The sequence below is a fragment of the Neoarius graeffei genome, chromosome 10, assembly GCF_027579695.1.
Source record: "Neoarius graeffei isolate fNeoGra1 chromosome 10, fNeoGra1.pri, whole genome shotgun sequence".
NCBI classification, from domain to species: Eukaryota; Metazoa; Chordata; class Actinopteri; order Siluriformes; family Ariidae; genus Neoarius; species Neoarius graeffei.
In genome coordinates, this window is record NC_083578.1 from 89,869,555 (window position 1) to 89,995,008 (window position 125,454).

Below are 125,454 nucleotides of genomic sequence, written 5' to 3' on the forward strand. Positions count from 1 at the left end.
AAATGTAAAGTTTGCGCAGAAATGAGTGTCCACATTTCTGACAGGTTCTGTGAGATGTCCATTATACAGTAATTATCAGACTAAAAGAAAATCCCAAGTAAGAGAACTTGATAACTCTAACAAGCAATGGGAAATATCTGAAGAATGTTATTTTAAAAAATTATTCATGTCATTTTGCATTTAAAGATGAAAGAGGTGAGATTTTGGAATTCTCTAATAAAAAATGCTCTTGCAACGGACTTGTGGAAGATGTTGTGATGGTGTTGGCTGGACTTCTCCTTCCTGTGGATTAACCTACAACACATTCAGTAAGAATTCAGTCCGCTAAATAGGATGTCTGAATTGTGTAGAATCCACTGATGTACTAACATACTATATAATACAGTGGTTTGGGACATGACTCAAATCAGAAGGTAGATTGAGATCTGACACTGTTATAGTGGTCTTCCAAGTATTACTGAGGTGTTATGAGAAAACAAACAAACAAACAAACCTCACATACCACTTTTCGACCAACCTTTTCTTGAATCAGTTCCATTCAGGATTCTTTGAAGTTTTGAGCAGAACCGTTGTAATCAGGGATGCGTCATGAATGGAGGGCGTGGCACAAGATGGTTGTCCATTGCTGCTCTCTGCTTCCTCTCCAAACTAATGACACGCCCACTGATGACATGACAGATTGCGCTAGAAAAACCAGCTATATTTTGGTTCCAGCTGGTTCCAACTTTTCAGGTTCTGAACCAATGAATTTTACCAAACATACCCAGAGCAGCCTGGGGAGGAGTTGGGGGTTAGGTACCTTGCTCAAGGGCACTTCAGCCATTTCTGTTGGTCCAGGGAATCAAACCAGTGACCTTTTGCTTCTCTAACCATTAGGCCATTAGCTTGCTAGCACAATGTTTTGCATTTCTGAATGAATTTTTTTCACTCGATTCACTGATACTCTGATACTGAATTTACAAGCACACTCTGCATCCATAAATAACCATCAGGTACACATGAAGCAAAAAGGCTTGCTTGTTTTTTGAAACCTACACCAGAGCTTGGAGCTACACATAGTGGTGAAGAGCTGGTATGTGACTCGGGATAGTTTCAAGGTCGGCTAATAGGAGAAGGGGATTTGGGGCCTCGGTGAGAGCCGCAGCTCTGTGATTGGTCTTGGGTGAAGCTGTGAAACTGAGACACTCCTCTTAGATGGGGATTTAAGAGATTATCTCAGCAACAAATGGACAGGGACAGTGTTCACAGCTCACAAATACAGATATATGTGTGTGTTTCTGTCGTGTTTGCTCTCTGAACTTCGTCACTGTTACCAATAACAAAAGCACTAACTTTTGTGTGCCATTCCATTTGGTGAGAAACATGACACTAATTGATTTGATGCCCTAAAGCTCAGGAATTCTGTGCTCCCCGTCGCATGCCGATGGTGTCATGAGAAGCACTGCTTGGATTTGGATTTGCGCAATCTCTGCTTATATTTAGACCAGAATAGTGATGGCTGGACCTTTAAATGTCCAGGCGGATGATTTATTTCCATCACATCTGGAGATGATTCTGTTCCTGCATACACACTCGGTATGGCACCTGTCATCATGGAGCAAAGAAACAGGACCATAGGACATGTGAAACTCATAACAACGTCCAGCAAACATGTTCAAACACATTCAGCTGTTTTGTCAAGTTGTCATTTCGCTGGTCCTCAGCATGCTGTTATTTTTAATGTGGCGAGGGACTTAATGGTTTTCTGTTTTCTTTACATTATTTAACGAAGACTTCAGGGGTGGCTTTCCCAAAAGCCTCTTAACACTAAGAGCATCTTTAACTGCCTCTTAAGATCCATTGTTAAGCTAGCGTGGTTTTCCTGAACAACATCATAGCCAAAGTAGTACTTTAATTTGCTCTTACTGGACGATGGACCTGGATCACTTTTTCACAACAAAGAGCGTCTCTTCGTAGCCGAATACACAGACCGCGCCTCCAGGGACTCGTACAGTCAGTGGGCGGAGACTGGTATTGAATCTGCTGCCGGCGTTCAATTATTTTTTTTGTTTATTGCAAGTACATCAAGTTAATTATGAAATAAATATACACAAAACATTATGAATATACAACCCCGATTCCAAAAAAGTTGGGACAAAGTACAAATTGTAAATAAAAACGGAATGCAATCATTTACAAATCTCAAAAACTGATATTGTATTCACAATAGAACATAGACAACATATCAAATGTTGAAAGTGAGACATTTTGAAATTTCATGCCAAATATTGGCTCATTTGAAATTTCATGACAGCAACACATCTCAAAAAAGTTGGGACAGGGGCAATAAGAGGCTGGAAAAGTTAAAGGTACAAAAAAGGAACAGCTGGAGGACTAAATTGCAACTCATTAGGTCAATTGGCAATAGGTCATTAACATGACTGGGTATAAAAAGAGCATCTTGGAGTGGCAGCGGCTCTCAGAAGTAAAGATGGGAAGAGGATCACCAATCCCCCTAATTCTGCACCGACAAATAGTGGAGCAATATCAGAAAGGAGTTTGACAGTGTAAAATTGCAAAGAGTTTGAACATATCATCTACAGTGCATAATATCATCAAAAGATTCAGAGAATCTGGAAGAATCTCTGTGCGTAAGGGTCAAGGCCGGAAAACCATACCGGGTGCCCGTGATCTTCGGGCCCTTAGACGGCACTGCATCACATACAGGCATGCTTCTGTATTGGAAATCACAAAATGGGCTCAGGAATATTTCCAGAGAACATTATCTGTGAACACAATTCACCGTGCCATCCACCGTTGCCAGCTAAAACTCTATAGTTCAAAGAAGAAGCCGTATCTAAACACGATCCAGAAGCGCAGACGTCTTCTCTGGGCCAAGGCTCATTTAAAATGGACTGTGGCAAAGTGGAAAACTGTTCTGTGGTCAGACGAATCAAAATTTGAAGTTCTTTATGGAAATCAGGGATGCCGTGTCATTCGGACTAAAGAGGAGAAGGACGACCCGAGTTGTTATCAGCGCTCAGTTCAGAAGCCTGCATCTCTGATGGTATGGGGTTGCATTAGTGCGTGTGGCATGGGCAGCTTACACATCTGGAAAGACACCATCAATGCTGAAAGGTATATCCAGATTCTAGAGCAGCATATGCTCCCATCCAGACGACGTCTCTTTCAGGGAAGACCTTGCATTTTCCAACATGACAATGCCAAACCACATACTGCATCAATTACAGCATCATGGCTGCGTAGAAGAAGGGTCCGGGTACTGAACTGGCCAGCCTGCAGTCCAGATCTTTCACCCATAGAAAACATTTGGCGCATCATAAAACGGAAGATACGACAAAAAAGACCTAAGACAGTTGAACAACTAGAATCCTACATTAGACAAGAATGGGTTAACATTCCTATCCCTAAACTTGAGCAACTTGTCTCCTCAGTCCCCAGACGTTTACAGACTGTTGTAAAGAGAAAAGGGGATGTCTCACAGTGGGAAACATGGCCTTGTCCCAACTTTTTTGAGATGTGTTGTTGTCATGAAATTTAAAATCACCTAATTTTTCTCTTTAAATGATACATTTTCCCAGTTTAAACATTTGATATGTCATCTATGTTCTATTCTGAATAAAATATGGAATTTTGAAACGTCCACATCATTGCATTCTGTTTTTATTTACAATTTGTACTTTGTCCCAACTTTTTTGGAATCAGGGTTGTATTTCAATGTTATGGAATTATGTATGGATATCGTGACATCATATTGATATCGCAACATTTTAATCACATTTAACTCCATTAGACAAGTGATTATCGAATTTAGTGTCATAAATGAGACAAATTTCTGCAGCTCTAACATCGTGCTACATGCCTCATTGGCTATCAGCTCACGTATGACTTAATTTCATGGAATAACTGTTTTATTCTATCCACATTCACTGGCTTTAGGCTACATCCACACGACAACGGCAACGAGATTTTATTTAAAAAAATATCGCGTCCACATGGGCAACAGATCAGTAAAATATCAGGTACATATGGCAACGCAACGCTTGCTGAAAACGATGCAATACACATGCCACACCTCTACGTGCGCTGTAAGACAGTCCCATCGGAGACACCAGAACAATGGAAGTAGGACGCATGTGCATAAACCCCTTCTTCTACCCGGTGTGAAGCACTCACAGGAACAAACACACAACAACAAGAAGATGGCTGCGACTACGCGAGGAAATCGTGCCTTCTGTGTGTACAAATTAGTTTTATTAGTGTGCATAGTTTTATATAACTTAATTTTCTTATTGTGTGTGAACATTTTGAAAAGCATTTTTATATAATTTATATAACTTTTTATATTGTGTGAACATTTTGAAAAGCAGTCTTATCCAATAAAAAAAGAAATTCAAGAAATGGTTCAGTTATTTGTTTATTTAAAAGAAAAGCTGTATACAAAAGTGAATGCAATGCAGTGGTTCATACAAAACAGCGAGAGTGCTGCTTGTTCTAGTCATGTGGTTGTGACGTCATCGTCAACAAATCTGTTCTACTCATCCAGATGACTTCGCAACGGCGCCGTTGCCAGATTTTTCCACTCTGGAACCCGTTCTCAAAAAATATCGTTTTGGGGCACCCAAAACGCCGGTGCCGTGTGGATGCCAGGCCGAAACGATAAACAATTTTATCAGATTCACCTGAATCCGTTGCTGTGTGGACAGGGCCTTAGAGAAACTGAGCATTTTTATTTTTTGCAAATTCAATAAATAAAAGCTTTATACAAAACATACGACAAAATCATTTGCGCTTAGAATGGAAACAAACCGGCGAAATGACAGGAGCAATTTGTGGAAAATGGCATAATAATAATTCTTGATAAATAAAAAAACAACTGTTCTTACTAGCAAATACTTTTATTCCACATTTTGTTGAATCTTTGTATTTTTGGGGGTTTTGTTTTCGAGTAGAGTTTTTATTTCATCCTCGGTTGGTTCAGCAATATGAGCCGCCATTTTATTTTTATTTTTTAAGGTTTTTTGGTGGTTGGGAAACCAACTTAAAGGTGCGTTACCACCACCGACTGGGCTGGAGCGTGGAACAGGAGATATCGAGGAGAAAAAAAAACTATATTCTTTTAGCTATTTCTGTTTCTTTTAAATACTTGGGGAATGGGCATAGGGAAAACATTTACTGAATTAATTAGCTTATTCTTTATTTTGTGTGGACGTTTGTTCATTTAATTTAAAAAAACATGCTTGGAACAAAATATGTTATTGTCCGAAAATGTAAAATAGTTCGATTACTAATTACCACATTATATATGCCATGCTTAACGATGATACATTATATTAACATATTTTAACACTTTATATTTCATTGGTTTTTGGTTAAAAACGAACGTCATGTGATCTCATCGACTGGATTTAGCAACTACTAATGCCTTCAGCAACTACAGCATGAATACTTTTATCGAGGATGCGCACTGTAAAGACGCTCTTTGTAATGTTGCTCTTAAGAGTCCTTCTTACGAGTGTGTTCGGGAAAACCATGTACAGAGACAACGTTTGTTGTGTTTAAGAGCATCTTTAAACTCTCTCTTTCACCATGAAGTGCAACGTTATCGGGAAACCCACCCCAGGAGACCACGTGTCCATACCTGCAGCTATCTCGAACGCCAAATCAGACCGAATGAACACTCCAGAGGATTTAATTTGTCCTCTCTTACACATAAATACAGTATTAGATTGCTATGACGATGATTCCAAGCACCCTGAAAGGGCATAAGGAGTAGACATAAGATTTAGATTTTCAAAGCAGTAGGTTAGAAATAAGCCATTTTGATCATCATGGTCACCATAATTGTTTTGTTATTCTGTCAATGAAGCTCAATCATATTCACTGACCACACGACAAGTTTATAAAACGCTGGTGTGTTTGCATGTGTATGGAAATAAGTACTGAGTACTGAAGCGTCGTAACCTTCCCTGACCTTCCCGTCCAACCTCTCTCACATGGGTATGGATCATATAACCAGGACGACTGTGGATGTGATGAAATACGGAGTGTTAATGAGCAGAGAGACACGGTGTTCCACTGGTGCTCATGAAATGTTCTCTGATCACAAAACCTCCAGGAATTCGTGGCTCATTCGGTGGACTTATGGTGCTATAGATTTATACACACAAAAACCCAACACCTAAAACATGAAAAGAAATATTTTAATAAAAATATCATGAATACAGTCAACAGTATCACACTGATCTGATAATTACATTATGTAAGAGACCCTACGTGTGGGTGGAGCACAGAGGACGGCAGAACAGAGATCAGGTTTTATAAAGGGCTTTATTGCCACACTTTTCAGTATAACAATGACAGACACACAACCGGCGTCTGGTTCAGGGCTGAGCTCCTTCTGCTCTCGCTCTCCCTCCTGATATAGGGCGCAGTCACTGGGAAGACACACAAACAGGTTAATTGCTCTCAGGTGGCGTGATTCTGCCACTTACCTTCCCTGACTCCGCCCTCCTGTCACAGACCGGCGCTTGACCACGCCCCCGCTGCCACATACCCCCACCGCCCGACTCAGGCCGGGCGGCCGTCCGGCCTGCAGCCGACTCCCCCCCCCCCCCTTGACGGGAGAGGAAGTCCGCCACGACCATCTGCGCCCCCGGCCTGTGGACCACCTTGAAATTAAAGGGTTGGAGCGCCAGATACCAACGGGTGATCCGCGCGTTGGCATCTTTCATGCGGTGGAGCCACTGGAGGGGCGCGTGGTCCGAACAGAGGGTGAAAGGGCACCCCAGCAGGTAGTACCGGAGGGCAAGAACCGCCCACTTGATGGCCAGACACTCTTTCTCTATGGTGCTGTAGCGCCCCTCACGCACCGACAGCTTCCTGCTGATATACAGGACAGGGCGGTCCTCCCCCTCCACCTCCTGGGACAAAACCGCCCCCAGCCCTCTGTCCGACGCATCGGTCTGCAACATAAAAGGGAGAGAAAAGTCAGGGGAGTGTAGAAGTGGCCCCCCACACAGTGCAGCCTTTACCTCTGAGAAAGCCCGCTGGCACTGCTCCGTCCACTGGACCGGATCTGGTGCCCCCTTTTTAGTGAGATCAGTCAGCGGGCTGGTGACGTCCGAATAATTAGGTATAAACCTGCGATAATAGCCAGCCAGCCCCAGGAACTGTCTCACCCCCTTTTTGGTCTTGGGCCTCGGGCAGGCCGCAATTGCTGCCGTCTTATTAATTTGGGGACGCACCTGCCCGTTGCCCAAGTGGAAGCCCAGATACCGTACTTCCACCCGCCCAATCGCACACTTCTTTGGGTTGGCTGTGAGCCCCGCTCGCCTCAGCGACCTAAGGACGGCCCTCAGATGTTCGAGGTGCCGCTGCCAGTCATTGCTATAGATGATTATGTCATCTAAATATGCTGCCGCATATGTGGCGTGAGGGCGGAGGACTCTGTCCATCAGCCGCTGAAACGTTGCGGGGGCCCCAAACAGCCCAAACGGAAGGGTGACGAATTGGTGTAAACCAAACGGTGTGGAAAAGGCCGTTTTTTCTCGGGATAGTGGAGTCAAGGGGATCTGCCAATATCCCTTCGTCAAATCCAGTGTCGAATAAAAGCGAGCAGTGCCGAGTCGATCGAGCAACTCATCAATACGAGGCATTGGGTACGCGTCGAATTTAGACACCGCGTTGACTTTTCTATAGTCCACACAGAACCGGACCGACCCGTCGGCCTTGGGTACCAAGACCACCGGGCTGCTCCAGTCACTGTAGGACTCCTCGACGATGCCCATTTCGAGCATGGTCTGAAGTTCTTCCCGAACCACCTTTTTTTTGTGTTCAGGTAGCCTGTAAGGGCGGCTACGCACTACCACCCCCGGGGGCGTCTCTATGTGGTGCTCTATGAGGTTAGTGCGACCGGGCAGGGGCGAGAACACATCCGAAAACTCGGTCTGCAACTGGGCGACCTCCGTGAGTTGGGTCGGGGAGAGGTGGTCTCCACAGGGGACCGGAGAGGTACGTGATGCCAATGTCCCTTTTTGAACCTCCGGCCCCAGCTCCGCCTTCTCTGGAACTACCGACACCAACGCCACGGGGACCTCCTCGTTCCAGAGTTTAAGCAGGTTGAGGTGGTAAATCTGTAGCGCCCCACCCCTGTCCGTTCGCCTCACCTCATAGTCGACGTCCCCGACTCGCCGTGTGACCTCAAAGGGTCCTTGCCACTTGGCGATCAATTTGGAGCTCGACGTGGGCAACAGTACGAGTACCTTATCTCCCGGAGTGAACTCTCTAAGGCGCGTACCCTTGTTGTACAGGCGGGCTTGCCGTTCCTGGGCCTGCCGCAAATTCTCCTGAGTTAGGTGGGTGAGCGTGTGGAGTTTTGCGCGCAGGTCCATAACGTACTGAATTTCGTTCTTACTTTGTGAAGGTCCCTCCTCCCAATTTTCCCGCAGCACGTCCAGGATGCCGCGCGGCTTACGCCCATATAATAATTCAAACGGGGAGAACCCCGTGGAGGCTTGGGGGACCTCTCGCACTGAGAACAGCAAGGGTTCGAGCCACTTATCCCAGTTACGTGCGTCCTCACTTACGAATTTTTTAATAATATTTTTGAGGGTGCGGTTGAATCGTTCCACTAAACCGTCCGTTTGTGGGTGATACACGCTGGTGCGGATCGGCTTAATCCCCAATAACCCATACAGTTCGCGCAGTGTTCGTGACATAAACGTAGTGCCTTGATCAGTCAGAATCTCTTTCGGGATTCCAACTCGGGAGATGACGCGGAAGAGTGCCTCTGCAATACTGCGTGCTGAGATATTGCGCAGAGGCACTGCTTCCGGGTATCGCGTTGCATAGTCCACCAGAACTAATATAAAGCGGTACCCTCGTGTTGACCGATCTAATGGCCCGACGAGATCCATCCCAATTCTCTCAAACGGGGTCTCGATTAACGGTAGAGGGCGCAAAGGCGCTTTTGGAATGGCCGCTGGGTTTACTAACTGGCATTCGCGGCATGCCGTACACCACCTACGGACATCGCCGCGAATCCCCGGCCAATAGAAACGGGCCATTATTCGGGCTAGTGTCTTATCCTGCCCCAAGTGTCCAGCCATGGGATTAAAGTGAGCCGCCTGGAATACCAATTCCCGGCGGCTCTTCGGAATTAAAAGCTGCGTGACTCGCTCTTTCGTTTGAGTGTCCTGCGTCACTCGGTATAATCTATCCTTCATAATCGCGAAGTAGGGGAAGGACGGGGTGGCGTTCGGCTGGAGCGTTTGACCATCGATTACTCTCACTTGGTCAAACGCATGCCGCAGAGTCTCGTCTCGCGACTGCTCTAATGGGAAATCCGCGAGGGATTCCCCAATAGAGAGAGGAGGAGCCGGCGGCTCCTCACTCTGACGCGGAGATGACGTAGACGGCTCTGTGACAGCTGCTCCCGCCAAAGCGACACCGGGACCTCCCCCTGTCAAATGGCAGGACCCACTCTCGACTAGGCGTGTCATTAAACCCCGAAATCCCGGCCAATCAGTCCCCAAAATTAGAGAGTGGGTAAGGCGAGGATTAACCGCCGCCTTTACTATGAATTTTTCCCCTCTGAAAATAATGTGGACCGACACCAAAGGGTAGCTGTGAACATCCCCGTGCACACATAACACCTTCACCCCTTGTGCTCCCCCCAATGCCTCGTTTTGAACCAGGCTTTGGCGAATTGAGGTCTGATTACAACCAGAATCCACCAACGCCTGATATGTAGCCCCTTGGATACTCACCGGTATGCGATACGCTCCGGCCCGATCGAGGGCGGCCTCTGGCGCGTCGGGGATCCGAACCACCGCGCCCACTTCCATTGCCGTGCACTGCTGTTGAAGGTGGCCCGGTTCCCCGCAGCGCCAGCAAACCGGCCCGGGCTTTCCCTCTGCACCGGTGATCTGGGGTTCACTCACCTGAGGTGGGGGAGAGACAGACACAGAAGGGAGAAACGGGAGGGCACCGCGGGTGCGGCGGGCCGGCTGGGGGGGTGCCGGCCCCCGCCTCCGCGGAGGGGGAATGGGGCGAGGACAGGACACAGGAGGAGGGGGAGAGAGAGAGAGAGAAGAGGAGAGAAGAGATGCCATCTGCTGTCCTGCCGCCGGGACAGCCGCCAGATGATCCTCCGCCAGCTCGACTGCCTGATCCAGCGACGCCGGGCGGTGGCACTGGACCCACTCCGCGGTTCCGGCTGGTAAGCGGGCGATGAACTGTTCCAGTACCACCTGGTCGACGATTCCCTCGGCGTCGCGATCGTTGGCCCTCAGCCACCGCCAGCAGGCGTCCCGGAGCTGCTGGCCGAACGCGAACGGCCGGCCGACTTCCTCCAGTCGCAGCGCGCGGAAGCGCTGGCGCTGTTGCTCCGGTGTGCGCCCCACGCGCTGGAGGACGGCCCGGCGGAGGTCCGCGAAGGCCAGCCGGCGGTCGGCGGGGAGCTGTAGCGCGGCCAGCTGTGCCTCTCCCGTGAGCAGGGGGAGGAGGCGCGCCGCGCGCTGCTCCATCGGCCACCCCGAGGCTTCGGCGACCTGTTCAAACAACGTGATGAACGCCTCGGGGTCGTCCTGCGGGCCCATCTTGGTGACAATGAGGGGAGACGGGCCCGCGGCCGGAGCGCTGGTGGACCCCGCCGACGCGAGGAGATGCCGGAACGCCTCGCGATCTTCCTGCTGGGCCAGCACCAGGGCTTCGAAGCGCTGCTCCTGCTCCTTTCGGAGCGTAACGAGTGCCTGGTGCTGGCTTTGCTGAGCCGTGGCGAGGGCGTGGACCAGATCGGCGAACGGGGAGGATTCCATGGGGCTGCTGGTTTGGTGCTCCACTGTCCCGGGTTTCGGCACCACTGTAAGAGACCCTACGTGTGGGTGGAGCACAGAGGACGGCAGAACAGAGATCAGGTTTTATAAAGGGCTTTATTGCCACACTTTTCAGTATAACAATGACAGACACACAACCGGCGTCTGGTTCAGGGCTGAGCTCCTTCTGCTCTCGCTCTCCCTCCTGATATAGGGCGCAGTCACTGGGAAGACACACAAACAGGTTAATTGCTCTCAGGTGGCGTGATTCTGCCACTTACCTTCCCTGACTCCGCCCTCCTGTCACAGACCGGCGCTTGACCACGCCCCCGCTGCCACACATTATTATAGAATTATTATAAGAATATTTAAGCCATTTTTTCTGGATATGATACTGTATAAGCTAAATGAGACAGATGTTTTAAAGTAACAAAATAATCATTCAGTTTAAGAAGATAATTTTTAAAAAGGATAAAATTCACCTTAATTTAAGAATCTCACAATAACCGTAGAATATTCTCGTAGAATTATAATATAATAAATATTAAATAAACTGGGCTGTTTTTTTTACCATATACATATCTATCTTTAAAAAAATCACCTACATTTTTGACCTCATTAAATAAATCCATATTCCATGAAACACCTGCAAACCTACATGCCCCACCCCATCCATAATAAACCCATCTTGCATTTCCCCTGTATTTGCATAGTAGAATGTGATTGGTTCTTATATTTTATGACACAACATTTATATGATCAATAGCAGCTGCGGGTGAAAAATTTCATACCTTGACCAGAAGTTATTTGTCAGGATTAAAAAGAAAAAAGAAAAACAACTTATAATAATAATAAAAATTACAATGACAATTGTCATATTTTTTGGAAGAAAAATCTAATATGAGCTGGAACTCATAACACTTCAGTGTGTGTTTGATCATAATAACACACAGGCTTTGCTTCGTGCAGTCCGATACGTGCTTGTTGCTATCTTTATGGATTATGACGTGCATCTATTTTAAAAAAGAGAGTGTGAGGATAGACATGCTGTTCAGCTGTTCAGCATTAGGCTTTAGTGTAGCTGGAGAAAAAAGAGAGAAAACACTTTCTGCTGTCTGGAAGCTCAGGGAACGAGGGAGTGTGTGCGGGACGACACAGGAGACTCTGGCCAAAGTTTTTTTTTTTAATCTTTAGGGATTTGTGCAAAACCTTCAGCTAACGATGCAGCGGGTGAGTAATAACATGACGATCAGTTTATACAATCAGTCATCAACGCAACATCTTGTTATAATATTCTGCAGAAGGCTGAGCAGGAACATTACGGGTAGACGAAATTCAGTTTCAGAAATTTATACCAATTTTATTATTATTGTGAAAAAGCTTCAGGATATGTTTATAAAGATTTACTCAATAAATTTAAATGTCACAAACCTCACAGTATCACATTTAATGCTGTGTGTTAATATCTCAGACTGTTATTAATCATGCGTTTTTATATTTTTATTTATCTCTCTTGTGAATATTCCAGAAAAAAAAACTTTATATAAACATTTGTTGTTGTTGTTTTTGTTGCTGTTGTTGGTGGTGTTGTTGAGTGAGTTAGCTTGGTATCATATTTCATAGATAGATAGATAGATAGATAGATAGATAGATAGATAGATAGATAGATAGATAGATAGATAGATAGAAACCTTGATTTAAATTTAAATAAAAAACAACAACAGGGCAGTCCAATCCATGGCTATAGGCCTCTGTTATGAAAGTTACACATATACAAGATACAATAAATATAAACTAAAAAAGGAGTTAGTTATGATTAGTATGAATTAACAATATTTACAATATGTATATATTCAACATATTCAAATTGCTTATAAATACAAAAACTACATTAAAAAAGAAGAAAAAAGAACTATAAACTATAAGCTTAAAGCAGGACAGCCTTTCAATTTCATAAAATCGGTGAAATTTAGTTCCGTCTGAAATGTGGTGATTGTGATATCTGTTTATTTCTGTAATATCTCACAAAATATCAGGCCATTCTGTGGCTGGGAAGTTATTTAATTTGAGGGGATTAAAGCAAATAATGTGCATGAAATCGCTCGCTTGGCGCAGTCAAGCAGACAGAGGAAGTCCGTGTGCGCATGCGCAGGTTTACCTTCTTCTTCTTCTTTTGGGTTTTACGGCAGCTGGCATCCACAGTGTTGCATTACTGCCATCTACAGGTTTCCCTTTGAGCGTGCACTGACAGTTCCATCATTCTGTCGCTAAACGAACAGCTGATCACACCGAGGTGCTCGCTGAGCGCCCATATTTATTAGTTTGGTCCTGCGTTTCCTTTCCTTCGTATATAACATAACGTTTTTTCTTCTCGCTTTCCATTACTGTAGTCGCTCTTTCACGTTTCATTCGCACACTCACGTCCTCCATTTTTTCTCTCCTGTTTCAAATTGGTATCCCACAATGCCTTGCGTGAACGGGGAAATCCCGCCACGTGATGCATGACGTAGTATCTTGAATTGGGTCATCGTGAAGCAGGAAAAAATAGAGGAGAATTTAGGACCACGTGGAGATAAATTCAATAATTGTTCTATTAAAAAAACTAATAAAACTGTAAGTCTGTGATTCGAATTCGGTCACTAAACAAAAATAATTGGGTGTCGGGAAAATTTTTATGACCTACACTTGAAAAATCTGAAAGGCAGTACAGCTTTAATCTATTAAAAATGATACAGAAGTGATAATACAAAGTTGAATTTCATCATCATCATCATCATCATCGTTTGAGTTCACCTCTCTCCCTCTTTCCACACTGTGACACACTGAGTAATTAATTTAAAAAGCTGATCACAATTTATCATACATCTTCAGATTATTGAGTATTAATTCTGCTCTGAAACTCAACACTGTAGTCAAAGTGTGTAACTGTTTTATTTTCCTTTTCTTTAATTTCACCGATTTTGAACTCAAACCTCATGTTGTTTGTATGATATCGGCTGGAGAGAGGAGTAGTATTAAATCCAGCACCACTGTCTTTTCTTGTAATTACACTCAAAAACTACGAAACTCCAATTAGAGGCCAGTATCATCATTCTATATCATCAGAGGACCCTTGATCAGAGACATTGTTTTTTTTTTTTTTTTACAGATATTTTTATGGATAAAGTTATGAATTAAATGACAGAGAGCTGTAAGCATAGCATATGAGTGCTTGGTCAGCTTATCCTTCAAACCACAGGCATGTTTTCTTTCAAGGAGAGCTCATCAATTAACCAAAACATAGGCATTTTATTCATTATTCTTAATTCAACAAACCAAAATAGTAAATTCAATTAGATGAAAATGATACAACATCCACACACACGTTGCGATCTCATGACCTCAGTTTAGTATCATTGCTTAATTACACAGCGCACAAGTAACAGGATGTGCTGGATCAAGTGCTATTTTACGCACTGCTAAATAATTAGGGCAGAAGCCATTTTGTTCAATTAAATCAAAGTTTTCTGTGATTAATGTGATAATTCAAAGTAAGACTATTGCAGTATTATACTGGGAAATATACTACAGTGGTGCTTGAAAGTTTGTGAACCCTTTAGAATTTTCTATATTTCTGCATAAATATGACCTAAAACATCATCAGATTTTCACACAAGTCCTAAAAGTAGATAAAGAGAACCCAGTTAAACAAATGAGACAAAAATATTATACTTGGTCATTTATTTATTGAGGAAAATGATCCAATATTACATATCTGTGAGTGGCAAAAGTATGTGAACCTTTGCTTTCAGTATCTGGTGTGACCCCCTTGTGCAGCAATAACTGCAACTAAACATTTGCGTTAACTGTTGATCAGTCCTGCACACCGGCTTGGAGGAATTTTAGCCCGTTCCTCCGTACAGAACAGCTTCAACTCTGGGATGTTGGTGGGTTTCCTCACATGAACTGCTCGCTTCAGGTCCTTCCACAACATTTCCATTGGATTAAGGTCAGGACTTTGACTTGGTCATTCCAAAACATTAACTTTATTCTTCTTTAACCATTCTTTGGTAGAATGACTTGTGTGCTTAGGGTCGTTGTCTTGCTGCATGACCCACCTTCTCTTGAGATTCAGTTCATGGACAGATGTCCTGACATTTTCCTTTAGAATTCACTGGTATAATTCAGAATTCATTGTTCCATCAATGATGGCAAGCCGTCCTGGCCCAGATGCAGCAAAACAGGCCCAAACCATGATACTACCAACACCATGTTTCACAGATGGGATAAGGTTCTTATGCTGGAATGCAGTGTTTTCCTTTCTCCAAACATAATGCTTCTCATTTAAACCAAAAAGTTATATTTTGGTCTCATCCATCCACAAAACATTTTTCCAATAGCCTTCTGGCTTGTCCAGGTGAGTTTTAGCAAACTGCAGATGAGCAGCAATGTTCTTTTTGGAGAGCAGTGGCTTTCTCCTTGCAACCCTGCCATGCACACCATTGTTGTTCAGTGTTCTCCTGATGGTGGACTCATGAACATTAACATTAGCCAATGTGAGAGAGGCCTTCAGTTGCTTAGAAGTTGCACTGGGGTCCTTTGCGACTTTGCCAACTATTGCATGCCTTGCTCTTGGAATGATCTTTGTTGGTCGACCACTCCTGGGGAGGGTAATGATGGTCTTGAATTTCCTCCATTTGTACACAATCTGTCTGACTGTGGATTGGTGGAGTCCAAACTCTTTAGAGATGGTTTTGTAACCTTTTCCAGCCTGATGAGCATCAACAACGCTTTTTCTGAGGTCCTCAGAAATCTCCTTTGTTCGTGCCATGATACACTTCCACAAACATGTGTTGTGAAGATCAGACTTTGATAGATCCCTGTTCTTTAAATAAAACAGGGTGCCCACTCACATCTGATTGTCATCCCATTGATTGAAAACACCTGACTCTAATTTCACCTTCAAATTAACTGCTAATCCTAGAGGTTCACATACTTTTGCCACTCACAGATATGTAATATTGGATCATTTTCCTCAATAAATAAATGACCAAGTATAATATTTTTGTCTCATTTGTTTAACTGGGTTCTCTTTATCTACTTTTAGGACTTGTGTGAAAATCTGATGATGTTTTAGGTCATATTTATGCAGAAATATAGAAAACTCTAAAGGGTTCACAAACTTTCAAGCACCACTGTATAGTCCTTGCTTTACAGTAGGCGGAAATAAGTATTCAACACCAGTTATTTTTCCATTAAACATATTTACAGTGCAGCTATTTGCATTAATGCAATAAAACAACACAGAAAAAAGAAATCATAGTATTCCAATCCATAACAAGTTATGTGCTGTGTAGTGGAATGACACAGGAAATAAGTATTGAACGCAGTAAGAAACCCAGCTGATTGGACGAACCAGTTCTCCTCCCTGTGCTAATTAGAATTAACCGGGTTAGTGCTTGTTAGTAGGTTAGTACTTCAACTCTTTGGGAAAAAAAAGAGTGTTGGATTAACACCAATGTCTGCTGAACCTTTCATATAAATAGCCGCACAGAAAAAAATAATTAGCATGCTAAATACTTATTTCCCCCAGTGTATTTTACTGTTATCCATTTTCAAGAGGAGTAAACAGAGTTTTGTTGTGCAACTATTGTAGTAATCCCTCAAGAAATAAACACACCCATCCTTAGAATAAGACAAGAAAAGTCTTCCTGGTTTGGGTTTCTTCCTAAACCCCATTCAAGCTGAATGAAAAGGGACGAGGAACCCAGGAACAATAGCAGTTCATAAAAGTACAACCCTAATTCCAAAAAAAGTTGGGACACTGTATAAAACATAAGTAAAAACACAATGTGAAGATTTGCAAATCATGGAAACCCTATATTCATTGAAAATAGTAGAAAAACAACATATCAAATGTTGAAATTTTGAAATTTTATTGCTTTTTGAAAAATATATGCTCATTTTGAATTTGATGTCAGCAACATGTTTCAAAAGAAGTTGGGATGGGGCAACAAAAGACTGAAAAATGTGTGTAATGCTAAAAAAAACCCTAATTTGGCTAATTGTCAACAGGTCAGTAAGATGATTAGGTACAAAAAGAGCATCCCAGAGAGACGGAGTCTCTCAGAAGTAAAGATGGGGCGGGGTTCACCGCTCTGAGAAAGACCGTGTGGGCGAACAGTGCAACAATTTAAGAATAATGTTCCTCAATGTAAAACTGCAAAGAATTAGTGGATCACATCATCTATGGTCCATAATATCATTAAAAGATTCAGAGAATCTGGAGAAATCTCTGTGTGCAAGAGACAAGGCTGAAAACTGACATTGGATGCCTGTGATCTTCAGGCCCTCAGGAGACGCTGCATTAAAAGCAGACATGTGTCTGTAGTGGAAATCACTGTATGGGCTCAGGAACACTTCAGAAAACCATCGTCTGTGAAAACACTTCATTGCTGCATCCACAAATGCAAGTTAAAGCCAGGTATAAACAATATCCAGAAACCCCGCCCCCTTCTCTGGGCCCGAGCTCTTTTACAATAGACTGAAGCGAAGTGGAAAACTGTCCCGAGGTCTGACGAATCAAAAGTAGAAATTATTTTTAGAAATCATGGACCCCACGTCCTCCAGGCTAAAGAGGAGAGGGACCATCCGGCTTGTTATCAGTTCACAGTTCAAAAGCAGCATCTGTGATGGTATGAGGGGGCATTAGTGCACATGACCTGGGTAGCTTGTACATCTGGGAAGGCATCATTAATGCTGAATGATATAAACACGTTTCAGAGCAATATGCTACCAGACAAAATCTTTTTCATGGAAGGCCTTCCTTCTTTCAGCAAGACAACGCCAAACCGCTTTCTGCACATACAGTGGGGCAAAAAAGTATTTAGTCAGCCACCAATTGTGCAAGTTCTCCCACTTAAAAAGATGAGAGAGGCCTGTAATTTTCATCATAGGTACACTTCAACTATGAGAGACAGAATGGGGGGAAAGAATCCAGGAAATCACATTGTAGGATTTTTAATGAATTAATTGGTAAATTCCTCGGTAAAATAAGTATTTGGTCACCTACAAACAAGCAAGATTTCTGGCTCTCACAGACCTGTAACAACTTCGTTAAGAGGCTCCTCTGTCCTCCACTCGTTACCTGTATTAATGACACCTGTTTGAACTCGTTATCAGTATAAAAGACACCTGTCCACAACCTCAAACAGTCACACTCCAAACTCCACTATGGCCAAGACCAAAGAGCTGTCAAAGGACACCAGAAACAAAATTGTAGACCTGCACCAGGCTGGGAAGACTGAATCTGCAATAGGTAAGCAGCTTGGTGTGAAGAAATCAACTGTGGGAGCGATTATTAGAAAATGGAAGACATACAAGACCACTGATAATCTCCCTCAATCTGGGGCTCCACGCAAGATCTCACCCCGTGGGGTCAAAATGATCACAAGAACGGTGAGCAAAAATCCCAGAACCACATGGGGGGACCTAGTGAATGACCTGCAGAGAGCTGGGACCAAAGTAACAAAGGCTACCATCAGTAACGCACTACGCCGCCAGGGACTCAAATCCTGCAGTGCCAGACGTGTCCCCCTGCTTAAGCCAGTACATGTCCAGGCCCGTCTGAAGTTTGCTAGAGAGCATTTGGATGATCCAGAAGAGGATTGGGAGAATGTCATATGGTCAGATGAAACCAAAATAGAACTTTTTGGTAAAAACTCAACTTGTCGTGTTTGGAGGAGAAAGAATGCTGAGTTGCATCCAAAGAACCCCATACCTACTGTGAAGCATGGGGGTGGAAACATCATGCTTTGGGGCTGTTTTTCTGCAAAGGGACCAGGACGACTGATCCGTGTAAAGGAAAGAATGAATGGGGCCATGTATCGTGAGATTTTGAGTGAAAACCTCCTTCCATCAGCAAGGGCATTGAAGATGAAACGTGGCTGGGTCTTTCAGCATGACAATGATCCCAAACACACTGCTTGGGCAACGAAGGAGTGGCTTCGTAAGAAGCATTTCAAGGTCCTGGAGTGGCCTAGCCAGTCTCCAGATCTCAACCCCATAGAAAATCTTTGGAGGGAGTTGAAAGTCCATGTTGCCCAGTGACAGCCCCAAAACATCACTGCTCTAGAGGAGGTCTGCATGGAGGAATGGGCCAAAATACCAGCAACAGTGTGTGAAAACCTTGTGAAGACTTACAGAAAACGTTTGACCTCTGTCATTGCCAACAAAGGGTACAGTATATAACAAAGTATTGAGATGAACTTTTGTTATTGACCAAATACTTATTTTCCACCATAATTTGCAAATAAATTCTTTAAAAATCAGACAATGTGATTTTCTGGATTTTTTTTCTCATTTTGTCTCTCATAGTTGAGGTATGCCTATGATGAAAATTACAGGCCTCTCTTATCTTTTTAAGTGGGAGAACTTGCACAATTGGTGACTGACTAAATACTTTTTTGCCCCACTGTATTAATACTGCATGGCTCCATAGTAAAAGAGTCCGGGTGCTAAACTGGCCTGCCTGCAGTCCAGACCTGTCTCCCATTTAAAACATTTGGTGCATTATGAAACCTAAAACACCACAAAGGAGACCCCGAAGTGTTGAGCAACTGAAATTGTATATCAGGAAAGAATGGGACAACATTTATCTTTCAGAACTACAGCAGTTGGTCTCCTCAGTTCCCAAACGTTTACAGTGTTGCTAAAAGTAGAGGTGATGCAGCACAGTGTTAAACACGCCCCCATCCCAACTTTTCTGAAACATGTTGCTGACGTCAAATTCAAAATGAGCATATATTTAAAAAATTTTTTCTCAGTTTCAACATTTGATATGTTGTCTTTGTACTATTTTCAATGAAATATAGGGCTTCCTTGATTTGAAAATTATTGCACTGTTTTTATTTACAGTTTACACTTTTTTTGAATTGGGGTTGTACATCATATGTGATGAATCAGGAGGATATCAATCCTCTGAAATCATCTCATCTCATCTCATTATCTCTAGCCGCTTTATCCTTCTACAGGGTCGCAGGCAAGCTGGAGCCTATCCCAGCTGACTACGGGCGAAAGGCGGGGTACACCCTGGACAAGTCGCCAGGTCATCACAGGGCTGACACATAGACACAGACAACCATTCACACTCACATTCACACCTACGGTCAATTTAGAGTCACCAGTTAACCTAACCTGCATGTCTTTGGACTGTGGGGGAAACCGGAGCACCCGGAGGAAACCCACGCGGACACGGGGAGAACATGCAAACTCCACACAGAAAGGCCCTCGCCGGCCCCGGGGCTCGAACCCAGGACCTTCTTGCTGTGAGGCGACAGCGCTAACCACTACACCACCGTGCCGCCCCTCTGAAATCATATCCAGGATTTTTAATTAGTGTGTAAATATAAAAAACTTGTCATTTTATGTAAATATATTCTTTTTCACTAGGAGAGGAAATGGTGATCCCGGTAGAAACGGACATAAGCTTGTGAGTGAATAGACGGCTTTACCATGGCTCGTAAGGACCATATTCATTTGGAGTTACACTTTTATAAATTTAATTTTTTCTAAAGGTGTCAAAAAGCTTCCTCGTTTATTGTTTACTGTTTAGTGAACAAGATTCAGGTGATCAAAGGCCTTGAAGATGTGACATTGTGTGAAAAGGAAGCCTGGACGTTCGAGGTGACTCTGAGTCATGCTTACATCCGAGGCATGTGGACAAGGAACGGGCTGCCGTTCAAATCGAAGCCCACGTGTCGTATCACAATGCAGGGGAAGAGACACACTCTCACTCTGACACGTGTCTCCCTGTTAGACATGGGCCTGATCACCTTTCAGGCAGAAGGAGTGGAGACCTCGGCTAATCTCACTGTCACAGGTAACAGCATGCAGTGACATCTCCTGAAACTCATCAAACATCATTGAATAAGACCAAGTCCACTTGTCAAGCCGATGCTCCACATCACTGGAATAAAAAAAAAAGATTTCTGTCATGAGATGTTTATGTAAAGTTTCAGGAAGGAGTCTCCAGTGTCAGTGATTTGTAACAAGAAAGTAAATTCTTTGCAAATTCATTATTGACAAATTGCTGTGATATAAGAGGAATAACATACTTCAGGACACTCTGATTCTGGAAAATAATCAACTCTGAGGCTGTAACAATAACTCCGATTCATATCAAGCAGCATCATACCACCCAGTTGTTTTTTTATTCCTTATACTGTATAATGCATGGGACTATACAATGTATACACTAGTATAAAGCTTAGGTCAATACTTTGCATGGTAACATGGGATGATTTATATAAAATAGTGCTGTAAAATTAAAAAAAAAATTTAAAGCATCTTTGACATCCATAAAATTCCCTTGTAGCAGGTAAACACTGTTAGAGTTCAAATTATGGCAAAGTCATACAGAAGTGGACACATTTGTTGGTACCCTTCCATGAAAAAGGAAGAACCCACAATTTTCTCTGAAATAACTTGAAACTGACAAAAGTTAATGGCATCCATCATTGCTTATTCCATGTTTAACACAAATCAGACTTTGCTTTTGATTTTTGATTCAACTGAAAATTTTATATAACAAAACAAATGAAAATGGTATGGACAAAATGAATGAACCCTTTATTGTCACTAGTCACAAGTACCAGTGAAAGTGGCCATCAACCCGTCCATACATATACACATACATACAATTGACAGAGGAGGAGTAGACAGGACAGGAAGACAGGGATGGAAAGAAAAAATACAGAGTAACATGAGGAGAAGGGAGGAAAAAAAGCAACCCCCACACTATGCTCCTGTGGGGAGTACAGTGTGGAAACATTAAAAAAACACCTCAGCACATAAGCACAAAATAAGTACACTTTACAACATGAAAACTCGGGACTTGAGGGGTGAGGGGGTGAGGGGGGCGATCAGGGGAGGGGGTGAGGGGTGAGGGGGAGGTAACCCAGCGCAAGCAAGCAGCCGTCCGTTCCTGCAGCCATGACGGCGCTGGTCATGCACCCGCTTGTCACGCTCGGGGTAAAAAGCGGCGACTGTGGGAAGTGGGGGAAGGAATGCAAGAGTGTCTCACTGCAGTGATCTTCAGGGGGAGTTGTTGTTCCAGCAATGGCCTTGACCAAGGCCAGTGCTGTCTGAAGGGGCCGAAAGCAGATAAGAATGGGATTGTTTGGTCTTGGGGCGAGTAGACGCATTCTTTTACACAGCTACTCTGTTTGTCCATTCTGGTCTCCGAATCAATCCATTTTCCTTTGCAAAGCCAAAAGCTTCTCCATGATGTTATCCATGTTGCGGTTCAAGTTCTGAATAGCCACAGTCTGAGTGCCGACAGCTCTGCCCACCGCTTCAATCATGTCGGGCAGCTTTATGGGGCTTTGGACAGCTGTCACCGTTTTCTGATTTCCTCAATAAACCAGGGCAATGCCTAATCCAATCAGCAAAAGACCTGTAATCATGGTTCCGAATAGGTAGATGTCTTCAATGTCCTCCACAGAAAGAACCGCCAGGCACATGACCTGCCACTTCTTCCGCACGTCCATCGTGTAGCCAGCTGCGAACGTTCCGGCAGGACAGGCTGGTTCCCCCGAACCCAGGCTTCTCATTGAGAAAATTGTGTCAATTGCGTTGAGAGACCAATTTATCAATTCCATGATTTTTAGTTTGGAGAGCAGTGTGGAGAGAGTCTCTCAAAAGTATAGACAGTAGACAGACGAGACGAGAGGAGCAAAGCAGGGAAGATAAGGGAGAGGAGAGGGAGAGAAATGCGACTGCCTTCTGTGAGAGCATGGAGAAGAAAATGATGGGACCCTTAATCTAATATTTTGTTGCACAACCTTTAGCAGCAATCACTGCTAACCAGTGATCTTTGTAGCTCTCAATGAGACTTCTGCATCTGCCAGCAGGTACTTCAGCCCACTCTTCCTGAGCAAACCGCTCCAGCCGTCTCAGGTTTGAAGGGTTCCTTCTCCATGCGGCATGTTTCAGCTCCTTCCAGAGATATTCAATAGGATTCAGATCAGGGCTCATAGAAGGTCATTTCAGAATAGTCCAATGTTTTGTTATTCGCCATTCATGGGTGCTTTTAGCTGTGCATTTTAGGTTTTTATCCTGTTGGACGTCCCATGATCTGTGACTAAGACAGACCTCTCTGATATTGGATAGTACATTTCGCTGCAGAATGCCTTGATAGTCTTGAGATTTAATTGTGCCTTGCGCAGATTCAAGGCACCTCATGACAGATGCAGCAAAACAGCTCCAAATCATAACCGATCCTCCTCCATCTTTCACGGTAGGTATGGTGTTCTTTTCTTTGAAAGCTTCATTTTTTATTCTGTGGACATAAAATTGATGTTACTTACCAATAAGCTTGAGTTTTGTCTCATCTGTCCAAAGGACATGCTCCCAGAATCATTGTGGCTTCTCAATATGCATTTTAGTAAATTCCAGACTGGCTTTTTTAAAGTTTTTTTTCAACAATGGAGTCCTCCTGGGTTTTCTTCCATTGAGCCTACTGTCACCCAAAAAGTGATGCATGGTACAAACAGACATTGATGTACCTTGAGCTTGGAGTTCAACTTTTATCTCTTTGGAAGTCGTCCTTGGCTCCTTTTCTATCATTGGCATGATCCTTCTGTTCAATGTGTGGTCGATTTTCCTCTTGGAGTCACATCCAGGAAGGTTGGCTACAGTCCCATGGAACTTAAACTTTAATATTTGCAACTGGAGTCACAGGAACATCAAGCTGCTTGGAGATGGTCGTATAGCCTTTGCCTTTAACATGCTTGTCTATAATTTTCTTTCTGATCTCCTCAAACAACTCTCTCCTTTGCTTTCTCTGTTCAATGTGGTGAACACAATGATACCAAACAGCAGAGTGACAACTTTTCTCCATTTAAATAGACTGAATGACTGATTACAAGATTGAAGACACCTGTGATACAAATTAAGGTTAAATAATTAGTTTCAAATATCACTATAATCCAATTATTTATAATCTTTTCTTGGGGTACCAATAAATCTGTCCAGGCCATTTGAGAACATCTTTGTAAAATAAACAATAAACCATTTCTTTTCACACTTTTTGTTTTAGTCTATGATATACCAAAGGCATGCAAGTGTACATGAGAAAATTGCTTTTAATTTCATTACTTTTCAGGAGGAGTAAGGCATTGTTTCAATGAGCTGTAAGGGTACCGACAAATTTGTCCATATCTATAAAACTTTTTTTGAGACACATTTTTATTTTCACTCTTCTTTTCATCCAGCCAGAGACATACAGATCCTAAAACATCTTCAGGATGTCAGTGTGACGGAAAGGGAAAGTGTGACATTTGTGTGTGAAGTAAACCTGGAGGACATGGATGGAAAATGGTTCAAGAATAGCAGCAGGATAAAAGCCAGAGACAGCATTAGAATTAGACAAGAAGGTAAGTGTCAGTGCCTGAATAGTTGTTAACTTGTGATTTATACCATTTATAGCACTTTTGAACTTTCCACTCTGATTGGTCAGAAGGTGTTGATTAATTCTCTCTAACAGCAGCTCTGACAGTAGAGCAGCTACACATCATGGGCTTATGTTAATGCACTCGTATAATGATACATTATTGTTTTTCTGAATGAGTAACAGCTCATTCACTGGGATTTGTACATGGGATGTGCCAAAATTGTTATAAACAGATTAAAAAATGTGTGTAATCATTGATATGGTGGATTTTTCTGTAAGGAGAAATGCGTTTATGTAACATTTATGGAAGGAGTCTCCAGTATCAGTGCTTTGTAACAGGGACAGAAGAGTTTACACTTCTTTGCGGTTTTGCAGTAACATGACATGTTGTGTTATTTTAACTTATTAACTTCAAGAGCAAGAAAAGAGAGGCTGGTGTGGGACAGACTGTTTATAGCTGCTATAATGTAAATGAGAAGAGGAACAAACTTGCTTCATGGATGTTCTACAACATGAAATGTAACTATAAACAGATAAAAAGTACATGCTGTTCTTTAATAAATGTACTGTATGTTTGTAATTGTTGGTAAATTGCTTCAGGGTGGTAAGAGTGACTCTGCTTCATTAGAAGGCCACTTCAGAATAGTCCAACATTTTGTTATTCACCATTCTTGGGTGCTTTTAGCTGTGTGTTTTGGGTTTTTATCTTGTTGGAGGACCCATGACCTGCAGCTGAGACAGAGCTTTCCAACACTGGGTAGTACATTTCACTCCAGAATGCCTTGATAGTCTTGGGATTTCATTGTTACCTGCACAGATTCACAGAAAAGCAGCCACAAATCATAACCGAGTTTCCTCCATCTTTCACAGTAGGTACGGTGTTCTTTTCTTTGAAAGCTTCATTTTTTTTTTCCATGGACATGGATGCGACTTGCCAACAAGCTTCAGTTTTGTCTCATCTGTCGAGAGGACATGCTCCCAGAAGCACTGTGGCTTGTCGATAGGCATTTTAGCAAATTCCAGTCTGGCTTTTTAAAAAGTTTTTCTTTCAACAATGGAGTCCTCCTGGGTTTTCTTGCATTGAGCCCACTGTCAGTCAAAAAGTGACGGATGGTACAATCAGATATTAATGTACCTTGACTTTGGAGTTAAACTTTTATCTCTTTGGAAGTTGTCCTTGTTATCAAACATTTAATAAACTCTGAATTTATTAAACTGTGTATGAGCTGTTACTAATTGTTGGTAAATTGCTTCAGGGTGGTAAGAGTGATTCCACTTCATCACACCATCACATTATTTTGCTATTACAGCATGACACTAAGTGTTTTATTCCTTACTTTAGTCATTCTCATGAACTTGTCTCCAAACATAAACATAGGTAAAACTCACTCACTGACCATCAAAGCCATCAAGCCAGAAGATGCTGGTGAAATCACCTTCACAGCAGAGAGAGTTTCATCAACAGCAATGCTAAGGGTCAAAGGTAAAAATCAATAAAAACACTTAGCCAATCATAGCTTTGGGATGTGTAACGTTCACGGTTTAAAACAGAGCGATTTGTTTGGTTTCAGAGCTTCCAGTTCAGATTATGAAACCACTGCGGGTGAAGGTTGCCATGTATAGACACCGCGCTCTGCTGGAGTGCCAGGTCTCCCGTGCTAACGCTGAGGTCACATGGTACAAACAAAATAGAGAAATTGTACCCAATGGGAAGTACCAGGTTATTAGTGAAGGTCTTTACAGGCAGCTGACCATCGAAGAAGTGGGATCATCAGACGAGGACACCTTCATTTGTGATGCTGGTGATGATAAGACTTCTTGCCAATTGTTTGTAGAGGGTGAGACACTTGTAATCTGATCATTTACACTCTCAGAATGTCAAAATCCCTCCCATGCCAGAACGTGGTCTTTCCAGGCAGTCTCCCATCCCAGTACTAACCAGGCCCTTAAGGTGCATTGGGTGGCACCGATCTCCGCTTCTATAGCCCTCTGCCTCTTGCCTATTATACAGTTAGGCTTGCAATGGGGGGGGGGGGGGTAGTCCTCTGGTAACCACGAGAGTTTGACTCCCCACTCCCATCTGTATTGCAGCTTGCCTTGCCAGATGGCAGTAGGTACCATTTTTATGATGGACACGCTAATCATGTCAAAATCATGTCAATATACATGCAATAATAAATGCAATTTTCAAATGTTTGTCAGCAAAATAGCTTAAGGTATACTATAAAAAAACCCAGCTAGCCAGTTCGCATGATTTGGCAAGATACTGTAATATGAGTAATGCTACTGAATTTACTATCTTACATTCATTCATTCATTCATTCATTCATTCATTCATCTTCAGTAACTTCTTTATCCTGGTCACACTCATGGTGGATCTACTCTCTCCTGGGAATACTCAGCATGAGCCAAGAATACACCTGGATGAATATACACCAGTCCATCCCAGGGCACTCATTCACACCTAGGGGCAATTTATTCTTGTCAATCCACTTCCCGCTATTTTTTTTTGGAAGTGGGAAGAAACTAGAGAACCAATGGAGAGAGGAGAACATGTGAAACTCCACAAAAACAGTATCCTATGTTTTGGCACAAACCAGAGACCCTGGAGATGTGAAGCTACAATGCAACACCTCACGAGTCTTAAATCAGAACAGTCATGGATTCATGTTTGGCTTGGATTTTAGCTTATGAGATTCAGTTTTAACATGTTTTATATTACATGTAATATGGATGTAGAGGAATATCATTTTTCTTCCCTTATTTGTGGTGTGTAAAGTCTGTCTCTGAGCTCAGCTACATCTCTTGTGGGACTATTTTTTTTAATCCCATGCAAAACATGCAATATTTTCAACCAAATTTAGTGGGTTCTCGTTCCCAAACTACATACTATAAACAAACTAGTATCCTTATTTCAAGCACCATAACCCTGATCAGGCAATTACTAAAGATGAATGAATGAACATTATTAGCTTGAATATGGTCTTTATTTGTCCTGGATCTGACCACTTGTTTACGCCCACTTGACATTAAAAACCTTCTGCTAATGACTTTTTGTTTGATCCCAGTCCCAGTTTGATCCCACACTCAACCAAAAACTTTCTTGCAAACTTTCTTTTAAAAATGAATGGATATTTATTTACATTCCTAACATGTACATAAGCTATGTAAATCATTGTTTCCTATGTTAAGTAAGATAACTCAAACTGTGCTAATCCAGCCTGGTAATTAAAGTAGCTCCACTCTTCACTCTAACTGCCATTCAAGACTGGAATTGAACAGATTAAAGACTTTTGATGTGAAAGTGTGATGAGTACAACACAGGCTGGTAGCTTTTACAGATTCTAAGTTATGCCTGTCCTTCCAGAGCAGGCTATCAGCATTGTCCGTGGACTGAGCTCAGTCAAAGTAATGGAGCCTAAGGAGGCTCGTTTCAGAGTGGAGACAAGCATTAAAACAGAACGAGCTCCTAAATGGACTTTGAATGGGGAGCTGCTAAGTTCTGGCCCTGAGATGAAGATCAAGCGGGAAGGAACGTCACACTGGCTCACTTTCACCAACACCAACAGCAACATGTGTGGCATTATCCAGTTCAGCTCAGGGAAGAGCAGGTCGACTGCCCAGCTTACTGTTACAGGTAAAGAAAGCAAAGAAGTGATACAGAGATTTGTGGGTTACTATGAATTAATGTGTATCTGTTGATTTAACCAAACAGAGCGCCCTTTGGTGGTCACCCAACCCATTTCAGATGTGGAGGTTAAAGAGAATGGCTTGGTGACTCTTAGGTGTGAGTTTTGTCCTTCCCCAAGAGTGGTACGCTGGTTCAAGGGTAGAACTCCTTTACTGGCCTCAAGCAAGTATGCCATGAGGCAGGAGAAGAACCACGTCGAGATGACCATCATGGGTGTGAAGGCTGCAGATACAGGGGAATATCGGTGCCTAGCTGGTGGAGCTGAAAGCAGGGGTCGAGTCAATGTAAAAGGTATGGATCCAAATGTTTTCAAAGGTCACTTTTTTCCAAAACCTCTGTGTTGCCTGAAAGTTTTACTAAAGTTGTACAGCATGAAGAAAATACTGTTATTCTGAGGAGCCTGAGTGGCTCAACAGGAAAGTGTTCACTCTATTGTTGGGAGATTGTGAGGTCAAGTCCCAACAATGCCACATCCATCCATGGCCAGGAGCCAAGGGAGTAAATTTGGCTATGCTGTCTGGATGAGAGGGATGGAGGGATTTCTCTCCCCTGTCAAGCAGAGTGACACTGACCAATCGTGGGCTTGTGTATGCAGAAAATGGCAGATTGGCCTACCTCTGAGTGTGATACACTTCTCTGTGACAGCATGAGTAGCAACTTGAAAAGATATGGTGGCTGGCTTCATGACTTTTGGATGAAGCATGTGTTGGTAGCTGTGTCCCTGGTTGGTAGTTGTAGATGTCATATGACAGCTGTTGGATGGGAATTGGAGAAAAAATGGTGGGGGATGCTGTTACACTAGCAACCAACTAAATTTTTTGTTGCAGTGAAACGGCTGAAGATCATACAGCATCTGGAACATGTAGAGGTCGAAGAAGAAGAAACAGCAGTGTTTTCCTGTGAGCTAAACCATGAGGCACCAAATGTTCAGTGGCTTCTCAATGACAGGGTTATTCATGCCAGTCACATGAACAAGATCCAGAATTCAGGCAAAGTGTACACTTTGGTCCTGAAAAGGCTTACCCCGCAGGAGAGCAAGGTGACCTTCAAGACTGTCGGCATTGACGAGTCCACCATACTTAGGGTCAAAGGTGAGGATTGTGTTTTTATTTATGATCCAATGAGAAATCCAACAAGAAATTTATTTGGTGTTCCTCCATTGCTCAGAAAGGGCAGCAGTGTTTCTTAGATCTTTGGAAGATGTTGTGGCTGAGGAACGTGGCAAAGCTTGTTTACAGTGTGAAGTCTCCAAGCAAGCAGTGACCCCTGTTTGGAAGAAAGACAGTATGGTCAAAAATGCCAGTGAGAAATATGAAATTCATCAACTGGGAAAGTCATTATCTCTGATCATTCACAAACTCACAAAAGACGATGCTGGGGAATATTCTTGTGATGTCGGGACTAGCCAAACAAAAGCCAAGCTTGTCATTCGTGGTAAGTCCAATCTGAACTCTGAATGTGTTTTTGGAACAATCAACCTACAGACATGACATTTCTAGTAATTCAAACAGACTCCCCCCCCCCCTCTTTTTTTTTTTTAGATCTGCACATCACCATTGTCAAGCGGTTGCGGACAATTTCAGTTTTTGAAGGGGACTATTGCAGTTTTGAATGTACTCTGTCACATGACATCATCGATGAACCCTCATGGATACTGAATGGCCAGCTGATCATCAGCAACTGTCGAATCCAAGTTGCTAACCAGGGGCGCAAGTATGCCATGAACATCCAAGAGGTTATGATTACAGATGCTGGAGATGTGGTCTTTACCATCAAGGATCTCAGTTGCAGGACCATGCTGTTTGTCAAAGGTATATTGTACATCTTGATTTTTTGGAAAGTATATTGTTTTGGTTAAATGTAAAATTGAGCAAATCTTCTATGTCATCTGTTCTCAGAGAAGCCTGTATGGGTGTTTAGGGACATGCTAAGTGTTAAGGCAGTACCTGGAGAAGATCCAGAGCTTAGCTGTGAGATTACCAAACCTGATGTGACCATCAAGTGGTTGAAAAATGGCCGGATGATCAGGTCTAGTTCTAAGTATGAAATTATCCAAAAAGGCAATTTGGTTACACTAGTAATTCATAATGCAACTGTAAAGGACTCTGGAGAGTACTGCTGTGAGGCTGACGGGATTGCCACCAGGGCAAGGTTAGAGGTCAGAGGTAAGTGCCTTACTTATTGGTTGATGTAATTATCAAATGGACTTGTTCCTGCAAGTGCAGTAATGTCATATTGTGCAATTTGTAGCTAAGTGAAGTTATGATGAAATATATGAAGTCATTTGACATCAGGATATTAGATAGCCTTTTTAGGGCACTTACTATTCCTGTTGCTGAGTCCAAATCAGAGCAAAATGTGGTACTTTTGATTTGTTTGCTTTTTGGTTTGTATTCTAACTGCACATACTGTAGGTAAACAAACCATACACCAAAATGCATTGGCCAAGGGGCATGCAAAATTGACTAAGTAGGTGCAACCTGGTTCTTCTACAGCAGAAATACACCCCCCAGTTCAAAGGCAGCCTGAAACAACTAGCTCCATCAGGAGGTGGTTCCCTGAAATGGAAGATGCCTTCAGAGACTGCTATGACATCATGGACTGGGATGTGCTACTTAGCCCACACTGTGAGGACATAGAGGGGCTGACACACTGTCTGACAGATTACCTCAACTTCTGTGCAGACGTGGTCTCCCCCGCTAAGACTGTACGGTGTTACCCTAATAACAAGCCATGGGTAACACAGGAAGTCAAAGCTGTCCTCAACAGGAAGAAGGCCACCTTCAGGAGCAGGGATAGGGAGGCAATGAAAGCAGCACAGCAGGAGGTGAAACGCTGCATGAGGGAAGCTAAGGACAGCTACAGGAGAAAGGTGGAGCAGAAGCTGAAGGAGAACAGCATGAGGGAGGTCTGGGAAGGTGTGAAAACCATCACAGGCCACAATGCAAAGACCAGAGTCATTGAGGGGACAGTGGAGAGGGCAAATGAGTTGAATGACTTCTTCAATCGGTTCAACCAGCCCACGTCCCCCCCCACCCTCTCCTTCACTGCAGCCATCTCTCCTTCTTCCCTCAACACACCTCCCCCCAGTCATCACAGCAGCCCCCTCCTCCCCCACCTCAACACAGACTCCTCTATGCATTACTGCAGACCAGGTCAGAGGTCAACTGAGGAAGCTTCACCCCAGGAAAGCAGCAGGCCCGGACAAGGTGTGTCCATGACTACTGAAGACCTGTGCTGCTGAACTGGGTGAACCACTCTAACACATCTTCAACCTCAGCCTGCAGCTGGGGAGAGTGCCCACCCTCTGGAAGACATCATGCATCATTCCAGTTCCCAAAAAGAATTGGCCCAGCGAGCTGAACAACTTCCGACCAGTGGCACTCACTTCACATCTGATGAAGATGTTGGAGCAGCTCTTCCTCAGCCTCCTCAGACCGCAGGTACAACATGCCCAGGACTGTCTGCAGTTTGCGTACCGGGCAGGTGTTGGTGTGGAAGACGCCATCTTCTACCTGCTACACCGAGCCCACTCGCATCTGGATAAGGGAAATGGCACAGTGAGGATCCTCTTCATGGACTTCTCGAGTGCCTTCAACACCATCCAGCCCCTACTGCTTCAGGACAAACTGAACAGGATGCGGACCCCTGCCTGGTCACCTGGATCTCCAGCTACCTCACTGACAGGCCGCAGTATGTCAGGCTGAAGGACATCACGTCTGACACTGTAATTAGCAGCACCGGAGCACCCCAGGGCACGGTGCTGGCCCCTCTTCTTTTCACCCTGTGCACCGCGGACTTCTGCTACAACTCGGAGCTGTGTCACATTCAGAAGTTTGCCGATGACACAGCCATTGTGGGGTATATCAGTGACGACAGAGAGGAGGAGTATAGGAGCCTGGTGAGGGACTTTGCTGTGTGGTGCAACAGGAACCATCTGCAGCTCAACACCTCGAAGACCAAGGAGCTGGTCATTGACTTTGGGAGGTCCAGACCAAGGTCACGACCAGTCCTGATCGAGGGAGTCAAGGTGGAGGCTGTGGATTCCTACAAGTACCTCGGATTGTGGCTGGACAGCAAGCTGGACTGGACTTGCAACACCAATCACTTATACAGGGAGGGACAGAGCAGGCTATACTTCCTTAGGAGGCTGCGGTCCTTTAACATCTGCAGGAAACTCCTGTGGATGTTCTATCAGTCTGTGGTCGCCAGTGTCCTGTTTTACACCGTGGTGTGCTGGGGGGGCAGCACATCCAAGAAGGACACATCCAGGCTGGACAAACTGATCAGACGGGCCGGCTCTGTGGTCGGCATGAAGCTGGACTCTCTGGTGACGGTGGCAGAGAAGAGGTCTATGGACAAACTATTGAACATCATGGACAATGCCAGTCACCCTCTGCACACCGTCATCAGCAACCAGAGGAGCCTGTTCAGTGACAGAATGCTCCTTCCCAAGTGCAGGATGAACAGACTCAAAAACTCCTTTGTCCCTCACGCCATCAGACTGTACAACTCCTCTCTGGGGGGGAGGAGGGGTAACAGGAGGACAGAGGACGGGAAGGAGCAGTAGCCTAGCCTAACAATAAGCAATACTGGACAATGTGCAATATAATGTGCAATATCTTTCCTGCTCCCCCCCCCACACACACACACACTTACTCCACTTCTCCCCCCTTCCCCCCTCCCCCTCTTCCCCATATCTTATTCTTTTATATTTGTATATGTAAATACTTAATTTATTTTAATTTATCTAGAAGTTTTCTCTATTTCTTTTCTCTGTTTATCTGTAATGATGCTGCTGGAATCTTAATTTCCCTGAGGGAACCCTCCCAAAGGGATCAGTAAAGTTTTATCTAATCTATCTAATCTAATCTAATTATGTAGAAATCATTAAAATCACCTGAGCACAGAGATCACAGTGCCAGCACTGAATAAATGATTAGATAATCATAGAAATAATAAGTTTGATTCATATCCTGCAGTTGTTTACTGAGATTTTATAATATACTGTATGTCCAAAACTCTCCTTTCCTCCCCTGCAGATTTACAGCACACATTTGCTAAGGAGCTAAGAGATGTAACTACAGAGGAAAAGAATATGGTAGTCCTGGAGTGTGAGACTGAAAGACCTGCCACCAAGGTGACCTGGTTAAAAGGCATGGTGGTGCTTAACTCAAGTCAGAAGTACCTGATGTTGAAGAAAGGTGTTGTCCTCTCACTCACCATATTCAACCTTGAGAAGGGTGACAGTGATTTGTACACATGTGATGTTGGGACAATGCAGAGCAGGGCTTTACTTACGGTACAAGGTAAAACTGATATGCAACCTTCTTTTCAGCACTCACTCATATATGGAATCCTTATAAACACTATATACCACTCGTTATATTCTTGCTGATCTCTCCTTCAGGTCAGAAAGTGCTTATCTTGGATGAACTGGAGGATGTTGAATGTCTAGAAGGGGGCATTGCTGTATTCAAGTGTCGTATCTGCCCAAGTGACTTCACTGAGGTTAAATGGTATCTTGATGAGACTCTGCTTTATACTAATGATTTAAATGAGATCCAAATGATCAGTGGTGGCTACCACACTCTTACCATCAAGCAGCTTGCACGCAAAGACACAGGAACAATATCTTTCGAAGCAGGGGACAAGAGATCTTATGCTTCACTGCTAGTAAGAGGTAAGAGTACCACAATTCTGTGGTAGGCTGTGCTATCTATGTTATGTTCACAGATTTTCCATATCAGATTACATGATAGGGTCTCTGATGATTGTCTAATGATGGATATCATATTCCAAAATTTTCATCTCATCTCATTATCTCTAGCCGCTTTATCCTTCTACAGGGTCGCAGGCAAGCTGGAGCCTATCCCAGCTGACTACGGGCGAAAGGCGGGGTACACCCTGGACAAGTCGCCAGGTCATCACAGGGCTGACACATAGACACAGACAACCATTCACACTCACATTCACACCTACGCTCAATTTAGAGTCACCAGTTAACCTAACCTGCATGTCTTTGGACTGTGGGGGAAACCGGAGCACCCGGAGGAAACCCACACGGACACGGGGAGAACATGCAAACTCCACACAGAAAGGCCCTCGCCGGCCCCAGGGCTCGAACCCAGGACCTTCTTGCTGTGAGGCGACAGCGCTAACCACTACACCACCGTGCCGCCTATTCCAAAATTCTGATCCATAAATTTCTTTGAAATTTCTGATTTTTGTCTGTGACACATTATCTCATCTCATCTCATCTCATTATCTCTAGCCGCTTTATCCTTCTACAGGGTCGCAGGCAAGCTGGAGCCTATCCCAGCTGACTACGGGCGAAAGGCGGGGTACACCCTGGACAAGTCGCCAGGTCATCACAGGGCTGACACATAGACACAGACAACCATTCATACTCACATTCACACCTACGGTCAATTTAGAGTCACCAGTTAACCTAACCTGCATGTCTTTGGACTGTGGGGGAAACCGGAGCACCCGGAGGAAACCCACGCGGACACGGGGAGAACATGCAAACTCCACACAGAAAGGCCCTCGCCAGCCCCGGGGCTCGAACCCAGGACCTTCTTGCTGTGAGGCGACAGCGCTAACCACTACACCACCGTGCCGCCCTGTGACACATTATCACGAGGAAATTGGACACTGTAAAGCAGCAGTTAGACAAAATAAACTTAAAGTGAACAATGTTCAGTGTTGAGGTTGATATACTGAATTTTGACTTTTTTCAGAAAGACGCCCAACAATTATCAAACCATTAGAGGACACTGAAGCTATTGAGGGAGGAAATTTAAATCTGTTATGCAAGACCTCAAAACCATGCCATATCCTGTGGTATAAGGATAGTTGCTTAATGTGGAATTCCTCCAGCTATTTCATGACTCGCTCTGGAAGTGAGGCCAGGTTGACCATTCGAGAAGTTAAGGACACTGATGCAGGAGTGTATGAGTGTAATGCAGGATCCATCAGCACCAAGGCCACAGTGACTGTTAAAGGTATGTAGAGCTTCATGCAACACTAAAACTCATTGTTAATAATGGTGTAATTGTGAGAATGTCAATTCTGTAATGCATACAGTATTTTGAGGCCAGATACTTCCAGAGATTCTACAGATCTTGTTAAACCAGCTGTTTGAAGAATCCCAGGGGTTCCACAGCTTTTAAACTTGTCCTTTAGAGTTATGGACACCAATACAATAGTACAACTGGAAAAAATATAAAGAATAGGTTATGAGATATTCTTCATCTCAAAGCAAGCAAGGGCCATAGGGGTATCACTGATGATATTTTTAACAGTCCATCATTGGTGTGTCTATGGCATTTAAACTTGGCAGAGCCCATCCCTCTCCAAGCTTGATCAATGGACAATTTAGAGCAGCCAGTTAGCCTAACTGCGTGTCTTTGGGGGAAACCGGAGCAAACCTGCACAGACACGGGGAGAACATACAAGCTCCACACAGAAAGGCCCCCGTCAGTCACTGGGCTTGAACCCAGGACTTTTTTGCTGTGAGACAACAGTGCTAACCATTACACCACCATGCCATTCAAGTTATTGGTGGTCTAGATTACGTTAGTCAAAATACCATACCTGGCATCACTTGAATGCTAACACGACTCATGTTTTACAAATTAGCAATGTTTTCAGACATTTCCATGGACTAAAACTTTCAAAGAATCCAGTTAATCTTTACTCTGAATCTGTTTTCTGTTTCATCATTATTAGCTGTGCCTGCTGAGTTTACGAGGCAGCTTCATAACCAAGAGGCTGATGAGGGAAGTAGTGTGACACTGTTCTGTGAATTCTCTCTACCTGGTGTTCAGTATTTGTGGCGCAAAGGAGCCGAAACACTCAGGTCAGGAGAGAAATACCTAATGAAGCAAAGGAAAAATTATCTTTCTCTTACAATCCACAATGTGAAACTTGAGGACTCAGGGACTTACACGTGCATTTGTAGAAACCAGCGGACCATGGGCACTGTTACAGTTCATGGTAAGATATGATAAATACAAACTATTTCACGCAAAGCTATTTTTCGTTTTATTGCAAGACAGTAGGGTAATATCTACTATTCTTGTTGGCAGCTATTCCCATCACATTCACCAAAGAACTTAAAAATCAAGAATCAGAGGAGGGCATGGCCGTGACATTACGCTGTGAGCTCTCCAAAGCTGGAGTACCAGTAGAGTGGATGAGGAACAATGAAGTTCTCAGTCCTGGGATGAAGTATCAGATGCGACAAATAGTATCCATACAGGAGCTTGTAATTAGGAATCCACTGCCAGAGGACAGTGGAACATACAGCTGTGTGTGTACTGACCAAAGGACCAAAGCCACAATTCAGATAAAAGGTTGACCATGTTTTTGGACATTTTGACAAAAAAATTTACATTATTAATAGCATTTGTGTTATAATTAGTAGAAGACAAACAGAAGCTGTTGTTTCCCTAGCTCAACCCATTACCTTCAAACAGAAGCTTAAATCTCAAGTAGTTGAAGAAGGAAACAGTGTCACCTTGCACTGTGAGGTATCCAAACCTGGACTTCCTGTCGAATGGAGGAAGGGCCAAGAGTTGCTCAAGTCTGGAGAAAAGTACCGGATACGCCAAAGAAGTTGCGTGTCAGAGCTCAAGATTTTCAATTTGATATGTGAGGACAGTGAGATATACAGCTGCTCATGTGGCAATGTCCAGACATCAGCTAGGGTTACTGTTAGCAGTAAGTATCACAAAATTTCACCAGATCTTCACTTTCTTCTTGATTGGTGGATTGTCAGGGTATGACTGTAGTTAATGCTTTTGTTATTGTGCTGAATTGCTTTCTGTAGAGCAACCGATCAGCTTCACAGCGAAGCTAACAAACCAGGTTGCTGAGGAGGGCAAGACCATGACCTTGCACTGTGAACTGTCCAAAGCTGGTGTTCCAGTGGAATGGTGGAATGGAGAAGAGCTTCTCCAACCTGGACAAAAGTATCAGATGAGAGAAAGAGATGCAAAACATGAACTTATCATCTGTGACACTGTGCCTGCAGACAGCGGAGTCTACAGATGCATATGTGGAAACCAGAAGACCAAAGCAATGATCAAAATTGTTGGTAAGAAAGTCAGTTATTCCTCAGTTTTATTAGTCAGTTTTATGTTGCCCATGTATGACAATTACACCACTTACTTACATGGCTTGATTTGTGTTTTTGGAGGTGTGGCTGCTACTTTCAAGCAAAACTTGAAGAACCAAGAAGCTTTAGAAGGAAGCAATGTTGTACTAAGATGTGAGCTCTCTAAAGCTGGTGTGCCTGTGGAATGGTGGAAAGGTGAAGAACATTTGATGCCAGGTGGGAGGTATCAGATGAGACAAAACGGCAGGATTGCTGAGATGGAAATCACAAATGTTCTTCCTAACGATGCTGGAATGTACAGTTGTGATACAGGAAACACCAAAAGCTCCGCAGAGGTGAAAATCACAGGTATTCACTAAAGGTTTGCTTCAATCGGTTGAATACACATTCTGTAATTTTACAGTGTTGGATTGAAACAGTTTGTTTCTGTTGCCAAAGCGCTTCTGATTACTTTCAAACGGGAGCTCCAGGATCAGGTTTGTAAAGAAGGGGACATGGCTGTGTTCATCTGTGAACTGTCCAAACCTAGTGCTCCAGTAGAATGGAGAAAGGGAAGAGTTATTTTAAAACCAGGAGAGAAGTACAAGATGAGGCTGGAAGGAAGGTTAAACAAACTGGAAATAAGCAACCTGGAAGAATGTGATTCTGGAAACTATAATTGTAAAACCAAAGACGCACAATCAACAGCTGAACTTACTGTGCAAGGTAAGATGCATAAGGCACAATACGGATTGCGCAATAGCTATCTAGAACCTGTGTTGCACACAACTGTATGCAGAACTTGGACAGTTACATGCCATATATAACTAGCAACAGAAGAACTTCTGTTGAAGATTCCATGATCCACCATAAGATTTGGAGCACCAGAATATCACATTTGAACCTCTCTCCATAAGCTCATACACCAATCAGCCAAAAAATTAAAAACACGTACAGGTAAAGTAAATTACATTGATTATGTTGTTACAATGGCACTTGTCAAGGGGTGGGATATATTAGGCAGCAAGAGAACAGACATTCTTGAATATGATGTGTTGGAAGCAGGAAAAGTGGGCAAGCATAAGGATCTGAGTGACTTTGAAAAGGGCCAGATTGTGATGGCGAGATGACTGGGTCTGAGCATCTCCAAAATAGCACATCTTGTGGGGTGTTCCCGGTATGCAGTGGTTAGTACCTACCAAAAGTGGTCCAAGCAGGGGTTAAATTGGGATTGGTTATGTGGGGGGGGGGGGGGGGGGGGGGGGCTCTGCCTCGTACCCGCCCCTGCCCCCGCCGCCCTGCCCCAATATACTTTTTGGAAAATAACCCTCTAATTTGATAACCATATCATATTGCACAGAGATATACACCTTATCTGTGTGTTGTAGGCCTATGTGTGTCTTGTAGTGCCCCCCTACACATTATGGCAGTTTGAATGTAGATTGGTTGGCCAATGTAACAGATTGTACAGGTTGTTGTACATTGGTTTGAAGAAAATGATTAGTGGGGGGTCTGGGGGTCCTCCCCCAGAAGTTTATTATTATCATACATGTTATTTGCTGAATTCTGGTGCATTTTAATAAGTTGTTAGCTGACTTTACAGAGGTAGGTTGAGCAATATCATGTTAAATCTTGTCACATGCCTACAGGTGAAAAATGTGAAGGAGAAATGTTCAGTGAGAAAATTTGAAGGCTTGCACAATCTTAAACCAAAACAGTTGATTTATTTTGGAGGATAAATGTTAAATATGCCAAAACACTGTCAGTCAAATTGTCAATCAAATATATTCATGCAGTGAATGCAACCAAATACAAACAACACTATAACATTGGAAGCATTTATTATTATTGTTATTATTATGTATTCAATTATTTATTTGGCATGTGGTGCTTTTTGTATTGTCTAGAACATACATAAGATGAGCATATTATAGCAGCAAAATAGAAGCACAATCATTTGAATGCAGCAAAAGTTTTGCTAAACACATACTGTCTAAAAATAAAAACACAACATATTTAGATCAGTATTATTTTTTCCCCTCTTCAGTATTATTTGATATTTTGTTTTTAATAATAAAAAATATGATAATGACTAGAGCACAAGACGAGTGTTTTGTTTATGTTTGCCAAAGGTAGCTAACTTGAGGCAACGTTAGGCTCAACTTTTGGTCAATCTCAGTAGCTAACTTTAACTGACATCTCCCCCTTCCCCCTGGCTAATTTCTGTCGATAACTGGGGACTATGGAAATTGAACTCGCCAAATGCACAGACAGTTCGTTCAAGCACCTCTGATGGATTAGGATCGTATGCAGGTAAAAGGGGAGACGGTGTACGGAGAAAATTATAAACAAGTCACAACGCTGAAACACAAGCCCAAAAACCCGCAAACCATGACTTCTGATTTTTTTTAAAGCGAGCTCACAAAAAAAGAAACCCCAAAGTCGCTTATAAAAAGCGGAATTGGCAACCCACGCAGTGTTCCAGAAACCAGAATCTCTGATCGCAAGTTCTGTTCTAAATAGCTTTGACAGGTCGTCTTGTTATCAGGAAAACTATGATCTATCTCATAAAAGTCATGGGTTTATTGATTAATAAAACGATATTTAATTATTCAGAACTGAAAATCGTGAAAAGGGTTTGTTGCTTTTGATGTGTGCGTGATCATATGCCATCCGCTCCGAGCTTATGTGCCAGGGCTCAGCCCCGGCCCAATTTAACCCCTGGGTCCAAGGAAGGACAACCAGTGAACCAGCAACAGGGTCATTGGTGTTGAAGGCTCATTGACTCCTATGGGGTACAAAAGCTAGCCCATATGGTTCAATCCCACAGAAGAGCTACTGCAGCACAAACTGCTGAAAAAGTTAAAGCTGGCTAAAACAGAAAGGTGTCAGCATTAAAATTTTCACCAGTTTGTGCTACAGTAGCTCTTCTGTGGGATTGGACCATATGGGCTAGCCTTCATGCCCCATGCCAATCAATGAGCCTTCAACACCCATGACCCTGTCACTGGTTCACCAGTTGTCCTTCCTTGGACCACTTTTGATAGGTACTAACCACTGCATACTGGGAACACCCCACAAGATGTGTCATTTTGGAGATGCTCAGACCCAGTCATCGAGCCATCACAATTTGTCAAAGTTGCTCAGATCCTTGCACTCGCCCATTTTTCTTGCTTCCAACACATCAACTTTGAGAACTGACTGTTGTCTTGCTGCCTAATATATCTCACCCCTTGACAAGCGCCACTGTAATGAGATAATCAATGTTATTCACTTCACCTGTCAGTGTTTTTTAATGTTATGGCTGATTGGTGTATTTAACCCAGTTTTGGAGATTCATCTTATTTCTACAGTCATAAATTTACCTTCACAGATAGTTCCGTTGTTGCTTGGAGGACAACACTCAGCCCAATCACTTTCAGTTGTCTGGTAAAAGTTTCTTTAAGAAAACATGACTAAATAAAAATCAAAATATCTGAATCCACACTTTATTTACTCATATCTTCTTGTACTCCTTGTAATACTTATGCTGGAATATGCTGAAACCCAACAATTTCCATGGCTTTTTGTAGCACTTCCTGCTGCCTTCAAAAATGTTCTGAAGAACCAGGAGGCTCAAGAAGGAAACAGCATCAGTTTGCAATGTGAACTTTCCAAAGCTGGAGTACATGTGGAGTGGTGGAAGGGAAATGAAATGTTAAGAACTGGGGAGAGGTATCAGCTGAGAAAAAAGGATGCAACAGTAGAAGTTTTAATAAGGAAAGCACAACCAGAAGATAGTGGAGTGTATCGCTGTGTTTGTGGAGAGCAGAGTACTGATGCATACATCAAAGTCAATGGTAGGAAAGACTGCCCACTTATTATCAGTTGATACCCAAACATGTTATACCCCCACATGGGGCAATATTTAATGCATAAAAGCAGATTTCCTGTAGATATAAACTATTGTTTTGTGTAGCTCTGCCAATCATGTTCAAGCAAGAACTGAAGAACCAAGAAGCTGAAGAAGGGAACAATGTCAATTTGCGTTGTGAACTCTCAAAGTCTGGAGCTCAGGTAGAGTGGTGGAGAGGAGAAGAACTCCTTAAGCCTGGGGAGAAATACCAGATGAGACAAATGGCCACAAAAATGGAGCTGGTCATCAGAAAAGTAGTACCTGAAGATAGTGGTGTGTACACTTGTGTATGTCCAGATCAGAAATCCAGTGCTACAGTTAAAATAAAAGGTATGAAGCCACGTATATCAGGATACCGCCTCATTCCACAGACATGTTGACAAATGTTCTTCTGATATCACATGTATAATTTGCATGTTCTCAGCTTTACCAGTGATTTTCAAACAAAACCTGAGAAACCAAGAAACAGTGGAAGGCAAGAGTGTCACTTTATGTTGTGAACTTTCCAAACCGGGAGCATTGGTGAAATGGTGGAAAGGTCAGGAGAAGCTGACTGGGGGTGAAAAATACCACATGAAGACTGAGGGAAAGACTGTTGAGATGGTTATTAGGAATGTTGGATGTGAGGATGCTGGTGTATACAGCTGCACAGTTGGGGACCAAAAGACTACCTCAGAAATTAAAGTTCGGGGTAGGTTCTGCTGCAGTCGCACCAGGATATACAATAAAAATATATTACTTTATTCATTCTTTCATATTCTTTCACATGGATATATCATATTTCTATGGGTTTGTAGCTCTACCAGTCACATTCAAACGAGAGCTCCAAAATGAAGTTTCCAAAGAAGGGGGAACTGCCAGGTTTAGTTGTGAGCTCTCAAAACCTGGTGCTCCAGTGGACTGGAGGAAAGGAAGAGTTATTCTGAAGGCAGGAGATAAATATGAGATTAAGCAAGATGGAAAAACTGCCACACTTATCATACATAATATTGAGGAAAGTGATGCTGGATACTATTCATGTAAAACCAAGGATTCTGAGTCGACCGCTGAGCTTACTGTTCGGGGTAAGGTTTCTCAGTGGTGTGCACGATTAGCTAGCACAGATGGCTTTTGAAGGCTCTTGCTTTGCATGCTATGGCAACATGCTTTCCTTTGCAGTGCATGTAAATCTGCATTTTGTGCTCTGAGGCTATGCATGGCTATAAATTAGAACACTAAGCTAAGTCTCTCAAAGTTTCTTTTCTTCTTTTGGCTACTATTTCCAGTTCCACCCATTATCTTTAAAGTGAAGTTAAAAAACCAAGACGCTGAAGAGGAGAGCAATGTACGCCTGCATTGTGAGCTCTCCAAAGCTGGTGTTCCTGTTCAATGGAAAAAAGGGAAGGAACTGCTCAAGTCTGGACTCAAATACCAAATTATACACCAAGACACTACAATGGAGCTAATAATCAAAAAAGCAATGCCAGAAGACAGTGGAGTGTATAGTTGCATTTGTGGGGATCAGAGTACTAAAGCCAACATTAATGTTTTTGGTAAGATGAGGTCTTCTCAAGCTTTTATTATCATTTTAGTGAATGTTTTGCCTCTTCTTATACTCTTTTTGGTTGTTTAGCTGCTCAGGTCACATTCAGACAAAATCTAATGAGCCAGGAGGCTCCAGAAGGAGGGATCATAGTCCTGCACTGCGAGCTTTCTAAACCTGGGGTACCTGCGCAGTGGTGGAAAGATGAACAGGAGCTTAGTAACGGATCTAAATACAAGATGAAGCAGGACGGGTTAATTGCCGAGTTACACATCCGGAACGTGCTGCCGATGGATGTTGGGGAGTATACCTGTGTTATCGGAGACCAAAAGACAACAGCTGAAGTTAATGTCAGGGGTAGGTCCAGTGCAACCTGTTTGAGCTCCTAAATGAGAAGGTATTAATTTTATAAATGCAGGTATATTTATCGCATATCTCATTCATTATTCCATATTCATTACTCATTATGCATATCTGAACACATCTACTTCATAATGTAGTAAATGGAATATCGCTGAAAAGAGCATTTCTTTGTTAAAGAAATGCTCTTATGTTATTTCAAGCCATTTTAATAACATTACTCTCAAAAGAGAGTAATGTTATTAAAATGGCTTGAAATAACATTATAATTGGCAATCAATCAACCTTGAAGCTTTTTAAAATATTTATACACACTCTTAAGGTCTTAAAGCTAAACAGCCTTTCGATTTCATAAAATCAGTGAAATTTAGTTCCCTCTGAAATGTGGTGATTGTGATATATGTTTATTTCTGTAATATCTCACAAAATATCAGGCCATTCTGTGGCTGGGAAGTTATTTAATTTGAGGGGATTAAAGCAAATAATGTGCATGAAATAGAATAGAATAGAATAGAATAGAATAGAATGCCTTTATTGTCACTGCACAAATGTACAACGGAATTTAGTTCATCACAACGTAATGTCTTTTATTCTCGCTTTCTTTCCGTTACTGTAGTCGGTCTTCCACGTTTCATTAGCACACTCACGTCCTCCATTTTTGTGGCTACTGCCTCACATAAAGGCGGTAGCCACTATGTCATCGTGTTGTAAGAATGTAAGAATCAGTGTAACAATCGCAAACTGTGCGTGCACATACAGGTGTTCCTATTAAAATGGCTGGTGAGTGTATACAATTCGGTTCACCATTCGAAATAAATGGACTAGACTAAAGAAATCGCTTTTAGACATGTTTATGCTTATTACCAAGGGAAAGTGAGTTCCTATTTTAAAATATACTCCGGGTCGTCCCCCTTTCCTTGCCTTCTTCGGCCAGTGGTCCCATGTGTGATGTAGATGTGACGCACTTCCGAGTTGTTACAGGAAGTTGTCAAAAAGGGTATTGAGACCACTGAGCTCTAGCGCCGGGCCATTTCCGGGAAATAAGAGTTTGGGTCATGGTTTGGGTCATGGTGGCAGCGTGTGTATGTCAGCCTTGGTTTGGATGTTTCAGTTACAAAAGCTGTAAGAGGTAAGAGTAAAACAATTTAAAGTGCAGACACTTGGTATATTTTACTTCTGTGATTTTTAAATTGTTCATTTTGTGGCTACTGCCTCAAGAAGTAAATATATATACAGTGGGGCAAAAAAGTATTTAGTCAGTCACCAATTGTGCAAGTTCTCCCATTTAAAAAGATGAGAGAGGCCTGTAATTTTCATCATAGGTACACTTCAACTATGAGAGACAGAATGAGAAAAAAAAATCCAGAAAATCACATTGTCTGATTTTTAAAGAATTTATTTGCAAATTATGGTGGAAAATAAGTATTTGGTCAATAACAAAAGTTCATCTCAATACTTTGTTATATACCCTTTGTTGGCAGTGACCGAGGTCAAACGTTTTCTGTAAGTCTTCACAAGGTTTTCACACACTGTTGCTGGTATTTTGGCCCATTCCTCCATGCAGATCTCCTCTAGAGCAGTGATGTTTTGGGGCTGTCGCTGGGCAACATGGACTTTCAACTCCCTCCAAAGATTTTCTATGGGGTTGAGATCTGGAGACTGGCTAGGCCACTCCAGGACCTTGAAATGCTTCTTACGAAGCCACTCCTTCGTTGCCCGGGCGGTGTGTTTGGGATCATTGTCATGCTGAAAGACCCAGCCACATTTCATCTTCAATGCCCTTGCTGATGGAAGGAGGTTTTCACTCAAAATCTCACGATACATGGCCCCATTCATTCTTTCCTTTACACGGATCAGTCGTCCTGGTCCCTTTGCAGAAAAACAGCCCCAAAGCATGATGTTTCCACCCCCATGCTTCACAGTAGGTATGGTGTTCTTTGGATGCAACTCAGCATTCTTTCTCCTCCAAACACGACAAGTTGAGTTTTTACCAAAAAGTTCTATTTTGGTTTCATCTGACCATATGACATTCTCCCAATCCTCTTCTGGATCATCCAAACGCTCTCTAGCAAACTTCAGACGGGCCTGGACATGTACTGGCTTAAGCAGAGGGACACGTCTGGCACTGCAGGATTTGAGTCCCTGGCGGCGTAGTGTGTTACTGATGGTAGCCTTTGTTACTTTGGTCCCAGCTCTCTGCAGGTCATTCACTAGGTCCCCCCGTGTGGTTCTGGGATTTTTGCTCACCGTTCTTGTGATCATTTTGACCCCACGGGGTGAGATCTTGCGTGGAGCCCCAGATCGAGGGAGATTATCAGTGGTCTTGTATGTCTTCCATTTTCTAATAATTGCTCCCACAGTTGATTTCTTCACACCAAGCTGCTTACCTATTGCAGATTCAGTCTTCCCAGCCTGGTGCAGGTCTACAATTTTGTTTCTGGTGTCCTTTGACAGCTCTTTGGTCTTGGCCATAGTGGAGTTTGGAGTGTGACTGTTTGAGGTTGTGGGCAGGTGTCTTTTATACTGATAACGAGTTCAAACAGGTGCCATTAATACAGGTAACGAGTGGAGGACAGAGGAGCCTCTTAAAGAAGTTGTTACAGGTCTGTGAGAGCCAGAAATCTTGCTTGTTTGTAGGTGACCAAATACTTATTTTACCGAGGAATTTACCAATTAATTCATTAAAAATCCTATAATGTGATTTCCTGGATTCTTTCCCCCCATTCTGTCTCTCATAGTTGAAGTGTACCTATGATGAAAATTACAGGCCTCTCTCATCTTTTTAAGTGGGAGAACTTGCACAATTGGTGGCTGACTAAATACTTTTTTGCCCCACTGTATGCTATATTTACTGTATGGACATGGTTTCAGAAAACAATTTTATTTATAAGCAGTGGCCACATGTACCCATAAGGTACCTATTTTTCTCTCCTGTTTCAAATTTGTATCCCACAATGCCTTGCGTGAACGGGGAAAGCCCACCACATGATGCAAGACATAGTATCTTGAATTGGGTCATAGTGAAGCAGGAAAAAATAGTGGCAAGTTTAGCGCCACGTGGCTCTAAATTTGGTAATTGTTCTATTTTAAAAAACTAATAAAATTGGAAGTCTGTGATTCGAATTCAGTAGCTTTCGGTCCACTAAACAAAAATAACTGGGTGTTGGGGAAAATTATTTTTATGACCTACACTTGAAAAATCTGAAAGGTGGTTTACCTTTAATCAGGTACAATATGTGTAGATATCTTGAAATTGGAGACCTGACCACCATGTTGGACTGTTGACGATTAGTTACTAACATATACAGGTCTGTAAGCGTACCACTGTCAGAATTCCATTTGTTAGCAGAAGTTGTGTGGCTTTCCTTGTCTTTTCCAGACAGGGAAAGGAAAACATTTCATGTACAAATTATCTCGCAGCTCACAGATATTACTACTAGCTTTTCCAATCAATTTATACTTTCCTATTCATATATATAAATTCATAAACAGATTTTTTTACAACCCCAACTTCCAAAAAAAAAAAAAAATTGGGACACTCTGTAAAACATAAATAAAACCCAAATGCAATGATTTGCAAATAATTTTCAACCTATATTTAATTGAATACAGTACAAAGACAATATTTTTAATATTCAAACTGATCAACTTTATTATTTTTTGTAAATATACACTCATTCTGAATTCTGATGCCTGCACCACGTTCCAAAAGTTGGGACAACGGGCATGTTTACCGCTGTATTACGTCATCTTTTCTTTTAACAGCACTCAGTAAGCGTTTGAGAACTGAGGACATTTTTGACACTGAGGACAATTGTTGAAGATCTGAAACTGAAATTCTTTCCCATTCTTGTTTGATATATGACCTCAGTTGTTCAACAGTCTAGAGTGTCTGTTGTCATATTTTGCACTTCATAATGCACTACACATTTTCAATGGGAGGCAGGCAGGCCAGTTTAGCACCTGCACTCTTTTACTACAAAGCCATGCTGTTGTAACACGTGCAGTGTTACAACAGAGTGTCTTGCTGGAATAAGCAGAGACATCCCTGAAAAAGACATTGTCTAGATGTAGCATATGCTGCTGTAAAACCTGTATGTACCTTTCAGCATTAATGAGCCTTCACAGACGTGCAAGTTACCTCTGCCATGGGCACTAACACACCCCGTACCATCACAGATCCTGGCTTTTGAACCTTGTGCTGGTAACAATCTGGATAGTCTTTTTCCTCTTGAGCCTGGAAGACACAATGTCCATGATTTCCAGAAACAATTAAAAATTTGGACTTGTTAGACCACAGCACACTTTTCCACTTTGCGTCAGTCCATCTCAGATGAGCTTGGGCCCAGAAAATTTGGTGGTATTTCTGGATGTTGTTGGTATTTGGTTTTCTCTTTGCGTAGTAGATTCAGCGATGAACTGAGTGTAATGTCAACATCTTTCTGAAGTGTTCCAAAGCCCATTTAGTAATGTCCTTTATACAGTTATGTCAGTTTTTAATTCAATGCTGCCTGAGCAGTCAAAGGTCATGGGTGTTCAGTGTTTGTTTTTGGCCTTACCCTTTACATGCAGAGATTCCTCTGGAGTCTCTGAACCTTTTGAAGGTATTATGGCTTGACAATGGTGAAATCCCTAAATTATCTTCAATTGTACATTGAGAAAAGTTGTTCTTAAACTGTTGGACTATTTGCCTGTGCAGTTTACACAAAGTGATGAACCTGACCCCATCCTTGCTTGTGAATGACTGAGTCTTTCCAATTACTAATTAACCTGTTTACCTGTAGAATGTACCAAAAAGATGTTTTTGAGCATTCCACAACGTTTGCAGTCTTTTGTTGCCCCATCCCAATATTTTTGGAACGTGTTGCAGGCATGAAATTCAGAATGAGTCAATATTTACAAAAAACAGTACAGTTTATCAGTTTGAACATTAAATTTCTTGTCTTTGTATTGTATACAACTGAATACATGGGTCATTCTAGAATTTGGGGTACATTTCACATCTCCAAGATAAACCTTTTGTTATTTTCCACAAAATAAATCTTTATTGAATCAGTTTTGAACAGTAATGCAAATTATGACAAACTTTCACAAATAGCAATGCTTGATGTACATTTTAGACCCAATTTATCCATAAAACATTAACTAAATTACTCCCACCCCTCCCCCCACGGGCAGCACGGTGGTGTAGTGGTTAGCGCTGTCGCCTCACAGCAAGAAGGTCTGGGTTCGAGCCCCGTGGCCAGCGAGGGCCTTTCTGTGCAGAGTTTGCATGTTCTCCCCGTGTCCATGTGGGTTTCCTCCGGGTGCTCCGGTTTTCCCCACAGTCCAAAGACATGCAGGTTAGGTTAACTGGTGACTCTAAATTGAGCGTAGGTGTGAATGTGAGTGTGAATGGTTGTCTGTGTCTATGTGTCAGCCCTGTGATGACCTGGCGACTTGTCCAGGGTGTACTTCGCCTTTCGCCCGTAGTCAGCTGGGATAGGCTCCAGCTCGCCTGCGACCCTGTAGAACAGGATAAAGCGGCTACAGATAATGAGATGAGACCCCTCCCCCCACATTATTGGCTGTCTTTGACTCCTGATTCATCCATTCAACTCCAACAAACAGGAAGTGATTCAGTCTAACAATCTGTTTTTTGGGTCTTATTCAATTAACTGTTATAAAATCAATTACATAGAAAGTCTATTTTCTGTATTATGTGAAATTTCAGAAATAAAAATATATATATTTGTATCTGTCCCACTGTTCTTGTCAACTCTGTTAACTCTGTTATAAAACTGCATAAAATCCACAAACACTTTTAATACCCATGACACCTGCACCGAGTGATATCACTTCCTCTGGCGGGAAACTTCAGAAAGGCAGTCAGGTGTGTTCTGTTTCTTCTCTCATTAATTTGAACAAAATGTTGAGGCTTTTACACCAACAGTAGATTAATTATTTGTCAAATCTCTTATTGTGATATTGGAGCGAATCTCTCACTCATTTTAAAAACAAAAAACAAAAATATGATTAAAATTCATAAAATTCTGTTTTTATACATGCCATGTGGTAGCTAGTTTGAGGTTAGCATGTGGAGTTAAGACACAAAATGGTGGAAAATGTCAACTCTGTTATCATCAATTCTGTTAATGGATTGCCCAGTTTAACGATAACAGAGTTGACGATGACTAGCAGAGTCGACACTTGAAATGTACCCGAAATTATAGAACGGGCCATATGTCAAAAAAGATTTGCAAATCATTGCATTCTGTCTTTATTTACATTTTATTCAGTGTCCCAACTTTTTTGGAATCGGGTTTGTAAATCTGAAATTGCTATTAAAAAGTGTAAAACCTTTGCTGCATATATCACTCAAATTAAGAAAAAAAATCAATGACCTTCTAAGATCCTAGAACGAACTAAGATCCTGTATTTAAACCCTTTTTCATGACACTTCTTTACGTACAGCTGCAGCCTCTGTGTTCTTTGAGAAAGAACTACAGGACCAGGAGGCCATGGAGGGAAACTCGGTGGTGTTCCGCTGTTTGCTGTCAAGTCCAAATGCACCAGTGGCTTGGAAAAAAGACTCACAGCAGATCACACAAGGTGGCCGATTTACTCTCCACCAAAAGGGCTCAACGCGGGAACTTGAGATCAGGAAGCTGAGGTCTGAGGATGCTGGTGTTTACACATGTAGCACAAGGGGCAAGATGACATCAGCACACCTTAGAGTGATTGGTAAATGGCAAATGTTTTATTAGCAAAAGCAAAAAAAAAAAAAGATTTTAAGCACATTCCATCACCATGTTAAAGGATTTTCTACCAAACTTTTATCTCTTAGAGCGTGTGAGAATTGTGCGAGAGCTACAGGACCTGACTGTAACTGCAGGAGAAGATGCTCATTTTGTGTGCGAGCTTTCACGTAGTGATGTCACTGATGGAGTGTGGTGGCTCGACTCCACTGTTCTGCAGGAAAACGAAATGAATCAGATGAGCTGTTGTGGTCATGAGCATCACCTGACACTTACCATGACAACACCTGAGGAGTCGGGTGTTGTGGCCTTTGTGGTGGGAGAAGAATGGACTTCAGCTCATCTACGAGTGAAGAGTAAACCCAAAGGTGAGAATTGAAATGAAGGTCATTCTGCTGCCTATTTACCCTTAGCACACTTTCAAGCCTATTAGTCTGTTTCTCAAGTCTGAACTAGAACAAAATTAATACCTTTGGTTCATTTGCTATTTGGCTTGATTTAGTTTCACACTGGACATAACTAAACAAACCAGAAAGCCAAAAAATTTTTTTTTTCTAAGGGGTGTGTACGGCTGAAAACTTCATAATACTCTTGATTCACTTCATGAAGTTGAGTCAATTCAGGTTTGAATCACTTTCTCACTACAACTGAACCATGCTAGAGTATGGTTTGAAACAGTCTGAGTCAATTTCACTCAGATGGTCTCGGACAGGTTGAAGTGTGACTATTGTGTTCTCACCTGCCTAAAGAACCGAATGTAACCCAATGTGTTCTTCTGCTGTTGCATGCTGAGATGCTTTTCTGCTCACCATGGTTGTAAAGAGTGATTATATGAGTTACTATATCCTTCCTGGCAAAAAAGCTCAAACCAATCTATCACTTTTCCTCTAACCTCTCTTATCAACAAGGCGTTTGTTTCCACCCACAGAACTGTCACTCACTCACTCACTCGATGTTTTTTTGTTTTTCGCACCATTCTGTGTAAACTCTACAGACTGTTGTGTGTGAAAACCCCAGGAGGAGATCAGCAGTTTCTGAAACACTCAAACCATCTGGCTCAAACCAACACCCATACCACAGTGAAAGAAAGTCACATTTTGAGATAATAATTTTTCCCATTCTGATGTTTGAACATTGTGAACATTAACTGAAGCTCTTGATTTGTATCTGCATGATTTTATGCATCGTGCTGCTGTCAAGGGATCGGCTGATTAGAGAACTGCAGAAAACAGCAGGTGGATGGATGTGTGTTCCTAATAAAGTGGCCAGTGAGTGTATCTCATCTCATTATCTCTAGCCGCTTTATCCTGTTCTACAGGGTCGCAGGCAAGCTGGATCCTATCCCAGCTGACTACGGGCGAAAGGCGGGGTGCACCCTGGACAAGTCGCCAGGTCATCACAGGGCTGACACATAGACACAGACAACCATTCACACTCACATTCACACCTACGCTCAATTTAGAGTCACCAGTTAACCTAACCTGCATGTCTTTGGACTGTGGGGGAAACTGGAGCACCCGGAGGAAACCCACGCGGACACGGGGAGGACATGCAAACTCCGCACAGAAAGACCCTCGCCGGCCACGGGGCTCGAACCCGGACCTTCTTGCTGTGAGGCGACAGTGCTAACCACTACACCACCGTGCCGCCCCCAGTGAGTGTGTATAGATATATATTATACCATCTATATTAATGATCTTCTATTCACACAGTTTTGATAGAAGAGGAATTGAAAGACATGGTTGTCTTTGAGGGTGATACTGCCACTTTAACCTGTGTTACCTCGGATGACTGCACACCCATCACATGGAAACGAAACAACGTCACCCTCCTGGCAGGGGAAAAGTATGAACCTCGTAAAGAAGGGAAACACAACTTGCTTTTAATACATAGAGTAGAAAAAGAGGATACTGGGGTTTATATGTGTGACACAGGAGACATGCAAAGTATGGCTGCTCTCACCGTCAGAGGTAAGTCTAATGTGATCTGACCCTTAGGGTGTGTTTTTGGATAACTTCTAGATCAGCATACTGAAATGTCATGAATCTGTACAATATAATTTTCTATATAAAATTTATTAAAGTCTAAATTTATATAGTTTGTAAAATGATTAGCAAAGAAACAGTGTAAAAGTTGTGATTGCAAGTTCTCCATTGCCATGAAATCCCTAAATTAGTTGTTTTGGAAAGAGATATGGCTAGAGCATCAAATTTTTTAGCTTGCTACTGAAGAGTTACATCATTAGCACATTTTATACCTGTAAGGACCTGAGTTTATTCCTCTAGTTCAACCATTCCCAAACTTAAGAATGCCATGGCCCAATTTTAATTTGAAAATCTTCTGTGGCCCACCAAAACCTTTAATAGCTATTACTCCATTTGAACTCTTTCCCCACCAATGATGAAGTATTCTGTCCATTACAATTCCCCACCAATGTTGAGATATAAGATATGTGAAGATACCTTCACAACCTTCACTTTAGAAAACACTGGTCTAATTTATCCCTAGTGGGGACAAGCTTTTTTACGCTCAAATATTTCAATTCCATTACAGTCCACAATACTGTTTTAATTTAGAACATGGATCCCAAATTCATTTCATGAGAACCTTTATTAGGCTGCTCCCAGTCCACAGGCCAGTCCTTTAGCAACCTTGTTTTCAATTGTTATTAAAGTTACTAAACATTATAATACAGATAGTTACTGTATGTACAAACATGATATGTAGTTGAAATCCCATTGCTTCTTATTTTTACATGGATTGTTGTTGTTGAAACTGAATCTACTGTATATTCGGTGTCCTAGAACATCCACTTTTCTTTCATGAGGAACTTCAAAATCAGCAGATGGAAGAGGGTGAAACCGCCTTCCTGCACTGTGAACTCTCTAAACCTGGAGTTTTGGTTCATTGGAAGAAGGGAAGCATTTTGCTTAGACCAGGAAACAAGTATAAAATGAAGCAGGATGGTTGTGAAGTACAACTTCAAATCTACGACCTGGCCATTCAAGATAGTGGCATCTACAGATGCTGTGCAGATAGCATTGAGACAAAAGCAAGTCTTAGTGTTAAAGGTATTCTATATAATGTGAAAAGTGTATTCAGTAATCAAAAAAATGTTTTCAGTTTGTGCAGTCTAAATCAAAGCCATCTTTTTCTAGAACAACCTCTGTTTTTTCGTGAGGAACTCCAAAGTATGGAAGCTGAAGAGGGTGAAACCGCTTTCCTGTGCTGTGAGCTTTCTAAGCCTGGAGTTCCGGTGCAGTGGAAGAAGGGAACCATGCTGCTGAGACCTGGAATTAAATATGAGATGAAGCAGAACGGTTGTGAATTAGAGCTCCATATAAATGACTTGAAATGTGAGGACAGTGGAGTCTACAAATGTTGTGTTGGTAGCCTAGAGACAAAGGCAAATATCCTAGTTAAAGGTAAAGCATATAACATTTCACAGGAAATATGTTTTCCGTTGAATGTGTATGTGTGTGTATATATATATATATATATATATATATATATATATATATATATATATATATATATATATATATATTTATTTTTTTTTATTTTTTTTTTCCATCATTCACCATACCTCCCCCCACCAGAACAACCACTGTTCTTCTCTGAGGAGCTACAAAGTCAGCAGTTAGAGGAGGGTGAAACTGCCTTCTTGTGCTGTGAACTTTCTAAACCTGGGGTTTTGGTGCAGTGGAAGAAAGGAGCCATGCTGCTTAGACCAGGAGAAAGGTATGAATTCAAGCAGGATGGTTGTAAACTCCAGCTTAAGATCCATGATGTGAAGGGTCTGGACAGTGGAAATTACAAATGCTGTGCTGGTGGCTTGGTTACTACCGCATCTGTTATGGTAAAAGGTACGTCCAGTCTCTTGGTCATATGGTATGCAAATTATATATATATGTGTGTGTGTGTGTGTGTGTGTGTGTGTGTGTGTAAAGTCATCCAGATCAAGGTTGTCCATTTTACCATTTCAGAACAGCCCCTGTTTTTCCATGAGGAACTTCAAAATCTGGAAGTGGTCGAGGGTGGGACTGCCTCCCTGTGCTGTAAAGTCTCTAAACCTGGAGTTCCAGTGCAGTGGAAAAAAGGAGCACTAGTGCTGAAGTCTGGAAATAAGTATGAAATGAAACAGAATGATTGTGAATTTCAGCTTAAAATCCATGACTTAACAAATCACGATAGCGGTATCTACAAATGCTGTACAGGTGGCATTGTGACTACAGCATCCCTTGAAGTGAAAGGTATGTGCAGTACATTTAAGGATCACCATGTTAGGAAGAAGAGTTTATCACTGAATCCCAAATTTACACTTACAATTACAGAATTTGGCAGAGGCCTTTAAGTGCTTGGTGATCTCTATTAAAAACATATCCTCATGCTCATACGAATAGGCCAAGGTTAATAACAGTTGATAACAATATATTACCCACTATTTTTTTGCATACAAACACCATAGCAACATGTCCACAGATAGAAAGTGGACAGTACTGTGTGTACGACTGTTTTAGTGAGACACAAATAAGACAGTAGTGCTAATAAACAGTATATTACTACAGCTTTCACACTTGATGCATGGAGCAGCCATCTTAGATTCTGAAGTCAGGATTGGTGAGGTTCTTCTGACTTTCCGAATCATAAATTTGACTTCAGGGGGCATTCCGTTTGACATTTCCTACTGGGAACTGAGAAATCCTGACTTCCCAGTACAAATAGAACACACCAAGAGTCTTGTTGCATGTCTTCTTTCAGTCTTGAGGAATAGTGGGTCAAGTTGGGCCATACTAGAGGTCGTAAGAGAACATGTTGTTGAGCAAAATATCCATTCACCTACTACTCTAGTTATGCAGCAACTTAAATACTCACCAAATATCAATTGTTCACCACTACCACTAGTGATGCAATCCAATCATTCAAGAAGCTTGATATACTTCATGGAAACCTACTGCATTTAGTTTCCCTGTAATTTAACTGTGAAACATATGATGTAAAATCAACTGATGTACCTTGTCTTATGTAGAACAGCCACCATTCTTTCTTGAGGAACTCCAAAATATGCAAGCAGTGGAAGGAGAGGCTGCCTTGCTGTTCTGTGAACTCTCTAAACCTGGAGTTCCTGTCCTGTGGAAGAAAGGTGCAACCCGTCTGAGGCCTGGGGGTAAATATGAGATTAGGCAAAATGGCTGCAAATTACAGCTTAAAATACATTACTTAACACATCAAGACAGTGGCTTCTACAAGTGCTGCGCTGGTAGCCTTGAGACCATCGCGTCCCTTGACGTGAAAGGTACATGCCTGAATGGGGACTGTATTTAATAAAGGTATTTTGGCAGAATGGGGACTGTATTTAAGAGTACAAGAATAACTTATAGTAATAACCCTTGAATTATCTGTAGAAGTACCAGTATTCTTTCATGAGGAACTCCAAAATCTGGAGTTGGAGGAGGGTGGAACTGCTTTACTAACCTGCAAGATCTGTAAACCTGGGGTTGCAGTGCAGTGGAAGAAGGGATCAGTCCTGCTTAGACCAGGAGATAAATATAAGATGAAGGAGAATGGATGTGAGCTACAACTTCAAATTTGTGATCTGACATGTGAAGACAGTGGCACTTATGGATGTTATGCTGATACCATAACAACCACAGCAACTGTTCTTGTAAAAGGTATGAGTAATCATTTTCCATTATTACACTGATTACTTTCTCCATACATTTGTTAATCTGACAAGAACCGAGAAGGGTTAAACAGCTATTTAACAATGTATTAATCTGTCATGTTCAGAACAACCTTTGTTCTTCTACAAGGAGCTCAAAAATCAAGAAGCAGAGGAAGGTGAAACCAGCTTGTTGTGTTGTGAGCTCTCGAAACCTGGGATTTCTGTGCAGTGGAAAAAGGAAACAATGCTTCTGAAGCCTGGAGAGAAATACGAAATGAAACAGGATGGATGCAAAATGCAGCTTAAGATTCATGATCTAAAAAGTTCTGATAGTGGCTCCTACAAATGTTGTGCTGGTAGTCTGGTTACTACAGCATCTATTGTAGTGAAAGGTATGCTGTTGAAAAGCAGGTACATACATTTGACAATAAGTTTTATGAGCTCTATCATCAGGAGATAAATTTGACCACCGTGTTCTTTGTTCTCTCCAGAAAAATCTTTGTTCTTCTATAATGAGCTTCAAAATCTGGAGGTAGAAGAGGGTGCAGTTGCCTTACTATGCTGTGAGATCTCAAAACCTGGAGTTGCAGTACAGTGGAAGAAAGGAGATCTTCTTCTGAAGCCTGGACAGAAGTATGAGATGAAGCAAGATGGATGTGAACTGCAACTTAAAGTCCATGATCTGAGGATTTCTGATAGTGGCTCCTATAAATGCTGTGCTGGTAGCCTAGTCAGTACTGCATCTATTGTAGTGAAAGGTACGTGGTTTTAAGGTGGTATATTTGTTATGAGCAAATATGGTTGACCAAAGAGTGAGGGCATACATTTGATAGCTTGCACCATGTACTCTATGGTTGTGAGAAAGAATTGACTAACATAGTTTATGTTCTCTCCAGAAAATCCTTTGTTCTTCTGCAAGGAGCTACAAAATCTGGAGGTAGAAGAGGGTGCAGTTGCCTTGCTGTGCTGTGAGATCTCAAAACCTGCAGTTGCAGTGCAGTGGAAGAAAGGAGCTCTTCTTCTGAAGCCTGGACAGAAGTATGAGATGAAGCAAGATGGATGTGAACTGCAGCTTAAAATCCATAATTTGAGGAGTTCTGATAGTGGCTCCTACAAATGCTGTGCTGGTAGCCTATTCACTACTATGTTTATGATAGTGAAAGGTATGCAGATTTGGGTGATGTAGTTGTTGTGACCAAATATGGTTGACCAAACTGTGGGGACATACATTTGGCAATAAGTTTCATGTACTCTGTTGTTGTGGGAGGGAATTGACCAAATTATTCTATGTTCTCTCCAGAAAAACCTTTGTTCTTCTGCAAGGAGCTACAAAATCTGGAGGTAGAAGAAGGTAAAACTGCCTTACTGTTCTGTGAGATCTCAAAACTTGGAGTTGCAGTGCAGTGGAAGAAAGGAGCTCTGCTTCTAAAGCCTGGACAGAAGTATGACATGAAGCAAAATGGATGTGAACTGCAACTTAAAATCCATGATCTAAGGAATTCTGATAGTGGCTCCTACAAGTGCTGTGCTGGTAGTCTGGTCACTACAGCATCTATTGTAGTAAAAGGTATGTAGTCTCTTGTGACCATCCCAATACATATGGCTGACCAAATAATGGTTTTAATTACTCTGTCTTTATGAGAAATAAAATTGACCAGCATGTACATTTTTCTCTCCAGAAAAAACTCTGTTCTTCTGCAAGGAGCTTCACAATCTGGATGCAGAAGAGGGAACAATTGCTTTGCTCTGCTGTGAGCTCTCAAAACCTGGAATTGCAGTGCAGTGGAAAAAAGGAGCTCTTCTTTTGAAACCTGGAGAGAAGTATGAAATGAAGCAGGATGGATGTGAATTGCAGCTTAAAATCCATGATCTGATAAGTTGTGATAGTGGCTCCTACAAGTGCTGTGCTGGTACTCTGGTCACCACAGCATCTATTCTGGTGAAAGGTATGTGGTTTGTTGTGACTATCACAGCAAATATGTTTGACCAAAGATTGGGCTATACATTTGAAAATAAGTTTTATGCCATTGTGAAAAAATAATTGACCCTCATGCCCTTTGTTCTCTCCAGAAAAACATCTGTTCTTCTGTAAGGAGCTTCACAATCTGGATGCAGAAGAGGGAACAGTTGCCTTGCTCTGCTGTGAGCTCTCAAAACCTGGAATTGCAGTGCAGTGGAAAAAAGGAGCTCTTCTTTTGAAACCTGGAGAGAAGTATACAATGAAGCAGGATGGATGTGAACTGCAGCTTACGATCCATGATCTGATCATTTCTGATAGTGGCTCCTACAAATGCAGTGCTGGTACTGTCATCACGACTGCATCCATTGTAGTGAAGGGTAGGTCATATATTGCAACTAACACAAGGGTAAATAAAGTTGGAACATGAATTCTGCAATATTTTTATGATGTTCTTCTTAGTGAGTAAAGAACTGACCACCATGTTCTTTGTTCTTTCCAGAAAAACCTTTGATCTTCAGTAAGGAGCTTCAAAATCTGGAGATAGAAGAGGGAAATACTGCCTTGTTTTCTTGTCAGCTCTCGAAATCTGGAGTTTCTGTGCTGTGGAAGAAAGGAGCACTTCTTTTGAAGTCTGGAGAGAAGTATGAAATGAAGCAGGATGGATGTGAACTGCAGCTTAAAATCCATGATCTGAAGAGTTCTGATAGTGGCTCCTACAAATGCTGTGCTGGTAATCTGGTCACCACAGCATCTATTGTGGTGAAAGGTATGTGGTTTGTTGTGACCAACATAACATTGGTTATGGTTGATCAAAGTGCATCATTGTGGAAGATCAACAGGTTCTTCATTCTTTCCAGAAAAATCTCTGTTCTTCTGCAAGGAGCTTCACAATCTGGATGCAGAAGAGGGAACAATTGCCTTGCTCTGCTGTGAGCTCTCGAAACCTGGAATTGCAGTGCAGTGGAAGAAAGGAGCTCTTATTTTGAAACCTGGAGAGAAGTATAAAATGAAGCAGGATGGATGTGAACTGCAGCTTATGATCCATGAACTGAGGAGTTCTGATAATGGCTCCTACAAATGCTGTGCTGGTAATCTGGTCACCACAGCATCTATTGTGGTGAAAGGTATGTGGTTTGTTGTGACCAACATAACATTGGTTATAGTTGACCAAATTGTGGAAAAAAATTGACCAATAGGTTTTTCATTCTTTCCAGAAAAACCTCTGTTCTTCTGCAAAGAGCTTCAAAATCTGGTAGTAGAAGAGGGTAAAACTGCTGTGCTCTACTGTGAGCTCTCTAAACCTGGAATTTTTGTGCAATGGAAGAAGGAAATTATGCTGCTTAAACCAGGAAGCAAGTATGAAATTAAGCAAGATGGCTGTAAACATCAACTTAAGATCTATGGCTCGAAGAATCAAGACACTGGGAGTTACAAATGTTGTGCTGGTAGTTTAGTGACCGCAGCGTCTCTCACAGTCAAAGGTATGGGGTTTAGTCAGTGTAATTTAAGTCAGAATTAAAAATTAAAACTAGAATCAAGATATGACTTGTGCAAGGGAGAACTGACAGGCATGTTCTTTTTTTGTTCCAGAACATCCATTATTTTTCTCTCAGGAGCTTGAAAGTCAAGAGGTAGAGGAAGGCAGGACTGTGATGCTCTGCTGTGAGCTCTCTAACCCTGGAGCTTCAGTGAAGTGGAAGAAGGACATGGTTCTGCTGAGGCCTGGAAATAAGTATGAGATGAAACAAAATGGCTGTGAATTACAGCTTAAAATTTATGACTTGAAAATTGAAGATTGTGGCATTTACAAGTGCTGTGCCAGCAAAGTGGAGACATCCGCTACTGTTGGTGTAAAAGGTTTGTTTTCTTTATTAAGCCCTTTCTGTTCTGTCACTTTCACGTATGTGTGGAAGTTTCTCTGCATCCTTGCTTCACTGCTCCACATTCATGAATTCACGAACTTTGTGTGCATACAATTCATGGAAGGTTACACTCCTTTTTAATGACCATGCTCACTGATACTGATGCTGCTCTGTGCTTTTGGGTTGATTATACATTGGGTTGGTTATACATCACATAATATCACATGATATGTTTGTCAAGTATGAGTAGAAGCAAATAAGCATAATAACGGAATGATATCCAGACCAGTATTGGTATTGACGCAGCCTAGTATACTATTGAAGAAAGATTTTCTTGACATCATGATAATTGTATACTTTTATTTTTCCTGTTAATGCCATCTAGTGTTTCCAATCAAATCTAAGGACATCCTTCAGGTACCACCACGCTCAAAGGGCAAGAGATCCCAGCAAGGTCCTATGTTAGATGGAAAAAGCAATGTCATTGAACCAAAAACATCACCTCTAAGGCACCAGTTGGCAAATACTATACTAGAGCAATGGCAGGATGACCAGTTGGATCATAGTGTAAAGAGGACAGAGGAGCAAGACTTTGAGAAGAAGACATTAATGAGGGAAATGGGGAAGGAAAATGAAGGATTCCCTGGGAAGGACGAGGAGATGGTGGATATTAGGAAGCCCACTCCTTCTCCTGATGATCATGTTACTGCAGAGCAGAGTAACAAAGCCGAGAAGATTGCAGTTACGACTACCGCAGACATCCCTACTGAACAAAATCAAGACAATATAAAGCAAGCACTAGAGTACAGAGTTACCACAGAGCAGATAAGTGAGACTCAAGGCAAAATTGTTCTACCAGCACCACCTTGCCACAAGGGAAAGTTCACCCAGCCACAGATTCTGGAGCCAAAGAAAGAGGTTTTGGTCATGGACCCATTTGAAGACACAACCTCCAGAGGTTCTTCAGATACTGGGAGTCAGTTCCTGGATTTTGGAGATAAAATGACCAAAGAGAAATACACCACAAAGGAAGCATTAGAAAGGCAAGAAGTAAAAGAAGAGATACCATGTGTCCATAGTGAAAGACGTATAGCACCTGAAAAGACTCAAACCTTAAGTGAAGTGAAGGAGCATCTTGCAGAGAAAGCATCAAGTCAGCATATTATTGATCAGGAATACAAGAAGCTACATATCAGTAAAGGAAAAACAACAGAAATTTCCATTAAACAACAAGCCCTGCAACAGAAAGCAGAGTCCACTGTGCAAATGGATTTTACAGAGCAGACAAACATGAAGCAATTGGAAGAGGTCCCAGAACCTTTAACAATTCAGTCTCTGGAGAAGGTAGCAGCTCAGACCAAGAATGAGGGTCTAGATGTTGATACTGTCAACCACAAATCTTGGGAAGAGATCACCAAAGCTTGTGAAGTTGCAGAGCTGACAAAGGACACCAACCGTCTGGAACAGCATGCTCAAGAACCCCCAGGTACAGACATAAGTCAAGAGGATGAGACAGAGATCCTAGAAGCAGCTATCAAGATCCAAGCTGCTTTCAAGGGCTACAAGGCTCGAAAGGATATGCGGCCTGTTTTCAAAACAGTGTTCAAGACCCAGAATGTGGAGCTGAGTGATACATTTTGTTTGGAGTGTATCATTGAGGGTAAACCCAGCATAGTGCAGTGGCTGAAGGATGGCATTGAGATAAAGTCTGGGACACACCACAAGATCAGCCATCATGAAGATGGTAGGTGCTTGCTGGTTATAGCTAATGCAAGTTTCGAAGATGCAGGGATCTACACTTGTGAAGTTGCCAACAAGTTTGGTACTATAAGTTACAATGGGAATGTGACAGTCAGCCATCCAAAGAAGCCGATAAATGAAATTGCGCAACCGTCAGCAACAGAACCAATTTCTGGAAAAGAATTTGAGAAGATCTCTGATAAGGAAGAGGACTCACTTAGGCTCATCTATGATCTGCCTACAGATGACACCTACAGAAAAATTCAGGAGAAAAGGAAAAGTCTCATTTCAGTTAGTTCTAGTAAGTTGCCTTAAATAATTGTTTCAAATTTATGCATGTTGCACGACTCAATGCTGATAAACCGTTTCAAAGCCATTGTACATGTCCATTCCTAAAGCATTTCTAATGGTGCCATTTTATAAGTCCTTCCCATGCCAGGATCTGGTCTTCCCAGGCAGTCTCTTGTCCCAATAATAGCCAGGCCCTAATGGCACATTGGGTGGTGCTGATCTCTGCTTCTATACAGTGGTGCTTGAAAGTTTGTGAACCCTTTAGAATCTTCTATATTTCTGCATAAATATGACCTAAAACATCATCAGATTTCACACACGTCCTAAAAGTAGATAAAGAGAACCCAGTTAAACAAATGAGACAAAAATATTATACTTGGTCATTTATTTATTGAGGAAAATTATCCAATATTACATATCTGTGAGTGGCAAAAGTATGTGAACCTCTAGGATTAGCAGTTACTTTGAAAGTGAAATTAGAGTCAGTTGTTTTCAATCAATGGGATGACAATCAGGTGTGAGTGGGCACCCTGTTTTATTTAAAGAACAGGGATCTATCAAAGTCTGATCTTCACAACACATGTTTGTGGAAGTGAATCATGGCACGAACAAAAGGGATTTCTGAGGACCTCAGAAAAAGCATTGTTGATGCTCATCAAGCTGGAAAAGGTTACAAAACCATCTCAAAAGAGTTTGGACTCCACCAATCCACAGTCAGACAGATTGTGTACAAATGAAGGAAATTCAAGACCATTGTTACCCTCCCTAGGAGTGGTCGACCAACAAAGATCACTCCAAGAGCAAGGCATGTAATAGTCAGCGAGGTCACAAAGGAACCCAGGGTAACTTCTAAGCAACTGAAGGCCTCTCTCACATTGGCTAATGTTCATGTTCATGAGTCCACCATCAGGAGAACACTGAACAACAATGGTGTGCATGGCAGGGTTGCAAGGAGAAAGCCACTGCTCTCCAAAAAGAACATTGCTGCTTGTCAGGAGTTTGCTAAAGATCACGTAGACAAGCCAGGTAATTGGAAAAATGTTTTATGGACGGATGAGACCAAAATAGAACTTTTTGGTTTAAATGAGAAGCATTATGTTTGGAGAAAGGAAAACACTGCATTCTAGCATAAGAACCTTATCCCATCTGTGAAACATGGTGGTGGTAGTATCATGGTTTGGGCTTGTTTTGCTGCATCTGGGCCAGGACGGCTTGCCATCATTGATGGAACAATGAATTCTGAATTATACCAGCGAATTCTAAAGGAAAATGTCAGGACATCTGTCCATGAACTAAATCTCAAGAGAAGGTGGGTCATGCAGCAAGACAATGACCCTAAGCACACAAGTTGTTCTACCAAAGAATGGTTAAAGAAGAATAAAGTGAATGTTTTGGAATGGCCAAGTCAAAGTCCTGACCTTAATCCAATGGAAATGTTGTGGAAGGACCTGAAGCGAGCAGTTCATGTGAGGAAACCCACCAACATCCCAGAGTTGAAGCTGTTCTGTACGGAGGAACGGGCTAAAATTCCTCCAAGCCGGTGTGCAGGACTGATCAACAGTTACCGCAAACGTTTAGTTGCAGTTATTGCTGCACAAGGGGGTCACACCAGATACTGAAAGCAAAGGTTCACATACTTTTGCCACTCACGGATATGTAATATTGGATCATTTTCCTCAATAAATAAATGACCAAGTATAATATTTTGTCGCATTTGTTTAACTGGGTTCTCTTTATCTACTTTTAGGACTTGTGTGAAAATCTGATGATGTTTTAGGCCATATTTATGCAGAAATATAGAAAATTCTAAAGGGTTCATAAACTTTCAAGTACCACTGTAGCTCTCAGCCTCTTGCCTATACAGCTAGGGTTACAGTGGGGGACTAGTCCTCTGGTAACTGTGAGAGTTTGACTCCCTACTTGCAGGTATATTGCAGCATGCTTTGCCAGACGGCAGTAGGTACCATCTTTATGATGGTCTTTGGTATGACCCGACTGTGAGTAGAACTCACAATCTCCCAATCAAGAGGTGGACATGCTAACCACTAGGCCAGCTTGCAGTGCTATTTTATGATGCCGAAACAAAATGAATAGTCTTCATGCAGGTGAAGAAACAAGATATATACAAATGAACAACAATCACTGATTGCCATTACCAAAACTGTTTTTTCCCAGTTAACTTAAAACATGATGTGACTTACAGCAATATGTTTATAATTGCTGTTTTTTTTGTGAAAAGGTGGAAAATATATGTTCTTTCAGGCAGGTGGCTTCTGTGTTGTGTATGGTGAAGCTTGAGCAAGGCACCTGCTGTCTAAAATGTACCCAGCATGGCTTGTTGCTGAAGATGACACTATATTACAGGCATTTAGCAGAGCAACCTGGGGATTAGGTGCCTTGCTCAAGGGTAATTCAGCCATTCCTGCTGGTTCAGGGAATCAAACCAGCAACCTTTTGGTCCCAAAGCTGCTTCTCTAACCATTAGGCCATGGCTTCTACTATGTACAGGGCTGCGTCAGTTGGCTAGCTAACTGGTTAGCATTCTTGGTGACTGCATTACACAGCTATTATTCAACTATTTAGATTATGATTTGCATTTCAAACTGACCTCTTGTTTTAAACGGCTGTTAGACCCTGATATGGTTTAAGTAAGTAATAATTGTTTTAAGTAAGTAATAATTCATATAAGTTTAGATAAAATGCATGCGACAGATAGTGGAGACAGTGTAGCATCCAAGTATCTCTTGTCACTGCAGCAAGCTAAGCATTTTGCTTAGCACGCTGTCTTTTTGATGAACTTTCCTTTCTGACATGAAGATTGTTCCTGGCATGAGAGAACACCACATGTGAACAACTATTTCCTAATTTTAATTGGGATATCCTGTCATTAAATGCATCGAGTACAGATCTTCGCTAATGTTTTGAAAGGTGTTTACCATTAACCAGATAGTTTCTAAGTAAAACGACATTTCTTCCTGTGCTCATCAATTTTTTGCTTGAAACTGTCTATGGCAGTTGACTTTTTTTTTTTAACTTTCTATTGTGTTTTGCAGCATCCTGTCCTTCAGATTATGAAACTGCCCCTGATGTGGATACAGACTACTTATCCAGGTAAGAAGACCTGATTATAAACCTAATATTCATTTTAAAACCATAATTATAAAAACAAACTGCAGTTTTGTTGGTTTTTACAGAGGAAAAGAAGTGGAAAAGACAAAACCCAAAATGCAGCTGTCTCAATGTTTAGAAGAAGAAAAAGGTATCAGGCCTCAACCACAAAAAAACACCAGACAGTCAAAAGTAAAAGGTCAGTCTCTTCTTCCATGTCTATCTTAAAATTATGTTAATTGATGATATATTAAGGAATGAAAGCTAATCCTATGTTCCCAATAGCAGTCCACAATGTCGCTTGTACTGTACTAGGTCCATACGCTGACCAGAAGCACCAACGAGCTCTGCTACTTCCAATCAAATTTCATTTTTCTTCATAATATCTTGATAGACATTTACTGGCAGGATAAGCTGAAACACATTTATAAGCTTTTCATCCATTTTTGCTCATCAAATAGTAAATGGAAACTAATTTCAGGTAGGGGCTTACCAGTGTTGCAGTCGAGTCACTAAGCCTTGAGACTGAGTCCAATCTCGAGTCCCCAGTGTTCAAGTCCGAGTCAAGTCCAAGTCATTAAAGAAAATTTCAAGTCGAGTCCAGTCCGAGAACAAGACTCCAACTGCACCATTTGACGGTGTCTGTTGCTGCCTTGATGTGAAAGCGTCTCTGCTACTGTGTTGGACTAATGTTACTGCTTGACTGCCCCATTTTAGTTAATAGGCTACAGATAAAAAGCTTGTTCATTGCTCAGCAAGCCCCGCCCACTATTAACAGGGCAAATAACATGAGAGAGGGTTAACACGAGCTAGTTCATCACTCAGCAAGCCTCACTATCAACAGATCAATGAACATAGCGTGTCACTTCCTTCTTTGGATGGAGTCTTACCAAATGACAATTGAAGTTCGAGGTTCTCCCCGTCGTCTCCTCGATAGTTCTTCTGCATATGGAACACATAGCAGTGCATTTTTTCCCACTGCACGAGAAGTCTGGATAAGCAAAGCAGACAATCCTAGCAGCGTTCTCTCCAGGCATTTTAGCACTGTTAACGTTATTTCGATTACGTTCATTATGTCTTATATTAAATATAGTTATTTTTTTTTTCTTTTTCTTTTTTATCAGACATCCAGTTTTTGGGTTTGTTTACCTGACATGTTTCGACGTACGACTGTCGTCTTCCTCAGAGTGTCACCGGATGTTAATTGGTGATGCATCTTTTATCAGCTGATGTTTCTGAAGGCGTGGCCTTCCTGTCTGGATTGACAGGTCGGTCACGCCTTCTACTGTCTGTTTGTCCCCTGCAAGATGGCACTCCATACATGCTCTCCCACACCTGGAGTGCCATCTTGCAGGGGACAAACAGACAGTAGAAGGCGTGACCGACCTGTCAATCCAGACAGGAAGGCCACGCCTTCAGAAACATCAGCTGATAAAAGATGCGTCACCAATTAACATCCGGTGACACTCTGAGGAAGACGACAGTCGTACGTCGAAACATGTCAAGTAAACAAACCCAAAAACTGGATGTCTGATAAAAAAGAAAAAAAAAACTAACTGTTAACGTTAGTTTGTTCCTGAACATGACATATGAACAAGTGAATGTGCATTCTCTTGCACAAAATTAGTATAAAAATTAATGTAGATATAAATATCTTATGTCAAATTATGGTATATTATAAAGAAAAAATCTGAGTCCTCGTCTCCAATTTATGAGTCAGAATGCAGTTAATGTACAAGTTCGAGTCCGAGTCATCAGTGCTCAAGTCCATGTCAAGTCACGAGTCGGACTCAAGTCAGAGTCCTGGACTCGAGTACTACAAGCCTCGTGGTTAACATGTCCGCCTCTTGACCAGGAGATTGTGAGTTCTACTCATGGTCAGGTCATACCAAAGAGCATCATAAAAATGGTATCTCCTGCCATCTGGTGAGGCTGCAATACAGATGTGAGTAGGGAATCAAACTCTCGCGGCTACCAGAGGACTAAACCCCCCACTGTAACCCTAGCTATATAATAGGCAAGAGGCCGAGGGCTACTGAAATGGAGCTTGGCACTGCCTGACATGGCATGGGAAGGACTTTGATTTCTTTCTTGATTGATGAAATGCAAATAATTTTTTTTTCACAGAGGGAAAGTTAGTAAGCAAGACTCCATCTAAATACTCTCACAGCCTCAAGACCTCATCCAATGTAGAGTCAGTCTCGGAGTCAGACGAGGATTATGAAAGAGAGGAGGTAATACTGTATCATATTTTTATGTATTCTATTGTTATACATTGAGTTCTATCTGAATTTTTTTGGTTACCGCTTGACACGTGGTATTTCATTCTCAGATATGTGATATCTATGTGGCCAAAGTGGACTGTCACCCCATCAGAGGCAATAAAGAGACCTTTCTTCTTAAGGAAGGCCAGTTTGTGGAGGTCCTCGATTCTGTGCATCCTGTGAAGTGGCTTATCTGCACAAAGCCAAGCAAAACCACTCCATCCAGACAAGGATGGGTATCTCCAGCATACCTTGAGAAAAAGACAAAGGTTAGCATCAAGAGATAAGATAAGTTGAACGCTTCTTCGTGAGCAGGGGTGGAAAATGCACAGAGAAATTGTATTTGAGTAAAAGTGTGAGACTCTTTCATAATCTTTCTCAATTAAAAGTAGATTTACACAGTCAAAAAATACAATGTACTTGAGTGAAAGTTAAAAAGTATCTACATTTATACATTCAAGTTATTCATCATGCATAACTCTGCATGACTAGCTAATTAGCTAATAATAGCTAATATATAGCTAATATTAGCTTAGCTAATAAGTGAGTCATAATGAAAATATTTTGGTAATTCAGACACACAATTTAGCTCGCTGGTTAGCTAATGTTTAATAATCCCTTTGGACTGGCACATTCGTAATGAAAACAAAACTTAGCTAGTGAATTTAAAAAGCTAGTTGACAAAACTTGCAAAACATGACTATCTAGCAAATTTTACATGGCAATTTACAAAATGTAACTAGCTAGCTAAACTTAAAAGCTAATTTGTAAAACTTGGCTTTTAAGTTAGCTTTGAAGGCTGATTTAAATAGCTAAATTACAAAACTTGGCTAGCTAATATTCCAAAATTAATTTTAACTGAACTCAAAATACATCTTTAGCTTTGATGGTAAATTTTAAAGTATATTTTTTATTCATTTATTTTTCTTTACATGGGAGGCTAATAAGACGTGTCATCTTGTAAAAACCCACTGGTAAATCCAGCAAACAAGAACATCTTACTAAGAAAAAAAACTCAAAAGGAATTATGAGATTTCTATCAAGTCTTAATTACAGTAACAAAGTATATTTACTCAAGTATTTTCTGCGCCTGTCCCTGACCCATCTTGCGATGACTCTTTTCAAAGGAACTATTTTCTCTGGCACAAGAAACAGAGACAAAAAACGCTTCTGAAAATAGAAGAAAAACACCCTCTAAAGATGAATATAGAGAGACATCAAGGTGAGTTAGCACATACAAGGTTATATGATTTTCAATACTTTTTATGAAAACTTATATAATTAAACATGCTTTTACTTTTCAGTCAGTTGATCAAAGGTCTACTTGACGATGAAAACGAGTTTGTAAGAGAAATGAATTTCTTTGTGGAGCACCATTTACAGCATGTAGAGACAAGCTCCAAGGTTCCACTCACTATTCTTAGCCAGAAAGAGTATATATTCCGCAACATAAAGGACATCACAAGCTTCCATGAATGGTAAAGCAAACAAAAAATGTTATTATGTAATATATTTGTTTATATTATATAGACACAAGTGTTTTACTGGGAAATACGGCACTCGTATTTTTCATCTGAGCTCCATCTGGGACATGGAGAACCAAAACCAGGACATAAATCTCTGTCACTTATGAGGAAATTGATAATAAATCGATGTTTTTGATAAATTTGGGGACTTTGTTTGTGAATGTGTCGATGTAATAAAAAGAAAATCGTACGTTGACTTGAAGATATGAAGTTTATCTTCTCATGTTGAAAAACGTGCATTTTTCATATGAAATTCATCACGGATCTGAGTGACATATTTAAATAATATTGGCTGGCTTTTTTCATGGTATATCAGATATTTTTCATTCAGCTAGCATGATTGTGAACGAGTCGAAGATGAGTAGCTGAATGGAATATATTTAATATACCATGAAAAAAAGCCATTATTATAATACATACATATTCCTTTCGGATGTTCAATGCATCGTTCTCTTTCAAAATTCCCTCAAAACCTTCCGTATTTAACGAAGCAAACCTGGCAGCCATGTTTGTTTACAAATTGTCCCAGTCACCCGCTAGCATGGAAGTTTTACATCTATAACGTGTGGCATGTTGACAACCATGCAATATCGTAAACCTTATTCAACGCTCATTCTCCATTGGGTATAGTGATATAATACACGTAGGATAAGCGATATGCTAACAATATTGCATGCTATCGAACCAAATGAATGAAACCCACTAGAAGGGAATAGAACATGGTTTTTATTCCATGGAAAAAGTGTCCTGTATGGATAATAATTCCCGATATTTCACTCCAGTGACATCACTCCCAGTGTTTTCCCGCTGACTAGACGCACGTTGTCAAAATGGTGAACCGGTTCAAAATTTAAATTCTTTTGATTAACTAGCAGTGTTTTTTTGGTGGATGTGTCCATATAATATAAAGAACATTACATGGTGGCACAAAGATATGAAGTTTATCTTCTCGTGTTGAAAATTTTTCACTCGTTTGTGATGTATACATTCACCACTCAAAGATGAAATTCATATCTTTGTGCAGCTGTGTAATATCCTCTAAATACCACAGCCTTGTTGGTCAGAAGGTGTTGATTAAGTTTCTATAACAGCAGCTCTGACAGTATTGCAGATGAAAATCACAGGTTTTTCTGAATACGTTATTGTTTCTATAGTAACAGCTCATTCACAGGGGTTTGTACAGCAGACACAGATTTTAAAGTGTTGTTATATGAGGACACATTTATGTAACATTTATGTAAGGAGTCTCCAGTGTCAGTACTTTGTAACAGTCAGAGGTAAAGCTGTAGTGACGCTTTATAGCCTCAGTAGAGTACGTGAGAACAGGAATTAACTTGTTTCATGGACATTCCACAACATTACATGAATAACTAGAAAAGCACTCGGAGAGCGCAGACCTCCGCCAAGAATCCTTTAAAAAAACCTGGGGTCCAGAAGGTGATCCGGATCACCACCAAAATTTAATGGATTTTTACTTGTGCCCAGTCACACCTCTGGAAAAAATTTCAGAGCAATCTGTTCATAACTTTTTCCGTAATGTTGCTAACAGATAAACCAACAAACAAACAAACCAACGCTACCGAAAACATCACCTCCTTGGCGGAGGTAAAAAGGTATAATACAGTATCTATATATTTTTTAATGAATGAAAAGTTGTAGCGTTGGCAACTTGCTGTGGTATAAGAGGAATAAAACATGTTGCTGTTTAAGGAAAACAAAACTTAAGAGTGGTAACAGTGACCATGCTTGTTGATTGTTTTCCCATAACAGCACCACATGGAGTGTTTTATTCCTTAATATCATTATTTACTGTTTTTGTTGTTGTAAGTTTATCGATTCATCTCAGTGTGCATTTCCATCTTACAGTTGTGTTTTACCGAAGTTAAGCCAGTGCACCACAGATGATGATGTGGCTCAGTGTTTTGTAAATTACGCCCCAGATTTTGAGATGTACCTTCAGTACATTATCGGCCAGTCTCAAGCTGAGGCCTGCATCACAGATAAACACACACAGCACTTCTTTAAGGTAAGCACATACTTTCCAGTGCTGGTAGTTTGGCTATAGCTTAGATATTTTAACATATTGTAGCTTACAAAAAAGTTACAATTGGAAAGTAGCTTCCCTGTTGAAACGGTAGCTGTGTTTCCATTAACCTGCTTAATGTGCAATTTGAAATCGCAAACTACAACTAGATAAAGACTGTGACGAAAGTCACAGTGATTTGCTCTAGCTGTTACAAACTGGTATGTCTGGTCACCGTACCCTATAGATCCAGAACGGTAAGAGGTATGGAAAAATGCTTAGTGAAGAAAAGTCATGCCTTGCCACCCTGAACAAAATTAAAAAAAATTGAAAAAAATCATGAAAATTGACAGTTATAAGTGATTGAAAAAAAATCCCATTTTTCATGGATCATTCTGGATCAGTGATCCGGATCAGCACCAAAAGCCATAGCAACGTAATTCAGCCGAGAGGTATTCTTCATGTGAAATTTGGTGATGATTGGTTGAAAACTGAGGGAAATATGGTGTCCTAAAAACTTTAGAAGAAGAAAGTGGAAAGATCCTGAGTGAGAGTAACAATTTGCACCAGCGCTGCTAGCATAAATTGAAAATGAGGATGGAAACCACAGGTTTAAAAAACCAAAAGTTCGAACAAATATGAAAAACATGTGCGTATCGAGCTGTGGGGTGACTTTATGGAACAGACTGGAGACAGAAATAAAACAAAGTGCAAATATGAATCTGTTTAAAAAAAGGTACAAAAAATATTTTTAAATAAGTATATAGAAGAGGAAGTATGTTAATGGAGGATGATGAGGGATAAATCTATAAATAGAATAGGGTTGATTGTTATATTAGAACTAACTTAGTATATGGTATATATTTATTTATGGGGATAGTTTATATATTCATATTTACAGGGATAGGTATGTAGTAGATATTTATTTTTGTAATTATATATTTATATAGATATTTATGAAGTGTATATATGGTATATAGTATATATTTATTTTTGTAATTATATATTAATATAGATATTTATGAAGTGTATGTATATGGTATGTAGTATATATTTATTTTTGTAATTAAATATTTATATAGATATTTATGAAGTGTATGTATATGGTATGTAGTATATATTTATTTTTGTAATTAAATATTTATATAGATATTTATGAAGTGTATGTATATGTATGTAGTATATATTTATTTTTGTAATTATATAGATATTTATGAAGTGTATATATGGTATATATTTTTATAGGTGTATTCATGTAGTTTGGATTTCGGGGTAGTTAAAAAGGGGTGGGAAATTAAAAAAGTATTGTACTTCTTCCCACTCCTTTTTCGAACAATGTGTGGTGTTTTGTAATGTCTTAGCTCTTTGTTATTTTATTTATTTTTTGTTAATTTCTCGTTTTCTTTCTTTTGTATGTACAAATAGTTACATACGTTTTTTATATATGTTTGAAATAAAAATAAATTCAAAATTCAAAAAATTCAAATTCAAAATTCAAACATGTGAACTTTGATAAAACTCAAATATTGCAAAAAAAAAAGGTTTTTGTGCTTGTTTGTGGTAGTTTTTCAGATGATTCGATAAAGCAAAATTTTGCAAAATTGAAATGGAAACTTTTTTCACATTTAAGTCACATTCAAGACATGAAAAACTACTTTTTGGAAAAGAAGAGTGCGCTGTAAGGGAGGAGAAGAACTTTTGTGTAAGGAGAAAACCAAGCTTTAATCACATGACATCACTTAATGGAAACCTAGACCATTAGCAATTTTTTTGCTTGTTTTGTTGACATTTAAAACAAATCATTTCTGTTGTGTGCAAAACTGCAATGGAAAGCCGGCTACTGAAAGTTTCATTAAAAAAAAAAGTTTGCTTGTCCCACAAGAGCATATTGGAATTAAAAATAATGTGTTTCTTAGCAATATGCCAACACTGCTTTTGCACATCTGGATACTCGAGCCTTTAGTGTCAGCACGTATTTGGAGAGACCTTTGGAGAGGCTTAAAACATACAAAACTCTGTTCAAGGTAACGCTGTGAACTTTATAAAAAAAAATGATAGCAATCTCTGTAAACTACCATAACAAACCAAGATGTGGTTCAATGTTTTTTTGCAGGAGTTGATAAGGAACAAAGCAAAGAGTGGCCAGAGCTGTTGCCTCCTCGAAGATGCCTTTTCCATGGTATCCAGCTTGCCTTGGCGTGCAGAGAACGTGCAGCATGTGTCCCTGATTGAGAATTATCCAGCACCTCTCAAAGGGCTTGGAGAACCAATCCGACAAGTGGGTCATCAGACAATGGAATTTCATCAACACATTAATTCAGTGTGCTGGAAGTTGCTCTGATCTCTTGGTTGTTTTCCATCTCAGGGTTCCTTCATTGTATGGGAAGAAGCACCCGGGACTAAAATTTCACTCAGAGGTCATCATCGTCATGTCTTCCTGTTCAAGGACTGTATCGTCTTCTGCAAGACGAAAAGAGACTTGAGTACCCAGTCCATGTTTTATGTCTTCAGGAATAAGATGAAGGTAATTTTAGAAATGCACATATAAAAAATTTAGTTTTCGTAAAAGCTGGCTGGTGGGCAGAATGGTGGTGGAATGGGTAGCATTGCTGCCTCACAGCTCCAGGATCCTTGGTTCAATCTTGAGGAGTGGTCATCAGCTTGGAAAAGGCAACTGGACTTGCTTGAAATCCTTGAAGACGTTTCATCTCTCATCCGAAAGGCTTCTTCAGTTCTGTCTGACTAGTGGGGAGTTCCAGGTATTTATCCTCTAGTGGACCAAAAGCAACCCTAAGGAGAGTCGTTGAGGTCACATGGATGGTTGACCCTCTCAGTCATCCTGTAAGTTGTTCGGGTCACTGGAGGCCGGGTGTGAACGGTGTTAGCAGCCTAGAGGGTCGTTAGGGTTGGTCGTTGGCTCTTTCTGCCATCATATGAGTCATTGAAGTCAGCTGAGTTTTGGTGTGGATGTGTATTCAGTTTTCTGGGAAGACCAAGACTCAGCTGACTTCAATGACTCACATGATGGCAGAGAGAGACAATGATCACCCTAATGACCCTCTAGGCTGCTAACACCATTCACACCTGGCCTGCAGTGACCCTAACATCTACAGGATGACTGAGAGGGTCAACGACCCATGTGACCTCAACAACTCTCCTTAGGGTTGCTTTTGGTCCACTAGAGGATAAATACCTGGAACTCCCCACTAGTCAAATAGAATTGAAGAAGCCTTTAGGATGAGAGGTGAAACATCTTCAAGGATTTCAAGCAAGTCCAGTTGCCTTCTTTAGCACCTATGGTTACAATGACCTGGATGACTGAGAACCTTCGCAGACATACTTGGAAATGGTTGGCAAAAGCAATTTGGAGATCATGAACTGGTGTTACAGTATCTTTGAATAAAAGACTCCTGATAACTGTTAATTCATATAAGTTGCTCCTGCAGCAGTAAAAAAGATTTTCCTTCTTGTGCAGCTGAGTGATGTTGATTTGAAGGATACGGTTGAAGGGGATGACCGATCCTGGGGAATCTGGCATGAGCATCGAGGTACAATCCGAAAAGTCACCCTTCAAGCTCATTCCATGCTCACCCGCTTGTCCTGGCTCAAAGACCTTCAAGATTTGCAACAGCGCAGCAAGCTTCCATTATGGAGTGAGTTTGCAGTAAAATTCCTGCACACTTTGATCCAATAAAGACTTTCTGGTTCAAATCAATATCTGGTTTGTTAAATTTTTAAATTTGTATGTTGACAGGTGCACCATGCATCGAACTGATTCTTACTGATTCTTTAGTTAAACTCGGACAAACCATAAAACTTGTTTGCAAAATCACGGGAGTCCCGAAACCTGTGGTTACTTGGTACAAAGGTAATATTTACTTCAGTGTTCTTCTCAGAATATTCGGAACTGGAAATCCTGGCACTTGATGCCACTTTCTTTCTTGCTTTCTCAGATGGCATTGCTCTGAAGGATGATCAGCATCACATTATCTCAGAAGGAAACTCAGGTGCTTGCTATTTGGTTCTGACTTCTGTTTCCATGGACGATTCGGGTCAGTACATGTGTTATGCAACAAACCCCATGGGGAATGCTAGCACCCTGGCCAAGATCATTGTTGATGGTAAGCACAATAGAGATCTGAAGTGTAAACTTTCCTTCTCTTCAACTTACAGTAGCACCAATATGCACATCATGACTACACTGAGCTACACCAGTAACCTTGCTAAACAGCGAATACAGGATCACAGTGTTTTTTCACAGAATTTAGCAGACAGTCTTATCCAGAGCAATGTACAACATACCCAGAGCAGCTTGGGGAACAGGTCACTTCAGCTATTCCTGCTGGTCCAGGGAATTGAACCAGTAACCTTTTGGTCCCAAAGCTGCTTCTCTAACCTTTAGGCCATAGCTTCCCCCAGGAACAGTTTGCCTTCCTGGAAAGAATGTTCTTAGCAGGTTAGCTTGTGATAAGAAGACTTGCAAGGACATGAGAACTACTGAGGTATGCATTATTGCCTTTAGTGCTCATAAACTAGCTAGCTAACTTAACTAATCAGAATAATCTCCTGATGAAAAGTGGAACAAATCATCAAATTAAGGAATGGTGAGCCATCTAGTCTTATAGTAGCATTCTCATATCCTTGCAACTCTGTTCTCAGAAGCTAATGTGGAAAGAACATTCTTTCCAGGAATGCAAATTGGTATTGGGGAACACCCCGTGATTCTGGTGGCTCTTTATTTGTTGTTTAGCAAGCTAACTGCAATAACTTTGGTGTGGTGAAGTGATAACTCACTAACTGTAGTTTACACTTTACAGTGCCTCCTAGTTTCACAACCAGACTTCAGAACACTCCTCTGGTGAAAGGGAAGGATGTGAAATTGCAGTGCTCAGCAGGATGTATTCCTGTACCCACTGTCAGGTGACACTTTTTTTTCCCCCACATCACATTAGCTGCTTTCAGGCAGTTTACACTTATTAGCTCTTCTGGCCAACAGGCAATGAGCTTATGCCATCATGTGTTGATGGCATAAGAAGCAAAATAAAAAGAAGCAATTTTCGTGACTTCTCTCTCAATTCTTCACCGATGTTCATTCTTTTCGGCAGGAAGGTACACTACCGTTCAAAAGTTTGGGGTCACCCAGACAATTTTGTGTTTTCCATGAAAAGTCACACTTTTATTTACCACCATAAGTTGTAAAATGAATCGAAAATATAGTCAAGACATTTTTCTGGCCATTTTGAGCATTTAATCGACCCCACAAATGTGATGCTCCAGAAACTCAATCTGCTCAAAGGAAGGTCAGTTTTATAGCTTCTCTAAAGAGCTCAACTGTTTTCAGCTGTGCTAACATGATTGTACAAGGGTTTTCTAATCATCCATTAGCCTTCTGAGGCAATGAGCAAACACATTGTACCATTAGAACACTGGAGTGAGAGTTGCTGGAAATGGGCCTCTATACACCTATGGAGATATTGCACCAAAAACCAGACATTTGCAGCTAGAATAGTCATTTAGCACATTAGCAATGTATAGAGTGGATTTCTGATTAGTTTAAAGTGATCTTCATTGAAAAGAACAGTGCTTTTCTTTCAAAAAATAAGGACATTTCAAAGTGACCCCAAACTTTTTGAACGGTAGTGTAGGTCTGCCTGGGGTGCATATAGCTTCTACCCAAATTTGCATAATTGCAATTAATAATGAAGATATGGAGCAATTAATCAATCCCTAATGAGCAGTTTCCACACAAATCACTTCTTCTCCCTCAGTTCTTCACTGCTTTTGATTCTTTCTGGTATGAAGGTAGGGGAACCTAGGGTGCATATACAGTGGTGCTTGAAAGTTTGTGAACACTTTAGAATTTTCTATATTTCTGCATAAATATGACCAAAAACATCATCAGATTTTCACACAAGTCCTAAAAGTAGATAAAGAGAACCCAGTTAAACAAATGAGACAAAAATATTATACTTGGTCATTTATTTATTGAGGAAAATGATCCAATATTACATATCTGTGAGTGGCAAAAGTATGTGAACCCCTAGGATTAGCAGTTAATTTGAAGGTGAAATTAGAGTCAGGTGTTTTCAATCAATGGGATGACAATCAGGTGTGAGTGGGCACCCTGTTTTATTTAAAGAACAGGGATCTATCAAAGTCTGATCTTCACAACACACATTTGTGGAAGTGTATCATGGCACGAACAAAGGAGATTTCTGAGGACCTCAGAAAAAGCATTGTTGATGCTCATCAGGCTGGATAAGGTTACAAAACCATCTCTAAAGAGTTTGGACTCCACCAATCTACAGTCAGACAGATTGTGTACAAATGAAGGAAATTCAAGACCATTGTTACCCTCCCCAGGAGCGGTCGACCAACAAAGATCACTCCAAGAGCAAGGTGTGTAATAGTCAGCGAGGTCACAAAGGACCCCAGGGTAACTTCTAAGTAACTGAAGACCTCTCTCACATTGGCTAATGTTAATGTTCATGAGTCCACCATCAGGAGAACACTGAACAACAATGGTGTGCATGGCAGGGTTGCAAGGAGAAAGCCACTGCTCTCCAAAAAGAACATTGCTGCTCATCTGCAGTTTGCTAAAGATCACATGGACAAGCCAGAAAGACTATTGGAAAAATGTTTTGTGGACGGATGAGACCAAAATAGAACTTTTTGGTTTAAATGAGAAGCGCTATGTTTGGAGAAAGGAAAACACTGCATTCCAGCATAAGAACCTTATCTCATCTGTGAAACATGGTGGTGGTAGTATCATGGTTTGGGCCTGTTTTGCTGCATCTGGGCCAGGACGGTTTGCCATCATTGATGGAACAATGAATTCTGAATTATACCAGCAAATTCTAAAGGAAAATGTCAGGACATCTGTCCATGAACTGAATTTCAAGAGAAGGTGGGTCATGCAGCAAGACAACGACCCTAAGCACACAAGTCATTCTACCAAAGAATGGTTAAAGAAGAATAAAGTGAATGTTTTGGAATGGCCAAGTCAAAGTCCTGACCTTAATCCAATGGAAATGTTGTGGAAGGACCTGAAGCGAGCAGTTCATGTGAGGAAACCCACCAACATCCCAGAGTTGAAGCTGTTCTGTACGGAGGAACGGGCTAAAATTCCTCCAAGCCGGTGTGCAGGACTGATCAACAGTTACCGCAAACGTTTAGTTGCAGTTATTGCTGCACAAGGGGGTCACACCAGATACTGAAAGCAAAGGTTCACATACTTTTGCCACTCACAGATATGTAATATTGGATCATTTCCCTCAATAAATAAATGACCAAGTATAATATTTTTGTCTCATTTGTTTAACTGGGTTCTCTTTATCTACTTTTAGGACTTGTGTGAAAACCTGATGATGTTTTAGGTCATATTTATGCAGAAATATAGAAAATTCTAAAGGGTTCACAAACTTTCAAGCACCACTGTAGTTTCTACCCAGATTTGCTTCATTACAATTATTAATGAAGTTATGGCCTAATTAAGCCTTGGTGGGCAGTTCTACAAAAATCGCTTCTTCTCGGTCAATTCCTCACCGTTTTGGATTCTTTCTGGAAAATAGGTCAGTATTCCTAGGGTGGATATCGCTTCTATATATAACTTGTATATCATGTATATAGCTTGAAACATTTATTGTGTAAGGTGGCCCGCTTTAGATCATTCCTTCTGGACTAGGCTGGGCCGGAGTGAGCTACGCTGTCATTGATGGTCTCGTTTTTTTTAGAAGAGCAAAATGTATCATGATATTTATATTACATCATATCACTTAGCCAGAAGTTGTTTACTATGGATGTCTATGTCATAGATGGTTTAAGGACAGCACACAGCTGGAGAAAAGCAACAAATATAAGATTGAAACTGATACACAGACTGGAGTCCTTTTACTGGTTATAAAAAAAGCAGAAGAAACAGATGTGGGACAATACGAGTGTGAGGTAACCTTAACCAACATACACACACCGATTTCTAGTTGATGTTTGGGAATATTTACAAATTTTATCCATATTTTGAATCGTATTTTCCATTCTGGTAGCAAGTACTTTTGGAGCCCCATTAATCAATGGTACATATCGCATTGGGCACCATTTTAGCTGAAGAAATAAACCGTTGGTGTTATCATATGTCATAGCTAGTCATTAATTAACAGTTATTCCATGAAATCGAGTTGTACATGAGCTGATAGGCGATGAGGCGCGTAGCACTGAATTGTCTATAAGCCACATACGATGAGATTGAGTGGAATAACTGTTTTATTCTCTCCACATTCACTGGACTTTGAGAAACAGAGCATTTTTATTTGTATTTTTTGCAAATGTGATGAATAAAAACTTTATATGAAATATCTGACAAAATCATTTCCACTTAGAATGTAAACAAACCGGCAAAATGACAGTAGTAATTTGTGAAAAATGCAATAATAATAATTTTTGAAAAACAAAAAAGATACATTCTTACCATCAAATACTTTTATTCCATATTTTGTTGCTTTTTTTTGTATTTTTTAGGGTTTTGTTATCAAGTAGAGTTTTTATTTCGTCCTCAGTTGGTTCAGCAACACTCTCCAACATTTTATTTTTCTCTAATCACGGTATATGAGCTGTTAGCCTCAGGGGCGTGTTTAGCCTATTTTTGGGGGTGCTCAAGCACCCCCAAAAACGAGCTCAGCACCCCCTAGCTCAGCACCCTCAAAAACACTGCTTTTGGACGTAATTTTCAGAAATAAGTGCCCTTGCGCACTGCGCAATGAATGTGTGCGCGGGCGTGTGTGCGTTCTTGAATTCACCTGTTACGTGATAGTTCTATGAGCAGTAAAATCCCTCTCCTCCTTGCGTCCCCTCTGATTGGGTTGCCTGTCCGCGCGAGTGCTTGCTACGACATGGTGTTTTTTTAACTGGATTCCACGCCGATGAGGAACTCGAAGTAGCACCTGAGTATTACTGGCATAGCGAGATGTGAAGGTACGGACTGGAGTTACAGTTGTTAAACACAACACAATAATATGCATAATGCAATATTGATGTTCCCTGGTCTATGAACAGAATGATAAAAACGACATTTATCATCCATATCGAGATACTTTTGTGCAGAGCTGTACAAGTGCTACGGTGCTAGACCACCGTGTGTTAGTCAATTTTATTTACTGTAACATAGCGTTTACGTTTGCTTATCATTTATATATTTATATTTATATATTTATCATAAATAACATCATAATAATTAGCAAATTAATCAAAACAGACACTGAAACGTACATGCACGAAGCAAACAATTAAACAAATGACTATCAAAAGAACACTACCAAAATATAACAAATATAACAAAAAATATAAACTAATGTAAACTAATGTAAAATCATAATAATACACACTATTATTACACAATACACAATAACACATTAATTAACAATTACCACTGTTCAAAATGAATAGCTCCAACATTACAAATGCAGTAGTAGGTCTTGTTTAGTTAAAAATATAACGTAAATATTTGTGTCAGTGGTTGTAAATGTGTAGATATCATAGTTTATTGGGTCAGCTTCTGTTAAAACATTGCATAAGTCTAGTCTTGTCTAGTCTTCTTGTCTAGTTAAGTCTAGTCTAAATGCGGAATAAACGTGGAAACACTGTCGTTCAAGCCAGGTGCCTCTGTCAGCTCTGGGGGCTAAGCACCCCCAAAGATCAGATGCTAGAATCGCCCCTGGTTAGCCTAGTAGTAGAGTAGCCAATCAGAGCACGCAATTGCTCATATCCAGTGAATGTGGATAGAATAAAACTCATTATACCACAGAGCTGTTAAATCCTCAAATATAATTAGCTTTTCAAGAAGGAAGCTAAGTTTGGAAATGTTTATTTAGCATTTATGGAAAGAGTCTTCAATGTCAATGCTTTTTAACAGTCATCAGTAAAGCTGTAACGTTTACTTTTTTTGTTGCAATTTTCTCTACTATAACAGGAATAAAATAGTTGGGGGTGTGGCATTTTAGAAAAATAATCAACTTTGGTTGACTCCACATCACGTTGGGCCACTTCACACCATGCTATCATTTGATTTATTTTTCTATAACAGCATGCCCCATCTTGTTTTATTCCTAATATTGGCTTGGAAAAGGTTGAATTCTGACCTCTTTAGCAAGTTATCAAGTTAATTGCACAAGTTGGTTACAGTGCATTATGTTAATTACTTAATTTCATTCATGGAAATATTCTGGAAATATACAATATATAAATATACTGTAAATATACAGCTTACTTATGTTAATGAATGTTCTCATTGGTAGAAACACCAGTTTAGCCCACCACGTGGGATTACCTCCAATAAATTTAACCAAAACAAGGTACATCGGTAGACAGTTTTCTTCTGAATTGGAGCAATTATGTTCATTGCTCTTCAGGTCACTGCTTTCCAACTGGAATGCAATGTATGTGTGTATTTCTATGAAATTTACACACTGCATTAGCCCACCCTGCCTGTGTTTTAGATAATGAATCAGATGGGCAGTGCTAAGTGCAAAGCACAGTTGTACTCCACACCACCCACTGCGACAGACAGCACCAAAGATCAACCTCAAGCCACCTCAGCTCCAGGTATGATGGTCCACATAAGACAAGATAAAACAAGGTTATCCCGCCAGAAACAACTGCTTACTGCGATGCCATGGTCTCATGGGTTTGACAGAGCACATACCAGTTCCACCTCCCATCCTTGCATCCTTTTGTTTCCTCCAGGTCATCTGTTATGTCTAACATCTGACCTGAGTTCTGTAATCAGGAGACCATGATCAACCAAGGAACCGAAGACATGTAGTAAAGCTGCAATCATGGATTTATACAGTTATGAAATTCCATCAGCTCTGTGGAATATAAAAATTTAGACAATTGGCTCAACAGCATATCTTCCTAGTTTATGCACTTAGCCTCTAGAGTTGAGAGATTTTTCTTGGTTTATCAAAACTTTTTATGAATTTAGACAAAACAGCATAGTCTTCTGCAGAGTATCTTCTTTGTTGTCATATCCTTGATTGTAGCTATAAAGTACCCCGGACCTAAAAATAGTGTTCGGTTTCATTATGCATTACTAGGAGTCAGCACAGTGATAGTGGTTAGCACTGTCACCTCACAGCAAGAAGGTTTAGGGTTCGAACCTCATGGCCGATGAGGGGCCTTTCTGTGTGAAGTTTGCATGTTCTCCCCATGTCTGCATGGGTTTCCTCTGGGTGCTCCAGTTCCCCCCACAGTCCAAGGACATGCAGTTAGGCTGACATGCTACTCTAAATTGTCCATGACCAAAAGCAGTGGAGCAGCAGAGTGGCTAGTTGGCTGTACTTACTTAGCCAAGAAACCCTAGGAAAAGGGACGTGGAGACATGCAGGTTAGGCTAATTGGCGGCTCTACATTGACCGTAGGTGTGAATGTGAGTGTGAATGGTTGTTTGTCTCTGTGTCAGCCCTGCGATGACCTGGCGACTTGTCCAGGGTGTACCCGCCTCTTGTCCATAGTTAACTGGGATAGGCTCCAGCTCGCCCACGACCCTGCACAGGATAAGCGGTTACAGATAATGGATGGATGAAAATCATAGTCCTAGTCCAAAGCAGTTGTCACTACACAGGCAGTTAGCAACAAACTTGGATAATCAACATTCAGAACCGGAATAGTAAGAGTCACAACCTTGAAGATGAGCAGAACTCGGAACCAAGGCTAAGGCACAATATTGAACCAGTCTTTTCAACGAACCAAGGATTGAGAAACTAATCAGTGAGCTAATGCAGGACAGGTGTACAGGACAGAGTGATAAACCAACCACAAAGACAAAACAAAACATGACATGGCTTTCTTTGTGAAGGGGAAATCCGTGACAACACCTCTTGAATAGCTTATTCTGATTATCACTAGTATTTGGGCCAAAGTTGTTTGCACAGCAATAAACTTTTTCTTTCGTGTTACTATGGCAGTGTGCTGCCTGCAGAACACAACTCGGGGGCTATACATTTTTGACTGCGAACTACAATTTACTCATAGTCTCTGGGTTTAATTGAAGCTTCTGCTCAACCCACAGGTCCCGGGGATGGATCCAGCCAAAGAATCTGACAGATGCACATTTGCAGAAATATTTTCACTAATTTTACCAGATCGCTATGGATTTTCACAGGGGCGTAGAGCACACCGAGCCCTTTCCAAAGAGGGCATCCACAGCCCACTACAACTGCGGCTCAGCCTGCCATTCGCTCCTGAACCCCCGTGCAAGCACAGCTCACCAAAAGCCCTGGCTCCAGCCACGTGTGCATGCCGGGATTTAAAAATTCATAACTCGGCCACCAAAAGTCCTAGCCCCACCAAACTTTACAGGCATCTCCCTCTCCCCAAGACCTCTTGAAGCAGCCCAGGTTTGATCTGCTAGGACCATGGCTCAGCCTGTTATTCGTGGAGAATTTCAAATTTCAACCTCTTTCTGGAGCATTTTATTGGTTTGACCTAGATTCTGTGTCTCAGGTCATTCTTTATAAAGCATCATGAGAATACAAGTAATTAGGTCAGGTAAGTATCACTGCTTACCACAGGTGGTCGGATCCTGAACCATTAGTCTGTTGTTTGAGCATGGCTATAGCCCATGTAGCCAGCTAATGGTAAAGTAAACAAATGCCCCATGACCGATGCCAAGTGGTGCACATATATTTCTGACCGATGCACATGCATCGGTTGCATCAGTCTGGATCCGTCCCTGGGTCCGACCTTGTGTGAGATGTCTGTGTTGAAGTTGGTTTTGAAAAACCATTGCAATTCATTGCAGTAAATGAGAAAGCAAATAAGCTTCTGGCGAACATGTACCAACAACCATTAGCCAACCACTTCCATCTGGTGCAAACCTAATGCTCATCTTCACCTCCTGGCCTGGCTCCAGTTCCTCGCATTGAATTAAGTATTTGTGAATAAAAGGACTGCATGCAGCCCAGGATCCAGTAAGTCCTGAACTGATGTATACCCCTTTGAATACTCACTGGCAGGACTGTAGTCAAGACTGCCAATATCAGGACTAGCCAAGAATGAGTCAAGACCAAATCTTCAGAAAATCAAAGCCACATCAAGATTTAGTTCTACAACCCCAAATCAGAAAAAAATTGCAATGGGATGGAAAATGCAAATAAAAAAGAAACCAGTGATTTCTAAATTTACTTTGTCTGTTTCATTGCAGACAGAATGAACTCAAGATATTTCATGTTTCGTCTGGTCATAACTTAATTTCCTTTGTTAATATACATCCATTCCTGTGTTTCAGGCTTGCAACACATTCCAAAAAAGGTTGGGACATGGTAATTTAGGGTTCGTAATGACGTAAAATTATTAAATAATGAAGTAATGTGAAACAGGTGATTTCAACAGACAATTGTAGTCATGATTTGTTATAAAATCGGTATCCAGGAAAGGCCTCATCTTTGAGGAGTAAAGATGGGCCGAGGATCTCCAGTTTGTCAACAAATGTGAAAGAAAATTATTGAAATGTTTAAAAACAATGTTCCTCAAAGAAAAATAGGACGGGATTCGGATATTTCACCCTCTATGGTGCATAATATCATTAAATGATTCAAGGAATCTGGACGAATTTTGGTGTGTAAAGGGCAAGGGCACAAGCCTAATCTGAGCACCCGTGATCTCCGATCCCTCATTGCATCAAGAACCGTCATTCATCTATAGCTGACAAAACCACATGGGCTCGGGATTACTTTGGCAAACCTTTGTCAAGCACTACAATATAGAGTTACAGCCACAAACACCAGTTAAAACTACTGTGCAAAAAGGAAGCCTTATGTTAACTGTGTCCAAAAGCGCCATCAACTTCTCTGGGCTCGGAGGTATCTGGGATGGACCATCACACAGTGGGAACGTGTATTGTGGTCAGATGAATCAGTACTTCAGGTCTTTTTTTGGAAGTAATGGATGCTGTGTGCTCCGGACCAAAGATGAAAAGGACCATCCAGACTGTAACCAAGAACAAGTCCAAAAGCCAGGGTGTGTCAGGTTTTGGTATTGTGTCAGTGCCCTTGGCAAAGGTAATTTACACTTCTGTGATGGCGCATTAATGCAGAAAAGTACACTGAGATTTTGGAGCAACATCTGCTGCCTTCAAGACAACATCTTTTCCAGGGAGATTTCAACAAGACCATGCAAAACCACATTTTGGAAACATTACAAAGGCTTGGCTGTGGAAGAAGAGGGTGTGTGCCTTCTGTCCCCAGTAGAGAATGTGTGGCAACAGGAATGGCAACATTACAACAAGTGGTAAATGTTTTACTGTCCCAACATTTTTGAAATGTGTTGTAAGAATTAAATTTGAAATAAGTGTATATTTTGGGGAAAAAACCCCAATAAAATTAATGTGTTAAAACATCAAGTAATGTGCTGTTGTATTGTTTTGAGTGCATTACAGGTCAAAGATTATTTACAAATCACTGTTTTCTGCTTTAATTTCTATTTCAATATATTGTCCCAACTTTTTCTAATTTAGGGCTTGTACAACCTTCTTGATTCCCTTCATACCAACAAATTGATCCAAGCCACAGACGGCAGGACAGTTTTGTTCAGTTGGACTCCCGGTGACAGATGACTGTGGCATCATCTGAATTTGAACTTGTAATTTCCCAACAGTAGTGATTTTTTTTCCTTTTTTTCTTGTTTCATCATGACATCCTTTCGTATTTGCATGTAATCCTTGAATTTAAAAAAAAGTAAGGGGTTACTTGCCTCTTGCTTGAACTTAGCTGAGATTGGCTCCAGCTTCCCCCGTGACCCTGATGGATAAGTGAAAGAGATAATGGATGGATGGATCGATGGTAAAGGGGTACTTTGATCGAGTGAATGTACTCGTTATACGGTAAATGAACAATGTCTTCTCTCTCAAGGCAAACCATTAGGGTAAAAGTTTTTTTCCTTATATAATTTTCCTGTGTTTGTGTGAACCAAACTGTCATTCTCCTCTCATCTCATTATCTCTAGCGGCTTTATCCTGTTCTACAGGGTCGCAGGCAAGCTGGAGCCTATCCCAGCTGACTACGGGCGAAAGGCGGGGTACACCCTGGACAAGTCGCCAGGTCATCACAGGGCTGACACATAGACACAGACAACCATTCACACTCACATTCACACCTACGCTCAATTTAGAGTCACCAGTTAACCTAACCTGCATGTCTTTGGACTGTGGGGGAAACCGGAGCACCCGGAGGAAACCCACGCGGACACGGGGAGAACATGCAAACTCCGCACAGAAAGGCCCTCGCCGGCCACGGGGCTCGAACCCGGACCTTCTTGCTGTGAGGCGACAGCGCTAACCACTACACCACCGTGCTGGCCCCCAAACTGTCATTCAATACCATAATACCATCTCTTCATTCTCAGACACATCTCAATGCATTAAAGTTTCACTATTATGATTTATATTACAGTATAAATCTTGGTTTGTTGTTTGAGATACTTGCATGCCTTTGAAACACATCCATCTGATACAAAAGTCATAATTGAAACATTCCACTCAAAAGCATCACTATCTTCACTATTGAGAGTCACTCATAACATATGAGTGGGTTATTAGTGGCTTTTGGAAACCTGTTTACCATGTTCATCCACACTTCTCTTTATTTAACTCCATTCTCTCCATCCCACCCCCTTTTTTTAGTCCCAGAGCAGGAGACTAAAGATCCAATCAGAGCCATCCTCATGTAAGTGTCCTGAAAAATACGGAGACGCCCATACACATTGCACGTAAACCTCTCTTCTGTCTCTTTCTTTCTCTTGCTTGCTCTCTCTCCATCTCTGTCCCATGAACCCATTACCTTCTGGTCAGCACTTGCCTGGCTAACTTGCAACTTCCTTCATTTTCAAAGCTGGTTATGCGCTTGGACCCCAAGTGTTATGGCCGGTCTATTAAAGCGTCATTTCTTCTGCTGCCTTTGGGCGCACACTGCTCTGTCTATATGTATGTTTTACAAAGAAAAATTACAATCATGGTGAACTCTGAGAGCATACGGTATGAGCTGCTTATGTCCTGGGAGTTATAAAGGTAAGTGTTAGATAAGTGCAGTAATTATCCTTTTAGCATTTAGCCAAAATGTAGTCAATCATTAGAGAAATGTTTGTTGTGCAATATTTGAATTTTTTTAGCTTAGCCTTGGAGTTATGAAGCTATGGTAGCTAATGGAAAATAAAATTTCAATGCATTCTCAAATATTTGTATCTACATACAGTACGCTTAAAATCTTACAAGAATTGAAGAATAATTATGGAATATGCATCTACAGCCACATCACTAGTTTATAGTTTTGTGATTTGTGATAGATCTTTATACTAAGATGTAACAGAAAAAGAAAACCCTGGAACAAATAGGACTCTCACTGCTGTGAGATCCTGACTCTGTCTTTCTTGGCTACAGCAGCAGATTCAGAAGGTTGGTCCAGTGCTTTGGTGAAGAACCTCTTCCAGAGGTTCTTTCAGTCTGGACCTTCCAATCAGTGAGTGCACATCTTGTACTTCATCTAGTAGCCAAGGTTAGAACATTTCAATACAACCATTTCATACATGTTCTGCAGATCCGCACCTAGTACCAGTGAGACTCAAGCAATAGAGGAAGTAGATGAGGAACCATTGGGCATCCCAGAGGAACACTATGAGGAGACATGCATGTCAAGAGCAGAGGACGATAAATACACAGGTGATCACAACTTTTGGAGGAATCAATTGAGTTCTCTTTGGAAAATCTGGAAAGGAACATTGGATAAGATGTTTTGCCAGGTTGTCAGTGTTGATGTATGATGTCCATATATATATTTCCAAGTTTGTAGTGTTTCTTCCATCACTGCTTGTCATAGCCTTTTCCAAGCTGAAGATGCAAACAGATGACGCTCCTTGTTGTTTTATCCAAGTGTTTAAACTTCAAAACTCCAGAGTGACAGCTCTAAGATCTGTATTTAATATAAGTCAATAATATGCATTTTTGCAGATCCTCCAGTGGTGCAGGTGGACATGGAGGATCTGTGTGTACGGCCTGGACAACCTGCAACGTTTTCTGTGATTATTACTGGGCAGCCAATCCCAGAGATCAGATGGTTCAAGGTATGGAGTGATCACATACGCTTTACACATGAGGCAGATACTGGTCCATAAATGTCACTCGCTTCATTTTAAGTAGTTTGTTCCAAAATCTGGGATTTATACGTTGATGTAAAGAGAAGAGTCTTAGAGGAAAAAAATAGAGGACAAGAGCCAACCAGGTCTATGGTGAAATTCACCTTACTGCAAGCAGATAGTATGCAACGTTGGTATTAGGTTTAATTAAAATTAAGGAAAAGGAAGTATCTTTCATGTATTTATTTATTTTACACAGTCTTCCATTTGAAATGGTTTTCCATTTTATATTCTTCCAAAATTATTTATTTATTAATTACAAATTTCATGTCCAAGCAGCTGAGTATAAAAGGAAACAGTAGGAGCTTGAAACAGAACCTTGCGGTACACCATCTTGCACTTTTTAAGGCCTGAAAGCTAGGTTCACACTGTCAGTCCAAATTCGATTTTTTGCATATCCAAACTGAATCTGATCTTCCTGATTGACTGTCCACATTATATATTCCAAGTGATCAGAGCCAATCTGTGTGTCCACGTGGCAATCCTCATTTTTAGTCTTTATAGTAATGGCATTGTCAGGAAGTAGCAGAAGTAGTAATGACATTGCGCCCCAAAGTAGAAGTAGTTGATATAAGCAAACCAAAATGGATGGTAATGAAGTGGGCTTGCTTATTTATCACACGGTATTGTGGTGCCATGATGCAAGTTTTTTAAAACTAACAAGACAGTGTCTGAGATGGTGGAAGCTTGCCTGCTCTGCCTTATTTTGTGCAGCCGTCACCAAACTAGCATGTTTCCTGTCCGTGTGCCATAAACATGAACTTTACATGGTATCAAAAGTCACAGATGTAAAAAAAAAAAAACACCTTAAATCAATCAGAGCAGTCAGCCCTAAATGGGTTCACGAAAATGCGATTTGAATCATATTTCAAACCACATACGAATGTGGTTTGAAACAGAGTTGTAAAAATCTACCCTTGTGTGATTTTTAGCTGTTCAGACTTGCTATGATTAGATTCCAATTGGATCAGATTTTGACTGACAATCTGAACATAGCCTTAGCAAATTGGTATGTCATTTACCACTTTAACCAGCACTGAATCTGTACTATGATGTTTCTGCCAACCAGACTGAAATACCTCGTTTGTTTTTCCTACTTAGAAAAAAACAAAAAGCTTTTTGAAGATAATGTTCTCCAAAATCTTAGATAGAAAAGGCACATTGCAGATCGGACTGCATCTTTAAAAACTTGACCAGTAGCCAATTTATTATGTTTTGTATAGGCTCCCAATCACTAATAATAATTCCCACAGTACTTTAGAATTTACAACATGAGTACTTGGTTTAGAGGACAGCATCAAGGTATAGAGCTAATTATATCCAGTAAAACTCATCTAGACATTCATGGATTATGATGGCTGATTAGAGGATGGAGAAGACTTTGTAACCATTTAAGGTCTATTTTCTTATTGAACAAGCCTGAGAAATTATTGCTACTAAGGAATGTGAGAATCTTTAACTGGTTCGTGAGTTCGAAGTCTCATCATCCTCTTTGTCATTACTATAGGACGATGTTGAGCTCATCTCTGGTGAACACATGGAAGTGAAGCAGAGTGGTGTCCGCTTTTCTCTTACTTTACTCAACGTCCACATTTCTGATTGCGGCACTTACACTTGTACAGCCATGAACAGCTCAGGCCACACTTCCTGCCATGCCCACCTCACCATGGATACAGGTACTGTACCATACAGAGGCAAGACATAATTGGATGTCTATGTCTAGCCCAACTACATCCCAGAAATTACACAAAAAGACCTGGAACTAGCCCAAACGTTCAGCATTGAAAAATGGAGACAATTTTTTTTTTATGTCTTCGCTATTGTGTGGAAAAATAGGTCACTGTGATGTGCACGCATTTCTGAATTTTCTGTGGTATTAACAGAAAGCATCTTTACCAGTGCCTTATATGGATGTTATCCACTCTATAATCATTCTGACGGTTGATCTCACATAGAATGAATGATCACTAGCCTTGGAACTCTGTTCGAACCCTCTCTCTGTGTGTGTGAAAATGTAGCTAGCCTACATTGTCCTAACTTTCTGACCATTACCTTTCTCAGGTCCAGAGGAATTTGAAGAGGAGGAGGAAGAAGAAGAAGAGGAAGAGGAGGACAGAGGATTGGATGTGCACAGAAGGAGGAAACTCCATACTGCTTATGACATCCATGAGGAGATTGGCAGGTAACATCAACTCAGGAAACCTTCACAGACTTTTAGTTAGTTAGTTAGTTAGTTAGTTAGTTAGTTAGTTAGTTAACTAATTAATTAATATGTTTAACTCTGTGATGACCTGGCAACTTGTCCAGGGTGTACCCCGCCTCTCACCCATAGTCAGCTGGGATAGGATCCAGCTTGCCTGCGACCCTGTAGAACAGGATAAGCGGCTACAGATAATGGATGGATGGATGGATGTATATGTTTAACTTTAATTATTCCTGACATGCAATTTAACAGTTATTCCACGAAATCAAGTCGTACATGAGCTGATAGCCGACATGGCACGTAGTACTGAGTTGTCTATAAGCCATGTACAACGAGATTGAGTGGAATAACTGTTTTATTCTATCCACATTCACTGGATTTTGAGAAACAGAGCATTTTTATTTTAAATTTTTGCAAATTCGATAAATAAAAACCTTATGCAAAAAGTTTGACAAAATCATTTCTGCTTAGAATGTAAACAAACCAGTGAAATGACAGAAGCAATTTGTGAAAAATGCGATAATAATTCTTGAAAAATAATAAAAGATATGTTCTTACCATCAAATACTTTTATTCCATATTTTGTTGCTTTTTTTTTATTTTTTGGGGTTTTGTTTTCGAGTAAAGTTTTTATTTTGTCCTCGGTTGGTTCAGCAACACACTACACCATTTTGCTTTTCTCTACTCACGGTATATGAGCTGATATTCTAGTAGTAGAGTAGCCAATCAGAGCGTGCGATTGCTCATATCCAGTGAACGTGGATAGAATAAAACATATTTCTGTTATAACAGTAAAAAAAATCAGAGGAGAACTATTATCACTGGAAAGATTATTTTCCTATACCAGCACATCACTGTGTTTTAATCCACTTATATCAAAGCGATAAAATCTGTATCTATTGCAGATCAATACATCATACTTTTTATCCATTTATAGTTACGTTTAATGTTTTGGAATATCCATGAAACAGGTTAGTTCCTGTTCCCACTTATGTTATAGCAGCTACAAACTGTCATTCCCTCACCAGCCTCTAATTTTTATTTACATCTGACTGTTACAAGCACTGACACTGGAGACTCCTTCCTTAAATGCTAAATAAACATCGTCTTACAAAACGTTTGTCATGTCATCAATTATTTTAAAACCCTTTAATGTATAGAGTATTCCAGAAAAGTTCTGTGTGTGAGCTGCTTTTACAGAACTGATAAAGCTTTAGAACGAGCATATTACTATAAACCTGCTGTTATGGAAAATTTATCAACACTTTTGGGCCAATCAGAATCCAGAGTTCAACAGTGCTGTGGATTAACTGGATTATATAAATCGTGTAAGTGTGATTTGAATGTTTTTTTGTTTGTTTATATACAGAGGTACATTTGGGGTGGTGAAGAGAGTTATACACAAGGCAAGCGCAGAGGTTTTCGCTGCCAAGTTCATCCCATTGAAGAGCAGCACTCGCACCCGAGCCTTCCAGGAGAAAGACCTGCTGTCCCGGCTCGCGCACTGCAGGGTGGCCTGCCTGCTCGACTTCTTCAGCACACGGCGTACGCTCATCCTCATCACTGAGATGTAGGCATCACTAAAACATCAAAGCATCTTCTCACCTAAATAACATGTCACATCAGAGCTTACATTTATTATGCTTTTAATAAGGGGTTGATTCACCATTCGCAGCCTTTAGTCATGAGAGGAATCTCTACTCTGAAGACCTACATCATACAATATGATTTTCAGTAGAGCTCTGGGGAAAAAAAAAAAAAAAAAAAAAAAAAAAAAATATATATATATATATATATATATATATATATATATATATATATATATTATATATATATATATATATATAATTAAAAACTACACTTAAGTAAACAGCTAGTCAGTCATCCTAATAAATAATGATTAAAAAATATTGTCAATAAAATAAAAAGAATATTTTTTAAAAAAGCCTAATTATTTACTATGAAGGAACTTTTTACTGCTCTTTTAAATTTCTTAATAGTTGACAGTAAATGTGATCCAGTAAAGAGTTCCAGCTGTATAGACACAAGATTTAAGATCTTAACAGACCCCAGTTTGTGTTGGATTTAACTGTTCTCAGCATATTTTTATTACGCGTGTTGTACTTATGGAAATCTGTGCCTTTAGAGAAACTTGATGTATCTTCAGTAGAGGAGGACCACGGTGATCAATCTAGGGTTAATTTGGCTGCTTTGTTATGAAGTACTTGTGAATTCATTAACGTGTTTCTGTCCTTGTCACCCCAGACAATGGACGCATAATCAAATAAAGGGACTATTAATGTCATGACATAGCGTTTCCTTGCAAACAAAGGCAACAGATGTTTTATCAGCTTTAAAACTCCAAGCCGTTGCACAACCTTAAAGTGCAGCATTTTAACATGATTGTGCCAAGTGAGATGTTGGTTAATGACGATACCGAAATATTTGAACTCTGTAATGTTCATATTCATAAACAACCGCGTCATAAGTTCATGGCTCAACACAGGAGAGCCAGTTCCTCAGGCCAGGACTCTGCAGTTTATCTTCATCTCAATAACAAAAGACACTCGTTTCAGGACTGCAATGTACACATTTTAGCCAGAGAAGACCAGAGGTTTGAAAGAGGAGTTAAAGAAGCCATCTTCATCAACCTGGATTGACCATCGCTGAACAGAGGAGGTAGTCTGAGAGGCTGTCCACACGGCAACGGATTCAGGTGAATCTGATAAAATTGTTTATCGTTTCGGCCTGGCGTCCACACGGCACCGGCGTTTTGGGTGCCCCAAAACGAGAATGGGTTCCAGAGTGGAAAAATCTGGCAACGGCGCCGTTGCGAAATCGTCTGGATGAGTAGAACGGATTTGTTTACGATGACGTCACAACCACATGACTACAAGCAGCACTCTCGCTGTTTTGTGTGAACCACTGCATTGCATTCACTTTTGTATACAGCTTTTCTTTTAAATAAACAAATAACTGAACCATTTCTTGAATTTCTTTTTTTTAATTGGATAAGACTGCTTTTCAAAATGTTCACACACAATATAAAAAGTTATATAAATTATATAAAAATGCTTTTCAAAATGTTCACACACAATAAGAAAATTAAGTTATATAAAACTATGCACACTAATAAAACTAATTTGTACACACAGAAGGCACGATTTCCTCACGTAGTCACAGTCATCTTCTTGTTGTTGTGTGCTTGTTCCTGTGAGTGCTTCACACCGGGTAGAAGAAGGGGTTTATGCGCATGCGTCCTACTTCTATTGTTCTGGTGTCTCCGATGGGACCGTCTTTGTTAGGGTTTTGCTGGGATTCGAACCTGGTTCGTTGGTGTGATAATCCAGCAAACCCCCACTAGGCCACCAGGGGGATGACTCAAATGCAGAGGCGTGAGGCGGAAGTAGAAAAAGAATCAAAAGGTTTATTTAAACTATATACACTATATACAGGGCAAAACAAAAGACAAAAAAAAAACCAAAGAGTATAATCCAAAAGAAAAGCAAAGTGCAAAAATACAAAAGCTAAGAAGATCAAAAAACACAGTACAAAGGAAACTGGAGATAAACATAACAGCACAAAGACTCCGTGACAAGAGGACTGAACTCAGGGGTATAAATAGACAAACTAATTAAGGACACAGGTGAAGATAATTAGTCAATTAACACAAACTCAAAACACAGGAACAGTGGCGGCCTCTAGAGGCCAAAATGAACACGACATGAAAAGGAAATAACAGCGGCCTCTAGAGGCCAAAACAGTCCTAGTCCTAACAGGACCCCCCCCTCTAGGAGCGTCTCCTGACGTTCCCAGGGCGATCCGGATGGGCCGAATGGAAGTCCCGACATAGTTCTTTATCAAGGACATCCCGAGCAGGAACCCAGCAGCGCTCCTCAGGACCATAGCCCTCCCAGTCCACCAGATATTGCAACCCGCCGCGGACCCGGCGGGAGTCAAGCAGGCGATTCACAGTGAACACAGTCTGCCCCTGGAAGATGCGGGGGGGTGGGGGGTTCCTAGGGGCAGGGGCATACGTAGACGTCAGTACGGGCCGTAACAGGGAAACATGGAAAGTGGGGTTGATCCTCAGAGTCCGGGGCAACTGGAGCCGGTAGGAGACAGGGTTCACCCTGCGCACCACCTTGAAGGGGCCAATGTAGCGAGGAGCAAGCTTGCGGTTCTCCACCCGCAGTGGAAGGTCCTTAGTGGACAGCCAAACACGCTGCCCAGGGCGGAAAGCGTGTGCAGGTCTTCTATGGCGGTTGGCCTGAGTCTGGTTGGTTCTGGAGGTCTGTATGAGGGTCTTCCTGACCTTGCTCCAGGTCTTGCGACACCGTCTCACATATTGGTTGACCGAGGGCACCCCCGCGTCCTCCTCCTGGTCCGGGAACAGAGGTGGCTGGAACCCGAATTGGCACTGGAATGGCGACAGCTTGGTGGCCGATGACTGCAGGGTGTTGTGGGCGTACTCCGCCCATGGCAGCCAGGTGCTCCACGATGTCGGGTTATCCATAGCCAGGCCTCGCAGGGTGGTTTCCAGGTCCTGGTTGAGCCTCTCCGTCTGACCATTGGACTGTGGGTGAAACCCAGAGGAGAGGCTGGCAGTGGCTCCGATGACCTTGCAGAACCCGTGCCACACTCGGGAGGAGAACTGGGGCCCTCGGTCTGAGACGATGTCCTGTGGAAGACCAAAGACTCGGAAGACATGATTAAACAAAAGTTTCGCAGTTTCAAGAGCAGAGGGGAGTTTGCACAGTGGTATGAAGCGGCAGGCCTTGGAGAATCTGTCAACTAAGACCAAAATGACCGTGTTACCTTGTGACTCAGGGAGACCCGTGATAAAGTCGACTGCCACGTGGGACCAGGGACGCCGGGGAATGGTCAGAGGATGCAGGAGACCCTGGGGACGCTGTCGTGGGTTCTTGGTTCTGGTGCAAACCTCACAGGACAGGACAAATGACCTTACTTCCTTCTCCATGTTAGGCCACCAGAAGCGTCTTTTCAGGAAGTCCAGGGTCCTCCGAGCTCCCGGGTGGGCGGTGAGAGGGGAAGAGTGACCCCACTGGAGAACCTTGGCCCGGGCTTGATGTGGGACGTACAAGAGGCCTGGTGGCCCCGTCCCAGGACCGGGGTCCTGGCGTTGGGCTCGTCGGACAGCCTCCTCAATACCCCAGCGGACAGGGGCCACAATCCGGGACACAGGGATAATAGGCCCAACTTCATTCTCCCTGTTAGTGGCAGAGAACAGTCTGGACAGTGCGTCAGGTTTGGTGTTCTTGGAGCCGGGGCGGTATGAGAGGGTGAAGTCAAACCGACTGAAAAACAGGGCCCACCTAGCCTGTCGAGGGTTCAGTCTCTTGGCTTGCTGGAGGTACTCCAGGTTCTTGTGGTCAGTCCAAACCAGGAATGGATGTTGTGCTCCCTCCAGCCAGTGCCTCCACTCCTCAAGGGCCAGTTTGACCGCTAGCAGTTCTCGATCCCCCACATCGTACCGGGACTCAGCAGGACTCAGGCGGTGGGAGAAGTAAGCGCAGGGGTGCAGCTTTCCTTCCGAACGTTGAGAGAGCACCGCGCCGACACCACTGTCCGAGGCGTCCACCTCCACGATGAATGGTTGGGAGGTGTCCGGGAGAACCAGAATGGGTGCCGTGCAGAAGCGGTCCTTGAGGTCTTTGAACGCCTTTTCTGCCTGAGGAGACCAGCCATAAGATCCACCTGTCCCTTTGGTGAGGTCTGACATGGGTGCTGCCACAGAACTGAAGTTCCTGATGAACTTGCGGTAGAAGTTAGCGAATCCTAAGAACCGCTGAACCTCCTTAATGGACTTGGGAGTAGGCCAATCCCGGACGGCCAGGGTCTTGGCAGGGTCCATTTGGAGTTGGCCTGTCCGTACAATAAATCCCAGAAAGGAGACCTCGGGAACATGAAATTCGCATTTCTGGGCCTTGGCGAACAGATTGTTCTGTAGCAGCCTCTGGAGAACCTGGCGGACATGGTGGCGGTGCTCCTGCACGGTCTTGGAAAAGATAAGGATGTCGTCGAGGTAGACAAAAACGTATAGGTTAATCATGTCCCTTAAGACGTCGTTGATTAGGGCCTGAAAAACAGCTGGTGCGTTGGTGAGTCCGAAGGGCATCACCTGGTATTCGTAGTGCCCAGACGGGGTGTTAAAGGCAGTCTTCCACTCGTCTCCCTGTCGGATACGGATGAGGTGGTATGCGTTCCGTAGGTCCAACTTGGTGAAGACGGTGGCGCCTTGGAGCAGGTCGAAAGCTGTGGACATCAGCGGAAGGGGATATCGGTTGCGCACAGTGATCTTATTCAGGCCCCTGTAATCAATACATGGTCGGAGCCCCCCATCCTTCTTGCCGACAAAGAAGAAGCCGGCTCCAGCAGGTGAAGTGGAGGGTCGAATAAACCCAGAGACCAGGGCATCTTTGAGGTATTCCTCCATGGCCTTGCGTTCTGGCTGAGAGAGTGAAAACAGTCTGCCACGAGGAGGGGTAGTCCCAGGGAGCAAGTCGATGGCACAGTCGTAGGCCCGGTGCGGAGGAAGAACGGCGGCCCTGCTCTTGCTGAATACCTCCTTGAGATCCCAGTACTCTGTGGGAACTTGAGATAACTCGGTGAGATCAGGGGGCTCGGCAGGAGACACAGGAGAGCTAGAGAGCAGACAAGAGGCATGGCCCCATTCCACAACCTGGCTTGTTACCCAGTCTATGCGAGGGTTGTGGCGAGTAAGCCAAGGAAGGCCTAGAATAACTGGGAACTCAGGTGAAGGAATCAGGTGCAGGGATATTTCTTCCTTGTGACCTTGAGACTGGAGGAAAACTGGAGAAGTAACTTGGGTGACTCTTCCATCACCTAACGCTTGGCCATCGAGGGCAGACACAGACAGTGGGACTTCAAGAGGTGCAGTCGGAATATTGATGCTTTGGGCGAAGTGAATATCCATAAAGTTCCCAGCCGCCCCTGAGTCTATCAAAGCTTGACAAGAGTGGACAGACTCACCCCAGGAGATGGAGACCGGGATGTAGATTCCTTGGCCAGGGAGTCCGGGAGAGAGGGTAGGCCCCGTCACAACCCTCCCTCGGCTGGACGGGGCGGTCCTTTTCCCAAGAGTTCGGGACATGATGCTCGGAAGTGACCAGGCTTGCCACAGTAGATGCAGCACTTGTCCCTCCTTCTGCGCTCCCTCTCAGATGCGGAGAGGCGAGTACGACCCACTTGCATGGGTTCTGGACAGTCACTGAAGGAGGTAGACGGTCTCCAGGTAGAGGTAGGGAGGCTGGGGGGGCTCAAGGCTTGGTGGCGTTCTCTCATCCTGTTGTCCAGACGAATAGCATGTGAGATGAGGGTTTCGAGGTCACTTGGGCATCCAATAGAGGCCAGACCGTCCTTGATGGGGTCAGACAGACCATGGTGGAAGGCTGACACCAGGGCAGTCTCGTTCCATCCACTTACTGCTGCGAGTGTTCGGAACGAGATGGCGTAATCTGCGACGCTTCCTCCTTGCCGGATGTACATGAGCTTTCGGGCTGCGTCGGTACTGATGTCTGCCTGATCGAAGACCCGAAGCATCTCTTCAGAAAACAGCTGGAAATCAAAGCACTCAGGTCCCTGTCTTTGCCAGATAGCAGTAGCCCAGGCTCGCGCCTTACCAGCTAATAAGGTGATCACAAAGGCAATCTTGCGGCGATCCGTAGTGTAGGTGGTAGGCTGAAGCTCAAAGGTGAGTTGACACTGGGTAAGGAACTCTCGGCACTCACTGTGCTTGCCGTCATACCTCTGTGGTGCAGGAAGGCTGGGTTCGCGAGGTGAAGAAGGCAGCATTGCAGGAGGCACTGGAGCAGGAGTGGGAGCTGGATCAGGAGCAGGAACTGGATCAGGAGCAGGAGATGCAGGCAGAGATGTCAGCTGTGCCAGGGTTTTCCCAATTTGCTGAAGCAGTTCCTCGTGGCGAGCGAGGGCCTCACGTTGGCTGGTGAGCGTACGTCCATGAGCGTCCATGGTCGCTCCGAAGCGTGTCAAAGCTGCCATAATTCCCTGAAGGTTGGCCGGGTAGACAGTTGAAGCAGCCTCTGCTGAGTCGGTCATGACGGAGTCTTTCTGTTAGGGTTTTGCTGGGATTCGAACCTGGTTCGTTGGTGTGATAATCCAGCAAACCCCCACTAGGCCACCAGGGGGATGACTCAAATGCAGAGGCGTGAGGCGGAAGTAGAAAAAGAATCAAAAGGTTTATTTAAACTATATACACTATATACAGGGCAAAACAAAAGACAAAAAAAAAACAAAGAGTATAATCCAAAAGAAAAGCAAAGTGCAAAAATACAAAAGCTAAGAAGATCAAAAAACACAGTACAAAGGAAACTGGAGATAAACATAACAGCACAAAGACTCCGTGACAAGAGGACTGAACTCAGGGGTATAAATAGACAAACTAATTAAGGACACAGGTGAAGATAATTAGGCAATTAACACAAACTCAAAACACAGGAACAGTGGCGGCCTCTAGAGGCCAAAATGAACACGACATGAAAAGGAAATAACAGCGGCCTCTAGAGGCCAAAACAGTCCTAGTCCTAACAGTCTTGTGGCATGTGTATTGCATCATTTTCAGCAAGCGTTGCGTTGCCATATGTACCTGATATTTTACTGATCCGTTGCCCATGTGGACACGATATTTTTTTTTAATAAAATCTCGTTGCCGTTGTCGTGTGGATGTAGCCTGAGACACCACTTATCAGCCACCTACAATGCAGTCCTTGGCACACTTTCCAGAAAATTGAAGACTCCACTGAGTTCAATGACTCACATGATGGCAGAGAGAACCAACAACCAACAGATCACCCTAACGACCCTCTAGGCTGCTAACACCATTCACACCCAGCCTCCGTGAACCTAACAACCTACAGGATGACTGAGAGGGTCAACAACCTACGTGACCTCAACAACTCTCCTTAGGGTTGCTTTTAGTACACTAGAGGATAAATACCTGGAACTCCCCACTAGTCAGACAGAACTGAAGAAGCGTTTCGGATGAGAGGTGAAACGTCTTAAAGAATTTCATGCAAGTCCAGTTGCCTCCTATAGCACCTACAGATTACAATGACCTGCATGACCGAGAACCTTCACAGACATATCTGTAACATTCCCAAGTTCATCTTGTTCCACCAATAGCTGCACATCTTGAAAGTTCTTCCACTTGGTCCTGCTACCGATGATCATGAATTTAGATTTTTTTAACATTCAAGCTAAGCTTATGATTCTGTAACCATGAAGAGACAGATTGAAGATCCTGGTTAAGTTTGCACTGTAGATCAACAGGTGAAATCTCAGAGCAGTGTCATCAGCAAACATTGTAATCTTGGAAAACTGGAGTCGACTCTATCCCATTAGTTGTAGATTAAAAATAATAACGGACCAAGAATCCTACCCTGTGGTACTCCAATAGACATTTTAGCTTCATGTAAGATGGTATTACCACACACAGTTCATTACACACTTCACTTCAGTACACACGGTTTGCAGTCATTAGTCTAAACGAAACCTAATCATTAGTAGTCATCATTAGTTACATCACTCACAAGACTCAACTGTGTATTTGTTTGTTTGTTTTTTTTTTAATTATTATGGGAAAAAAACAAACAAATCTGAAAGCTGTAACAATGCCAATGAACCTATACTCCAGTTTGCTTCTATAAGAACTGAATATGCTGACTTAATGAGCTGTTAATAAAGCTACTGATCTGTGTCGTGGAGAATTCTTCATGTCTCACATGTAGGTTTGAAGATAAGCAAGGAAACCAAAACTTCTCAGAATTAGCACAAAATTTTATTACAAAGCAAAACCCAGGCAAAACAGCTTTTGGTCTCGGACTATAAGAAGAAAATACTGTATAGATTTACATACAATGTACTCTTTCTTATGTTCATACTTTCTTAGTTTTCAATCATTACAAATAAAAAAGACAAATAAAAAACAGCCATGATTTCTCAGGAGGAAATATGCTACCAAGGAAAAAATTTAAGCGCACTGTCATTCTGTTAGTGACTTTAACAGGGTGATTTTTTTCCCCCCACAGCTGCTCATCTCAGGGATTACTGGAGCACTTGTTATCAAAAGGATCAGCCAGTGAAAGAGAGGTAATAAACATTATACACATCATACACATTTTTAAATAAAGCTCTCAGGTGGGGTTTACATTAGACCGTGTCAGCGGATCATCAGATTAACGTTTTTAAAACGATTCGCGTGCACACAGCAACGCCAATACACGGATACGCTCGGCTCCGCAGGCATCCTGCGCTCCAAATCACTCCGCCCTGAACAGCAAGTGCCCTCTGGAGGGTGCGCACTCCGGCCCTGCGCAGCTCACAGAGCGCGCGAGTGAAGTGCACGAGCAGTGATTCGGGACTGAGCCGCTGTGTGTGTGATCCTAGTGCATGTCGGGCATGCGCGTCACTTACCACTTGCAAGTGGAAGGATGGCAAGCCTAAAGACAATCATAACTACACAATGGGCAGTATTTGCATCAGTATTTGCAGTATTTTCATACTTTTATACTCTTTAATGAAAGGTGATACAAGGCGGAAGTCCGCGCTGTTTTTCAGCAGTCGCGTCACATGACCAACACCAGCGAATCAGGAAGGTGGATGTCACAGTGACGTTGTCCAATGACGACGCCAGCTAGAGCTCAGCACAGCGTATCCGCGTATTCTCAATGTTTACACAGCACCAGACCAGACACGATCTGGATTGAATACGTGGACCCTGGCGGATTCCCGTTTCCCGGCGTTTCCAGGCGTTTTAATGTAAACGGACAGTGCATCCACGAAGAAAACGAGACAGATACGGTCTAATGTAAACTTGGCCTCAGTCATTTCCTGCTGATTGGTACAGTGTGTTTAGTGTGTGTGTGCTATTTCTCATTAGGTCCGGGTTTACATTCAGCAAATTCTGGAAGGGGTTGGATATATTCACAGCATGAACATCTTACATCTCGATATTAAAGTAAGTCAGGGTTTGAGTGTCAGTCAGAGCCACTGCAGCTTATTTCCTGATTGTTGATAAAATTCTGTTTTTGTCCTGCAGACAGACAACATCCTGATGGTTTCCCCAGATGGAGAGGACATAAAAATCTGTGACTTTGGCTTCTGTCAGGAGATCGACCCTTCCAGGCATCAGTACAGTGTCTTTGGGACTCCAGAGTTCGTGGCACCAGAAATCGTTCATCAGGAACCAGTGACCACAGCAACTGATATCTGGTGCTGTGATAATTCCTACTTTATGATGTTATTGTGCTTACAGTCGGTTCGTTTTTGACTCTGATTGAATGCCGGGGGGTATTTTGTTTGAGAAATGTAATTTGGTAAAATATGATTAATTTTTGATAGTTCGGAGATGAGAATAGACTTTCGTGCACTAGAATAGTGATTTGAGTTGGGTGTATTAGGAAATAACCCTTTTGATTGTGTAATACTGTTTTTATTTCAGGTCTGTCGGTATTGTTGCTTATATATGGTAAGAACAATGAACTATTATACATATAATGGACATTCTTCAAATTTATGATCATTCTGTTATTTCACTATTGTTCCAACATGCTCTGTCACTTCCAGATAGACTACTGCTCAAAGGTTTTTGAACATCTGGAATTTTACTTCTATAAAATACAGAGCTTTTTTTATTTATAAAGTACTATATGTAAGAATTGGGCGACATGGTGGTGTAGTGGTTAGCACTGTTACCTCACAGCAAGAAGGTTCTGGGTTCGAGCCCCGTGGCCAGCGAGGGCCTTTCTGTGCAGAGTTTGCATGTTCTCCCCGTGTCCGTGTGGGTTTCCTCCGGGTGCTCTGGTTTCCTCCACAGTCCAAAGACATGCAGGTTAGGTTAACTGGTGACTCTAAATTGAGCGTAGGTGTGAATGTGAGTGTGAATGGTTGTCTGTGTCTATGTGTCAGCCCTGTGATGACCTGGCGACTTGTCCAGGGTGTACCCCGCCTTTCGCCCGTAGTCAGCTGGGATAGGCTCCAGCTTGCCCACGACCCTGCACAGGATAAGTGGTTATGGATAATTGATGGATGGATATTATGTAAGAATTGGCCCCCTCTTGAATTCATACTCCATACCAATAGGGGGCAGCATATCACCAGAAGGTCATTAAAAACAAGGAAATTCACAGTCCCTCCTCCCCCTTCTCCTATAGTTTGTTATAGCTTGCTTAGCTCACTTTTTAAATCAAATCAAATCAAGTTTATTTGTACAGCGCTTTTAACAATAAACATTGTCGCAAAGCAGCTTTACAGAATTTGAACGACTTAAAACATGAGCTAATTTCATCCCTAATCTATCCCCAATGAGCAAGCCTGTGGCGACGGTGGCAAGGAAAAACTCCCTCAGACGACATGAGGAAGAAACCTCGAGAGGAACCAGACTCAAAAGGGAACCCATCCTCATTTGGGCAACAACAGACAGCCTGACTATAATATTAACAGTTTTAACAGGTATAACCCTCAACTGTCCTCATGGGGCCATCCTTCACAGGAGTGGGGCGATAAAACTCCGACCAGACACAGGGCACCAGGATGGATCAAGCAGGTCCGAGGGGCAGAAGAGGCCAGCATCTCAATCCCAGGATCAACATGTAACTCAGAGGGACAGATGGGGGGGGAGAGAAAGAAAACACGTTGTTAGGTATGCCCTAAAAATGACAAGTATTAAATCTGTGTGGTAGGCTCGCAGAGACGAGAGTCTTTACATCAGGCATGACGCACAATGGCATGTTAATATGGTAAAAAATATATCATGACCTGCTCTGGCTGGATGCTTGATTGGGTGATGGGAGCACACTCCTCAGCAATGATGAGATGCAGATGGGACCCTTAGGCCTGGCCAAGACAATTCAGTTACATTTCACCGGGTCTGGGACATGCGACAGAACGTCTGACGGCCGATTCCCTGCAGGCTACGATAGCCAGTCGAGGTCCCCACCGTCTCCACCAAAAGATTTCCTGTTGACTCCATGTAACTCAGAGGGACAGATTTGGGGTGGGGGGGGGGGGAAGAGAAAGAAAACACAGGTGGTTAGGTATACCCAATGTCACCTGAATAAGTAGGAACAGTATACATATTGCACCGAGTACAAGCAGGGACTCCGGCAACTAACTATGACAGCATAACTAAAAGGAGAGAGCCAGAAGGTAACACAGGCATGAGGGAGCCCCGGGACATAAAGCAGCCAGCCACTGCACCGTCAACAAACTCGAGTGAGCAAGCGAGTGGGGACTGACAGCATCCATACATCCCAGTTTACCAAAACACTCTATGTCTGAGGACCTTCCAGATCTACTCCTTTACCTCATAAACACCATTAACAAAAGGCTTGACTAAACAGATATGTTTTCAGCCTAGACTTAAATGCTGAGACTGTGTCTGATTCCCGAACATTACTTGGAAGGCTGTTCCATAACAGTGGGGCTTTGTAAGAAAAGGCTCTGCCCCCTGATGTAGTTTTTAGCAAGAAAACAGCTACAACAGATCCATATATTGCCATTTTTGAAATTTTTATACGGTTTGTGTTATCGTTAGTTGCACTAAAGATCTGGTTTATTTGTTCCATAAAATTGCCTCAACTTTGTAGCTAGACTGCAAGCTGGACTCAACCAGGAGATTATAAGTTCTACTTGTGGTTGGGTCATACCAAAGACCATCATAAAAATGGTACCTAGTACCATCTGGTGAGGTGCCAAAATACAGATGTGAGTAGGGAGTCAAACTCTTGCAGTTACCAGAGGACCAACCCCCCACTGTGACCCTAGCACTGTAACAGGTGAGAGACCGAGGGCTATAGAAACGGAGATCGGGGGGCGTCGTGGCTCAGGTGGCTAAGGCGCCGTAACATAAATCCGGGGACCGGGGTTCGATTCCGACCCGAGGTCATTTCCTGATCCCTCCCCGTCTCTCTCTCCCACTCCTTTCCTGTCCTGTCTCTACACTGTCCTATCCAATAAAGGTGAAAAAAAGCCCAAAAAATATCTTAAAAAGAAATGGAGATCGGCACTGCTCAGTGCACCTTAACGGGCTGGTTAGTACTGGGACACAGTTGAGATGTACACCCTAACAACTACATCACAGACAGTCATAATAAATGGAGAGCTCTCATCAGAGATGGAGGGCAGAGAACCACTGGCCAGCTCTCTGAGAAGGTGCTCTTCCAACTCCTAGCGCTATATCATCATCTCCCGAGACGGACGGATGCCAATAACAAAAAAAAAAGTACTGGGACAGGAGACTGCCTGGGAAGACCAGGTCCTGGCACAGGATGGACTCTGACTTTACTTTTTGGTAGCTAGCTAGAGGGTGAGCTAATTGAGCAAGTCACATACAGCAAACATATTAACATTAAACACTGGCAGTAATGCTGTACAATTAGCTACCTTTATAAGCTATCACTAAATAGCCAATGTTAACATTAACAACACAGACTGAAACCACGTTGCAAGTTCAGCATCAAACTTCATCCCTTTTCTCACCAAGAGCGGTCTCCAGCAGTGGAAAGCAATGCCAATGTTAACCTTTTGTTTTGCTTCTACAGTATTTCTGTCACTTCTTTTCTTTACCCCTGAATGTGGTTTCTTGCTGGGAGCCAAGGGAAGAACCTCAAACATGATTGAGGTTAGAATACTCCTCAGGGCAGCGTTATTTCTTCATCATCTCATGTTAGACTGAGAGCAGACTGGATGTTAAAGTGACTCACTCTCGCCTCTTCAGGTACAAAGTGGTATTACAAAACGGATGATGCGTCCTGTCTCGGGGCTCACTGGTTAACATGCTAACGTTAATAGATTTCTCTGCAACATGGATGCCCTTGACATAACATCAAAACTTATTTCTTCACATTCTGTTGTTTATTTTGATTAATTTTTGAAGGCTTTACCCTAAAATTTGTGACATCTCGCTACTTTAAGGATTTATTATCAGGCGGTTTAAAGCCTAATGATTAAAAATGATGACCTAATGACCTCAATGATGCTTTTTAACCCTTTGATGCAAAACATGGGTCAAAAGTGACCCGGCTGAGTTTTTATCTTCTATATCTTTGCAATAAATTAATTCCATCATTCAGTATTCAAGGTATTCCTCAATTAACTTGTTTTTGATCATCATGCATCCTTATTTTATTTTTTCCTTTCTTACTTTTTGAATAAAAACCCTTTTTGTATCACTACCCTTGTAATGCACAACATGGGTCAAAAACGACCTGCATTCATTTTCCAGGTTATTTCATGTATGGCTGAGTGTTCCTATGATCTACTTTTGAAATAAATTCATTTTGTCATTTACTTTTCCAAATATGCAGTAAATATCTTGTTTTTGTTTAGCACAAATCATCATTTTTATTTTTCCTTTCTTAAGTTATGAACAAGCACAGCTTTTGTAATTCTACATCAAGTTTACACACATGGGTCAGAAACGACCCGCATGCATTTACTCCAGCGTTTGGTGGGAACTGTGAATTGTGCTTGTGTCAGACATTTCACAGCTCAGCACAGCGCCCTTTGCCCATCTCATACATGTAAGTAATGTTTTTCAATTGTTCTAACATTACCTTAGAAAAAAATTGATGATGTTTAGGTTACCTTGAGAGTGAGTAGATTACTTGTCAGAAAGTTACAAGTAATTACTATTAGCTACCGAGCTGTTGACATATTCTACTTTAGTTAGCTAATTTTATTGTAGTTGGCTTAGCTAACTACATAGTTAATAAATAAATAACTGGCCCCATTCACTGCTAAAGTAATTACTTGAAACACATTATTATAGTATTAAGACATTTAATTTTAAATCACACTTGGATGACCCATGTGTAGTAATATAAAACGTATTTTTGTTCATAAAGTAGGAAAGAAAAAATTAAATTAATGAATTGTGGTAATTAAAAACAAGATATTTAAAGAATACTTGGAATAGTCAATCATAAAATAAATTGATTTCAAAAGATAGAGCAAAGAAAAACTCAGTCAGCATGAAATAACCTGGAAAATGAATGCGGGTCATTTTTGACCCATGTTGTACATTAGAAGGAGTGTGCATATGTTTTGCATCAAAGGGTTAAAGGTAAACCTGTTAAACCGACAAATTAAAAAAAAAACTTTTAGCCAGAAGTCAAATATATTATGGCTAAAAAATGTTTGATTAAGTAAAAAGTTATTAAGAACTCTGTCTTTACCAGTTAGTTGCATTCATTCATCTTCCTCTCCCACTTATCCTGGTCAGGGTGGCAGCGGAGTCTATCCTGGGAATACTGTGTATGAGGCAGGAATACACCCTGGGAATGCCACCAGTCCATGGCATCAAACACACATTTACACTTAGGGGGAATTTAGAGTCACCTGTCCACGAACCGGCATGTTTTTTGGAATGTGGAAGGAAACTGGAGAACCTAGAGGAAACCCATATGGAAACTTAGGATCGAACCTGAGACCCTGAAGCTATGAGGCAGCAAAACTAGAAAATATCATAAATATTTCCCCAATTAACTCAGACCTATTTATTTCTAATGCTGTGCCTGTGACTTTGATGAGCTTAAAAGTTGTCTTTGTTCAATTTATCACATAATTCAATGAAGATGGTTTTCAGTACACTTACTGAAGTACGATTCTTCATTCTTCACCATAAAGCCATCGCTGTTTCTGTGATATGTGGTTTCATTTGTGCAGCCTGACGGGACACTGCCCCTTTTTTGGGGAAAATGACCGTGCCACGCTGCTGAAGGTGGCCGAAGGGGTCCTGTACTGGGGCATCCCAGAGATCAGCAGCTTGAGTGAACAAGCCCAGGACTTTCTCCACACAGTTTTACAGCCAGACGCAGAGTAAGATTGTGTGTTGTATATTTCTATCTGACCTCAGCTGACCTGTGGAGGATAGAACTGATTGTTGGTTTTATTCTCATCAGGATGAGACCATCAGCATTGGATTGCCTGAATTACAAGTGGTTTCAGGTATGTAAGCAAAGTCTCAAAGATCTGTGGTTTGTTGCATTGATTTGATTTGTTGTCTTAAAATGAAAATGAAAAAACGCTACAAAAGATTATACCTTATGAGATTATTATGAACCTAATACCATACTATTCAGTCTGTCTTTAGATGCTTTGACATATTTCAAGCTTGAAGTTTTCTCCTTCCGGTGGCAGATAATTATGCCTCTCAGGATTTCTCCTAGAAAAACAGGAAAGAGTAGTATGTGCCCCAATCCCCCCCCCCCAGCGCAACTCGAGGGGTCCGGGGGGAGCATGCTCTCCCAGAAAGTTTTGAAATATAAGGGTTCATTTCATGGCTTCTGGTGACATCCAGAGTTGATTTTTACCAGTTCAACATGTTGGGGAAAAGGCTATGTTTTACTTATTATTTTACTGAATTCCCACCCTAAAAACAGAAAAAAAGAAAGTCAATACAATACCCACTTGCATCTCACAAGCAGTGTTCTGTTCCAAAGGAGACTGCAGTTTATTTCACATCAAACAAAGCGAATGGTGATGCAACATGGCATGAGTTGTTCAAAATACTGATCATTAAATTTTGGCAATAGTGCGGATGACTAAATACTCTCACTGTCAAACTTGAGCTGGTCAGCAACAAGCAGCAAACTGGCCGTCGCGGTCTCACAGCTATGAGAGGGTCGGAGGCAAGCTGGAGCCTATCCCAGCTGACTGTGGGCGAGAGGTGGGGTACACCCTGGACAAGTCGCCAGGTCATCACAGGGCTGACACACAGAGACAAACAACCATTCACATTCACACCTACGGTCAATTTAGAGCCACCAATTATCCTAACCTGCGTGTCTTTGGACTGTGGGGGAAACCGGAGCACCCGGAGGAAACCCACACAGAGAACATGCAAACTCCACACAGAAAGGCCCTCGCCAGCCGCTGGGCTTGAACCCAGGACCTTCTTGCTGTGAGGCAACAGCGCTAACCACTAGACCACCCTTGATTAAAATGTGTAACATTAAAATCTTATTGTTTTCATAAAATATAAGCTAAAAATAGGATTAAAATACATTTGATTTAAAGTATTATTCAACACCTGGAAAATCCTGACAATCTTCAATCTGCCCAGTAATCACTAAAACACATCCGGGTCATTCAAGATTGTTCGTTAATTTTAGCCTCAAAATTAAGCTAAACTGATGAAAAACAAACAAGCAAGTTTATTTTATTTATTTATTACAAAATTCATTATTTTAAAGTAAAAAAAATTGAAAATGTTTATATGTATGTGTGAAATAATCTTTTTTAAATCTTCCCCATCTAGAGTCCATATGAAGAGGAGCAGTTTGGCACTATTGATACAAAGAGTTTAAAATCCTTTATCTCGAGAAGAAAGTGGCAGGTAATCAGTCCAGTACTTTTGATTAAAGCCTTATACAGCCTTGTAACCTTGTCAAAAAGGTTACCTTCTCCTCTTTTCCCAGCGCTCTCTAACATGCCTTGGCTCAGTCCTGACCCTGAGGCCTATCCCAGAGCTGCTGGATGCTCCACAGTGCGCAGTCTCTGTCACAACCCCGAGAGATCCTCGGAATACCAGCAGCACCTCCGTGAGCACTGGTTCCTCCTCTGAATATGATGAGGCTGATGCCTGGGGCTTCTTCCAGAATGCAAGCCAGGAGGAAGATGATGACAAGGAGGAAGATGGTACAGAATATTATTCATATGCTGATCTTCCTAAACGAGGTTTGGCTCTAAAAAGAGATGAGGAAGATGTAATAATGGGTCAAGACCGAGAGCGGAGAGGTGCGTTGATGATTCCTATCAATGAGCAATCCATACAGACGCCCTCACCTTCTCCTGAACAGATTATCAGGGAGAGAAAAGAAATCCATTCATCTCTGAATCTTTCTGAAGATGATAAAGTGCCCGATGGGACACCAATCCCCCGTGGTAGCTTGATCAGGAGCACCTTCTACAACAGTGATGAGCAGCTTTCACCCATGTCCGCCCGCCACATGATGCTCCGGGATAAACTTCACGCCAGGAAACAGGACAGAGTACGTAGGTCGCTGCGCTCCAGCCTGTATGGAAGGCTAAATGAACCACTTATAGAGTATGTAGAGGATTCTCCAGATGTGGAATCTGGCCTCAGACATAGACGAGGTTCCACACTTTTGTCCAAGTCTTGCTCACTGGACAGAGGGGTGAGTCCTGTCTATCCAAACTCCCGCACCCAAAGGAGGAGCAGGTCACTGGATGAATCCACAAGAATCTCAGCAGCTTCTATGGATCACAGGACACTGGGAGATAATCAGGAAGATCTAGAGTTCGACCATAATAATGAGTTCACGGACGAGGAGGAAGATGAACCCTCAGAGGTTCCTGTGAATAGGATATCACAAAGTTCATCACAGTCTCACAAGTCTACCATGGAAGAGTTGCCAGTAATCATGGGGTCTAATGTAGATGACAGCCAGTTACACACTGGAGAGGAGGAGGATGAGCCAGCAGCAATGGGTGGAGAAAAAAATATAGTAGGTTCACAGCTGTCTCTAGCAGAGTCCTATGACCTTGAACATGACTCAGATGCTTCTGGCAGAACCAACACCTACATTAGACAGTCTTCCAGCCACCTCCCAATTTCACAGAGACACCATAGAGCGTACGATGAATCAGAGGAGCATTTGGTTGCGCCATCATCTGGAAAGACATCAGAGCTCTCTCTCTCACAGGATTCTGAGGATGATGATATGGAGAGAGTTCTGAAGAGCCTTCGTCAAGCACCACTACAACAGCACACACACAGCACAATAGTGAACAAGAACAACGTCGCATTGAGGCGAAGTTCCTCCGCAGTTCCCATACGCCCAGCATCAGCGACCCCACTGACCCAAGAGGTGCTTCAGAGGCACTCATCAGCTCCAGTGCTGGAGCTCAAACCCCCGAGTGGCAAGTCAAGCAAATCTGGACTCATGAAGATCTTTCGCAGGAAATCTTGGACTCCAGGACCCTCCAGCTCCCAGACACAGGGATCTGAGAAGAAGGTTGAGGAAGGCTCAAGTTCACAGCAAAAGACCCCTCTCTTGGCCTTGAGGAAGAAGATGAGGGCTTCGGCATCCAGCATCACCAAGCTGTTCACCAGGCAGTCCAGTAAAGAGGGCAAGGAGGAGAAACGGGGTACAACATACATTGCAAATGTAATATCTATGAAATAACTTATAATCAATGTTCTCCACTGAGCATAGAAACAAAAGTATTTTCCATTAAAGTCCATTATTCTATATTTTTTGGTGAAACAACTGACAAACCAAATAAATTAGTGCAAATGAGGAAAATGTTATAAAAAACTGCCAACACAAGAAGGTCTAAAGCAAAGACACATTTTCCATGTACGTACTAGAGCTTCATTGAAAAGCAATGTGGCACAGATCTAGGCTACATTTTGCTTACTGTCTATCAGGCAGACGTGGGTTTTGAAGGTAACACTTACCAATTACTAGTTCAGAACCTCAGGAGTCAAGTTACCACTGACAGAATATTTGGGTTTGCTGGTGCTGGTTGGAAAGAGCAAGATCCTAACACTAACACAGCTAATTACTGTATCTCTGCTGTACCAGGGCCAATTGTGAAGAATCCTGTTCCACCAGAGAAGACAACTGTCACCTCAGACTTTTTTCCATCAGCTCCCTTCTTGGGAATCCCTCAGAAAAAGCCAAAACTCTTCTCCCTCAAAGTGCCAACCTTCAAAAAGAACAAAGGTATCGACAGATTTTGATGTTACGGAGCCCCTAAAGGGACATGGAATTAAAAAAATCAAAGTAAAAAAAAAAAAACTATTGCGAGATCTTGCAAAAGTACATAGTTTTTTTTTTTTTTACTTTGATTTTTTTTTATTCCATGTCCCCTTAGGGGCTCCGTATGATGTGCACCAAAGGAACAACTGCAAAAATTCATCATCATGAATTTCATCCTATGACTTTTTACCTATAAATCTTTATTACATTACATTAGTGACATTTAGCAGACATGACATACAACCTACCTAGATCAGCTTGGGGAGCAGTTGGGGGTTAAGTACCTTGCTCAAGGGCACTTCAGCCATTCCTGCTAGTCCAGGGAATCAAACCAGCAACCTTCTGGTCCTAAAGCTGCCTCTCTAATCATTAGGCCATGGCTTCCCCAATATTCTTATAATGCTGTGGACTTAACATTTCTCCAGGAACACCAGCCAGGCCATTCAAACCGGATGTGATCCAGCTCGCTAGTGGTGGAGCTCTGGTTTTCTGGAAGCCGGTGCAGTGCAGTGATCCTGTCACATACTGCATACAGTATAGCCTCAATGGTAAGAAACGAGAAGAAGTTCTGAAAGTTAAGGCCATCATACCCTCGTGCAACATTGCACAGTTTGATGCAATCGGTTATTGTAAAGGCCTTCATGTTGCATCTAGGGTCTCATGAACAACAATCAGGGTTTCATGAACTGTTGAAAGCTCTATAACAACCTAGCTAATGTTAGCCAAGGGATTATATCATGTGGGGCATGTTGTTTTAGGAAAATAATCCACTCTGGAGTGATACCAGTAACTCCGTTTCATCAAACAACCCCATTACTGATTATTTTACTCTTATCCTCTTGTTTCCAGGTGAAGAGTGGACAATTTTGTCAGACAATGTTACAGATAGTTGCTACGTCATTAATACGCTACCCAGAGGACCAAGCTATTTGTTCCGTGTGTCCTGCATCACCAAAACAGGGCTGGGACCATTCAGTGATCCTTCACCACCTGCTTTTATGACAATGCCATATGAAGGTGAGAAAATATCCAACTTTGGTTTATGCCATTATCAGATTTTTATTGTAGACACCATAACAGAACAGTGTCTTTTATAATGGACTATGTTTTTTTTTTTTTACCTTGGAAGACTCTCACATTCCTCTGATCCTGACGGAATCTACTGGGTCCAAGATCACTGTGCCAGGAGGACTTGGCTCAGAGAGGTCCTACAGCTTCCAGTCTGAGATCAACAGGTTCTTTAAACACACTGGACTGAAAATGAATTGTCATAAACCAAACTCAGTAAAAGAACAGAAGAAGATTCATGTGCATAGTTTGTTAAAACACAATCCAAAAGGCCAAGGTCAAACACACACAGTAATGGCACTAGTGATCAAAACAATCAGGTAATCCAAAAAGAAATCAAACAAGACCTACAAAATGTGGTTAAAAAAATACACAAATAAGGCAAACAGGATAATCATAACTCAGGCTTTACAGCGGTGGCACGGTGGTGTGCACTGTCGCCTCACAGCAACAAGGTTCTGGGTTCGAGCCCAGAGGCCGATGGGGGCCTTTCTGTGTGGAGTTTGCATGTTGTCTGCATGGGTTTCTTCTGGGTGCTCTGGTTTCTGTCCAAAGACATGAAGATTAGGCTAATTGGTGGCTCTAAATTGACTGTAGGTGTGAATGGTTGTGTGTCAGCCCTGCGATGATCTGTTGACTTGTCTAGGGTGTACCCTGTCTCTTGCCCATAGTCAGCTGGGATAGGCTCCAGCTTCCCAGTGACTCTGCACAGGATAAGTGGTTATGAATTTACAACATGTTATTACTGGCAAGACTTCGTAATGAGTAACTGAAAGTCATAGGAGTTTCTCAGGATGCACCTTTATGTGTTTTTGCGTCCTCATTAGATATCATATTACATTACATTACAGGCTACCATCATCTGGAGCGATGTACTGGGGAGCCTAGGGAGCAGTTGTAGGTTAGGTGCCTTGCTCAAAGGTACTTTCGCCATTCCTCTTGGTCCAGGGAATCAAACCAGCAACCTTTTGGTTCCAAAGCTGCTTCTCTAACTATTAGGCCATGGCATCTCATCATCTCTTAACCCTCTTCCAGTACTCAAGGACACAAGAACCAAGAACCGTTGAAACCCCAGAAGTGTTCTTGATCCTCCTAAAAAACTGAGGATCCATCAGTTGTTGACTTGACAGTGAGAACGAACTGAAAGGCATCATACAAAAGAGTCTGCTCCAATTAGTTATGCTTGTGTCCTTTGGTACATTTTGGGAGCTCAAATTTGACATTGAATTACAGTCATTACACTCTTTTAATTATTTATTGAAATACTTTATTCAAATGATATATTAACCATCAGATTTTAATTACACTTAGAGTTTTGACTGCACTGTCTTTTGAATGAATGAATGAATGAATGAATGAATGAACCCTTTATTGTCACTAGTCACAAGTACCAGCGAAATTGACCATCAACCTGTCCTTACATACACACACACACAATTGACAGAGGGCGAGTAGACAGGACAGGAAGACAGGGATGAAAAGAAAGATACAGAGTAACATGAGGAGAGGGGAGGAGAAAAACAAAGCAACCCCCACACTATGCTCCTGTGAGGAGTACAGTGTGGGAACATTAAAAAAAACTCCTCAGCACATAAGCACAAAATAACACAAGTACACTTTACAACATGAAAACTTGGGACTTGAGGGGGGAGGGGGGGAGAGGGCAATCAGGGGTGGGGGGGGAGGGGAGGGGAGGAGGTAGAGGTAACCCAGCGCAAGCAAGCAGCCATCCGTTCCTGCAGCCATAACGGCGCTGGTCGTGCACCCGCTTGTTACACTGGGGGTAAAAGCGGTGACTGCAGGAAGTGGGGGAAGGAATGCAAGAGCGTCTCACAGCAGTGACCTTCGGGGGAGATGTTGTCCCAGCAACGGCTTTGGCCAAGGCCAGTGCTGTCTGAGGGAGCCAAAAGCAGATAAGATTGGGATTTTTTGGTCTTGGGGCAAGTAGATGCATTCTTTTACATGACCACTCTGTTTGTCCATTCTGGTCTCCGAATCAATCCATTTCCTTTGCAAAGCTGAAAGCTTCTCCATGATGTCATCCATGTTGTGGTTCAAGTTCTGAATAGCCACAGTCTGAGTGCCGACAGCTCTGCCCACCGCTTCAATCATGTCGGGCAGCTTTATAGGGCTTTGAACAGCTGTCACCGTTTTCTGATTTCCTCGATAAACCAGGGCAATAGCTAATCCAATCAGCAAAAGTCCTGTAATCATGGTTCCGAATGGGTAGATGTCTTCAATGTCCTCCACAGAAAGAATCGCCAGGCACACGACCCGCCACTGCTCCCACGCATCCATCGTATAGCCAGTCGCGAACGTTCCAGCAGGACAGGCGGGTTCCCCCGAACCCAGGCTTCTTGTCGAGAAAACTGTGTCAATTTTGTTAAGAGACCAGTTTATCAATTCCATGATTTTTTTAGTTTGGAGAGCAGTGCGGAGAGAGTCTCTCAAAAGTATAAACAGTAGACAGACGAGACGAGACAAGAGGAGCATAAGCAGGGAAGATAAGGGAGAGAAGAGCAGAGAAATGCAACCGCCTTCCGTGAGAGCACGGAGAGAAAACAAAAACCATCCTTTTGCCTTGGATGTTATCTAGGAATTCCCAAATCCTTTTATATGGAATAGAGTGTGATGAAGCGGTGAAGGAATTGAGGAGGTATTGCACAGCAGCCACTACACAGCGCATCTCAAACACCTAAAGGTCTTGGTATTCTCCATTCTCATATCCTTGCAAGGTCATTGCTGTTGCAAGGTTACTTACCAAGTGCATACTGGTCAAAGATATGTCTGTGAAGGTTATCAGTCATCCAGATCATCATAATCTGTAGGTGCTAAAGAAGGCAACTGGACTTGCTTGAAATCCTTGAAGACGTTTCACCTCTCATCTGAAAGGCCTCTAAGCCTTTCAGATTCTTCACTTCTTCAGAACTGAAGAAACCTTTCAGATGAGAGGTGAAACGTCTTCAAGGATTTCAAGCAAGTCCAGTTGCCTTCTTTAGCACCTACAGACTGGTCAAGGACCAGAGTCTGATCTTGAATGACTAATTAGAACTCTGAAGACAGTGACCGCTGCTGGCTGAGAAGGGAACCTTCCTGGTGTGTTGTGTGATGTGTAAAAATGTGTGCTTGTTTTGCTGTAGAGGCCGTTTCAGTGTGGTGATGCAGTGTGAGGACAGTAGGACCTCACAGCTCCTGGCAGCCAAGCTGACTCCGTACGGGCCAGAGCAAAGGCAACTGGTGCTGAGGGAGTACCAGGTGCTGCGCAGGCTGTGCCACCCAAATCTTGTCCAGCTCCATGCCGTCATCCTCACATCCTCCTTCCTGGTGCTCATTGAGGAGCTCTGCTCTGGACGAGAACTTCTCTACAACCTGGCTGAGAGGTGAGAACCTTTTTTCTACAAGATGACTGAATTTGAAATGTACTTACTTACTTATCCTCTTCTTTCCGAGTGGAAAATAAGGCCGCGACACGTTAACATCATTCTGTGCGGTCTTTTGCTACCCTCTGAGCTTCACCCCATGTCAAGTCCATCTCTTGGAGCTTAGCCTGGGACATTCTATGCCAAGTTGTTTTTGGCTGCCCAGATTTACGCTTACCCACCGGGGTCCAATGCAACGCTGTTCTTGGTATACGTTCTTGTTCCATTCTCAGCACATGTCCAAGCCATTTCAGCCAGCAATGCTTGATCTCCAGCTTAATGTTGCACCCAGTCTTCTTGTACAGGTCTTTTCTTGCCCCAGAAAATATCAAATAGATGTGGCATATCTTCCTCAGGCAGCTGTTGTGAAAAGCGTTGATCTTGTCCATGTCTATTTTAACCACTCGCCAACACTTGTGTAAGTATAACCTGGACATCCTTGGCATAAGCGAGTGTCACTGGACTGGATCTGGACATCAAAGAATAAGCGATGGTTCCATCATTTTGCATTCAGGCCACGCAAATCTTCACATCAGTGGTGTAGCCCTGATTATTGCCAAGGAGAAGGTCAACACCCTGCTAGAATGGGAGCCCATCAACGACCGAATGCTAAGAGCCCGCTTTGACTCGAAACTCTGCAAACTCACGATCATCCAATGTTATGCACCAACTAATGAATCTGAAATGTGTTCAGCTCTTAAATTAATTTCTCTGTATCCTAATCTCTAAGTGTTTTTTTTTTTTTTGTGTGTGTGTGTGTGTGTGTGTGTGTTTCTATGCTGCAGGGACGTGTATTCAGAGCTGCATGTGTGTGAGCTGTTAAGGCAGCTCCTGAGTGGTGTGGATTACCTGCATGGACGCCGAATCGTCCACCTCGACCTCTGCTCCGATAACATTCTGGTGACTGAGCGCAACGTGGTGAAGATCGTGGACCTGGGCTCCGCTCAGCCCTTCACTCCAGGCCACGCCCTCAACATTGAGCACATCAAAGAGATGACAGAGAGCAAAGGTGATACAAAGCAAACGTTATTTATTCTGAGCGACTTCTAATTAAATATCGAATAACGAACCGAACACCAAACTCACTAAATTCCAATTCTAGGATGAAGGACTATCTTAAAGTCTGCAGTGATACAGTATAAGTGTGTGTGATTTATGTAGGATGCTTTTTTTTCTTTATATGTGCGTGTTCTGTATGTCAGTTTACATTGTCCTTCCTAAAGCTCCTGAGATCTTGCAAGGTCACGGTGTCGGACCTGCCACAGATATCTGGGCTCTCGGTGTTCTGGCATTTATTATGTAAGTGACCAAATTTCTCTTACATGTATTTTAACATCAGTGATAGTTTAAAATCATTTTTATATATTTTATACATCAAAAAAAAGAGTATTATATAATATTAACACAATTTTTCACTCACAGTAAAAATCTACAAAAATCAGTGGGAAATAAAATCATGCCTTGCCTTTCCCTTCCATAATTAGTTTACGATTTTAGCAGTATGATTCAGGATGTAACAGTGCAACTGTTAACAATGATAACACATTATTCCAAAATTGTGTCTCACTTAAAATGACCAGTTAATCATTTGGCCTTGTGATGAATGTCACTACTGAATCATTGGATCTTAATAGAAATTACTAGTGAATCATTTGGCCTTATGATAGAAATTCCTAGTTAATAATTTGGTCTTATGATAGAAATACCGAGTGAATCATTTGGTTGTAGGATAGAAATCACTAGTGAATCATTTGGTCTTTTTGATTGAAATACTAGTGAATAATTTGACCTTAGAATAGAAATCATGAGGTGAATAATTTGGTCTTAGTATAGATATGACTAGTGAATCATTTGGCCTTATGATAGAAATACTAATGAATCATTTGATCTTTATAGAAATCACTCGTGAATCAATTGATCTTATGATAGAAATACTTAGTGAATCATTTGGTCTTTTTGATAGAAATATTAGTGAATCATTTGATCTTAATAGAAATCACAAGTGCATCATTTGGTCTTGTGATAGAAATGATGAGTGAATTATTTGATCTTATGATGTAAATCAGTAGTGAATCATTTGGTCTTACCAAAATGATATTAATTTGGTCATACCATAAAAAAATTACATTTTTAATAACTGAATAGAATCTAATTTTTTTTTTATTTTCTTAATTGTACACAGTAAATTTCTTTATATGTTTAACTTGAAAGCCCAAGACTTGAACTAACTAGCCTTCAGTCCCTACCACAGAACTTAAGGCCATGCATGAGGTCACGCGTAAGGTCAAGATTATTTAATTTCAGTTTAAATTTACGTGAATAGATGTGATGTTCTGATGGTGTTCTGATGTCGATCTGATGTCCTTCCTTCCTTTACCTCGCCTTCCTGCACTCAGGTTGAGTGCCGACAGTCCGTTCCACTCAGAGCTCCACTGGGAAAGCGACCGCAACGTCAGGAAGGGTAAGATCCAGTTCGGCCGCTGCTATCCTGGCCTTTCTGAGGGAGCCATCAACTTCCTGAGGAGCACGCTGAACAGCAAGGCCTGGTATGTTCTCATCTTTATCACAAGCTACTCACATGTCTGGCAGCGTTTAATCCACCAGAGCTGAGGAGGAGAGAGTTCAGGTCCCAAGATCTGAACTCACAACCATCAGATTGTTTAACACTTAACCATTGAACTTCTCAGAAATCATTAACACACAATAATGGAACTTTCTGTCAGCTTTATTTATAATAATTCAAAGTAAAAAAGGGTATAAAAGTAAAATCTCTTTATTAATTATGTTTATATTATTAAAATTATTAATACAATTACTCTTTGTATATATATATATATATATATATGTGTGTGTGTGTGTGTGTGTGTGTGTTTATATTTTATACTATATTAATATATGTATACCTTTGTACATATATTTATGTATATTTATATGGTTAATATTTATATTTGAACAGTAAAGAATATAAATTAAGGAATTGAATTGTGTAAAACATTTGTTTACTTTAAAATTAAACGCTGGAAGGAAAAAACACAGTTCACTTATTCAACAGGTTTTAAACCAACAGGGTTGAAGGGTTTTTTTTGTTGTTGTTTTTTTTCTTTTAAATAAATGGTCAGTTGGGCGGCACGGTGGTGTAGTGGTTAGCGCTGTCGCCTCACAGCAAGAAGGTCCTGGGTTCGAGCCCCGGGGCCGGCGAGGGCCTTTCTGTGCGGAGTTTGCATGTTCTCCCCGTGTCCGCGTGGGTTTCCTCCGGGTGCTCCGGTTTCCCCCACAGTCCAAAGACATGCAGGTTAGGTTAACTGGTGACTCTAAATTGAGCGTAGGTGTGAATGTGAGTGTGAATGGTTGTCTGTGTCTATGTGTCAGCCCTGTGATGACCTGGCGACTTGTCCAGGGTGAACCCCGCCTTTCGCCCGTAGTCAGCTGGGATAGGCTCCAGCTTGCCTGCGACCCTGTAGAAGGATAAAGCGGCTAGAGATAATGTGATGTGTGTGTGTGAAATGGTCAGTTTCCACATTTTGGGCTCATAAATGCTGGGGAACAAGCAGAAGACTGATATTTACTAAAACTTATATAATTAAAGCTGTACTGCCTTTCAGATTTTTCAAGTGTAGGTCATAAAAAGAATTTTCCTGACACACAATTATTTTTGTTTAGTGACTGAAAGCTACTGAATTCGAATCGCAGACTTCCAATTTTATTAGAATTTTTTAAAATAGAACAATTAATGAATTTATCTCCACGTGGTCGTAAATTCTCTGCTATTTTTTCCTGCTTCACCATGACCCAATTCAAGATACTACGTCATGCATCATATGGTGGGCTTTCCCCGTTCATGCAAGGCATTGTGGGATACAAATTTGAAACAGGAGAGAAAAATGGAGTCTACAGTATCGGCTACAGTAACGGAAAGAAAGTGAGAAGAAAAGACGTTATTTTCTATACGCAGGAAAGGAAACGCAGGACCAAACTAATAAATATGGGCGCTCAGCGAGCACCTCGGTGTGATCAGCTGTTCGTTTAGTGACAGAATGATGGAACTGTCAGTGCACGCTCAAAGGGAAACCTGTAGATGGCAGTAATGCAACACTGTGGATGCCAGCTGCTGTAAAACCCAAAAGAAGAAGGTAAACCTGTGCATGCGCACACGGACTTCCTCTGTCTGCTTGACTGCGCGAAGCGAGCGATTTCATGCACATTATTTGCTTTAATCCCCTCAAATTAAATAACTTCCCAGCCACAGAATGGCCTGATATTTTGTGAAATAAACAGATATCACAATCACCACATTTCAGACGGAACTAAATTTCATCGATTTTATGAAATCGAAAGGCCGTCTCGCTTTAAAGGTCAACAGAAGCAAGACTATAAAGACTTGTGTAAACTAGCAAGATCTTAAAATCAATTCTAAAATCTATTGGCTGCTAGCAGAAATTTTCCAGGTGGCATTTTAACGTGATTGGACCCAGGATCGAACCCTGAGACACACCATATGATAGTACACTGTATGAGTGTTTGAGAAGTGAATCCCCAGAGCTACATACTGTCATATTCAGGCATCTTACGTAATATCTGAATAATTGATATGGTTTGTTTGTTTGTTTGTTTGTTTGTTTGTTTGTTTGTTTGTTTTTGCTCCAGGGGAAGGCCGTCAGCTGCAGAGTGCCTCCAGAACCCGTGGTTACGAGGAGAAGGAGGAGAACCGTCCAAGCATGCAGCCTCGATGCTCTGCTTCTCCACCGATAAACTGCAGGCCTTCTTGAAAGAGCGAGAAGCAAAACGTGACCGCGCTCGCACCAAAGTCACATTGACATTCAATTCAAGTTAAAAACACACAAAAATACCCCAGAATTTCTGATTGCAAGGACAAAAGAAAAGCAGCTTGACTTCAGCACAGGATTTAGATCTTTTTTTTTGTTTTTGTTTGTTTTCAATTTTGCATAAGACTCAAGTTGTTATCTGCTTATTTTGTACTGTATGCTGGTAAGTAAAGTGATAATAATAATAATAATAATAATAATAATAATAATAATGAACAGCAGTTGTCATGGTGTGTGTGAAATTATTAGCAAAAAAGTCACCATTCTTAGCGTGACATTAAGTGCGTATTAATCGAGTCAGCATTAATCACCTGTTCATTCATTACCGCAAGAACACTACAGTGACAGTTACGCACATTTTATTAGCACATTTTGAGCACTGAAATTAAACATTATCAGCATTTTATTTGATTGAGTCAGGTGAATGTTAATCTGCCTGTAATGTTTAATGAATGAATGTTATGTAAAATAAAAATGGTGGCTACATTCACGCAAATTATCATATGGTGTCATGTACACCAATCAGCCATAATATTTAAACCCACTGACAGGTGAAGAAGTGAATAACATTGATTTATCTCATTACAGTGGCACCTGTCAAGGGGTGGGATATATTAGACAGCAAGAAAGAACAGTCAGTCCTTGAAGTTGATGTGTTGGAAGCAGGAAAAATGGGCAAGCTTAAGGATCTGAGCGACTTTGACAAATTGTGATGCCGAGATGACTGGGTCTGAGCATCTCCAAAATGGCACATCGTGTGGGGTGTTCCCGGTACGCAGTGGTTAGTACCGAACAAAAGTGGTCCAAGGAAGGACAACTGGTGAACTGGTGACAGGGTCATGGGTGTCGAAGGTGTGTCAAATTTGACCATATCAGTCCAGTACTGAAGCAGCTTCATTGGTTTCCAGTAGAGAAACGTCTCCACTTCAAGATTCTACTTCTGGCCTTCAAAGCATTGCATGGTCTTGCGCCTGGTTACATCAGTGATGCTCTACAACTCTATGTCCTGACAAGAACACTTAGATCTTCCAATGCTGTTCTTTGAAAGCCAGTGGATTACCATCTCAAGACCTATGGCTCTTGTTCTTTTGCTGGAGCTGCGCCTCACCTCTGGAACACGTTACCCTTAGACATTAGATCTTGTGACTCTGGGTGTTTTCACACCTGGTCCCCTTTAAAGGAACCAGACTCAGTCCTCTTCAAGTGGACCAAAAAGTGGACCAACAGAAAAAGAACTCAGTTCTTTTTGTGTTCACACTGTGAATTTATTACAAAGAGGACTGGGTTCTCTTTCTGGTCCAGTTAAGCTTTGATGGGGCCTCAGTCCTCTTTCTGTTCACACCAGGTCCTCTAGAGCCCTCAGACCCCCAGTGCACGGAATTCTGGGTAATTTTCTCTTGAATCAAAATGTCTGCTGCCATGCTTGCCCTGCTGTATTCTTTGATCAAAACAGTGCGGATTAAGGAAAATAAATGTATTATATATTATACTATATTATATATTTATAATATAGTTATATTATTGTGGCCGACTCATCAGTCAGTAAGTTCAGAGAACTGTAAAGCGGCTGTGGTAAGTTCCAAAAGGAAGTTGAGTTTCCCTGCTACAGTCACGTGACCAACTACGGCAAACGAAGAAGGTTAAACTACAGTGAAAAAGGCGACGTGAACCCGGTGCGCTTTTTGTTCACAATGCGCAGATTAGACGAACCGTACCGTTGATTTTTAGCGAATCGTACTGAGACCACCTCCTGAGGTGGTCTCAGTTCGGTTCGCTTTAAAGGGGTCTGGGTACGGTTGGAGTGTTCACATATGCGCAAAAAATGCTGAGTCATCGATCTGAGATCGGTTAGATGGCTGAAAGGGACCAAGTGTGAAAACACCCTCTGTCTCTCTTTTCAAGTCAAAACTTAAGATTCATCTATTTAGAACATCATATTTGTATCTCTCAGAACTCTTTTGCTATGAGCACTTTATAAGTATTTTTGTTGTTTGTTTGAAGGCTCATTGATTCACATGGGGCATGAAGGCTAGCCCATATGGTCCAATCCCATAGAAGAGCTCCTGCAGCACACACTCCTGAAGAAGTTAGTGCTGGCTAAAACAGAAAGGTGTCAGCATTAACTTTTTCAGCAGTTTGTGCTACAGTAGCTCTTCTGTGGGGTTGGACCATATGGGCTAGCCTTTGTGCCCCCGTGAGTCTTTTGGCCCTTTTCCACTACCCTTTTTCAGCCCACTTCAGCTCGCTTCAGCTCACTTCAGCCCGACACGGCTCGCGTTTCGACTACCAAAAAACAGCACGACTCAGCTCGCTTCAGCCCTGCTTAGCCCCTAAATCTCGCACCGTTTTGGAGTGGGGCTGAAGCGAGCCAAACCGAGCCGAGTGGGGCTAGGGGCGTGAGGAGACACTCCCCTGTGCACTGATTGGTGAGGAGGAGTGTCCTCACATGCCCACACACGCCCCACGAGCCCGCTGGGATCTGTAAACACCGTAAACCCGGAAGAAGAAGAATTACGAATTACGAGAATTTCTGAAGCCTTATGCGCCTCGCCTCATCTATACGCTCTTGCCAGTATCTGTCCGCGTTGTCGGTGACAACAAGCCACAGCACCAAGACCAGCAACACTAACGACTCCATGTCCTCCATGTTTATTGTTTACTATTCGGGTCGTGAGACTACCGCTTAAAAGCTCACTGATGTCACTGTTTGTGCTGCTTAACGACATCACCTGACGTCCACCCACTTTCGCTAACTCCACCCAATGTGTCCACCCACTTCCAGCCAGCACGGTTCAGCGCGGTTGTAGTCGAAATGCAACTCCAACAGCCCCGCTCAGCTCGACTCAGCACGGCACGGCTCAGCCCGACTCAGCCGCGTTTGTTGTGGAAAAGCGGCATTAGACACCCATGACCCTGTTGTCAGTTCACCAGTTGTTCTTCCTTGGATCAGTTTTGTTCGGTACTAACCACTGCATACCAGGAACACCCCACAGGGTGTGCCATTTTGGAGACGCTCAGACCCAGTCATCTCGCCGTCACAATTTGTCAAAGTTGCTCAGATCCTTACACTCGCCCATTTTTCCTGCTTCCAACACATCAACTTTGAGAACTGACTGTTGTCTTGCTGCCTAATAAACCTCACCCCTTGACAGATGCCACTGTAATGAGATAATCAATGGTATTCACTTCACCTGTCAGTGGTTTTAATGTTAAGGCTGATCGGGGTATATCGATTTAAACGGACAAAAATGTAGGAGGGTATAAAGTGGGTGTATTACACCTTATCATACATCACACTGAGAAATACAGACCCTGATAGCACACACTTGACCATAATTTACATCGCAATAATGTCGTGTGCAGATTGTTTTGCAAATTCTTGTTTACGTCCCTGAACGAGACAGGGTTAGGGTTCTTGTTTTGTTTGTTCCATCTGTAATTTGGCGCGATGTCACTCATGCATGATGTTTTGTTTAAATGTCCAAGAACTAATTTCCAAGTAGCTAAATTACTGAAAATGTATTTACTCCATTGGAATGTTGTTTGATTTTTTTTCAAATTTCAGAAACATGCACGTGGTTTGGTTCCTCTTTCATGTAATGAGATGCTCTGTAACTAAATAAAGAAATAAAGTTAATAGTCGGTCTGAAATCATTGTCAGTGATGTGAGGGGGAAAATTCAACCCATAATATCAAGTCAATGATTTAAGTCATGTTCTGTGTCCAACATTTGCTTCTTGAGTGTGGTACTGGAGGGACGACTCCAATGACTATAGATAAGATCTTACCGGTATATCCTCTAGTTTAGCATCAAGCGAACGGAGTGTTGAGGTTTGTGGAGGTGTTCAGTGTCTCAAACGGATTCGCTGATGTGGTTTCTGACTCAACATTATCTTATAAATGTCTTGATTTATATTTAGGTCATGAGAAAGTGTTTGATTTGGCAAATGTGTCACGATAGCCAGGAGTTTGTTTCATACTAAACTGATATCTATAAACTTGGCGAACATGCTAGCTTTACTTTCTTTGTTGCTGCATATAATAAACCTTAGACATACACATTAGTGATATCCAACCAACAAGCAAATATAAGACTCTAAACACGCTTAAGTTAAAACATTTCTGGCTGGTTGACAACATTTGGCCTGAGGTGGCAGTTGGACGCATTCCAATATTAAGTAATGGGTCATTTGAGAACGGTTCGGCTCTTTTAATCAGATCTTTTAGGAGAAATATTGAGAGCAGACTTGCACACACGTTTTTTTTTTAAATATTAAATTAAATCAAATTAATTCATATGTCTTTAGCAACTGCTTAAATGTTTTCATGGAAACCGGTTTTCAACATCTGAACTGTTTGTTTGTATGAATGATGAATCGTGTGTTTGGCTCTCAGCTATGTGTGTGAGGTTTATTATCAGAATAAATTGATAAATAGCACAAAAAAAATCATAATGAAGCACAAACACAGCAGAGCAATAACATTAATGCAGGGAAGCTCACTGATTTTGTCAACGCAAAGAAAAACAATCATTCATCGTCACAATTTTGAGCCGTGTGGGAGCAGAAAGAGTCGACTCTTAGTGACAAGGCGAATCAAATGACATATCCATATCCTACACCCTTGCATATCCTACACCCCCGCATATCATACACCCCCGCATATCATACACCCCTGCATATCATACACCCCTGCATATCATACACCCCCGCTTATCCTACACCCTTGCATATCCTACACCCCAGCATATCCTACACCCCCGCATATCCTACACCCCCGCATATCCTACACCCCTGCATATCATACACCCTTGCATATCATACACCCTTGCATATCATACACCCCTGCATATCCTACACCCCCGCATATCCTACACCCCCGCATATCCTACACCCCCGCATATCATACACCCCCGCATATCCTACACCCCCGCATATCCTACACCCCCGCTTATCCTACACCCCCGCATATCATACACCCCCGCATATCATACACCCCCGCATATCCTACACCCCCGCATATCATACACCCTTGCATATCATACACCCTTGCATATCATACACCCCCGCATATCCTACACCCCCGCATATCCTACACCCCCGCATATCCTACACCCCCGCATATCATACACCCCCGCATATCATACACCCCCGCATATCATACACCCCCGCATATCCTACACCCCCGCTTATCCTACACCCCCGCATATCATACACCCTTGCATATCATACACCCCTGCATATCCTACACCCCTGCATATCCTACACCCTTGCATATCCTACACCCCCGCATATCCTACACCCCCGCATATCATACACCCCCGCATATCCTACACCCCCGCATATCATACACCCTTGCATATCATACACCCTTGCATATCATACACCCCTGCATATCCTACACCCCCGCATATCATACACCCCCGCATATCCTACACCCCCGCATATCCTACACCCTTGCATATCATACACCCCTGCATATCCTACACCCCTGCATATCATACACCCTTGCATATCATACACCCCCGCATATCATACACCCTTGCATATCATACACCCCCGCATATCCTACACCCCCGCATATCCTACACCCCCGCATATCCTACACCCCCGCATATCATACACCCCCGCATATCCTACACCCCCGCATATCCTACACCCCCGCATATCCTACACCCCCGCATATCCTACACCCCCGCATATCATACACCCCCGCATATCATACACCCCCGCATATCCTACACCCCCGCATATCCTACACCCCCGCATATCCTACACCCCCGCTTATCCTACACTCCCGCATATCCTACACCCCCGCATATCCTACACCCCCGCATATCCTACACCCCCGCTTATCCTACACTCCCGCATATCCTACACCCCCGCATATCCTACACCCCCGCATATCATACACCCTTGCATATCCTACACCCCTGCATATCATACACCCTTGCATATCCTTGCATACACCCTTGATTGAGC

General features: G+C 42.0%; 1 protein-coding gene across 1 annotated transcript; it reads left to right on the plus strand.

Moving 5' to 3' along the window:
• Positions 1-11,892: 11,892 nt before the first annotated feature.
• On the plus strand, positions 11,893-119,597 carry obscna (obscurin, cytoskeletal calmodulin and titin-interacting RhoGEF a). Its single transcript, XM_060932759.1, is given in 84 exon segments — positions 11,893-12,047; positions 20,247-20,316; positions 20,410-20,676; positions 24,071-24,232; positions 25,628-25,732; positions 25,821-26,087; positions 27,617-27,886; positions 27,965-28,231; positions 28,768-29,031; positions 29,108-29,374; positions 29,482-29,751; positions 29,839-30,105; positions 32,983-33,249; positions 33,351-33,623; positions 34,684-34,947; positions 35,675-35,941; positions 36,034-36,300; positions 36,777-37,043; positions 37,146-37,399; positions 37,484-37,769; positions 40,616-40,882; positions 41,002-41,268; positions 41,363-41,629; positions 41,736-42,002; positions 42,204-42,470; positions 42,551-42,817; positions 49,274-49,486; positions 49,647-49,925; positions 52,716-52,942; positions 53,261-53,423; positions 54,587-54,853; positions 54,963-55,229; positions 55,348-55,614; positions 55,714-55,980; positions 56,119-56,385; positions 56,523-56,789; positions 56,902-57,168; positions 57,293-57,559; positions 57,682-57,948; positions 58,040-58,306; positions 58,397-58,663; positions 58,773-59,039; positions 59,430-61,085; positions 64,129-64,186; positions 64,270-64,382; positions 66,311-66,417; positions 66,516-66,716; positions 67,575-67,669; positions 67,752-67,925; positions 69,840-69,999; positions 71,913-72,020; positions 72,110-72,274; positions 72,362-72,520; positions 73,472-73,649; positions 73,751-73,864; positions 73,950-74,117; positions 74,814-74,916; positions 77,811-77,940; positions 80,484-80,589; positions 85,667-85,709; positions 86,420-86,498; positions 86,577-86,592; positions 86,594-86,698; positions 86,987-87,099; positions 88,679-88,847; positions 89,233-89,353; positions 90,744-90,944; positions 99,463-99,523; positions 100,314-100,391; positions 100,473-100,645; positions 100,875-100,901; positions 106,100-106,252; positions 106,336-106,381; positions 107,694-107,771; positions 107,854-109,546; positions 109,987-110,127; positions 110,589-110,711; positions 111,013-111,180; positions 111,293-111,398; positions 114,372-114,611; positions 115,436-115,659; positions 115,853-115,949; positions 117,047-117,196; positions 119,295-119,597. Coding segments are annotated over 83 exon segments (18,633 nt in total). The 5' UTR covers positions 11,893-12,047; positions 20,247-20,309; the 3' UTR covers positions 119,482-119,597.
• The last annotated feature ends 5,857 nt before the right edge of the window (positions 119,598-125,454 follow it).